The sequence below is a fragment of the Dendrobium catenatum genome, unplaced genomic scaffold, assembly GCF_001605985.2.
Source record: "Dendrobium catenatum unplaced genomic scaffold, ASM160598v2 fragScaff_scaffold_134, whole genome shotgun sequence".
Classification (NCBI taxonomy): domain Eukaryota; kingdom Viridiplantae; phylum Streptophyta; class Magnoliopsida; order Asparagales; family Orchidaceae; genus Dendrobium; species Dendrobium catenatum.
In genome coordinates, this window is record NW_021318596.1 from 1261582 (window position 1) to 1405760 (window position 144179).

A 144179-nucleotide genomic window follows, 5' to 3' on the forward strand; every position below is an offset into this window, starting at 1 on the left:
TTCCTTATAGCGAGACAAGAATTATCCCAACAGGCTCAATGGACAAAAATCGCACCACGGCCTTTAAATCTAAGTGTTTTCTTTCTCTCTCTTCTCTTTTCTCTCACATTTCTCATTTCAAGTCTCTATTAACCGATTGCTTAAGGGAAAATAAATATTTAAAAAGCTTTTTAATAAAACGTATTAGTGCTTTAGGATATTTATAATAAAATATTATTATAATATTAAATTTAATCAATTTCTTTAGTATAAAATTTAAATAAAATATTTTTAGACTTTTTTTTTTATTTATAGAAAAATATTCATAAAATAAATCATATTATTTCAAAAATATCAATGAAATCAATTTACAAAAAATACACCTAACGATTTCGAAATCCTAACTTGTACCGATAGGCATCAATTTCTTAAGGATTTTCACCGGAGTCCAAAAATTACAAAAAAAAATTGTATAAATAAAATACTTCAATCAAAATATTATAGCTAAGATGGTTTACAATTTAAAGTTATAATAAATCCAGAAAAAATTTTAAAGTAAAAAACACGGGCTATTATTGTGTGTAAGCTCCAAAAAATTTAAAATGAACAAAAATAACAAATACATTATTGAAATTGTTGTCATAGCTTATAGCCTTCTACACAGCTGTGCATTAGTATAAAAATAAAAATTTTAGAAAATTTTTCTAATACAATACTATGAATAAGCTCAAAAAGATTTAAAATAAACAAACTATTAATGTCGTTATATCAAAGCTTGTACATAATAATACACAAGTATGTATTAGGATAAAAATCATATTTTTAGAAAAATTTAAGAAATTCAAAGTTATGCATTAGGATAAAAATAATAATTAAAATCCTAATATATATAGCTATGTACAAGCTCCAATAGATTTAAAAGAAACAAAAATAACAAATAAACTATTAATATCATTGTTGCATCCTGGAGTATTCGCGATGGTAGAGAAATATAAAGTTTAATGTCTTAGCGTTGTACGAAGATCTAGCACACACACAAATAAAAAGAGCGGGTGCATCATTCACTTGAGACACAAAAAATTTTACGTGGAAAACCCCTGAAAAGGGGGAAATCACGAGGACCAGCCCAGTTTGAATGAATCCACTAGTATTGCAGTTGATTACAAATGAGGTCCTTCCTTAGGGGAAGTTATTGGCTTAATGTACATCATATTGAGTACATTACATTGTAGGAATGCAAAGATTCACTATTGATGTGTTTGTTTGTTTAGAATGACCATAGTCTGGTGACGGAGGTCAGAAGAATCGTAGTCGGCAAGCGACGGAGGTCATAAAGATCGTTGTCTGGTGACAAAGGTCGAAAAGACTATAGTCGATGGACGACGTAAGTCAGGAGGATCGTAGTCGAATGGTGACGAAGGTTGGAAGGACTGTAGTTGGTGAATGACGTAAGTCAGCAGGACCGTAGTCGGCGGTCGACGGAGGTCAGAAGGACTGTAGTCAGTGGGCGACGAAAGTCAGGAGGACCGTAGTCGACGGGCGAAGGAGGTCAGAAGGATTGTAGTCGATCGGTGGGCAACGTAAGTTAGAAGGACCGTTGTTGGCGATGGAGGTCGGAATGTCTATAGTAGGTGGGCGATGCAAGTCAGTGGGATCATTGTCGGCAGGAGATGGAGGTCGGAAGGACTGTAGTCAGTGGATGACGTAAGTCAGGAGGATCGTAGTCGATGTGCGATAGAGGTCAGAAGGACTATAGTCGATGGGCGACGTAAGTCAAAAGGACCATTATTTGATGATGAAGGTCAAAAGGATGGCATCAGGTAGAAGTCCAATAATGGACAGAAATCCATGATAAAAAAGATGTCCGGCGAAAGTCTGACAATTGGTAGAAGTCTGGTGTCAAGTAAAAACTTGGCGAAGAGTGGAGGTCTGGCGTCGGTAGAAGTCCGACGTTAGTTGGAGGCCGAGGAGAACTCTGGCGTTAGATGATATTCGGGCAGAACTCTGGCGTCACTTGGAGGTCAAGTAAAATTCCGGAGTCCCGTGAAAGTCGGGCGGAATTCCGACGTCACTTGGAAGTCGGACGGAATTCCGTCGGTGGTCGAGGAGGAATTTCTTCCCTCCTATTCTTCTCTTCTCCTCTTCTTCCTTCCTCCTCCTTCTCTTCTGACTTGGCTCTTGGGTCTCCTATCATAAAAAATAAGGGGTTTATTTATAGATATTATGGAGTGGCATGACATGTAAATAGGTGAGAGATTAGGGGTAAATGGGGAGTGGTTGGATGGACGACCGATATTGAATCCCTTGGTCATGTACTATTCGTCAGACATTTTAAGGCCTTAATGATATTGGAATTCAACGATCTTGGGCTTGTTGGATTCGTCTCGTCGAGCCACTTGATTCGATTATAAGTATGTCATGTTTGGAAACCGTTTGGTAATCCAAACTGTGGTTTGAACCTTCCAACATCGCTGATCGGGTCTTCGATTTGGACTCATTTGAGCTTGGATTGAGTCAAATTTTGTGTCGTTGGGTTCGTATTTCCGAGACGTTCAGTTTGACTATAAGTTTGCTAAAATTGGAGTTCAAGTGATCCCAAATTTAATTTTTGAAGTTTTCAACTTCATTTTGCCTTGATATTTGTGCCCGATCAAGATAATTTTTTAATGATATATCAATCATTTTATCAAAGTTTATACACAGCAATACACATATGTGTATTATGATAAAAATAATATTTTCAAAGAAATTTTAGAAATAGACAGTTGTGTATTCGGTTTAAAATAACATATTTAGAAAATTTTTCCTAATACACAGCTGTGTACAAGTTCTAAAAGATTTAAAATGAACAAAAATGATAAAGAAACTATTAATATCATTGTATCAAAGCTTACACACATTAATACATAATTGTGTATTAGGATAAAAAAAAATCTTAGAAAAAATTCAAAAATACATAGTTGTGTATTAGGATTAAATAACATTTAAAAAAAGCCTAAAGTTGTACATAAGAATGCCTCTTCCGGGCATTTGAATATAAAAAATTAAAGAAAACCTAACAATCTAAAGTCGAACGGCATTTGCTGGTTTGTAGTAGATTCAAAATGGACATAAGTGAATGTCCTGAACTCTAAATCCTAAACTCTAACAACTATTTTAAGATAAACAACAAAAAAAGCTAAAAATAAAATAAAATAAAATAAACAACAAAAAAGTATAAAGTGATCCTTATACGAAGATAAAGAGCACCTAAACATAAAGGAGAGCAAACCTTATTCGATGATGGAAAGTGACCAAACTCTGAATGCCAAGACTTTTCATTTTATGCGATTTTGAAATTTTTGACCTCTAGACCACTGGATTGAGTCGGGTTGTCAGGCTGCATGTGTCAGCATTTAATTGGTATCCAAATGCAAAGCTATGTTCAAACTCCACACGTAATAAATTTTCTCAAAATTAAATCAGACTTTGGAATAACCTGGAAACGAGTATAATGCAGAAAGATGGTTCAACCTCCAATTAATCTTCAATACAAATATTTAAATGATCCTGCCACTACCCCTCAACACCTAGAGCAATCGTTTGGTGAATATAACTTAGAAAAAGCTGAGCCTAGTTCTTATGCTCGGTTCAGCCCCTAACATGCAAGATCACTACAGCGAAATGACTGTTTACATGTAAAATTTTTTACGGATATGCATCTGCCGGATACAAGTGGTGTCCAAATCAATGTAAATTATGCTAGAAAATACGTCTCTGTAATCGTGGCATATTTTGGCATGATCCGAGGGATCATACTGGTGAAATTCTATCAAAACTTGCAGAAAGTATCAGAAGGATGTGATCCTTCAATCAATGGAGGAAATTGGTTGGTTGAAGGTTTACTTCACATTTGACCAAACCACTTAACTAGGGAGCTCATGATTTAATTTATACCTTAGAGAAAGCCTCAATAAATGAGTTTCTTTATCATGAAGCTTGAGAGGGTGAAGGCGAGTACTTCTCCTTAAAAATTCGTGGTCGGAGGATCGCCAGAAGTAGGACTTCGAGTGGAGTGCATAGAGATTTCATTAGAGCTCGCTCGAATTGATGGCCAGAGAGGGTTTGAGGGCAGGGAGAAGGGAGAGGACTACTTAGAAGGCTATGGGTAATGAAATTAAGAAGCCGAAAGCGAATGAGGCTGGGGATAACGAGATGTCCTATTCAAACTATGACCGCGGCCTTGGACGGTCTGGTTGATCGGGCAAGCCATTGGTTGGCTGCCAACTTGATGAGGACAACCTATATGATCTCCATAAACTCAATGCCAATGAGACCAGGGCCTTGAAAACCTTTAGACGGGGCTCAAGATAGAGGGGACCACCAGAGGTTGATCTTATTCGCTTCAACCATCGCTAGCCATAGTTCGGGTCAGGGTGAAGTGGAAAGGATGCTGGAGGGTCTGGTAGACTCAACTGAGGGATCAATTAGCCATTGTGAAGCCTAATTTAGCACCATTGCTTGAGTCGACCCAAACTTGTACGATTCTGATTGATTTGGATGCAACCCATGTTATGCCAAATCATGAGTTTAATGAGACAGAAACATTGGGTCAAGGGGTACTCAATGCAAGTGGAAATTGAGTTTAATTTGGTCTGTGGTGAGAATGGGATAAAGTTAATATGGCTTTGCCGCTTTGGGCTAGCCTAAGTCCTTACCCAAGTCAAGCCAGAGGCTGGGCTGACTAGGGTGGATGCATTGGGTCTAGGGCTACTCAATGGAAGTGCTGGTTTAGCCTGGTGGGCCTTTGATTGGAAAATGGCTCAAGTCAAGGAAAATTTGGGCACTTCGGGTTAGCCCAATTGCTAGCCTGAGTTAACTCAAGGGCTGGGCCAGCTAGGGTAGGTGCATTGGGTCATTGGGGACCCAATATAACCATTAGTTTGATTTGATTTGTCTTAAGGTGAGATATGGATCAAGGAAGACCTTCTTTGGACACTTCGGTCAAGCTATACAGTTGACACAAGTCAACCCAAAGCTTAGAACTTCAAAGGGAACCTCTTAGGGACCTAATGGGTTATTCCAAGGGGTTGGGTTGACTTGAAAGCTCTGGTCGAGAGATTTGAATTGAATTGAAGTGTATGTGTGCTTTGTTAAACTTTGTTGACTTGGTTAATATTTAGCTCATTGCATTAGTCTAGTGCGTATAAAATACACATATGAATCATAAGTAGTGACATTCCTAAAAAAAATTAATATACTCATTTTCATACACTATATATATTAATTATGCATGTTATACACTGCTATTATGTGATTTTGACAAAAAATTATCTAATTTCCATATTTACGAAATTAGATATTTCCTTAATCATACAAAAAATCTAGTAAAAATTAATATATTCATGTCAATATATGTAAAATGGTTTAAATTATAACATACTAGAAGTTGTATTGTTGTAGTTTGTTAAACATTGAGTAATCATAACTTTTGTAAGTTCTGACCTAATTAAAATTAAGAAATTATAAAAGAAGCAAAATCACTAAAATCAGAAGCGGGGTAATGACAACCTACCTTTAGACGAGCAATGTTTTTAGTTGGATTACATGAAGTGGATTAAGATTTCTATAATAAAATATTTTATGATGCATTAATAATTATACCAATTATTTATTTTTAAGCATAAAATTCTTATAAATTATTTTATATCTTCAAATTTGGGGATCCAAAAGATATAAAAAAATATTCATAAAATATTTTATCATCCCTGAAAAACTCTGGTAAAATCAGTTTTTAAAATGAACACCCAATGATCTAAAAAAAACCCTCTCGTATTGACGTGTCGATTTCTTAAGGAATTATAATCAAATATGGAACTTATTATTGTCACATTCATACTGCTCGTAAAATCAGGAAAAAAAATTTAAAATTAAAGCATAATAATATCCATTTTATGGCAAAACGATTTACAAATTAGACTTATAATGATATCTAAAATATTATTTAACTATTACATGTTAAGATTTATATTATAGAAATTAAGGGTCATTGCATTTGTGGCGTCTAGTCTACTAGGCGTTGTGATGCCAAGCACTCGGGTCTCCTAAAGTTTGAGTAAGCGTAGCGATGTTAGTATCTTGAGCATCACAACCATAGGTTAAAAAAAAATAAATAAAAATATCAAAATGTATATATATTTTTAAATCCCTCACCACCTTAATCCAGTCCCATTCCTTTGCATTCCAGTGAGAGAAGAGAGCAAAAAGGAGAAAAAATTTGTCAAATCAATCCATTACATCATATATTTTATGAACAAATAAATATTATAGAAGTTTGAAAATAAATGTTGAATTTTAGAAAAGTCTAAATAATAACTTTATTTTTTAAATTTTAATATATCATAATTTGTATTTATTTGATTTATAAAGAATTTGTAACTTTGGAAAAGTTAATCATTGTTAGCACTTGTTTTTTTTTGCATTAAAATTGGCTATGCTAGTCCAAGCCCGGATGAAAATATGAGGAAAAGTTTGTAAGAAAACATTTAGGCCCATGTTTTGATTGAAAAGTATATTTAAATATATAATTAATTTTGAAAATATTTAATTATTTTTGGGAATATTAAATTCAAACTTTAATTTTGAAATCTAACACAACATTAGGAACAATATATCATCTCATATGGAGAAGATATTGTTCACTAACTGGTTCATATTCCAAAACTTTAAAACTATCCAAATTATCGTAGTCAAAAAGAGAAAATGGGGTTCAAATTGATATTTTTCATCACTCTAGTTACAAAAAGTGGTTATTCATGGTAGACTATGTTAATCATGCTTATGTTTTTTTGTGATTTTAATTTTTGTCTATTTTTCTATCTCCTAAAATCAATTAAAATATGATATCTCTAATTCTAGTAAACATTCACTATGTAACTTTTGATATATTGTAGATATTGCTATCCTAAATATCTTAACACAATCATTTTGAAATTTTACTGGTTGGTTTTGCATATATGTTATTTCTATTGAAATGAATTGAATAATACTAAATATGAAAAGATCATGAGTCAATGTAATATATGTACACATAAAATACATGATATGCATTATTTTATTATTAATATGGTCTAACATGTATTTTAGCATAATACATGCATACTGATGAGCACACTGAGTAAATTTATATGTTATGATTATTGACCATAATATTTGTTATTATAAATTACATGTGATAAAATACATGTAAAAGCAAGAAATGCTAGTTGGAAATTAATATTCAATTTGGATGGAGACATGATATCATAAACAAGTGGGTGAGACAATGAGTTTTCTTTTAAAGACAGTTTGTAGTGTAATCCAAGAGATATGAAAAGAGAGGTATAATGGGACTGACTGATACACCAACAAGCATAAAGTAACAACTTTTAACATGAAAGTCGCTTGACTTTATGACATTTTATATAAGATTGATTCTTGATAACAAAGCTGATATGATTGAGATTGATTCTTGTAAGATTGACATGTAGGAGTTAATACAAAAAATATCATAAATAGCTAGCTGTCATGCCTTTTTTGCATATACATATGATATGAGCATTCATAATAAACTGTATAAGTTATAATATATAATATGATATGAATATGATCCAAAATATGATTTATACAAACACATGATATCATTGATAATATTTATAAGATTTATGTAATGATGCATTATACATATGAAATGTATAAGATACAAAATACATTGCATTTGATGTAACATATGATATACATGCATTGATACTGCACGACATGCATACAATAGCTATATAACATTTACTTGATATGGTATGAATATATATATATATATATATATATATATACATATCTATGATAGACCAGCTGTGTTATATTTTATGTGGATATATAAATGCAAAACATGCTTATCCCTATATGATTATTGAGTATTGACTTCCATATTACGTTACTTGTATTGATTCTCACAATTTACATGAATTGATATTGTTCATATTAATGATTATATTTTGATACTCTTACATATTTTATATTGTTATGAATTGATTGATTATATACATACTGCTTCTATTATTTTGCATTGATTGCAGTTGTAGATTCTGATAACTTATTGAGCTCTTAGCTCACTCTGTAATTTTGTGGGCAAGATCCAATGAAGCGAGGTTGACTTTATTTTAGAATCTCAAATTTAGATATGTACACTTTTATTTTATTTTATTTTTTGCAATAAGAAGTGGAGAATGATATAATGACATATTGATTGAACTTCTTACTATTATAAATGAATTAAAAAATAATTTTATAAAAATTAGACTCAATAAAAATTTGAAAATTAGATGGTTTGATTGTAACATTTTAATTAATATTCATAATTAAGTCAATTATTATTATTATTTTGTAAGATAGCTTCTAATACATAATAATAAAATTAATTCAAATAAATTATATATTTAAAAATTCTATGATAAATTATAAGCATCCAAATGGATCTTATCCAACCGCAAACGTACCAATGCGTTAATGAAAAACACGTAAGCGCCCATGCATCAGCTCGACAAGTTTCCACACAGGCACACACCCAAGAGGTGAACCAACGAACGAACCCCACTCTCGCTCACCATTGGTGACCGGAATCCTTTTTAATTTATAAAGAACAAAGCTTAGCGAACATTAATTTATCCATACGTGATAGAACTCCAACCGATTCAATAGCTACATTCCGAGCTAAAAAAAAAAAAGATTGGAAAAGGACCAAAAATAAAAATTTGTCCCCTTTCCTCCAAACGGATCCGAAATTGAAGCGAGAGAAAAGGGAAAAGTCGAGAAAAAAAGAAAACTGAAACGAAACCCTAACCCTAATCCAAGAAATTACAGGCCGCCGCCACCACATGACGTGAAGATCTGGTCCGATTCACTCATTGTTCTCCTCCCCGTGGTTCGTTCCATGGGTTCTCGTTACGGATCGAGGCGATGACTGGTGGCCGATCCAAGCGGCGGACAACAACCGGCGCCTCCGCCGCCGGATCTGGTGCCTCAGAGACGATACCGTCCCCTTCCTTGCCTTCTAATGGCGGCCTGTCGATGGCCACCCCATTGGTGGCGCCGGGGGTGGATCTTTACACGCAGGCGAGGAAAGCGTTAACCGAGCGCTGCCCTTTTGATTCCGAAGAGACGGTTCCGAGATATGGGACGCTGCCTTTGGCACTGTCCGCAAACTTGCATAGGAAGTCAGATGGACGGAGGAAGCACCGCAAGGTACAAGAAGATGCTGCTGGCAAAGCCGTCGGGCCTGGGCGGCCGCCGGCAGGCCCGACGGCTTGTTTGAGCATGTGGGAGAAGACCGAGGCGTACTTCAGGCCCATAACTTTGGATGACATCGATCTCTTGGTTACTCGATTACCACCAGATTCTTGTTTCTACATTCCTGGCTCGGAAAATGTTCTGGAAGAGGCTGTGAAGGTTGAAGCACCAGTCCTTGATGAGTGTCCACCGGGTGAAACGGATGCAGTTAGCAGCTCGAAAGTTGTTGAATCAGAGTTGGGGAGCGTTCAGGTGGAGGCGGCTCAGGCCATGCAAAGTGACGGCGAGGTGATTTTAAGTAGCGCACTGTCATTGGAAGAGTCTGAGGTGGAGGACAAAAAATCACTGAATTGGATTCTGGGGTGTAAGCAGAGATTTCTTCTCACTTCAGGAAGACCTTCTAAGAAAAGGAAGCTCCTTGGTGAAGACGCAGGTTTAGAACAGCTATTGCAACTTCCTCGTATAGAAGCCGCAGGCGCTGCCACGCCACGCTGTGACTTTTGTTGCTTGGGAGAAAGTGACGTGAAGTCTAACCGTCTTCTTTTATGTGATTCTTGCAACGTTTCAGTTCACCAGAAATGTTATGGTGTTCATGAGGTTCCCGCTGGTGGTTGGTTGTGCTCATGGTGTAATTATTTGGAGGCAGTGGGAAGAAAATCTCAGAGAAACGCTGATGATGAGTACGCTAGCATCAGTCCCTGCATGCTTTGCCCAAAAACCAGTGGAGCGCTGAAACCTTTAGCGGGGAACTTGGAAGGTAGCGAAGAGACAAAGTTTGTTCACTTGTTTTGTTGTCTGTGGATACCCAGTATGTATGTGGAGGATGTAGGGGTCATGGAACCAGTAATGAATGTTGAAGGCTTGCAGGATGCTCGAAGGAGACTGGTTTGCTACTTGTGTAAGGTGAAGCATGGCACTTGTGTGCGTTGTAGCCATGGTACGTGGTCTCTGTCTGTTTGCCAAGATCCTCATTCAAATGTTTTTGGGAAAAAACCTGATTCTTTTGAAGTTCTGAATAGCACTGTTATCTTTTTTAGACATTTGACATTTAATGCTGCCATTTGGATGGATTTGTATGTTTTTTGTGAAGAACATTATGAAATCATTGCCCATTTTCTGAAAGCCATTTGTTAGCAGCTTCTTTCACCAAAATGTTGCCTGTGTAGACTCACTAGTCTTGCTTTTTTGCATTGCCATTTTTCTTTCATTTAGGCCACTTGCATTTTAAGTATGATTTCTTAGTTGTTGATGAAGTTTTTGGCTTGGATATTATCTTGGTTTGGCTTCTAATATTTCTTGGAATTATTTTATAATACTATCTTAGTGAACCAACTATTTCTGAAAATATTCCTAGCCCTAGGGTCATGCTTTCTGTGCACAAATTTTTGTTTTGAATGCATTGCTTTTCAAAATCATGACATGCCACACTTTTGGGAGAACAAATGATGAAATTTCTACGATGTGCATTATCTCTCCACAACATTAGGAATGTCAATGTTGCATTTATAGAACAAATTCTTTGTTTTGATGATATGAAAAGACTTTATTTGAGTCAGCACATTACAACTCCACATAATACAATTTCAAATGAATAAATAAAGCCTTAGGTTGTTTTGTTGCTTGTATTATAATCAATAAAACAAAGTTTAAAATACAAATAGAATAAGCCTTTATTATTGAAAAAACAACAAATTTTTTGAAGAAAATTTTAAATATAAGGATTTGATGCAAAATATAAATGATACTGTCATTTGTGGAGGCATAGCGAAGAACAAAAACATTGTTCAAGAATAAATCATGAATATTGAAGTTTGTGTTAGTGTCTGTAAAGTTAACATCACACTTGAGAAAGGGGGTCAAAGTGTTACTGAGTTGAAGAGGTCTCCAACAACATCACAATAGAGAATTAGAGATCGAGAGTGTCTGTGGTGTGAGAAATATTAAAGAAGGAGAGACAGGTTTTGGTGAAAAGTAATAGAGAAGGAGCAAGCTTGATGATGGAGTGGTAGCTTGGAGGAGAAGCTGTAAGCTTACAGGTTCAATGAGTTGGAGACCAGGTTTTAGGTGAGGAATTAGGTCTCATTGAGGCTTAGATGAAAAAAACGATGACATTGATGCAAATAATGAAACAGGTTGGTTGTCAAAAATCAATGTTTTGAGGCTCAGAAAAAAAAATGATGATGGTGATGCAAAAAATGAAATAGGATGGCTGCCAAAAATATATGCTTTAAGATGTCATACCAAGCCATCCAAAAATTATTTGAATGGATAAAAATGTTATATTGTGTCTTAAATGTGCCATATACAGGCTATTTGTCCGAATCTAATTTTTGGAAAATGACATATTAGGTGTGGTTTTTAGCATGTCAAACATATGCCGAAGAAATGTCGGAGGAGGCATGTCCGTGTGCGACACAGAAGGCATTTTGATGTGTCCTTGTTTCATGGTATTGCATCAGTATGTTATTAGGAGCATGGATTGTAAAAGCATTTTTGACATGCCTAACTGATTGAAGATTTTAAATCATTCTATATTGAATTCATGTCCTTTGCACTGCAGAGATTATTTTTTTCTATAATTCAAACTTCTAATCTCCAAGTCATAATGGTGAGCGACTTCATTATAAAACCTTATGTATTTCTCCATTTTCATTTAAATGTCAATCTATTATTGAATTTGTGTTCTGAATGTTACTGAATTGCTGTTGGTCTTAAAAAATATAGTACTTAGTTTTTTTTAATGATAAAGCAGATGAAATACATCTGGTCAAGAAGCATCTTAATTTTTATCTATTCCAATTCAAAGACCTGGCCTGCTAATGCCAGTTTATATTTGAGCTAGAAGCTCCATAGTTGTTCTTTAAATGTATTATGGAGGATGAACTTTTTTGAAACATTTCTCCGATGATGATTCATTTGTTTTTTGTTAGTATTATTTTCACACCAACTTATCCTATTCTATTATCTGTTGACATTATATTTCTGTGATTTCTTCAGGAACTTGTCGCACATCTGTCCACCCTGTTTGTGCCAGGGCTGCTAATCATCAAATGGAGATCTGGGGAAAGTTTGGTCTAGATAATGTATATTTTCCTTCAGTTCTTTCTAGCTCTGGCCAGATTTCAATAATATTTATGTATTTGCTTTGAAAAATTGTGTAGGTTGAGTTGAGAGTTTTCTGTTCAAAGCATTCCTCTCTTCAAACTATTGATAGCATTGCAGGCGCTGAACATCCAAGCACAATTGGTAAAGATGATATGGTTGGAAAGCTTTTGCCTGCAAGCATACCCATTAAGAGATTGCCCAAGATAAAAATTACCCGTAGGAGTAAGGATAGCAACATGGTGCTAGATGAAAAAATTAATTCAAATTCTGATGAGGTGAAAAATGATACAAACCTCGATAAAGAAAATTTGGTGATAAAGCTAAGACCAGATGGTGGAGGTGCACAGTCAAATAAAAGGGAAGGCTTTGTGGCTCCTGATAATGGGAATGTTCTTCAAAATACATCTGATGTCATCACAAATTTCAGAAAGGTAAAATTTAAAATTAAAATCAAGATTATGTTTGTATGTCATCCTAATTTATTTTCTTAAGTTTTGTTAGTGTTTTGTATTTTAGCGTTCTAATTTTACCTGTTCAGGTTATTGATTGTAGGAAAATCAGTATTGCTGATGTTGCATTAGAGCTAGGTGTGTCGTTAGCTTCCTTGGAATCATCTATTATGGTATTTACTTATAAACTAATTTGGCAGCTGACTTCTTTTATGGAATGTTTTTACTAAACATTGCAATTAATGTGGCAGGATGAGGTCACATCTATTCCTTCTGAATTGAAGTTAGAAATAATTCAGTGGCTTCAAAATTTTGTGTACATGCAACCTTCTACTTGCCATTTGAAAACTAGAAATGGTTGTTCAATATCATCTGATAGTTTAGTTACTTGATTTGGTGAATCAAGTGCTTCTTGTTTACATGGGACAATTGACCGAGATACAATCAAGTCTCGAGAAGTTACTGATCATCCACTTGTCAAGTCACAGCCATTGTGTATGAGAAATAATATTAAACATGATTCAACTGATGATAATGCGTTGTCTTGATTTTGAGAAGCATTTATTCAAGATGATAGTAACCTGAAAATTGTTGCTGTTGTTGGTGGTGAATGTAATGATCTTATGAATGATGTGGTAACGGATGCTAATGGCACTGCACGTCCTGGAAATATTGAAGATTTTCATCTTAAGGAATTCAACTTTGCAGAGATGTTATTTTCATTCTGGTGCTATGCATTTCCTTATCTTTCTAGTAATGCATTGGTGAATGAGAGTGCTAAATTCTGAGTTCTCGGTGTAGTGTGTTGTACATTATAATTGGAAGTCAAGGAGGAATTTCAATCAAGTTTAAAGGTTCCTTGTAGACATCCTCTGTTGCTTATAGCCATATCTAGATTAGTATGATGATTGGGCATTTTTTTAATTTGGTTAATTTCATTCAAGAAGACTTGCAACTATCATCTGCTCCTTGGTCCCTGTGCCATTGAGATGTTTTGGTCCCTTTGATAATCATGATTTGTGAAAAAAATAGCCAATGAGGTAATTCTATGTCATTTGTTGTGTTTCTAAAACTGTTACGGAAAGATTGAGCAGCCAAGTTGTGAAGTGATTACTATGCATTTAGGTCGTTTACATGGCGCTTAAGCAACCTCTCTGATTTACTGGTTTATTAAGGGTGAAAGTGGTAATGAAAGCCTTCTTACTTTCCTAATTTGATATGCTTCCACTTGGGTATCCAAATGGTGATGTTGCCAGTATAATGTTGCTTTTCCGCTACGGGAACTTGGAAGATGCCTGGGAGGACTTAGAGGGAGGCAATAAGTGAAATTGCTTAATTGGGAAGTATGATTTGTAATTTGTTCAGTCCCAATTAAATTTTACTTATATTGTTAAATATGTGTAATCCTTTAGAGGGAAGGCAAAGGAATTGTCAAAAGCTGTGATCTAACTAATTTGTCATTAGTTGGTCATATTTCGCTAAAGATGGCATATTTAGCAGCTTAAAGTGTGAATAATAAATTCTAGATTTCATCCTATACCATGTTATATTCATAAGACCTATAGCAGTGATAGGAGCCTTGGTGAAGAATTTGTATATTTTTCGTATCCTTTCATCATTCTGACATGGTGCTATGAACGCGCCACCTTTCCAGTGGAAGCTGGAAGAGAGACAATAGATGCGTAGATGGTGTTCTATCAAATCATCTAGCACTCAGAAGTAGTTGAGCGAATGATGAGATCCTTTGTGAATGAATTGGATAATGGCCAACTTAATTAATCATGCTTCGACATGATTGGCCTTTGTGAATGAATTGGATAATGGCCAACTTAATTAATCATGCTTCGACATGATTGGCGATGAACCTATATCAATTCATTATGGTTTCTGTCCTTGTATGAACTACACCATCAACGTATCACTTATATTTCCTAGGTATCTGAAATGCTATTATGTGTTTCTTGTTTTTGAAATAAATCATCTCATTCTTTTCTTCCCTTATTACATCTGAGCAGCTTTTCTCTGGGAAAACTTCTAGAAGAGGCGGGAATCGAAAATATGCAGTCGATTCGAGCATTTGGTTACCTAAATTATATATGACTAGGTTGGAACTTGGAAGCTTCAATGCACCTCATCTTCTTTCATTCCAAAAACTTTAGGTTAAGATGATAATGCAAAAATAAATGAATAGCAATTATCATATGAGATGAGACCGTGTTCCCATTCCTGTGGCTCTGCTCATCCTTTTCCTGGGTAAATAAATATTTTCAACCAATTTTCCAAGTTTACTCTATTGATTAAACTATGAAACTTGTTTTTTCTGTCTTCTTGATTGCATGAAGTATTCTTTATTTGACACAAAAACAACTTGAAGGCCTTGAAATATTTATTTTTGTAATTTTCTTGCATTGAGTGATATTCTTCCTAGCAATTTTCGGTTCGAATTTGTGATGCATGTGGTTGAGAACTATGATGGTTCTGATGTAATACATACATGCAAGGATGATTAGGTTAAGGAATTTGCACGTTTAATATTTAGAGCACAATAATTATACCTTTATAGTGATTTCAAACGATGAAATAAAACACAAAGAGCGGTAAGACAAGCTTAGGCCGAATCACGCGCATAAAAGTTAAGATCATAAAACAATCAAGTTAATCTAACGTTGCATACGTGAATGATTTCAACAATAAATCCCTATGCTAATAATAAGATTAGTGCTATGAAATGCCCATCACACAGTCCTACTAAACACTAACTCACTAAGCTTTAGCGGAGGAGAGTAAACGCGATCTTTGTGAGTCAAAATATAACCACAATTGAAAATAAACTAGGAAAATAAGAAACTTGGGGAAGAGTTCACCATAGTTAAGTTCGTAAGTCTTGTTTGAGGTACGTAGAGGAAGTTCCGAATTGTGACGGTTGTTCTTGGCGAAGTTCTGTGGGTGGGCAGCCGATGGAGTCTTCCGGGCAACAAATGGGAGTAGTATCCCGGATGGCAAAAGAGCACTAGAAGGCTGTTGGATTTTCTGGACAGCAGGAGAACAAAACTGGGACAGCAATTTCCAAGTTTGTGGGAGGGCAGGCTGACATGCCAAACGTCCAGAATTCTCTGGACAGCAAGGAGGCTGGTCTTGGATAGATCCTGGACAGCAACCTGGAGCTATTTTGGACAGCAACGTTGCTGTTCTGAAGTTTTGGACAGCAATTAGAAGCTGTCCAGAAATCTGGACAGCCAGTTGGCGAGCAAAAATTTCAAGATTTCCTCCTTCTGGATGCACGTGAGCTTGAAGGGTATGGTGGGGAATTGCGTGGACAACAGTGGAGGGAAACAGGAGTTAATTCCCTTTGATTTCGGTTCAGGTTTGGAAAGAATTTATTTGAGGAGCATAGGGGGAAATCTGAAATTAATTTCAGATTTAGGGAGTAATTATGGAGCAATTGATTTAGACATTTGAATTTGAAATATGTGGAGTTTAGGAGGGAAGGTGGGGAGGGGATTGAATTAATTCGATCTTTAATTTGTGGGATTTAATTAATTAAATGGGGGATATGGGGGGCCGACCAAGGAGAGAGGAAGAGAGGGGTTGTATATTATGGAGGTGGGCCCAAGCAGTTAAGGTGATTGGGGACATAAATATGAAATTAATTTCAGATTTATGTTGATTGAGGACCTCTCCTAAATTAGAGGGGGATCATTTAAGAGAGGATTTAAATTCAAATCTTTGAATTTTGAATTTTAAATCTCCTCCTAAATTGGTGGGCTAAATTAGAAAAGATTTTATGATGGAATTGAATTCAGATTTTGGGAGCTATGGGGGAAAGGGGCCGCTAGTTTTGGTGGTGCTAGGGGACGGCGGGTGGGGAAGTTGGGGTGCCGGCGGTTGGGGAGAGGCTGGAGAATTTCCGGCGATTTGGAAGATGGGTGGTAGGCGGCGGGGTGTGGGAAGGTGGCGGGTGAAGGAATTGACGAATAGGAAGGTTGAAGTGGCTGGCGGCTAGAGGGCTTTGGGTGGAGGAGGCCGGCAGGTGGGGAATTTGGGGAGCTGGAGCCGACGGGTGTAGGGAGATGGGGAAGGGGATAGGGGTGAAAAGAAGAAGAAGAAATAAACGAACCGCGAGTCTCAGCCTCTTCCAAAGACTGATGGGTATTGCCTTCGCCCTCACCAATTGCTTTCTTTCTCCTCTCAAAGCTCACACATTGAAGAAGATAAAAGCTGAAATTTTCATCAATAATCATCATCCCAAAATACAAAACAACTAGCTTATAAATAGGCCTCATGAAAAGAAAAGAAATAAAAGAATAAAACGCCCTTCAGGCTACAACACTACATGACCACCCGTCAGGGTATAAAGGGAAAAACAATAATATAAATAAACTAGTATAGAAAACATATAAATAAATAACTCAAGATCGTAGTCGTTGATCTCCGATGTCCTCATCAGGTTCTTTTTGGCTTTGGCTTTTAGAAATGGTTTAAAGCTTCATTCTGAATTGATAGTTTTGAATTTATACATCTTGGTAGAGAGATACCTTTAGCCTTTGTCCATATTCATTTAATTGCCTGCAAACTGATTTGTTGACCCTTATTATCCATATTTGAATTGGTTGTCTTGACTTTTCTCAGGCCTCGGGAAATGCTACCAGTTTTATAGAATCAAATGATTCAAGGAAACTACTTTATGAAGATGGAGGTATGCTTGTATCTTCTTGAATCATATTTTAGTTAAATATATCTGAGTTGTTTAGTCACCATAGATATTTTGTTTTGCAATTCTTTTAGTTTCACATGCTATTGTCTTAAGCAAGTGTGTGAACTTGGGACTAATTAGACAACCTGGTTAAACATCCTCTTCCTCATGATCTTTTGCTATTCCAACTATTTAGAGTAGGCTTTATGAATCAACATTCTCCATTTATTCCTATTCAATGTTGCTTAAATCCACTCTACATAAATCTCTTTACAGTTTACACAACCAATTTAATCATCCTACAACCTTAACCCTAAAATTTATATGCTTGTATATTTCTCCATTCTTCTATAATACATCTGAAATGTTCAAACCAATGTTTTCAAAGTGCTAAGTATGAGGGATTGCACAAGAATTTCTTTTTGCCGAGATGCCTAAAATGCAAAGTGAAGCATCACTTCTACTAGTTAGAGCATTCATTGCTTATATGTCATATATATACATATATTATGTGCATACATTAATTATTTATTTAGCTAAAATTAAACTAAATTAGGTAATAATATCCAACTAATATAATTTTACGTTTAAACATAAATTTCAACTATTCAAAAGAAAAGAAAAAGAGTTAAGGATATAAATAATGAAGTGATAAATGAATACTTAAAAAATCAATAATACTTACGAGATTGACTGACCAATTAGAGATTGAGAGGCGAAGAGATTGTGAAGATGAGGTGTTGAGAAGCATTCTTGAGATCAGTTTTATTAGGGAGAAGCTACTCGTGCTAACAACAAAAACCAACGAGAAGTTCATTGGAAATTAGCAGGTGAGGGAGTGTGAAGAGAAGAATCAATAAGAAATTACTATTTTCAATTGTAGAGAATGGAGAACTAAGAAGCATTAACTCAGTGATCATAAGAAACAATGGGTTTGAAGCGAATGCCCAATTATTGGAGCAGGTGTTAAATCAAACTATGAAATTTGAACCTCAATTTTGTTTAGCTACATCCTAGTGCGTCTATGATGCGATGTGACGAATTAGCATGATACACACATTTTATTGTGAGCTTGAGCTTTATAGGCAAGTGATGTGCACGGCCAGCACATTGCGCTGCTTGTAATAATACTAGTTCAAACTCATCACAATTAGATATCTTACTTGATCTTCTGGCAATATTGAGTCATAATTTCAATTTCAAACTCATTAAAATTGCATATGTTATGCTTAATTTTGTTTCAACTAATACTAACTCCTTTTAAATATAATTTCTTCATTATTTTTGAACTTAACATTTATTATTGTAAAAGATCCTACCAAATAGAATTTCATCCACACATATCTTAAAAGTTGTTATTATTATATTTCACTTGGATGTCCTTTAGGGTTGTAAATGAATCGAATTAACTATCATATTGTTTATTCTTATTGTTTATTCTTATTCATTTATTTTCTCATCGAACTTCAGTAAAACTGGAACCTGGCGCAAGTGTCAAATTCTTGTCAAGCTTATTTATTAATTTTCTTATCGAATGTGAGCCGTATTTGTATTTTAATTGAGACCTACTAACTATATATAAGATGCTAATGATTTAGACGAAGTCTCATTATTAATTATTATCAAAATTGACAATGGTTCACTTACTATTATTTCTAATATTTTATGAATAACAAATATAGATTTTTGATCATCCATCTAGGTATTTGCTTAATATTTGCATTATTAAATATTAATTTAAAAAAAGTTAAAATTTTAATCAATCCATGGAGTATTTATTTAATATTTTTTCAAATGCTGATTAAAAATAAAATTAGGTTTAAAATCGATTCATTTAGCTATTTGTTCAACATTTTCATCATATTTATACTTCTATTATTATAATAACTTTTGAAGAATATTGGTGAACATAGAATAATTTGTTAAAAGGCAATTCAATTATTATTAAATTGATATTTTATCAAGCTACTCGTTAAACAAATAATAGCATGTTTACGAATATTAATGAAATTCACACTTGTTTGTTTATATGTCAAACTTAAAAATTTTGTTTTATCTTGTCAATTATCCAAATAAAGAAACATTGAGGAGCCTCATATGAACAAGCATTTAATTTTTTGTTGAGTGTATTTATTTGCTTATAATCCTAATCCTTTGTAAGCAACCATATAACAAATGCAAGAAATATATAGAATTAATGTTTACATAATTCTATTATGATTGGATACTTTTGGTTATTCCATAACTAATAATGCTATTTAATGCTTATCATGCTTATTTTTAATGGACTTGCTTCTTATTGCATGCCAAATAAATTCTCATGATACTCAATCATGTGCTTTGTTAGGATTCATAAATAATTTGAAGATTCTTTGTTTGTTCTTCATACTTTTCCGTCAATTGCCTCATAAAAACCACCTATATAGTGAATCTTTGTGGTAGTTGAGTTTTCCATATTAATGCAATTTTTCTTAACCAATGCTCAATATTTCTATTCTTTATTCAATAGGTTTATTATATTATTCATAAGTTTTTTATTTTATAATTATCATTGAGCATCTTCTTTGTTTTTAAATACTATTATGAAAGTGTTTTTTGTCCAACTATTTTACATCATTTTTTTTATATATTTTATTAAAGAATCTTGATGAACCATTTACTCATCTCTCAAAATCTGAAAAGATGTCTCATTTAAACCTAGCTTTTCCTTTTTTTTTTTGCATTATTTACTTATTGATGCAACCAAAATTTTAAGATTGCAAAAACTAAATGTTTTCCTTAAGCATAAACATGACAAACATAAACCATAAAATTTATATATATTTTAGAGAAGAAGGATAGAAATGAGGTGGAATTGTGGATAGAGAAGAAGAGATTAGAAGATCAAGACGAATTTTAAGTGGAGAAGGGAAAAGAATACAATAGCTCGCAAGCTATGTAAATCACAGGTTTTTACATTCCACAAATTTTTATTTCTAAAACTCTCCTAAAACAACCCTTATATAAGAGAAGAAAAGGTAAAAAAAAGACAATTAACACATGTATTTAATGCACCTCAAAATCAGTCAATAGAAACATATAAAAACTACAGCACATTGGAAGCTGAAGGGACAGTCGTAGGAGGGAAAATCGAAGCAAAAGTAGCAGCTTTTTGGGGGAAACCGAAACACCACACGTCAGCCAATGGGGGGGGGACCAAAGCATCAAAATAGCATTTAATAAGCAAGGAATTCGAAGCATCATGCAGAAACCGAAGGGACAGCCGCATAGGGAAGTGGGAAACCTGAAATCTTGCCTACATCACTCATGCATCTTTTGTGATGTGAATTCAACTTTAAATTGTTGAATAAATCTATAATATGTTTCATGATTATATTCACTAATTATATTGTTTTAGAGGGGATTTTTTTCCTTTAAAACTCTTATTGACTAATTCTAAAATAGTATTTTCATTTTTTGCTTGATGTTTTCATCTTTAAATGAAAACCTATTATCTTTGATTCTAACCCACATAACTTAATTAAATCTCAAATCCTATCTTTTGCCTTAGCTATTTTTTTCTCCTTTGTAGCACTTTGCTTATTATATAAATCATGAAGAGTTGTAAATTTTTTCTTTGCTTACTACCCTTTTGCAATACTTCTAGCTTCATTATAACTATTATAAGTCTCAAATACTATTTTTGTTTTGCCACTCTCTAAAGCACAATGATTTTTCTAGTATCCTTTTATATGATATATATTTTTGCTCATTTTAAACTTTAATGCAACAATCCTATCCCGCATCAATTTTGACGTGATTTTATGATTTTATTTTTGTCTTTAGACAATTCTCCTAAAATATTAACTTCTCACCTAATTTTTTCTATCTTATCCTTTTTTAAATATATATTTTAATATATTTTGATTTGTTTATGCTTCTAAACTAGGCATCCACATCAACCACTTTATGATTAATACTTGAACTTCTTATGGACTTATCTTGAAAATTTTCTTGAAGGCCATTTTTCTTTTTTTAAGAAAAAAATATTTATGATTTAGTAAGTTGACTTTTGAAAATATCTAAGTTCTCTTCTTGTTTATCTAAGTATGCTTTTGTTATCACAAGATTCTTTGGGACTATAAAATCAAGTATAGATTCTACTATTAATTTTTTTTTTATTTCATTCTAATTATAAATTATATCATAGTCGATGCTATTTGAATTTATTTGTTAGTTAAAGTCACCACCAATAATTATCTTCTCATTTAGTGCTGTAAATGAGTCGAGCTTGAGTCACCATGGGGTTGAGCTGGAGCATGGTTAACTAATCGAGTTCGAACTTAATTTTACGAGTTCGAGTTGGCTCACAAAAGGGTTCATTTATCATAAAAGAGAAAATCATTCTTCTTTAGGCAATTATTATAACAATAAGATAAAATGAATAAAAAAAAATAACAATAAATAATGATATAAGGAAGAAATATTATTTTAAAATATTTTTAGCAATTTCTACTAAACTTATCGAGTTTTTTATATATTTTAAGTGCATTTAATATTAATATTTTTTAAACATGCATGCTCACGTGTGGGCGAATCGAGGACGAGTCTAGGCAAGGTTGGCTCAAGTTTGGCCTTTCAGCTTATCGAGAGCCATTTATCGTGTCTAGCCCGAGCCGGCTCACAAATCGGCTTGACTCAATTACAACTCTTCTCATTTGAGATATGTTTTATTAATAGTTTGTACATATTTTCATAAAATTTATAATTTAATATATTTTGATCCAACTTGAGGTGCATAATTACCAACACCATTTATAACGTCCTCCTTGATAATTAATTTAATAGCAATCATTGTATCATTAATCCTGTTCATTTTTAAGAACTTATCTTTTAGTCTAACTATCCTAGCCATGTCTTTTAGATTATAATGTTCACCAAAGTTTATATAGTTTTCTCCTTTCTTTTAGTTTCATGTAAAAATGCAAATTTATTGATTATATAATTAATGAGAATACTAATTATATTAATTTTTATTTGTAGTCTCCATAATTTCATGGGTAAATCAAGCTTTACATTAAACTTAGGCTTCGTTTGGGACGGCTTTCTTACTATTTCTTAAAGCCTTGGTCAAATTTTGTACAGTTTTGAACACAATTTGTATCTTTGGCTTTTTTTTCCAACTTTTTGTTGGAGTAGACTTTATGGATCTTTCTCTATTAATTCTTGATGTGTGTTAAATGAGCTCATCTTGATGGTTGTCTAATGAGGTCAGGTTTATTTTTTTGCTTATTTCAATTACTTATGGCCAACTTTATGAATCCTCTACATCTTTTGAACTTTTTTTTTTCCTGCTGCACAATACTCTGGAACACTGATGGACCGGTCGATTTGTTTGATAGAGAATTAGAAAATTTTTTAATCAAGTGGGAGTTGTTTAGGAAGGTTCTTAATAAAAAAAGAATTAATTAGGAGATGTTTCCTAATTGAAAAGAGCATATTTGGGGGCTGATTTAGAGGAGACTAATTAGGAACTATTTCCTAATTGAAGAGGGATGATTTGGAGGGGATTAATTAGGAAATATTTTCTAATTGAATAGGACATATTTAGGGGCTGATTTGAAGAGGATTAATTAGAAAATGTTTCCTAATTGAAGAGGACTGATTTGGGAGGGAAATAATTATGGAAATATGAGGGAATTGGGGGAGGACTGTTAGGGTATTTGTTGTTTATTTGCTTTAAATAGGTGATTTTCCTAAGGTAAGAGGTATGTGTTGTTTGCTGAAATTAGATTCTTCGATGGGTGTTTGGGCTTTAGCTAGCAGCTAGAGATTTGGGAGAGTCAGATCTTCCTCTCCAATTCAAGATGCACTTGTATCTTGTCTTTTCTTTTATAAAACTTTCAATAAAAAAACAATGTTAGTGTGTTTATTCCTGATTTTCTTGTCATTGGCTTTCTGAAATTATTGAAATTAGATGTTAGTCAAAGTTTTTCCTAAATTTCTGCAAGCACTTACTATTAAATTGGTATCAAAGCTGTTTGATCCTGGCACCCATGGTTGGAAGAAAAGTAGAAGTATTGAAAGGGGAGATCAGACAATTGAAATCAGATTGTGTAGAAAAGATTTCAGATTTCGAAAAGCTATTTTCGGCCATCCGTGAGAAAATCGATTAGTAGTTTGTCATCATGGAGGAGATGATGAGAAAGATGCTCAAGTTCCAAAACAAAACAGTTTCGCCAGAGGTAAGGGGAGCCACCAGTGACCAAGGGAGTGGAGGAAACCCTAATTCGGTAAGGAGAGGGAAAGATCAGGAGGTGGAAATGTTGGGGAAAGAAGAGGGGATGCCACTTCTAAGGAGAGGAAAGGTTAAAGGAGTGGGACTTTTAGTGGAGCTGCAGAATTTGAAAGGAGAAAAATATGGGGAGAAGATAGAAGCACCAGACATGATTCTACCACCCCTACAACAATATCGAGAAGTGTTTCAATAAGTTCAGGGGTTGAATCATTTGCGGGAACGCGGGTATGTTATCATCTTGAAGGATGGAGTCCCACCTATCATTGTTCGTCTATAACATCATCCTTAAATCCATAATGAAGAGATTAATCAAGGAGATACTCGAGGTGGGGATCATTCAACCTAGTGTAAGTCCATTTTTTAGTCCAATGGTATTAGTCAAGTGCTTCAACAGCAGTTTCTTTCGTTCCACCTTGAGGATAATGTGACACTTTGGGAGGAGAGTATTGATGGCCCCTTAGGAGCTAAGAAGGTGGTGTTCATCTTGTACGATCCACCGAGTTGCTCCACTTAGCCCCTCTCTCCAGCTGCATCTGATCCTTCACCAACTGTTCTAGCTCCATGGCCCCCCCCCCCCCCCCCCCCTCATGGCCTCCCCAAGGTCTCTTGGCCTCATCACCCTAACCGCTGCCCATATCTCCGGTTTAAGCCCCTTCATAAAGTTCCCCTCTAGCACTGTCTCAGAGAGCCAGCCTAATTTGCTGGCCAGGTACTCGAACCTCTCACGTAATCTGCCATAGTCCTCTCCTGTGTTAAGGCAAAGAATTGTTCATAGAAGTCTCCTCCCATACCGGTTCAAAAACATTCTAGTAAGCACTTTTTGAACTCCCTCCAGTTCCGGATGGGTTGCCTCATGTCACGCCATTAGTATTATGCTAGTACCTTCCTCTCCAAATACAAATATGCCAATGTCAGTCTCTCTTCCTTCATCAACCTGTTGACGGCAAAATATTGTTCCACCTTGTCTATCCAGCCATTGCCATCCTCGCCCTCAAAGATGGGCATCTTCAACTTCCTCACTTTCGAGTCACCCTTGTTTCCTCTGAATCCTCCATAGCCTCCCATTCTGCGAAGAGGAGGTACTCCCCAATTGTCATGATCTTCCCTCCAACGATCATATGCAACCCCTTCATCAAATTCCCCTCTTCTTCTTTCAAATTCAACACCTCTGCGGTAGAAATCCTCCTTTCTCCCTACAAAATCAACAGTCCTTTCGAAACCAGTGCTCATCTCCTCCCTAGAAAGTGGTTCTAGAGGAGGCATTCCGTCACCATCCAATATCTTCACTTCCGAATTTTCCCTTCCCCTAAAAAGATTAGGGTTTCCACATCTTCCATGGCCGCTGATGGTTTCCCTTGCTTCCGATGTCGCCGTATTGGTCTTCACTTCTAGCAATTTCTTCAACATCTCTTTCATCACGATGAACTACCCTTCCATCATTTCATTATTGGATGAAATCTAATTTTGAAAATAAAAAAATTTTCCCTCCAAAGCTGATTTAAGTTGCCCAATTTCTTCTTCTAAGACTTCAACCTTCATCTCGGCCATATTTATTCCCAAGAATCATGAGAAGATCTTTTTCCGGATGAAATTTCACTGTTGAAATTGCATAATTTCAGCCGCCGATGGCCCCAAGACAACGCTCTAATATCAATTTAATTGGAAATACTTGAGTTCGCAAGTAATCGAAGAGGAAATAGTTGAGTTTGCAAGCGAGTTCACAAGTTAGTTCGCAAGCAACCCTAGCAATAATTGATTAAAAAACAGCGGAAACAATACGATAATTTTGATGAAATAAATCCAAAACGATAGATTATAATAGTGGATTCAAAGCAAAAGCAAACACAAAACAAGATACAATTGATCCTCAATTTGAGTGTAGGATCATTCTCTCCCAATCTCTAGACGATGAGTCTAGAGCCCAAGATGCTAAAAAAACTTCAAGAGAACAAAAGAAACCAATCCAATCATAACCCCCTAACCCTAAAACACCTCATGCTATTTAATACATAAACCTTCTAAATCAAGTCTCCCTCCAAAACCCTAACCGCCCCCTCCTTTCTTATTTTGGATTCAATTTGAATAGTAGGACCCACTATTATGGGCGGCAAAGGAAAAGGAGGCAGTATTAGTCTGCCTCCAATAGACCAAAACCAGCCCATCCAAGGCCGGTTCAGGATTTGAGGAAGATTAGGCTGGTTCAGGAGGAACCGGCCTAACACAATCTTGAATAATTTGGATACAAACTGGTCAGGATATTTATATATCTAAGGCTTCATTATTATAGCTGTGTTTCTGTTGTAGTTTATGAAATTAAATGATCATACTCTTGAATAGAAATACGAGTTACGTCTATGTTTTATAAAGTTATAGAGAAGGTGACCTTGCAGATTGGTGATTTTCCAAGCATATTTACCATAAAAATAAAAATATTTTTTTTGAAAAGTTAAGCAAGAAAAAAGCAGAACCAAATGAAACTTATGTACTTGTATATGTATAAAGAAAAGTAGAAAACTAAACATAACCAATATTCCTCGTGGTTTAATCATTGTACTGTTTAGTACCATGTCCCATTTGCCTTATGTCTTAAGACGAATAAGTATTCTTTAAAAAATTATTAAATGGGACACGCTTGCATTATTATGATGCTTCAAATGTCTGATTTTCAAAATATATCTTTCTGGATATTATTTAATGAGACTCTTGAATTTGATATGTTATCACTCTGTTATTTTGAAATATGAAGTTGTGATACTGGTTGGCTTATCTTACTGGTATTATCCTTAATTATCTATTATCCAAAAAACGTTGGATTTCCATATGAAACTTTTACATTATCCATTATCTATAGTTTAGTTGGTCAGAAATTTTGTTTAAAATTCCATCGTTGTTTTTTTGGGTTAGTTCTGGTAGGCACTGTTCAACAGTCTTGGAGCAGGAAAACAGGAAAACTAATACTGTTCAACAATGTTAGAGCAGGGAGCTAAGCGAGGGAAAAGCTTGTTGTTTTTGAAAGTCGAGAATGAATGATGTATAGAAGTGCTTTTTAAGGTTTTTACTAAGTATTAAAATTTTGCAATAGCTCTTGACTGCTCTGATTAACTTGTACTTTGATGATAGCATCTTTTTAGATCTAAGTTTCTCGATGAGTATTATATGATTAATTTTGTTGATGTCGGTTTATCAAAATAAAAAATGGTTGTAACTCCAGATAAGCCAGAAGGAGGTGACTTAAAAGATGTATCAGATTGTTCACCTCGTATTGTGGAAGATAGTCAAAAATTTGAGGCTGACATTATTGAGCGAAAGACTGACAGCTTAGAGCATCCAGATTATGATGCGAGTTTGGCTGGAAACCTAAATAACCAGTAAATCTTTTTTCTTTTTGACAACCTTTTCATAATTTTTAGGAGCTTATTTGGTTTGTATTATGGTAATGTGTTTTTTGTATAGTTAGTTTACTAAACAACATTTTTCCTGAAAATTTCTCGATCTATGGTGCAGAGATGTTGGGCCATGTTCTAGGTCATTTATTCATCCATTCATCCTGAAAAAGTTGAGAGAACTTCAAAATCATTGGGGATTACTTCACAAACAAAAAAGCATAAAAACTAGCTATAATGGTACTATTCTCTTTTCTTCTACCTATTGTAGTATGAGATTTTTTTTTTTAATATTATGTTGTATTGTTCATTATTCATTGTCAGATTATGGTGATAATAGAATATTCTACTGAAGATGGCTGTTTGTGCAGATAGATTGAAAAGCACTGAAACCAAGACTGTTGAGGGTTGTCCATCCATTGCAGCAAATTTGGACCAATTGGCAAAGGTTAAAAATATGCAGTTCCTGGATATTTCACCTACAGATGAAATTGAAGGAGAGTTGCTGTACTTGCAAAACTGTTTACTTGATAGGGTTGCTTCAATCAAGCATTCATGTGGTCAGGCGTCTTTCTTATTCATTCAGTTTTGCCCTCAAGTTTCCTAGCTGTGAGAAGTTGTGCTTTAAGCTCTTAAACAGTTTCTTTTCATTTCATGTTTTTCAAGTATGCATCTTAGGTTCATAAAGATTTATCATATGTATATTAGTGAAGGGATGGATTTTTCTCCTCTTATGAATAGAATCATCATTCTCTACCCAATTTAATTTCAATATTGTGGCCTTTAAATGCAAAATCAAAGCCATCTACTATGTTCAACATCATTGGAAGTAGTTTTATGCCTTGTTTTATGAATTTTAAAGATGATTTAATTATCAATCAATCAAATGGAAGTTTTTTTAATCATGGCTACAATTAAATGAGAATGTTATTAGAATTTCAAAGTATAGAGACTTTTGAATGGGTTGGGGTTAAATACATGAGTTTATTATTGTACTTAGCATATATTAAGCAGTTTTACTTGATGAAATATATGGGTAAAGCTTGAATTTTAAAAGGAAAATTCACAATTTGTCCACATGCTCGATGAATTTTAAAAAGATTATGAAATTTGATGAAATTTGACTCATTGTTTTTCAAATTGTATATCACTATCAATGGTATGATTTTGTGTTTAAAGATTACTTAAAGCAGCAGATTAAAAAATAAAATTAGGCGGAGAATATTCATTTTTCTCATAGGAGAAATGTCTAATTTTTATTTTTAACTACTATTGAAAGGACCTGGCTCAATGGATAGGCTTTCTAGTTTTTAGGGCATAGGTCTTGGGTTTGAGATTTGACGTCAATTGCATGAAGGATTTCTCTTGCTATCAATGTAGGTTTAAATTTATAACTATCCACGAGCCAAAAAAAAAGATTTGGCATGCACCATACACCATTGATTGAAGTATGTAGGATATGTTTCTATTACAAAAAAAAAAGGTATCATCATCTATCATTTTATGTGGAGAATTACATTCTCCACACATTTTTCTGTAATATTACCTTCAAATGCAACATCAAGATTGTTGGCATTGATTTACAACCTAAGAATAACTTGATAATCCATTTTGATAAATTTTTATGAATATTTGATCGTTAATCAAACCTAACGAGAAAATAGATTGTTTGTACTAAAAGCATTACATCCACCTAATTCGAGATGTTGTATGTATGTATATATGTATTTTGCTATCTGCCAATTACAACTAGTTGGACTGTTTAATGATAGCTTCATACCTTCCACCTTCCACCTTCCATTTCTAGCATGCAATTACCTATATATATTTTTTTTATAAAATTGGTTTTAATAGTATCATGGCAGCAACTGACGTTCTCCTATATATGTATGTTCATAGGATTCTTAAGCTTGAGCTTGTTTAATTCCTTTTACGTATGATTCAACAATATTTTTTGTTTGATATATTTTATATGTTATGATATTAATGATCCCTTTTTTTTTTATGCAGAAGAGTTGATTAATAGAATGATCAACCATCTTTCTCAAGAGCTTGATGCATTCAGGAGAAAAAGATGGGATATGGTACTTGTCAATCAATATATTTGTGAAGTTAAAGAAGCGAAGAAAAAAGGGAGGAAAGAGAGACGTCATAAAGAAGCTCAAGCGATTCTTGCCGCAGCAACTGCTGCTGCTGCCTCTTCGAGGAACTCTATGCTACGTAAAGATGCATTTGATGGAGTTAGTTCGAGTCAACAGGTTTTAAATATTTTTCTAACCTTATATATCAATTATATTGCTATTTCACACATATATGGAAATGATCTCTACTTCATTCCCTAGAACATGTGATCTATAGTTGGTACTAGATATTAAGGTGGATGCACGGCAATAAATTCTACATGTTTCTATCTTACCATGATTTATTTGGTGGTTGAGTGAAGCTTCACATAATGGAAATCGGCTAAATTTTTTTAATGTTTTTTATAGTCATAATTTTTTTTGAGTATAAAGTGATGGAATTTAAAGAAAAGAAATTATTAGTTTTCTAAGATATGTTACCAAGAGAGATAAAATAAAATTATTAGTTTTGCTAAATTTGATGTGGGAAAAGATGATTAATTTCATTAAGAAAATTATTTTAGAAGTCTTAGGAGAGTCAAGAAAAAAATTATATTCATATAAGGACTTTTTTTTTTTGGACTGAGGATATACAAAAAATTATTAGAGGGAAAATGTTCCTTCATACTAGCGAGAGTTACATTCATTATAAGAGAACTAGAAGACATACAAAGCATGTAGTGAGCAAAATAAAAGTTGCAATTTGTTATGTTTTATATAATATGTTTGATAGCAAGAAGAAAAAACTTTAGAATAGCTAAATAAGTCAAGAGATCATGGATCCGATTTTTGATCATGTTAGATTCATTAGAAGCTGGCATAGTATGCTTTTAGTTATACAAGGACTTCAATGAAAAATGGATTACTACTTAAAGAAATTGTCAAATGAAGGTTTTAAGAAAAATAATACTTGGAAGAACAAAATGAATAAAATATTTGATATGTTACATATTAATCTTATAAAGTGAATTAGCTATGAGCCTATGATGAATCTACATAAAGGTAAATGTTTAGATCAAAGAATACACCTTGTGAGATTTGGCTAGTTATAGGGATACTACAGTGGTTTGGTTCACAAAGCATATATTGAAGATTGTGTTAATTATAGAGGAATTAAACTTATTATTCGTATAAGAAAAACACTGCCAAATCCTGGATGAGAAAAGTGGAGGGTTGCGTTAGGTAGTCAACAGTCAGCGTAAAATTTGTGGAATAATAATGACATGAATCCTTTAAGAAATTGTGTTAATGCTAGGGTGTCCCCTGGAAGCGACGGGATGTATGGCTTAAATACAGTGACAAGTGTGCAAGGGCCACTGCACCGGCGCCCGGGTGCAGTATTAAATAGGCAAGGGTTCCCACATCAAGGACGGATGTGGGCAAAGAAGCTAGTTCATAAAACTAAAATTATGATAGGAACTTGGAATATAGGTTCCCTTAAAGGAAAATTAATGGAATTAATAGATATTATGATTCATAGGAAGTTAAATATTTTGTGCATTCAGGAAACTAAATGGGTTAGAAAGAAGGCTAAGGAAATTGATCATTTAGGATTTAAATTTTGGTATTCGGGTAGGAGTCGTATTAGAAATTGTGTAGGTGTTATTATAGATGAGAGTTTGAAGGATAATGTTATAAAAATTAATATAATTGGAGATAGAATTATAACTTATTGTTGTTGATGCTAAAATTGTTAATATTATAAATGCTTATGCTCCTCAAGTAGGTTTTTGATATGAGTTCTAAATTAAATTTTTGGAATGACTTAGAAAAATTAATACAAAAGATACCTCTTGAAGAAAGAGTTTTTATTGGAGGAGATTTAAATGGACATGTTGGTAGAGAGGTAGATGATTTTAAAAACATTCATGGTGGCCATGAGTTTGGAACGACAAATGAAGGTGACAAGATCATATTAGATTTTTGTTTAGCTTATGATTTTTTAATTGCTAATACCTTATTTAAGAAAAAGAATGAACATCTCATCAATTATAAAAATGGATATAATACAACTCAGATTTACTATTTTTTTATAAGACAATTAAATCATTTAGATTGCAAAGATTGTAAAGTTATTTCGAGTGAAAATTTATGTACCCAATATCGATTATTAGTTTTAGACTTTAAGATAATTGGGCAAAAAATAAAAAATAAAGTAAAACGATTTTTTAAAATTAGATGGGGGCATTTAAAGAATATTAACAAAAATATTTTTGAGAGTAAGATTTTAGATCTTAAGATTTTGTCTGTGCATGAGGATGGTAATATTATGTCGGAAAAAGTGGATAATGTTATTAAGAATATTGCAAAAGATGTGCTTGGAGTATCAAAGGAAAAATCTCCTAATATTAAAAATAGTTGGTGGTGGAATGCAAATGTGCAAGAAAAGATTAAAAATAAGAAAAATTGTTATAAAATTAGTTTAATCTTAAAAATTTTGATAATTGGGAAAGATATAAAGAGGCCCGTAAGGAATCTAAGAAAGCAATATGCGATGCAATGACCTTAGCTTTTAGTGATTTATATAATAGATTAGATACTGAAGGAGAAAAATATATGTATAAGTTAGCCAAACAAAGAGATATGAGTAGTAAGGATTTAGTTCAAGCGAAGTGTATTAATGATGAAGATCAAAAAATATTTTTCTTAGAAGATGATATTCAATAAAGGTGAATGAGATATTTTGCTAAACTTTTTAATGAATATTGTGAAATTAAGATTGACTGTAGTGACCTTAGCACCTTAAATGAAAATAAAGATTTATGTTTTTATCAACATATCAGTAAAACCAAAGTTAGAAAGGCTTTAAAGAAAATGAAGGGTGGAAAAGGTGTTGGACATGATCATATTCCAATGGAGGTGTGGAAATGCTTAGGAGATGAAGGAATTTCTTGGCTTATTAAACTTTTTATTACTATTTTGAAGACTAAAAAGATGTCAGATGAGTGAAGAATGAGTGTGTTAATTCCTATTTTTAAGAATAAAGGTGATGCACAAGATTGTGCAAATTATAGAGGAATTAAGTTAATATGTCATACTTTAAAATTATGGAAGCGAGTTATGGAGCATAAGTTGCGGCGTGATATTAATGTTTCTCAAAATCAATTTGGATTCATGCCGGGTAGGTCGACTATGGAAGCCATACATTTATTAAGAGATCTGATGGAGAAAGATAGAGGAAATAATGAGGATTTACATACAAAATTTTTGATTTAGAAAAAACATATGATAAAGTTCCAAGAGAAGTGTTATGAAGAGTTCTTGAAAATAATGGAGTTAATAACGCTTATATTCAATATCTTTAAAATCATTAAAGATATGTATGCATGACCTATTACTTGTGTTCAAATACAAGATGGTTTGACTAAGTATTTCCCTATTTCGGTTGGGTTACATCAAGGATCAGCCTTAAGCCCATATCTTTTTGCTTTAGTCATGTATGTTCTCAATAGACATTTGCAATAGGATGTACCTTGATGTATGCTTTTTGCTGATGATATTCTTCTTGTTGATAAGACTAGAGAGGGAATTGAAGGTAAACTTGAATTATGGTGGTCAAAATTAGAGTCTAAAGGTTTTTGCTTGGGTAGATCTAAAACGGAATATATGGAGTGTAATTTTAGTAGTAATAGACCTAGTGAGGGGATTGCGACTTTGGATGATCAAGTCATTAATAACAGTACACGTTTTAGATACGTTGGATCTATTGTTCAAAGTGATGGTGAAATAGATGGGGATATTATCAGCAGAATTCAAGTTGGATGATTGAAGTGGAGGAATGCATCGGGCTTGTTGTGTGATAGAAAAGTATCCCTCAAACTTAAGGGAAAATTCTATAAGATGGTGGTGAGGCCTGCAATGCTTTATGGTGCCGAATATTGGCCATTAAAAGAGAAACATAATACTAAGTTAAGTGTGGCAGAGATTGTCATGATCATGCCCGGTTAGCTCGTATATACGAGGCGGGAACGAAATCGGACATTCAGATCAAACTCTATTCATCTTTCATATAAATTCTAAAGACATTCAAGAACAAAAAAAAACTACTCTAAACATTTTATTTCCATTCCACATGTTGTTCACAATTTACAAGATGACAACTTATATCTAATCATACTCTGTATGCCATCCAAAAATAAAGTAAGGAACTATATCTAATGAAAACAATAAAAGAACCTGTCACCCGGTACGCGTAAATTGTATGTAAACCTCGGGTGTTCGGCCATCACTTAACAGTAGGTTTTTCTGAAAATTTTCCAAAACTAGGGGAGTGAGCTATGCTTAGTAATTGACAACTACAACTAAAGTTCGTGTACATTTAAAAGAAAAGAACTTGTGGATTAATAACCTACACATGTGCTAATAGATGTCTTAAGGTATGTCTTGAAGCAAGTATTAAGTTGACTATGTATTGAACATGATATGAGTTATGCTTGTCTAACATGAGATAACATGAAATATGATTTCTTAACATGAGATAACATGAGATATACTTGCATATGTTTATCTTTTTATTCATATTGTATACATCCGTCCCGGAGTACCGAATTATACTGATCAGGTACACATCATTCATGGCCATAACATTTTCATTTCATTCCATATTGTCTCAAAGGCCGTATTTGCTCAAAGAGCCACCTCTTGGTACTCCGCCATCAACAATCACAAGCTATGCATTTCATATATTCATATATCATAGGTATGATTAAGCATGAAAATGATAAGAAGATGCTCATGCTCATGATTTCATATGATAAGCTAAGAAACTTTAACACAAAGTCAAACCACTAACCATTGAACATGAACATGATATAAGAACTTTGAACAATAATTTTTCTATCTTCTTTGCAACCAATAACATAAAGCAATATATATATATATATATGAACATTTTCCCTAGCAAGTAGAGTCACTTACACTTAAGAAGCTTTGTTTTGAAAATTTCCCGCACAAGTCGTCACCTCCTTTCCCTTATTCCAACCTAAGGGAAAACGATTTTTCAATTTCTATTACTTACATTTAAATCTCTAACATTTTAATTTTATTTAAAAAAATATAATTATTATTTTCATTTTCGGATTTACTATAATTTCCAAAATTTTGACTTTCACATTTTACTAATTTCATCCCTTAAGCATGCCAAAACCTCCCTTTCATCTAATTGATCAATAATATTAATAATTTTCGGATTAATATTAAATAAAAATTGGTTAGAAAATATTAGGAATGACCTTTCTTTATTAGATTTAAACGAGAATTTGACTTTTAATAGGACACAATGGAGAAAAAGGATTCATGTAGCCGACCCCACGTAGTGGGATAAAGGCTTGATGTTGTTGTTGTTGTTGTTGTTGATGGATTTTGTAGACGTAATTTTGAGGTGATCGAAGAGTTTCCAATTACTGGAGGATTACAACTATTGTTAGATTTTATTAAAGTAACATTGAGTCCTTATTTTCTTACATTGGTTATGGTGATACTTATAAATATTGCTCAAAGTAAATTATTTAATTTATGTTTTTTTAATAACATAATTTAATTGATGAGATATCTGTTAAAAGAAATAAAAGAATAGAATAATTAAAAAAAATTGAAGATAAAAGGCTTAGAATTGTGGAATAAAGATTGAATATATGAAATACAAATTTAGTGGTGATCTTGAAAAGTATCAACTAATATTATTAGAAGTTAAAAGGATACCTAGATGTGATATGTTTTAGTATTTTGGATATATTATACAAAAGAATAAAGAGATATTGATAATATTATAACTCTTATAGTTAAGTATGAGATGTTAAAATGATGAGTCTCTTATGAGTATTATATGATAAGAGGATATCATTGAGTCTCAAAAGATAAATTTTATAAAATTACAATTAGGCGGAAGAAATTATATTGATTCAAGTGTTTGACCAAAAAAAAAATCTGTCAGCTTAGTTCAATTAGACAAAAATGAGCATATTAAAATGGACGTTTGACTAAACTTAAAAGGTTAAATTGAAAATTGATTATACTACTAGCAGCATTTGGTGTATTGAAGATAATAATATTGAAAATAAATTTCCATGTTTTGGATATGTACATCAAATGGTGTAAAAAATGCACAAATTAAGCATCTTGATATAAGTAGTGTTAGAGAATTTGGAAGAAGGAATAGACCTAAGGTAACATGAATACATGTTGAAATTGATTCGTGAATCATAGGTTTAAAACATCTTTGAAAACATTTGGCATTGATCTAGGTGAATATGGACTAGTTAGCCATTGGATCGATGACAATGGAGAACCACCTTATGAGGAAAAAATAGCTAGCCATCAAGTTGGCCGCTAACTGAGGAAGTAGATCGGGGATGCTAAGTAGATCGGAAACAAGCATCCCAGGGTGGCAAGGTTGGTCTCCCTGGGGCTGGTCGATTTGACCTGAGGGTGGTCTGTTGGTCTGTTTGATCCTGTAGAATTTTAATTATTATCTCTTGTTCTGATTCGCTTACTCGTTTTCAATATGTTAGGCTTAAGAATAGGTTTATCCTGCTTTTCAGGAGTTGGTTTTGAATTTTGAATTTTAGTTCACTCTTGATTCTTGCATAGTTAGGGTTTTGAAAATCCCAATGAAGTTTGTTGCAGAGCTATATGAAAATCTACACTAGGAATCGGAGTTGTTCTGAATTGCCTTGATTGAAGAAATTGGTGCCTATTCAATGGGCAATTGGGCATAAATGCCAAAAATCATCCAATGACTAGTGAAAAGAACAACCATCATATGGACAAGGGCAACTGCAATTAACAAGATGAAGGAAAATGCAATCAAGAACAACAAAACAATGAATGTTTTTTTTATACACATTGCCAGCACTATGGCTATGTGAAGGGAAAGTGTTGGAAGCTCCACCCATAATTGAGGCCAAAGTAGACCATTGTGAAATATGCAAAAAGATTGTAGATTGGTGGGGTATGACAGTCGAATCTCACACTATCTTTAATTGCGCATAAGAAGCCATTCAGAAGAAAAAAATGCAGAAATCAGCAAAATAAAGGGATTTGCAACAAGTATAGTAGCTACCATAACCTGCCAATGTAATTGAATAGCAATCTGCCTTGTAAAAATAGTAAGCTACACCTTCGGAATAACTCTTACATCATTCCAAATATTAATAAAAACCAGAACAACCTATTGGACAGTAAGAACAATTACTGATATAGGCTATACAACTAGAAGGACAACTCTAGAAGTGGTTCAGAAGAAGGGAACAACAAATGTCTCCTTCTTTAGTTCATGCTTGCTAGCGAGATGAGGCTAAGTATGAGCTCCTTAAGCTATATGTATAGGCCAAGATTGTTTTAGCTTTCTTTATCTTCGATATGGGAATAAAAAAACATGGTTTTTGAGGTACTGAACAACATATTAAATTTGCAAATTATATCCCATCCAAATTGTTACTCATTGGCATGATTCAAGACGATTGTATGATACAAGGATGACCAATAGTTGATCCTCAAGTTTGCAACCATGGAGTGATTAACGTGGTCACCTTCAAGATCACGCCTGTGTCATTTGACCTGTGGCAATCCATACTAATGGAAGCATGAAGTTACCTATTGTAGACAATCATAATAGTTTAACTTGCTAAAATGATTTTCCTCGCATTGTTTCCATAGCTATTACTTTCTTTAATGCTGATCTTGTTATCTTCAATAAAAAAAAATATGGTTATTTTCAATCTTGGTTTTGTACTACTCATGTGATATGATAGATTAGATGAACTTGCCTTTGTTTCTTGTGCGCTTGGCCTTGATATGTCTGCAAAATTAGATAAAATTATCTTTTGTTTTCTCTGCGGCTGGCCTTCCTCAAGGTAAGCAAGTTAACCTCATATTGTAGGATTCTTCTCTCCTTTTTCTAGGAAGTGAAAGGTTTGTTAGCCATGAGAGCCGTGGAGCATGGTTTGCCATTTCACTGAAATTTGAGTAGATTTGGCATTAGGTGGTAGAACTAATAGGGTAGAGAGCAATTAGGATGGGCAATTATCATGTGGATCATCAATGATACTTAAGTTGAAGAAGAATGGTGGAATTGCGCCGATTACATAGCACTAATCATGATTACCATCAAGAACTACTATCCATTACCACTAGTTGAGGAATTGATTGATCAACTAAAGCCAAATAAGTACGTCTCCAAGCTAGAATTGAAATGCTACTATCACTAGTAGAAGATTGCCTTCTAAATAAGATAGGAATTATATGAATGTCCGGTGATGCAATTTGGACTTTTCAATGTGCCAACTACCTTCATAAGATTGATGAATGTGGTATTGTGCCCTTTTTAGATAAATTCATATCTACATTTTTATGTACAAAAATAGTTATGAGGATCTCTATAGCACCTTAAGAAATTTTGAGGCTTCTGAAAGAAGCCAAACTTAATATTAGGAGGCGCAAGTTGGCAAATATCCTACCTGCTTTCAATCCTTCACCATTCTTTCTGCCAGCTAGCTGCAAGCACTTGCTTTTTCAGCTGGTCACTGCACCTATGCCTGATTTTCCCTACTGTCCTCTTGCCTATAAGCTGTCAAGTGTGGAGCCTCCCTTCTACAGGCTGGCAAATGCATATGCCTTCCGAAATTCTGCCCTAGGTGTTGTCATGTGCCACGATTTCTTAACTTAGAGTCAATTGAATTTAGCATCCATCACATTAATTTTATATATTAGGTTTAATAGATTTCCTGTTTTTTCCCTCCTTAGAGCTGGTTATGGTTGATTGTTGCTCTTAGTTTATTTCTAAATCTAGGCCTACAAATTGGGCTAGGTTTCTCATATATTATACATCTCTTACCTATGTGAATGGGAAAATATCTATTTCTCTTCTCATATTTTTCAACAAATTATCTTGAAAATGTGAATCATATGATTTCTTCTATATTATTTTTTTAACTTTTCTTTTTCATATGTTAGCAACACTACCCATAATTTGCTTATGAGTGTGTATTCTCTTTGGCTCTTCTGCAGAATCCTATTTATGGTAGTACGGCCACTAGGAGAGCAACAACATATTCTCCACCGGTGCCACGTCCAAAGGAAACTATTTCAAGGTCTTTTGTTTCTAAAGTTTCATCAGATAAGCATTCTGGTGACTTAAAGTTTCCAGATTTTGCGAAGGAAAATATATTGTTCTGTGATGTTTGTTGGCGGGCTGAGACAATAGTGAACCGTATTTTTGTTTGTTCTAGCTGCAAGGTGGTGTACATTTCCGTCTGATTCATTCTTCCTTATACATTGCTATTTTCCCTCTGGTATTGATTGTTTATTGAAACACTAGCAGGTTGCTGTTCACTTGGATTGCTATCGGAGGCTTAAAGATCCCGCTGGTCCATGGCGATGTGAGTTTTGCGAGGATACTTCTTTACAGGCAAGTCCTGGGAATCAACAATTGGGTAGCAGTGAAAAGACTTGTTCTAGAGCCCAGTGTAGTTTATGCAGTGGTGTTATTGGTGCATTCCGCAAGTCAACAAATGGGGAATGGGTTCATGCCTTCTGTGCTGAGGTATTTCAAGTTTATTTCATTTTACCCTTTTTTTCATTCTCATTACTCCAATTATTAGGTCATTATTCTTAAAGATATTCTTTTTCTAGAGTTGTCATGTCTATATCTTCTTGTAGTGGTTGCTGGAATCAACATACAAAAGGGGCCAGCAAAATCTGGTCGGGGGAATGGTGATCATTTTGTGCTTCGTTCTGTTTTTTTTTTTTTTTCTAATGATTCATTTATATCCTATGATGTTGCATCAAATTTTACCTTTCCTGACCTATGCTGTTTGATCCTGTTCTGCAGGATGCTCTTTCGAAGGAAAAGGACATAAATACTTGTTGTATATGTCATAACAGACTTGGTCTGTGCCTTAAGGTTTGTAATCTGTCTCTGTGAATATAATTTGTAAATTGATTGTTTACCTCATATGGATATGTGCATTTTGTTTCTTTTTTTCATTCTATGCAGTGTAGCTATGGACATTGCCAGGCTAAATTTCATCCAACCTGTGCTAGAAGTGCTGGCTTATTCATGAACATAAAAGCTATTGGTGGCAGATTCCAGCACAAGGCCTATTGTGAAAAACATAGCGTGGAACAGAGAGAAAAGGTACCCTTCCAACTCCCCTCCTACAATGCAATAATCAGTCCTAACCTTGGTTTTTTATTTTCGTGTGATTTCTTAATATCATTTGTGTAATTAATTCCAAAATAATATATAATTTGTATCGCTGGAATATTATGTTGTACATCACTGTTGTGGTGTTGCTGCCTTGTATGTTTATCTTATTCTGTTTTCATATTTATTTCTAGGTTGATAATCAGCACGGTGCTGAGGAGCTTAAGAATATAAAGCAAGTGAGGGTAAGTCTGAACTCATTATTATTTCTAGCTGCTATTAAAAAAAATCACTTCTGAGCCATTGGTGGCAGGTTTTTGAAGAGAATACCTGCATGCTATAATTATTTTCTTAATATGAAATTTCAGTGTTATTTGAGATAAATAAAAAAAATCATATTGAAAAAAATATTTTTGATTGTCATGAACACCATTTTTAACTATTGCAATGTTTATAATTAGCAATTCATGTTGTTAGGAACCATTCAGGGGCATCAAATTTGAAGTTGCCTAGGAAAATTTTATTTCTGAAACATTGGTTACAATTGCTTTTTTCTTATAGTTATGTTATTACTTCAAATAAAGCCTCTTTGGGTATGATGCCAATGTTTTTGTACATTGTTTTTAAGTTGCCCATGCCCTACATATGCCATTAAAAATATTGCTGTATATTGAAGATCTACCCATTGGTTTACATAACATTGAAATTCTTTTACAGGTTGACCTAGAGAAAGTACGCCTTCTTTGTGAGCGAATTATTAGAAGGGAGAAAATAAAGGTACACTTTTGTAAAGTTGTTTGTCTTTGCTGCATAAATTGATAGCTATTTTCTGAATCATTTTGTATTTTCAGACATGGTCTTTATTACTTTTGTTAGCTAAATATTACAGTTGTAGGCCATTATTTATCCCTCATTGATTGTGATTTAAGATAGAAGATGTATGAGAAGATAAGTTAGGGCCTTCCCCTTTTACCACTTAGTACCTTTTTTGTTTCAGGTTGTATATTTTATTGACAAAACATCTTTGGTTATTGCATTTGTTTTTGTTTAATAACTGATTTTTGGTTGTCTTAAATTTCTAAACTTGTTAAGGTGATTCAAGCTTAAGCCTTTAAGTGATTTTTTTTAAGCTTATGGCCGGTATATGCTCGATTGTCAGCATTCATAAGGAAGCTTCATTTTTTTTTCCACATCTGTTTGGGTTGCATAAATGCACTTACTATAAAGCTGTCCTAGTTTCTGTAGCTGAAATCGTAACCAAGTTCCTTCCCCAGTCTGGCTGACCTTACAAACACTGCAAATAGTTAGTAACATTTGTCATGATATTGTTGTAATAAAAGTTTTTGGACAATTTAAAAAACTATCAGTATAAAATGTACTCCTTGGGGTTAAACTGATGTTTTCATTTATTTTAATCTTGATGAAATAATGAGATTATATAACAAAATTCATTGTTAGGTCTTGTCGGTATAACTAAAAATAATGATTTATTAATAACTTTAAATGTTAGTAGGTTGTTTATGCAAAATATTGCTTCCAAATGAAACAATTTATTTTTTTTATTGTACTGACTTAAAAAAGCTAGTTCAAAAGAGGTTGAGATTATTGTCCAAACTGAGGCAGTTCAAGAGCTATAATACTTTTCAGTCGCATCTTGCATTTCTGAAATTGGATTGTAGACGGTTACTCAAGCCCTGTTCAATGTAACTTCAACTGTGGTTGTATCATGTTCATGCCCAAATATTCGAGTAGATTCTTTGATGGTCATTATGATTTTTTAGAGCACGTATGCTAGGATAAATGCATGTTACATCATCTGTCCTTGTGGCTGGAAAATATTGTCCAAACTCTGCACCTCATAGTTTGGATCTGCATCATTTTTTTTGCTAGTGCATTACATGCGACCCACACGTTTTGAGTTTTGACCACAGAAAATAAGCATTCCCGTGCAACCACGTTGTTGCATTTGAATTTAAATTTTGCTCAGTGTTTATTCTTTTATTCATTCTCTATTTCTATATTTTTTTTGCGAGTAATTTAACAACCATACTAGTTTTATTTTATATATTTTGTGCGTCATATTATTATTTTTATGTTCCCCATGCAACGCCTCTAGTAACGATTTCTTCATTCCCGAAAAACTTATATTTATATTATTTTCCATTTGCAATCTTCCTAAACTTTGACTATCTTGATATGTTTTTGGTTCTTTTATGGTTTTCCACTTCAAAAGCACGTGATCAATTTTTTATCTTTGTTAAATTCAGAGAACTAGAGAGGGAAAAGCTTGATTTTATTGCATAAAGTCATCCTTATTTATAGATCTATATAAGATATTTTAATAAAGAAACAAATAATTACAGAATCATGCATAATTGCCCTAATATAATCCTTCCTAAATCAACCACCCAAATGTGGAAGGAGATCAACGTGATCCAAGTGACCCTCCCACAGATTCTCATCCTGGCCGTGGTATCAAGTGTCAAGGGATGGTTGAGATTTAACAAATATCGACATGATTTAGGTGAGCCTCCCATAAATTTCCATCCTGTGGGATCAAGTGTCAAGAGACGGTTGTTATTTAGCCTCAAGCTATGAAATATAAATCTGTCATTTCCAGCTTAGTAATCAGTCCCAAGAAGGTAGAGTTATCAAATTCTTAAGTTAGAATGTCTGCAAGCTGATCTTTTGATGGGACATGGTAGATACATGTAAGACTGCTCTCTAATTTCTCCTTTATGAAATATTTGTTCACTTCTTTGTGCTTGGTTTTGTTATGCTGACATGGTAGAAACATGTAAGACCATTGTCTAATTTATCCTTTATGAAATATTTGTCCACTTCTTTGTGCTTGGTCTTGTGATGCTGAACTGGATTGTGAGTTTTGCTTATTATTGATTTGTTGTCATGGTGTAGCTTCATGGGTCATTCGCATTTGATTCTTAGGTCTTCTAAAATCATCTTAATCCATAGTAGCTCACATATTCTCAAGGTCATAGCTCTATACTCTGCTTCTACACTAAACCTTGCCATCACATTATGTTTCATGAGGTAGATCGTCTATATACTGGTGATTCTGTGTAATCTGCATTAGTATATGCTTATGAGATTATTCCACAATCTCTTCTGAAGAGAATCCCTTTACTTGGATTTCCATTAAGGTAATGCAGTATTTTGTCTACATCTTGCATGTAAGTTTGCTTTGGATTTTGTATGAATTGGCTAACAATGCTTACACCAAAGGTTATATCTGCTCTGGCGTGGGAAAGGTAGATCAATTTTCTCACATGTCTTTGGTAAGATCCCTTATTTACGTCTGGATCTTCTTAGCTTCCCCTAAATTGAGATATAGTTCTACTGGTGTTAGTGTCAGTTTACAAGCTAGTTTACCTATTTCTTTAAGATGATCATTAATATATTTCTATTGTGAAATGCAGATTCATTTTTTTTGGAACGGCCATTTTAATTACAAGGAAATATTTTAATGTACTTAGTTCTTTGATCTCACATTCCTTGGCAAGATATTTTCTTAGAATCAATTTTTCATTTTCATCTTTTCCAGTCAAGATGATATCATCGACATAAACTAATAAAACTGTGACTACCTCCGAGTATGAGTGTTTGAAGAATAATGTATGGTCCTCTTAGTTTTGTCGATATCCATTGAGTAGCATAACTTTTGATAATCTTCCAAACCAAGCTCTAGGTGATTGCTTTAGCCCATATAGAGCATTTTTTAACTTGCACACTTGTTTTGATTGAAAAATATTGTTTTGAAAAGTATTAATTTTCTTTGGGAAATATTTAATTTTTAGAATTTTAAAATTGAACACGTCATTATGAACATTATATCGCCCGGGAGGCGAACATAACGTTCCCTAATGGGTTCAAATTTCAGAATTCTAAATTTATCCGGATTATCATAGTCAAACGCAGGAGAGACAACATATGATCTCGAAAGATCAAAATGATGTTTAATCAATTATTTAGCTATAATAATTCGGATAAGAGATCGTTAAGTTTATAATCAAAATCACAATAGAAATTGATATCTCTCCTAGGAAAGAAATTATCAATAACTATTGATCATTTGAAAATGGAGATAACGATTGTTTAATTTTGAATTTCCCAAAAATAATTAATTGAAGGTTTTGAAAAGTTTAATTTTTGAAAATCAGCTCTGAGTTTCTAAATCTCCTACGAGCGCAAGCCCTCGTAGTTAATTACATCGTAGGAAATTGAAATTTTATACGAATACTCTCGATTAAAATAGCGGTATAAATTTTATTTAAGATTTTCAAGGCTCGATATCAAAGGAGGTAAGGGTTGGAATTTTCAATCGGGATTGGTTCAAGGTTGAGCATTTATTTCTAGAGTCGAAGGAAAAAAGGTAGGAGGCACCTGGGATTCTGAAATAATTCAGAAATGCCCCAGTCTATCCTAAGTGTTGGGCTCGAATTTGATTGAAAGAGATTTTTTAGTTAAATAATCAATTTTATTAGAAAATTAGGATTCAATTCCCGGAGGTTGAGGTCTATTAGCCCGAGCTTTCCTCAGAACCTAAGTCTAGATTGAGTACTAAAAAGTAACCCAAACCTAACTAATGCAGTGCAGATCTGGTCTTACCCCGGCCTAGATTGGGGAGCCAGCTAAACCACCTAAGCGCTTTAAAATAATGAGTCCGGTCTTTTAATGTTGAGTGGTAAGGACGTTATTTAAGAAAAGTTTTTGGGAATAGGGCCGACATCTAGAGCAGATCATAATTTACCCTTTAACTTATGTTAAGGTTTAATCCCTAAATAAATGCAACTAAAGATTTAGAGATTTTTAAATTTGTTGCTAATGCGATGCATGCTAATTGACTAGATTAAATGATTGAATTTGAATTAAGACTTTTGAAATGAGAACTCATGACGGTTCCGGGCTTACTTCTTACATTCGTTAGAGTTTCTATGTGAGCTTAAAATTTTTAATTTGATTTAATAGAAAAATTTTGGCAAGTCCTTAAGAGCCTATGATTGGGTTCCAGGTTAAATCAAAATCAACATGCAAGGTCGCCAAAAAAATTAGGAAAAGCAGGCAGATCCTAATCTCAATCAACACATCAATCAATAAATAAATCAATTAAATTAAATTAATATCAAATTTAAAGTTCATATGACAAGTGCCATTTAATATTATACCCTAGAATTTGCAGAAAAGTAAAGTGGCCGGGCACCACTGACAACAACCCGGATTCTACTCCTAAGGCTTAAGTGATTTTGAGATTTGAGATTCTTCTCGCTATCCACTTATTCGCCTTCTCACGAGCATCTTGATTCGTCGGATCCGAATTTTCAAATGAAAAGAAACTCCCCCTTGAACATAGTGTTATATTTCCTCTTTGGATATTTAAAGAGTATCCTAACTTGATCTTCAAAATGGAAGAAGACTCTCCTCTTTAGGAATGTCTTCTGCTCTTTGGAATTCAAGTTGGATATTAATATCTCAAACTTAAATCACTTTGAATATATTACAACCATTATATAATCAAATTACATTTGAAAAGATAAAATTCTAGACTCGATCCTGCAGGGTTATTCTAATAATCAGCAATTATATATAATACAAAGCAGTTAAAATTTAATCTCAAGCAGTTGATATATTTGAAATTTAAATGCTCAATAAAGTGCAGTAAATAAATAAACAATCAATCAATTTTAAGCTAACAAACAGCATGCAGTGAAAACTCAAAAATCCGGCACACAGCCGAAAAGTAAACACCGGTCTAGCCTAAAACTAGAGTTGGTTGTCCTAGCAAACCATCTAAAGTGTGTGAGGTAGGCCGTGTGATTTGGATATGTCCTATGGAGGGCAATTTGTTAAAATTGTTTAAAGTTTTGATCTATGTTTAAAATTGCGCAATAAGAGGCGCGCCTCTGCGCAATTTGACCCAAAACCGCCTCGAGGCTTACGCAATTCCTCTCCTGGCAGAGGCGTACGCCTCACTTGAACTGAGGCGCGCCTCAAAGGCGCAATTGCGCAATTTTGGCTGAGGCGTACGCCTCAAATATATGCTTAGTATCGCTCAGTATATGCTCAGTACTGCTCAGTATATGCTCGGTACTGCTCAGTATATGCTCGGTATAGCTAGGTATTTGCTCGGTACTGCTAGGTACATGCTCGGTACCGCTCAGTATATGCTCAGTATAGCTAGGTATTTGCTCGGTAAATGCTCGGTACCGCTCAGTATATGCTCGGTACAGCTAGGTATTTGCTCGATACTGCTAAGGAACATGCTCGGCACCACTTGGTATCTTCCCATAAAAACTAGTTACGAACTTCAAAAACAAATAGAACTTCAAAATTACTCTTACAATAAAATTTTGTTCCGGGGATAAAATTTTGTTCCGGGGGTGCTACCCCCGGAAACCCCCGCAGGGGCGCTGCCAAATTGAACTTCATGAGTGCATGCTTTAATTGGAAGACATTGGACTCTATAGGAGAGGAGGAAGGGGTGAGAAGATTCCCTTGAAGACCCATTTAGTGATGGGACATGATTGGATTATATATGTTCTTTCTTAATTGTACTTTGGGAGTTTTGATAGACTGATATTTTGTGGTTTTGTACTTTGTGACATTATTTTATTGCATTTATTTTTTTACTTTCTCCTAATTTTAATTTTCATTTAGATGTTTTTATTGTATGATAGAATCTTACTATTTTTTACTTGCTAAAATTCTTAAATTCTCATTTACGCAATTCTTCGTCGGTGAGGCTTACGCCTCACACCGCCTCGAGGCTTATTTACGCAATTTTAAACAATGGTTTTGATTGGTTAAAAGGCTTAAGTGAGTATTTAAGTTTCAGTTTAAATATTAATGACTTAAGGTTGATTTTAAAATTGATTTTAATTGTTTGTTGGATACCACCTTTGTTTCTCACCGAGCCTGTGAGGTTTATTTCATCTTCCTTGGAGCTAAGCTAATAGCCTCGTAGGCCTCAGTTACCTAGTGGTACCCGGTATGATTAAGTGACTTAAGTTAATTAAGGTTTGAAAGTTAATGAATTTTAATTAAAGTTTGTTGATTACTGATTTTTAAAGTTGATTTAAAGATTTCTGGAGTTTTAAAGTGATTTTTGAGTTTTTAGAATTTTTTGATTATTTTAATTATTTAATTAATGGGTTAAAATTAAGAGTGTTTTTTAGAAAATTAATATTTTATTAAAATACTAGACCTTAATACGATCAGTTAGACTGTAAGTACGCTGAAATTGGATTTTTCTGGATTTAGTTATGAAGGTTTGAAGTTTTAGCTTGATTTTGACTTAAGTTTGACCAGTTTGTTTACTTTTCAAATTTAATGATTTTCTGGAATTTCAATATTTTTAATAAATATTGGACATTATTATGAGTTGAATGCAATTGAGTTTATTCAATTTGGAGCTTTCTTGAATTAGTTATGAATTTTTGAAGTTTCAAGTATTTATCGAATTTTTGAAATTATTTAATTAGAGAGGTTTTCTTGATTTTGTTCCAAATGAATTACAAACTCCTTGAAATCAACTCAGGTCAGGAATGACCTAAAGAGAGATTCACAAGTGTTTGAAAGTTTTCTGGAATTTTTAATTATTTATAATTAATTAAATTAATTAAATATTGAATTTCAATTAAAATTAAATTAAGTTTCAATTTGCTGTCAAATCAAAGGGCTTTTAACAGTTTGAGGTCTTATGTGTATTTTTTGGTTTTAAATTTGATTTATTAGAATTTCTGAAAGATTTAATGCTTAATTAAGGGGTTAATATTGACTTGTTTAATTTTATGACTTAATGAGCTCCAAATTGAGTGAAATTTGAACCTAAGGTGTAAATTGTCATTAAGTTTAATTTTCTCAAGTTTCACCCCTATTGGGTGTGTATAGAATTTCTTAGGATTTTTCTAAGTTAACTAGACCTTGTCCTTAATTATTTTTCCTAGATGACACTAGTGTTCAATTGGGCTTAAATCTCTGTTTTCCTAACCCTTAGACATATACAAGCATACCACAGTGATTAGGAAGCCTAACTCTACCAATTTGGAGAGTTATGAATTTTCAAAGTTTTGGGTCCAAAATGAACCCATTACTTTGTAAATTCATCTCATAGCAATTCATTGGACATCTGGACCTAAGAAAATTACAGTTAATGCCTAAGATGTCCAAGATTATTTCACCAAAATTTAAACTCCATTTGATCACTGGATTGAGAGAAAATTGATAAAATTGGATTTCAAACAAACCCAAATATCTAACAATTTAGTGATTAAAATAGGTTTAATTTAATTTTAATAAATAGTAGAGCTCAAGAGCTTTCTAACAAGCCCAAGAACACTAAATTTGGTGAAAAAATGAATTTACTATGCATTTTTGAAGTTTCTAGGCATTTAATTTAATTTTTAAATTAATTTTGAGTCAAATCGGCCGCCGCCGCCGTCTGATCCGCGTCGCGTCGCATGCCACATGTGAGCCCCTGGAGGGCTCACTTAAACACGTCGTATCGATTGATCCGACGGTCCATTTCGACCGCGGGTAATCCGACGGTCATGGAAGCGACCACGTCGGCCTCCGCGGTCACGCGCTTATTCGCGTTCGAAACCGACGTTCATGGACCGTCCGATCATGCATTTATCTCGATCGGACGGTCGTGATTGCACCAGAGTTATAGTTCAAAATTGAACTGAAAATTAAAATGTCCATAACTCAAAAAAATCCTCAACCAAACTTCATGAAAATTGAAACATAGATTTATGGTAACATAATCTTCCAATGTATGGATTTTGAGAGCTCCATGCACTATAGATATGCTACAGTTTCAATTTGCATTTTAAACTTAAAATAAGAATAACTTACAATCTAGCCAATGGATTTTTGACTTCTTGGTCTTGTTGGAAAGCTTAGAATGTCCTCTTCAACTTTGGTGAAGACTTCAAGTTCTAGATATGGCTGGATTTGAAGTTATTCTTTAATCTCCTGATTCTCTCTTTAGATCATCTCTCTTCTCCAATTATAGTTTGGAGGCCTAGATCTGGTGGTGGAAGGCTTGGAAGGGCTAGGGAAAGGCCTGGAGAAGGTTTTGGAGGCTGGATTAGCTCTGGGGAAGAGGGATTGAGTGAGAGAAGGCTAGGGTTAGAATCTTTCCTCCTTTCAAGCCTTCACCCTATTGAAATCCTTTGATCAAAATGGCTGGTTGGGATTCACTGAGGGGGCTCTTGGATGATTGCCATATGTCCATAGGGTGGTTGGGAGCAGGGAATCAAAGTACACAATGACACATGAGATGGAAAGGCCTCTTGGTCCCCATTTGGACATGTGGAGTAATCTAAACCACTTGATCTTAAATCAAGGGTTAGGAGTTACTCTAGGAAGATTCTAGAGGATGATTAAACAGTTGGAGTGATTTAGATTATTGTAGATTTAGGTTTAAGAGGCGTTTAAATGGACTGAATTAACTCAAGCCATGAGATTTGGCCATTTGGAGCCAAATAAGCTATTTGTTGACTGAGTTGACTAGTCAACTAGTCAAATTGACTGATGACATGGCATGTGAGGGTGTTTGAACTAATGGAGGTGATTTGAAGAAGGCTGAATGTTTAAGTTTTATGGTTTAAATGCATACACATGCATGAAGAGAGGTTTGACCAAGTCAATATAAGTTGACTTGGTCCAATTAACCATGACTTAGCTTATATTGATCTTATATGTACTTAAGCCATGATACAAGATTGGGTTAAAGGCTTGAAAGAGGTTTGAAATGTCAAATGGGTTAAAATAACCTATTTAAACATTAAAGGGTATTTAGGTCAACCTAGGTTGACTTGGTCAACTAAGTTGACGACCCGAATTTGGGCTCAACAAGTTTGGTTTGATGTTTTGAGTCTGTTGGAGGTGGTCTCAAGGTCTGGGAAGGTCAATTCAGTCAAAATGCTTGTTTTGACCCCTAAAGGCATATTTGGTCAAGCTAGGTTGACTTGGTCAACTAGGTTGACCCAGGGTCTGGGTTTGGGTCTGACAGGTTTGGTTTGATATTTTTAACTTGCTAGAAGTGATTCCAAATAATTTAAAGTTCATTTGATTTAAAATGAGTATTTGAACCCCTAAGGGGTATTTTGGTCAAAAAGGGTCAAACTGGTCAACCAGGCTTGACCATGGTCAGGGTTTGAGTCCATTGCACTCCTAAGGGTGATTAGGATACATTGGAAAATGTCTTGAAGTTTAACTTGAAAAGGGCATGTTGAAGTCTATGAAAAATTCTGAAATTGCCCTAGAGGGACATTTTGGTCATTTTGACCCCTGGTTAATCGGGGGTCAAAGTGGGTCCACCAAAATACAGTTTGGTGCTCAATGGGTCATAATCAAGGGTTTTGAAGTGGTTGGAGGCTTTGGAGAAAGCTCCAAGGTCAAGATCCACTGGGTGATAGGTCTAGTAGCATATGTTGTAAATATTTGAAGGTTTTATAGCATTTGGATTTTGATTTAGTTTCTGCGGTTAGAGACCTCTAAATGGGTTCAAATTTGGAGGGTTACCTCTAGAGACATATCTTATCACTGTGCAAGTGATAGACTCTGAATTGGAGGTCGTTTGACTGGGTTTTGAAGTGTTTGAAAAATCACTGAAAAATGTTTTCAGGACTTGGACTTTTGGCCTTGAGATTGAATGAGTGGATTTGAATTATACATATCACCTATAACCATTTGAGAGGATCATGAATGATAGGATATGATTAAAGTTTGATAGAAGCACAATCAAGGTATGAACTAAAATTGGGATCAGGATAGGTTTAAAGTTTGGATAAGTTTATAAGGCTATATTTGATTTGAAAATTGAATTGATTGAAGTTTAGATTGGTTTATGATTTGATGATCTGAGATCTGTATTGATTTGAATCTGGGTTGATCCTAGAATCTAGAGGGACTCTAAGATCTAGAATCTAGAAGAATCTGTCACGACTCGACCCGACGGGGACGGATCCCGCCCGAGCCGGATCCCGACCAGCTTAACAAACTAACCAGGATTTGGCTTTGGAATTTGCTTACTGAACTGAATCTTCCAAATATTATACAAAACAGACCAGAGCTACTAAAAATATCAAATACAGCGGAACGAATCATCTATATTTTTTCTTTCTTTTCCTCAAAACAATCATCTACAAATACAGTACATGGCTGACAGAAAAATAAAGCAGAAAGAGCCATGACTGTACAAAAAATCAAAAAGTACAAAAGATACCTATAACAGATCAGACTCTGAACTCTAGTCCTGGACCTCCTTCCCTTTCCCAGAACCTGAAAATCACCAGAAAGCAAGGGTGAGCTCAACAGCTCAGCAAGACTACAAACCTCCAATCAAAAATCTCAGAATCCAAAACCAACATATCAGACAAATCCGTACAGAAATCAGAACAGTACGGAAATAGAAGTCAAATCAAATCAGAAACAGAACAGAATCGTGTCAGAATAGTATCAGAAATCAGAATCAGAAATAAAACAGAAATCATTATAATATCACATCATAGCTGATAGCACTTACAGAAATCAGAGAATCAGATCAATCACATCAAGAGTACAAAAATCAGATAATATTTAGTTCAGAACAAATCTTCCTTCCAGATATCATAACTTCCCCTTATATCTCCCTTGTGCATATAGCACCCCTCTTCCCCTTATAGCTCCCTTTTTGTGCATACAGCACCAGAACTTCCGCTTATGCCTCCCATTTGTGCTCACGGCACCAGAACAGATGTGCTTATACCAGAATACATATGTAGTGCTTATAGCACCTAAACAGATATACAGAATTTCAGAACTTCATAGAACTTCACAGAACTTCACAGAACTTCCCCTTATAGCTCCCTTAATAGCATATACAGAATCAAAGCATTGCAGCTCAAATCCGGACAAATCAGAAATCAGACAAAAATCGGGCAGCACAACGGCAGTATACGGAATTTACACAATTTTTTTCCTGAAAATCACAATTCACCAAATTTGCACAGAATATAGATAACAACATTTCAGAACATTTATTCTATTGCCACAGCATTTAATATTCACACAGAAAAATACAGACGGAATAAAACGTCGTCAAATCAAAATGATCCGGACAAAAATCTCCAAAATATATTCAAAATGTGCACACCCGGCACGTTAACAACATACAGAAAGTTACGCGGTAAAAACTAAACCAGTCGGAAAATACGGACGAAAATCGCTAACAAAAACGAACTTCGGACAGAAAATACCGCCAACAGCGACGGTTCTGAAAATTGAGAAAGTCGGATTGTGCCTTACCTTGCGTACAGCAAAATCCTCAACAGTCTCGACGAACGAAAACGGACCCGCGGCTTCCCGAAATCAACTTTTCCTTTTTCCTCTTTTTCCTTTTCTCACGGATGGAATTTCTGATATTTTATTTTTTTTCTCTCTTCAAAATATCTCATTTCCTCTTTAAAATACTCAGATCGTCCTGGACGATCGCACTTCGTCCCGGTACGATCTGGGCTCTGGAAAATTCTCGTCCAGACGAAATTAATTATCGTCTCAGGACGACTTGGGCTCTGGAAAATTTTCGTCCAGACGATCCCACATTTCGTCCCGGACGATCCAACTTCGTCCCGGACGATCCAACTTCGTCCCGGACGAACCTGGAGCAGAACTGATATTACAGAATCTTAGGGTCTAGAGTAGATCCTTAGGTCTGGAGTCTAGAAGGATCCTAGGTCTAGAATAAATCCTAAGGTCTGGATTCTAGGAGGATCCTAGAGTCTAGAGATTAAATTGATCTGGGGTCAGGATTGGTCCAAGTGACCTCATACAAAAATGAGATCAACAACACTTTGTCAGCTCTTGATTTCTCCTTAAATCCTGGTGGAATCTCCTTAAATCCTGGTGGAATCTCCACAAATATTTCTTCTTCCAAGTCCCTATGTAGAAATACATTTTTGATATCCAGCTATTCCAGATGCCAATTATAATTAGCGGCTAGTGAGAGCAGTGTCCTCATGGTGTTCATCTTGGCTTCAGGTACAAAAGTTTTTAATTAGTTAATGACATACGTCTGAGTGTACTCTTTCATTACTGTGGGCTTTGAAAATTTGGCCTCAACCTCGCTTTTTGGGGGAGTTTTAACGGATTAAGTTCTGAGTAAATTTTGGGAAGATAGATTAGGTTTGCATATAAGACACTCGGAGATTTCGCCCTCATTTTGTGAGGGCTTTAGATCTGAGTTCTGGTTTCCTATAGGCGCAAGCCCCTATGGTTAATTACCCCTCCCGATCACGAGAGAGAACTTTCGATTAAGGCTAGTCGTCGAGTGAATATATCGTACCTGTAGATGCATGATATCCGATATATAGTAGCAACTTGGGTTTGGGTATTTGAAAAGTTCGATATTTATAATTTGAAATTTCACCATCTTGCACTTAAAGCGAATGGTGGGGGAATGGATGATGGACCCGATCAAGATCCCATGGTTCTGTCGTCCCTGGTTTACTTAGTCAGAGGAGGTAGTCAACCCAACCTGACAGAAGGATCCTTGTCGGCAGCCATGGGTTGCTTCGTTCAAGGGTACCTTATAGACCTGGGTTGAATGTTTGTCTAATGAGACAAATTTGAATCCACCTTAGCTAACATAGGGCTTTGTGCCCTATTTTATTATATCATATTGATTCATGTCTCAGAGATTTGATCCCATTGGGTGCCATTTGGCCATAACCGTAATTTAGTGGTGTCATTTTACGGCAAACCACCAAGTTTAGAGGGCCCCGGTCATAACAGTTTATCCTGAGGTGTCATTTGGCGGCAAAATCGTCAGTTAGAGGACATGTGCCACGCCCTTACTAGTAGGAGACTTTGAGAATGAATCATAATGATATTCTCGATCTGACATTAGCTCTTTGTGAGCTGAAGTAGTTTAAAATTTGTCCATTTCAGCAAACTGTTGCGGAGGATGGATTTGTTTTGTTTTAAATGTTTTGATGGTTTAATTTCCATTTTAAATATTTGGAGTTTTGGAATCTTTGAAATTTTGAATGTTTGATGTGTATTTTGACATATTGAAATTAACCCATTCGGTTGAGATTTCCTGTCAAAACAGCCATCGGGGTATTATGGGGAATTTCATTTTGTTGATTGGGCCTTGTCAACCTTGTCTACTTGTCGACAGAGGATTGGGTCTTTCGCAGTGTTTATATTTTGTTGATGAATTTTTTTTTGTTATAGATCTTGAAGGCCTAATATGAACGTATAAAATAGAAATTCCGGTCGACACCTTGACCTTAAATTTGTTTGATAGTTCAAGCCGTGTCGATTCCTATCTAGCCACATAGAAGGATCGGGCTCAAATTGAGATTCACTTATTGACTCGCGCAACATCCTCAGACGCACGTATGTATCTACAACACGCTCGTTGGGGCCCATGCGGGTGTATGATTTTACTAGATAAGTTTCTTTTGTAATAGATCTTAAAGGCTTAATATGATGTATACAACATATATTTCAGTTGATACATTGACCGTATATCTGTTTGATAATTCGGGTCGTGTCGATTTTTATCTATCCATATAGAAGGATTGAGCTCAAATTGTGGTTCATTTATTGACCTACGCAACATCTCTAGACATCACGTATATACCCATAACATGCTCGTCGGGGCCCATACGATTATATAATTGCACATGCATTTCTTTGTGTTTGTGCATATATATATTGCAATGTATGTGTGGAGGGTATTTTTGGAATATCCGTCGAGTCTTCTACAACAGCTCATAGAAGCTCAAACCTAATGTAGTCCTCCTGGTTGAGCTGAGACTCACGCAGTCCATCTTTAAAAATGATGATTTGATCTGGTTTTCTCTTCCCAAAGCTTGTATAGGAATCAATAAGCGACTTCCTAATTATGCCATCATCATCATTTTTTATTGTTGGCTTAAATAAATAATCAATCATTTCAACCTTGGATGACTGTGTCCTTATTGATGTCCTGTTCTTCAGAGTCAGTGGCCACTGCTTCGAATTAATAACTATGGCAATTGAAGGCACCTCGGCCTTCCGGTAGAATCATGCAAGATATCCATTCCTAAAATAATTGATGATTGGAATAACAAGTATACTTTCTATTTGTGAGTGTGAGTTTAGGCCAGCAAGCTTTGCATTAATCTTTAACAGCTTATTTGTCAAATATTGATCATTAACTCTAGTGGACGCGATGCATTGTATTTTGACATTCACTTGAACGCATCTAGATGTGTCACATTGTCGCTGTATGTCAAATCCTTCTGGTTGTAATAGACATATTGATTGTGGTATAGGTCTCCCGCTGTGTCACTGAACCCTTCTGCTTCCAGGAAATTGATGTGCTTGATTGGTGGACTGTCGCATTTACTTGCGCATCTTCTAACGTTCGTAAGGACTGCTGTGTATAGTTGCAAGACAGTTGACGTCATTCGTAGGGAGATTTTCATATTTGCAGCTTGTCCATTATCATTATTCATGAGAGAACAAGTATGCTTGCTTGTCAATTGATAATTTCCACTTATAGGTATACTGTTCTTTATACAAAGGATCATATATCATTGCTTGCAAATAGCACTTCTCATGAGTTTCCATATGCGCTGGAGACCTGTCATCTCTGTAATATACCTCCTTTCATCACTTATATACAAGTCGATGCGCTCATCTACGATTTGTCATTGACCACTGGTCGAGTTGCATTTCACTATCAATTTCTTCATGTATGTTGATCGTCGTCACTTATAGGTGGACCATTGTGGGCATGTTAAAAGTCTTCTGTTATTGCCAACATATATCCACATTCATCATATGTCAATCGTCATCGCTTGTAAAGGTACAATGCACTTATTTCCAAGCTAAGATTGGCCGTATGGAGGTCATTACATTTGTGGTATATTTTCCACCCATCTTCGCAGGGAATCTATTGCATTCACTATCATATATTGGTTGTTGCCCCTTGCATGTGATGAGTCTCCTATTTGTTCATTGATGCTTGCATTTGAACTTATATGATGACACCATCAACATTAGTCAAAAGTCCCATGTTGTTGATCGCGAACATGTCATGTTCGAAGTTCTTCATTTTATTTTAATGTCATCATTCAATGCTTATTTTAATCAAGTTTGCATCTAGTCTTTTGCTTATCTATTCAAGATTGAGTTTTAGTTCATTTGATGTTCAAATCAATGTCCAAATAAAGTTCCCTGTTTGTCCAAAAGTTTACAAGTATGGTCCCCTGTTGTCAAGTTGCAAGCTCTTTTGCTTGTGTTCAAATTGCTCGAGTCATGGTTCACTTGAGTCATTTTGTTTAATCAAGTTCAAGTCCAACATCATTTGATCAAGTTTGATTTAAATTTCATATTCAAGTCATGTTTAAATCAAGTTCAAATTATAGTCCAAATCCCTTCTTTTTTTGTGCAAATCCTCTGTGTTTTCAGATAAAATTTTGGCAGCCTCCCGGCATCTCCCCCATTTAGGAGAAACTACAGGAGTCTGGGCATTCCCACCACGCTAATAAAAGCATGTATGGTAGATGTCCGTAGACACCATGGCTGTAGTCTTCATTCCCATCACGCAAATAAAGGTGTGTATGGGGTCTTCAAAAATACATATTTTACATGATTGTTAGATTTACCCTGCTCAAGAGTACTTATAAGTAACCCCTTGCCTCGTCGTAAGCGTTGTATCGGTTTATCATCCCACCACACTAATAAAAGCCTATATAGACGGTTTTTTGGTATGCCGCCAACGCCGAAATGAGGCTTTGAGTTTTATAAACATTATACCTGCGTGACGAGAGATGTGACGGTGGCGAAGACAAAAATATACAAAACCTCTTTTTTGTATTTTCATTTTCTCTCTCTTTTTTTTTTATGCTTCCCCTCTTTCTCTCTCATTTTTTATTTTCTCTCTTTCCCCTTTTCTTCTTTTTTTTATCATCTCACCTTCTCCCCTCTTTTTTTTAGACATGCATATGTATCTAAACAGATAAACACACACTGGCTCACACATACATGTATACATTAGAGTTGATGATAGTAATGGTCAATGCAAATAGTCAATAACATTAGTGAATGTCGATACTAATTAATGCTACACACACTAAACATACTAACAGCCAATGCTAAAAGAAAACTTCTTTTTTCTTTTTTTTGGACTTGTTTGTACTTTCCTCGTCATCATCATTTTTTTTAGATACTTCCATATATGCATGTATGTGTTGGAATTCAATCAACAATCATGATGTTAACAATTCACTAGTATTCTGAGATGATAAAGTTAGCTTAGCTAACTAGAAAGATTAACATAAGCAAAAAAAAAAGGGCTAAAGTCTGGGTGGGATTTAGTATGGGTTGGAACAGTGGGCTCTGATGGGCTGTTTGAATGCTTTGTTATAGATTTGGTGTGAGGTGTTGTGTTGGGTTACAAGAGCTCTGTTGGGCCTTTGATCCTTGATGGGCTGTAGGAGATGAATAGGTATGGTTTGCTGTTTGAGTGGGATTTAGGCCTTGAGTGAAGTGGGCTGCTGCTTTGTGTGAACAAGGGAGGGAAATTTCCTTTTCTTTTGTCTTTTTGTGTGTGGCTGATAAAAAAAAGGGTGGCAGCAAGTAATTAATGGAAAAGAGAAGGCTACAGTTTTGAAGAGGACTTTGTTGCAGGCACTGTGCTTAAAGATGGAAAAGGCTGCAGGTCGTTCAGCCTTGGTGTCAGGAGCAGGTTTTTAAAAAAAAAAAACGTGGGATTTGAAATCTGAAGTAGATCCTTGCTGAAAGTTCTAAAATAGGATGCTAGTAGAGGCGTTTGGCTGAGGTGGAGTTGAGGTCTTCGGTTAGGAATCTTGCACGTGATTGGAAGTTGAGGTATGAAGGGCTCGGCAGAGTCTTGTTTTCTGAAGGTTGGAGACCAGCAGGCTTAAGGAGGAGCTGGATTCCGGCTGTAGGTTTGGTTAGCCTGAGGGAGCAATGATCTAGGAAGGAAAAGTGTGGGAAAAGGTGCGGTTTAGTTCAGCAAGGAGAAGATGGAGGTGTAGCTGCTGTTTGGAACCGTGGTGTGTGGACGGAGGTGGGAGAAGCGAGAGAAATGGAGGGAAGGAGATTGATTGGATGTTTAGGAAGTCGGAGGAGGCTTTTTTGACGGGTTTAAGCAGTGGAGATCGCAGAGCAAGGAAGTATGGTTGTGAGGGGGAGCTTGTGTGTATGCTCAAAAACCGAAGGACAGGCTCTCATACGCTTCTCGTTTTAACGAAAAGTAAGGAGCTGCGATCGAGACAAGGCCAACTGCGACGGAAGTGACACGAATTTGACAAAGCATGGTAATATTCAATTGAGCTTTTGATGGGTGTGACTTGTTTTTCCTATTTGGCAACCTGGCTTTGTTAAAACTTTATAAACTTAAGAAACTATATTAATGATATGTCATTAATACGTTAATTCAAAATGGCAGACATCACGTAATTAGTCCAAAAATTGCTTTTATTTGTGTGTTGTTCTTGATTTGTGTGCTGATTGCCCCATTTTGCGTGTCGATTTCTCCACCAAAATTTTAATTCGACAAATTGATAGTACATATGAGGTTTTTGTTGATGTTCTGGACACAACGGCGGAGTCTGTTTTGAGATCGGACATCATTTAGGTAATGTCGTGTGCTAAATTTCTCGTTTTACGTGTCAATTTCATGGCAAAATTTTTTTGGCCAATTGATAGTGCATTTTAGGTATTGACGACGTTCCGAACGCAACGACGAAGTTCGTTTTGCGATTAAATGCCATTTGGGCGACCTCAGGTGCTAAATTTCTCGTTTTGCATGTCAATTTCGCCACATAATTTTCTTTCGGCAAATTGGTAGTGTATTTTGGGTATTGTTGATGCTCCGTACGCAACAATGCAGTCCGTTGTGCGATCGGGCATTATTTGGGCATCGGTCGTCATCAATTTTGTGTATCGGTCGCGCCTTCGTACCGATCTTGTCCGATTTGACTGCGAGGGGCCTCGACTTAGAAGAATTTGATCTTCTGATCGCAACGGCATAGTCCGTTCGACAATTGGAGGTCTTTTAACCCTTCAAGTGATGCGTCACGTCAACATGCTCATCGTTAAATTTGGCAATTTGGGTTCCTTTTGTGTGTGGTTTGAGAATAGGGGTCAACAATTACCAATAATACCTTAATACTTTTCTAGTGTATCATCAGCTTTATATTTCACAAAGAACACCCATTTGAAACCGACTGATCATTTTCCTACATGTAGATCGGTGATTTCTCAGGTATTGTTCTTCTCCAAAGCTTGCATTTCATCTTTCATGGTACTTATAATTTTCATCAGATAAAACCTCAGGAATATTATTAGGAATATGAATAGCATTTAGTATGACCAGAAAATTTTTGTGTAAAGGTGTGAAGTTATTGAAGGATACAAAGTTTATTATGAGATGCACGTGAGGTTTTTTTTGGTGACTTGTGTTTGCCTCAGTTTCAGGAGATGGTTTAGATTCTTGGATATGCTCTGGTCCTTTGGAGCATACTTTGGAATTGGACGACTGTAATATACTTTTCCATATCTCATGTCATCCACAATAGCTTTGTCCTCGATTTTTTTGGATTTGATTTCAGGTTTAGGTTGATTGGTTTGAGGTGGAGCTAGAAGGTCTGGAGGGTAAACTCACTTTCATCATCTTCCTCAGTTTCAATCTCCCCCTAAAGACAAGGTTTCGGTAATTAATTTTTTTGTTCGTCAAAAGTAATGTCAACGGATACAAGGGTTTTGTTGTTGGAGGGGTGATAACACTTATAACCTTTCTTGGTTGATGAATATTCGACAAAATATATTTGAGTGCTCTTGGATTTAAGTTTCCTCTATTTTGACTGTAAATGTGAACAGGCTGCACATCCAAAGATTCTGGGTGTGAGGTTGTTATGGGTTCAAAATTCAGGGTAACAAGAGGATAGAATATTAATCGGGGGTTTTTGTCCCAAGGTTGTTGAAGGTAGTCATTTTATGACATGTGTGGCAGTCAGAAGGGCTTTCCCCCAGTAGGATTTGAGTACATTATGACATAATTGAAATGCACGGGTGGAGGCAAGAAGGTGGCCTTTTTTTTTGCAACTCTATCTTGTTATGGGGTATGTAGGAAGACTAATGAATAATATCCTCCTTTTGAAAGTAGGAGGATATGATTTGGTTAATGTAATCTTTGGCATTGTGGTACAAAATTTTATTATTTTCACCCCATATTGATTCTGAATCATGGTGTGAAAAATGGGGAGGATTGTGCTAACATCGAATTTGTTTTTGAGGAGAAAGAGCCAAGAGAGTTTAGTGTAGTCATGAGTGAAGGATACAAACCATCAGTCCCCTGAGATGTTAAGAATTTTTATAGGGCCCCCATATATCACTATGAATAAGGTAGAAGGGGGTATGACATCTCTCTTTTTTTTTGTGGAAAAGAAACTCATTTATGCTTGACTTACTTAGTAGGTTTCACAATGAAAATATTAGTTCCCAACTTATAAAAAGTTTTGGGTACATATTTTTTAAGACATCAAAAGATGGATGTCCTAATTTAAAATGATGAAGCCAAATAATAGATTTTTTATTAAATATGGATAACATAGAATATCCATTTTTGTTAATATTTGTTCACCTATTCTAGGTATTACAATCCATCTCTCTTCTTAGCAAGTCCAATATTCTTCCTGATGTCTGGTCCTGAAATAAACAACAAGTAAAATAGGGCTTGATAATTATGATCACTGATAAGTTTTTGTATGGAAATTAGGTTGTGGATAATTGAGATACATGGAGCGTATTTTTGAGAGTGGGGGAGGGAGACAAGGGTATGTCTCCTTGGCCTTCTATTGTGGTAAGAGAACCATCAACAGTGATAATTTTCTTATCATTCAGGCAAGAAGTTTAGTTGATGAAGTGGGTAGTGGAGTGTGTCATATGATCTGTGGCTCCTGAGTCAATGATCCATATACCTTTCAAATAATTTCTATAGACACTTTATCCAATGGATATAAGAAACTTGAAAATGGAGTGTGTCATATGATATGTGGCTTCTGAGTCAATGATTCATACACCTTTCAAATAATTTCTATAGACACTTTATCCAATGGATATAAGAAACTTGAAAGTGCAAGAGAAGAAGATGCAGGTGATTTTTTAAGGGATATCTGGATTTGTTTTAGTTTATCGATATCTTCTTTTTTGAACTCTCTGAAGTTGGATTGTGTTTCTGGGTTGGGCTGACTTGTCGTAGTGTTAGCTTGTGATGTTCCATTTTGTCCACTTCTTTGATTCCTCTCTTTATTTGGGGGCTTTTCATGTAACTTCCAGCATGTGTCATTTGTGTGTCTTGATTTCTTACAATCATGGTTTAAAATTGCGCAATATGAGGCTCGCCTTGAGGCCTGCCTTTGCGCAATTCCAGTAAAAAACACCTCGATGCTTATGCCTCGAGTTTTTTTTATGAGGCTAGCGCCTCAACTTGGTTGAGGCCCGCCTTGAGGCCTGCCTCGCCTCACGCTAAAAATGTATTGCTTTATGTACAACAATTTCAAAAAGCAACTTTCTGTACACCAATTTTACGACCTGCTTTACCGACAGCTGCAGCCGTCCCAAACGGACTCTTAGTGAAGGTATCTCCTCTTTGCCAAGGATCTGAACTCTAACTTGGTCAAACTCTATATTTAATCCTACAAGAAAGTCATGGACTCTATCTTCCTCAATAAAGCTTTTTAGGATAACATCATCTTTTGGACACTTGGTCTCAATGCATCTATATTGATTAAGTTCTTGCCACAAGCTTTGAAGTAGAGTGATATATTCAGTCATGATCTTGCTTCCTTATTTTTTGCTTCTCACCTTGACTTCAATTTCGATGATTTGTGCGTCATCCCGAGCTTTTGAGAAAGTTTGTCCGGTGGCATTCATGTCTTTTGCAGTAGATAAGAACATGGAAGTATCACTAATTTCTGGAGTTATGGAATTTCACAGCCATGACATGATCGTGGAGTCTGCTTCATTCCATGCCCAAAAATTAGAATTTTTTTTCCTTTTGGTGCTACCCCAAGGAGGTGGTTCATCTTTCTTTTCTCCTTCAAATAGGTCCTCGCAAATTGAGACCACTTTGAATATTTCTTTGCATTTAAGGGATAAGAAGGTTGTATATTTTGGATATCTCTTCTTCCTTGGTTTACTATAGAGTTTTCCATTTGGTCAAAAGATTTGGGAGGAATTTGCTTCAGACATTGTGGAGGCAAAGGATAACGATGAAGGCTATACAAGCAGAACAACAATGAAAGTTGTGTTGGTTTAGATAGGTATAACAACAACAAGGGAAGGCCGAAAATGAAGGCAAGTCAATACAAAAAACTCAGAATTCCGACAGCGACAATGAAGGCTCTGATACTATAGTAAATTCAGAGAATCAGAGAGGGAAAAGCTTGATTTTATTGTATAAAAGTATTCCTATTTATAGATCTATACAATATATCTTTATAGAAAAACAAATAATTACATATTCATGCATAATTTTCCTAATATAATCCTTCCTAAACCAGTTACCCAAATATGGAAGGAGATCAGCATGATCCAGGTGAGCCCCTCATAGATTAGGGGTGTCAATTCGGGTCAACGGGTCGGGTTCGGGTCCAACCCGAATTGACCTGAGCATAAACGGGTTGACCCGAACCCGACCTGTTTAGCTTAACGGGTCAGGACATACAACCCGGACCTGACCTGCGCGGGTTGCCGGGTTGATCCTTACCGACCCGCGAACCTGAACTGATCTGGATTTCCCGAACCCGAGCATCCTGACGCGGACGGCTAGCTTGGACCTGGGAGAACGCATTACGCATGTGATGGCTGGCGGGGTGAGTCGTGTGCGATGGCCGGAGGGCGACGGTGTGAGACGTGTGAGTGCAAGCGCCAGGCGGATTGTGAACCACGGAGGAGCGGACCGACGAAACTCCGCGTCTTGCCACGTGCGGTCGTGGACTCATGCGGGGATGGAAGATGGCTAGGTAAGCCTAGCATGACGCGGACAGCTAGCTAGGACTACAGGCGGCACGCGATGTGACGGAAGTCCAATCCCTTGATTCCCTCCCACGCAACCTGAATTCGCCTCCCACACGCGGGAAAAATTAAAACGGGCGGAGCCGTGGAGCTATCCCGGGTCAGATTTGATCGCATTCAGGTCTTAAACGGGTCAATTTCGGGTTACCAGGTTGACTCGGACCCGACCCGTTTTTTAAAACGGGTCGAAAATTGAAACCCGAACTTGACCGTTTATTAAACGGGTCAACCCTAAACCGGATTTTTCGGGTCAGGTTAGGGTCTGGTTGACGGGTCGGGTCAATATTTGACACCCCTATCACAGATTCCCATCCGGCTATGGGATCAAGTGTTAAGGGATGGCTGGGATTTAATAAAGACCGGCGTGATCTAGGTGAGCCTCCCACGGATTTCCATCCTGGCTATGAGATCAAGTGTCAAAGGACGGCTAGGATTTAACAATCTTCAAGCTTAGTGCTTCAATAAATATTGCTCATATCGTCAGGGGAGTAATTTTGGTGTTGTAGCCTTTGGAAAATGATGAGTATCTAACTAATTTAATTTGGTGTTATTAATGTAGTGAACACCGTTGGAGGATTCTGAAATATTATTTGAGGTGATGGACCAAATTCACGCCTATGAGCATGCCATCATTTATGACTCTCAGGCTCCTTTCCTCTTAGGCGATTACTTTCTTTAGGAAACCAATATCTTGGCTTAGCTCTAGATTATTTTATAAAGCAATGATAAGTGAGTAACTATCTTCTAAGAAATGGAAATTTTCTTTTATAAAGTTATTTGTACCATAAATGTTTCTTATCTCATTAGCAACCATATAGAAATCCTAAACCAATTTTCATTTGGCTATCACAAACATAGATGTTAATATAATTAAAAAACCTTATTGATTATCTACTTAATTACTCATAATTTAAATCTCTTACATAATATCTTATTAATTAACTTTACATATTTTTCTAACTCATACATTTAATTTCAATTTAACATTACATATGTATGAGTTAGGAAACATATGTAACCTTAATTAGTAAGGTATTCTATGAAAAGAGAAGCATAAAATTAAGTTTAGTGCTTAGAGATGAGGATGCTCAGGTGGATGAGTGGGTTTACTCTTAGAGACAATGCTAAATGAGCACAAGACGAGAAAATGTTGAAGTAGTTCCAGTGGCAAAGAAGATTAGAGTCACCTTAGATGGTTTGGCCACATAAAACGTCGGTCTTATGATAACCCGGTTAGGAGAGTAGATGTATTAGATTTGACCTATGTTAAGAAATGTAGAGGTAGACCTAAAAAGATTTAGTCAGAAAATATTATAAATGACCTTTTTTAATTAAATTTAAATGAGAAATTGACTCTTAACGGGATATGATGGAGAAAAAAGATTTATGCAGTCAACCCCACATAGTGAGATAAATGCTTGATGATGTTGTTGTAGTATACAAATAATTAAACAACAATCCATACCTTACATATTAAGTCCTTAATAGATTCTTATTTATTAACATGCATAAGTTGAATTGAGGAAAAATCATGAGTTGAACACTAACTCAAGCTAATTTCATCTTAATCATACCTTTGAAAAGCTTTTGGTTAGGTTTTACCTTTTTTGCTGGAAGAAAGGGGGAGGAAAAAACCTTGCAAAAACCCTTACTAATCCTTGTGAGTTTGTATGCATTGATCTAAATGACGTAGAACTTAGGGTAGAATGAATTTCATCTGAGTTATAGAATTGATATTTTCTAGTTTACCATTCAATTGAAGTAGACGATGAAAAGGAAGCTCTAAAACTTTCTTCCTCATTTGTAAAATCAACCCAAACCCGCAATTTCAGTCCCAGGGCTTGGCCACTTGCATGCTTGAGTGCAGCTACGCTTTCCTCCTTTGCTATTTCTCTCTCTATCTCGCGTGTGCATGCACGAGCATATGTCTCAACTTAATCTACGTCGCCCTTTCCCTCTCACACAATCTTCCTCTCACTCTTGGACCAGGTCTCGCCCACACTTGGTTTGTTGCCTCCCAAAATGCTTTCTCGTCTTTTAAAGGCGTGTAAATGACTCATTTGGGTCGATTCAATTTCAATTGAACCGACCGAACACTTCATTTCATTTTTTTTGACCTATTTATAATTTTCTAATTAATTAAAATTTTAACTCTCAAAATTGTATTTTATACATAAATATTTTTTTGAGAAATTAATCTATTTAACATAAATTTGGTTTCAATCACTCTATTAAGTCTTAAATATCGATAATATTTCAATTAATTAATATTTTTAATCAACTAAATAAAATTGTACATCTTTACAATCTCCCCACCTAAAAAATTTAGTTCACGAAATTTGCATATTATTACTAGTTACAATTATATAATCTAATATATTCACTAAATATTATCATGAGATAGTGTAATAATTTGAACTTGGATTGGTTAGGCACGGGTGATTTTATAAAGTGCATTTCTAAAGTAGTAAAGCAAGATATTTCAATTCAGTATTTATTAACAACAAATTAATATGTACTTGTAATAGCAACACTTCAACAATTTTTATCTTTAATGAAAAATTGTATGTCTATTCACGTTAGTAGGTTCCTTAAGACTCCTGCCGAGTTGTAATATATACTCGGTGTTATACATTCTTTCTTTGGTTGATTCTTACTAAGAGTCAGTGCATCATACTTAGTCATCTTCTGCTATTTAATAGATCCTTTATTAAAAATTTTTCATTTAACATTTCTGAGCAAAGTTGGGTCGATTCCTTATTTGCTTCCCTAGTTGGCAACACGTATAGCATACATTGGAACCCAAAAGACTTTCTCCTTGATGCAACTTCCCACACTTAACACAAGTTCTCATAGTATTACTAGAAACATCTCTACTAACTTTTCTAGTATTGGACTGTCTTTTTCCAAGTGGAGCCTGCTATCTAAGTAGCCTGCTCATTCGCCTCAATGCTTTCTCTTTTAGTGCAAATTTTTGTGCTCCGAAGTGGTTTGAAAATCAATTTCAACTTTCCTAACACTCTTTTTCAGTTCTTAGTAATCTTTGTTTCCCATGGAAACCAATGGTTGTCTAATTGTGCCCCTTAGTCCACATAAAAATTAGTGATACATTTCGCCTGCATTAAAACATTATTTGAGGCACAAACCTTGCAAGATTATTAAATTCTGAATCGTCCTACAAGATTGACTGATCACCTTGCTCCAACCTTATAAATTTGTCATGCATTTGCTATTGTAGAAAGAGCACAATTAGACAACCATCTAAATTTGAGAGTCGGTTCAACATGTAGATTTGTCTTGAGACTGACCTGCAAAGGTGGTAGGTAGGCAATTCTTCTTTTTTTTTCCAATAGGGCAGAACATACCATGAAGTATCTTCTCAATACGGATCAACTAGTTCTCAGCTTTGACAGGCTCTTCAACTTAAAAAATGGTCGTCGCATGTCTCAAAATAAGTTTTAAGTATTTATTTGTTGTAGCAATGCTACCTCCACTATATTGGGCCTAGAATATTGGATTAGTTAAGTTACTACTGCGATCTTTTGAGTGAAAGCATCAATTGAAATACTAATTGCACTAGATTTTGGGACAACAGTTACTTGTGATCCATTAACCTTTGCGTTAATTGTATTCTCATCTGTAGCTTTCCTTTGGGATTCCATGGGCCTGATTTGCGAAGAAATTATGATTTAGTTGACCCTTTAAATGAATTAACATAATACCTATTCAAACCTACTAACCCTGTCATAAAACTTTTATTGATCAACCTAATGATTCTTTCGTCACAACTAGACTATTTCCTTTTTGATAGGCTTAAATTGAGCTTATTGAACGCATGTAACATATTGCAATTTATCTTATTTTTTACTCTTTTGACTTAAATTTACTTTGAAGTTTTGACATTTTGATAAGAACCATTTAGTGTTGTATTTTTACTGGATGCAATTCAACCAGTAAATTTCTTTTTCTAGGCCATATGCAGCTCTAACCTTTCATGTGTGTTTCTAACGTTTGGTTCTCTTTTGACAGAGAGATTTGGTGGTTTGCTCACATGGGATACTTGCTTCAAGGAGGGATTGTGTTGCCTTCTCAGCCATGGTTCGTAGCTCCTTCGCACTTGGTATTAGTTCAGAATCTGCCACCACTTCTATAGACAATCCATCCTGTAGTGGAACATTTCAAAGGCGTGACGACATGACCGTTGATAGTAGTACTCTCCATGGAAGGCAATCTTCCAGGCTTCTGATGGACGTTGATAGAAAAACTGACGATAGCTCCACATCTCAGCTATCTAATAAAAGGAAGATAGCTGATAGGATTGTCTTCGCTGGCAAAAAACTTCCTCAAAGACCAACTTCTCGTGCTTCAAATGCAGCAGATGGTCTAGAAACGAGATCTAAAGATAGGAAGGTAATTATTGAATGCTTATGCATTTAAACACTAACTGTTTCTGCATTGTACTGATTCTTGCTCTCTTAGTTCTATAGGACATAAAAAGTCTTCCAAAGGAAAAGGTTATGACTTCCTATCAAGCATCCCTGCAGAACCTGAGACTTCCTAAAGGTTTTGTATATGTTCCTGTTGATTCTCTTCAAAAGGATGGTTCAGCAGCACATGATTCCGAGTCTTGTGAACGGCAAGAACCTGGTGGATAACCTGTGTGAAACACAGTTGATTATTCAGATCACTGAATGGTTATTCAGTTCTAGTCATCGAGACCTGTGGCAGTTCCTGATGTCTAGTTCATCGAAGGTTCGTGGATTCTTGAGCATATCCTGTCAAAGAAAACAGCAGAGTCGGAGTAATGGTTTGTCCAGTTTACTATTTATAATTTAGACGATTCTGCCATTGTTCAGAAAGTTTTGAAGCAAGATTGTATAGCTGAGAGAATTGTACAGAATATGAGTAGATTTCATTAATCCATGGTGCAGTTTCTGCTTGGTTGATTGCCTGTTTAAAGGGCATATGAAGCAACTTGGCTCCTGTAGCTGTACAATAGGCAACAGGAGTACAGTTTTTTTTTTTTTTTTTTGGCATTTTTGTAGGTATGTATGCTAGTTTAAACCATTGAGCTATATGATATGGTTCAGTAGCAACAGAGATGGCTACATAGTATCATCACATTGTACATATTACTGGTATTTGGCTCTCAATTATGCACGAGTTGAACCATACCCTCCATTTTAATTGCAATTTTTTTTTTTTTGTGAGATCAGTCTTGTTATCTTGTAATGTGAGGTTCAAGTCAACCATTTGCCACTGTGAGTTGAAGAGCATTCTGTTATTTCAGTATTTATATTTGATCTGGTAACAACCAAGGGAAGACCTCACCATTATCCTTGTATTTTTTGTATGAAGCTGCTTGTTGAATTCTGTTGGGTTAGGGTTTGGAATTTTGTTTTGGTTAAATAGTTTACTGAATTCCAGTATCTATTGATTTGTTTATGTTTTTTTTTAATTTATTTTCATTTTATTGATTTGTTTATGTTGTTTTTGAAATTAGGTGCTTTTCGTAGGGGTAAAGTTGTAACTTTAAAGATCTGGAAATTTGAAAGAAGCCATTGTACCGTTACTTAGTAGGTTTAACTTTTATTTTTTTGCAATTATAAATTGAATTTATATTTATTTATTCTCACATATGACTTAATATAGTATGATTTTTTTTTTGGAACGTGGGTATCTATCTGGTGCCACTCCAAAGAGAGTGCTTGGCTATGTAATTGATCCTTTAGTAGAATCTAGTGAGGCCATCCATCAACATCGGGCCCACATTTGCTTCATCCCACTGAAGAGATGAGGCTGTATTATAGGAGTATAAAAAGATTCACAACCATGAAGTTTTTGGTTGGGAATCGAGCAAAGTAGATGTGACAATAAAATTATAATTAAAAATGTAAGAAAAATGTGTTTAATTGGAGATGATTCACTAAAAATTAAAATAATAAGATACATTCTGATATGGCTCTTATAAATTTTGTGCCTTATTATTTTATTTTTTTTATTAAAAGTGAAAGTTTTTTTATACATCATAAAGTTTTTATGCATTGAATGAGTCAAATTTTTATTTAAATTTGTTAAAAATAGGATTAGTTTTGAAATTCTAATTAAATTTTTTTAGATCTATTTTTTTTTTAAATACAGGCTGAATTTAATATATTTATTCCCTTATCATATCGTGGAGGTCAAAATTTTATGTGACCAAATCATTAAGAATGTTTTCAACTTTCATCTTTCTTTGCAACATGATAGATATATCAAATTTAATTGTATATCTCTAAATAAAATATTAAGCTATTTTTAAAAATTAAGACTGAAAATAAAACAAATTAAACCTATCTAATATACATAAATTATGAATTATTTTAATAGATGAGCTCTTTTTTAATTAATAAAATGTTAATTAAAAATTGTATTTAATATCTATAATTGCATTTATTATATATATATATTTGTATGTTTTGAATTGACTTGAGCTGTTCTCAGATCAAATAGGCTAAATTTCAAGTTTTGAAAGATTTTAAATTTTTTATTATTTTTTGATAATTTTATAGCCATTGATGCGACTATTTTTTTTACAAAGCTAAATGAAGCTCTCGTGGAACTTCGTGCAAGAAGACTTCTAAAATTTTTAAATGCATATTTTTAAGTTGATAGTTTAAATAATCAAAGCTATCTAAATTGGCTTCAAATTAATTTTATTCAATTTCAAATTTCTTTTAAAACATGAAATTAATTTAGAGGCTTCATTTAAGACAATTTTTTTTACTATTTTTAAAACAATTTTTTGAGAATAATTTTTTAATTCAAAATATTTTTTATAAGCCATTTATTTAATCTCAACTAGATATGTGTTAGTTTGAATGTGGCTACATATTGTTTGGAGATCTAAATCAAATTATGTGAGATTTCATAAAGAAACGATCTAGGAAAATAATGGAGGAATAATGAGATATGTGAACCTAATTTAAAGTGACATATCTTCTTTCTTTTCATTCTTTTCATAATGAACATCATTAAAATATCCATTCCTTTGATAGTTGCTCTAATTGCACTGCAAATCCTTTTGACTTAACATCCTTATTTTATTCATAAGTTTGGTCCACGTAGTTATAAATTCCTCTAAATGCAGGGTTATGACTATCATCTTGACACTCTACTCTCCGTAAGTCTGGGAGTGGGCATAAAAGCGACTCCAAAATAGATTGGGGGTACACCTTCTTATAGTATGTATCAACCTTCTCCTAATTGAATTAGAGGACTTCCATTAATATGAAAAAGCCTCAAAATCATGTATGCCATAGCTAGAAGGAATAAGAGGAGATTGAATGGTTGGCGACGAGAACTACATTGCTAGTTCACCTTCTCTTTTAACAATCATCTGGATTCATGACTTTGGGGATGGGGGTAGTAGTAACTCCAAACTAGTCGTGCCCAACAAAAAGCTTCAACCACTCTTTCTTGTAGGAGGAATAGAGGGTTGGATCATAGGTGTCATGTTTCACAGGTGTTGATCGAAATTAAGGTAACTGTGTAGCTCACCTTAGTATGTTAGTTAGAAGTTTTGGCTATCAATCAAGATGACGGGTTCAAATCTTTTATATGTGATGATGTGTAAATTTGCCTTAATTAGTCTTAAAAAAAAAAAAGAGAGCACCTCATGTACAACCTAAAACTCTATAATAATTCTCCTAAAGCTTCATGAGACTCTAGTGATTGTGATTTATTGCTCAAAATAATAGATTGCAACCAACCCTTGTATGTTACTACCATGATATATGATAACACTTTGAATCACATCCTCATATAGACCCGTAGACCTTAGATCTTATGTTATTGTTATAATAGTTAGAGCTCCTATGAAAAGGGTCACAAGACTCTGGGCTCTTTCATCCTCTCTCTTTAGTTTGGTGAATTTGAAACAAAATTCAAATTCTATGCTATTTGTGCTAATCTGCCTTCTCAAACAATATAAAAATATCATTGACTTCATGAACATCAGATGAAACATTTTACTATGCAGCAGTGTATTAATATACTCATGCTGGAAGAGGGTTGTCCATTTTGGGTGATCTATTAAATCTTTCAATCAATTAACTAGGGCGGAACTATGTACTTCTGAGGAGCAATTGGCCCCTTAAAAAAATAAAAACTCTTAGTATAGTAATTTTAATTTTTGCTCCCAGCCGATCTTTTTCCACACAATTTGACCCTCCAAAAATCGAAAAGCCTCGTCCTTCTGCTATTTTCATCCGATTATGTTCAACTTTTCTAACACTATCAAATAAGTCTGTGAAAAGCGATTATGTGCAAAATAAATTATTTGTGCACTCATGTATATTTTTATTATTTTATAAGTTTACCACTTATTTTCCTGAGAACTAAGGCTGACTCCGCCCTTGTCAATGAAATATGTATATATGATGATGACTTTTTTCCAATAAAGATCAATGTAAGTGCTTCATGTAAGTGCTTCTCAATAATCTAATCCTTAACATCTATCATGATAAGGCAACAACTATATTGCATTCTATGTTCCGTGCTCGTTCTCTTAGCTAAGTGGGCATTAACAAACTCATTAAAAAAGAAAACTTTATGAGGATACGAGGCTGGACTTGTACTTTATCAACGGTGGGCAGCAAATGAAGAAGTTGAGGTCATCATAGAAATTTGTTGAATTAATCAAAAATATACATTTTGGTAATTTCAAATCCCCCACACAAATGCTTTTTTTTTTCCTTTACACTTCTAATACTCAACTAAACAAGAACAGAAATGCTGTTTTACTAATAAAACTTAACTAAAAATCGCTTAAATTGCTTTTGAAAGCCCTTCTTAAGTTGCAAAAACATGCATTGATTATGCAATCACAGGAATGCTGTTTTACTAACCTTTTAGAAAACATTAAGCAATCAAGCATAAGAAGGCTAGTTCCAGTCTTCATAGCAAATTCTGATTTCCATTCACCATTTTGAACAAGTAGTTCACAAGCTCTCGATTGTAATTACCATAGAAAGTTGGTTACTAGTCGCAATGACTTACAAAAGCTTCTTCAATGAAAGTTGGATGAAAATAACTTGAATGCAAACTAACAAAACATACCAGCTCATTGAAAACAAGGAGCACTATAGTACATACCATTGTTTTCCCCAAGGACTAAAGCTTTGTTTGACACGGCTTTTTATTGCTTCTTAAAACAGCTTTCTAGTTCAAAACTTTTGAACTAGAAAGCTGCTTTAAGAAGCAGTAAGAAAGCCGTCCCAAATGAAGTCTAAAATGATGCACAGTGTTCGGAAGCAGCAATCCAAGCTTCTACTTGATAACATGAATATGTGAGACCGCTTATTCAATTCTTCTTTCAGTTTTGCCTACTTTTGAAACTATGTGCTGCTTTTATGGTCTAGAATATGTGAACTATGAAGCCATTATTGTGCTGTAACAAGTATGGTTTTCACGAACTATATTAAAAGCAGGTGCTAATCAAACAGCTCTGCTCATTTGGTACTTGTATGAGCAACAGGGTCATCAACCTTGGGTTCAACATCATCAACTGCCATAGTAGTATTATCCTCAGAGTTTTCATCAACGGTTCCTGATCTAAGATCCTTTATATTGTTTATTTCCTCCGTTGCAGCATCCTCTTTCTGCGAATCAGTGTCATGTGGAGTTAATTTTAGTGAAACATCATCTGATGTAATAGTTGAAGTATCATTTGTTGTTCTTGACCCGCTATACTTTCCATTGCTGACTTTTCCTTTTGAAACCTCAAATAAACCGCTAGGATTTTCCAGCTTCTCATCTAATTGAGAGTTTGGTTCCCCAATATAGGGGGCACTTATACCCATTCCCTTGGAAAGACATACATACTTGAGCACTAATTTTTTATAGCAACTGAGTAAACTTTCAACATCATCAACTGTGAGATCACCTGCATTTGCATACAAGTACGGGTACTCTTTGCAATTTTCGGTTAATTCACCATCCTTCAAAAGTTCAGCAACCCCTTTCTTCTCTAAATCCGATATGGAAGGTCTGCTTGCAATCAATTGAGCCCTACTTAGATCCCTGTTCTCCTTGGAAGCATAGACTGCCTCGCCTTGAGATTTTGATCCATCTGTTATGCGCTCTGTGACATTCTCTGTTGTTTTATTCCTGTGATGAATGGTCTCTGTTGATAAACCCAATAGTTGCGCACGAGCTGATTCCATTTTCTTTTGAAACTCAGTTTCCTCCATTGAAAGAGACTCCCCATTAAGGTTCCATACAAATGATTCTGCAGATAGAATGTTTGTAAAGAAGTAAGCTGCTTCGGCAACCAAACGAGTTTTGCGTCTGTACCGTTGTATGTATACAAGATTTGAGTGAAGCTGCGGAGGGTTTGCCTGGACGATATCGACGACATCATAATAGCATTGGCGAAAACCCAACAAGTCAATTGAAAAAGATAATGTCAAAACAAATGAACAAAGCAAACAATAAACTTAAAAGAGATGGATAACTGTCTCAGGATAAATTAATAAATGAAGAAATGCAACCCCTACAAGTCACAGGAAGAAGGGAGTCAAAAAAAAGAGAAGTTCCACACCATGCATTTGATAATCAATCAAATACTCCCTGCTTCGTTCATTTGCAGGCTAGCTAATACTGGTGATCATTCAGAGGGGATAGGTAGGGTGAGAGTCAAAAAAACAATTTGTTCAGTTTCTCACTGTTATATTCATAGTTCCACCATGATGTCCAGCTATGACTACATTTTTTTTATTTGGTGAAAATTATGAGAAATTGTAGCACCTCACCATTCTATCAGCTAATGGCACTGGACGTCAAACAAAAGGTAAGGCATGGGTAACAAATGAAATGTAGAAGATGGTATGATCAGCCATGCCTCTAATTTCAAGCTTATGTCTTACTAAAAAGGAGAAATAATGATTCCTTTTACAATTTATAATCAACATTAAAGTCAAAATAAGTACTCTACATGATAAACTAAAACTTATATAAATAGTGATCACGTTAGTTTGCTAAGTTTTTGCTAAGCCCTTTTAATATCCTTATATAACATTATCCGTATCTTCCGATACATGAACAGATATTTTAAACTTTGCGTACCACAGCAATATTTACCATAGCTTCCGATGTTCAGAGTTAACAAATCAAGATTAAAATCATAAATTTACAATGCCTACAATTAGGACATGAAGAGCTACAAGGGTGACATAATTGAAAACAGCAAGTTATGCAGTACTAATTTAAGAAGTTAGACACTAAAAAAAATGACAAAGAGAAAAAAACTCATTTTTACTCCGCATAAAATGTGAATGCACAAAACTTGACTTGCCTTTATAGTAACATATATGAGGACTGGAAGAAACTCATCTGCTCCAGGAGGATTTGCATTTGAGGCAATGGAAACATTTAACAATAAGTTGTTGATAACTCTACAACAATTGAGGATACAGACAAGTTTATCTCTAGGGGCCTTGTACATATTGATCTTCTGCAGTTCTTTCTGTGCTAGCTGAAATGGTAGGAAATACAGCAAAAGTTAGCATAAAATCAATTAGTATGTTCAACATGGCGTTAAGAAGTCTTTCATAAATAAATTAGTAAAAGGTAGAACCACCATCAAAGAAGAGGCATAGCCAATATCTTCTCGACTCTCCAAATTGATGATGGGGGTTTGCTTTTCTGAAGAAGTAATCAAGAAGTTTGACACCGACCCGCAGATATTATCATATAATCATCATCTTCGTTCCAACTAAATATACCATCAGCTATCTGCTATTTAAGCACTATTTGGCATGGCAGCCAGGGACTCTTGCCACTGCACCTAAGTTTCAAGCACATGGCCAAGTGGGAAAGTTGTCTTCCCGCATGTGAAATGTTCAAAGCATGCACCAATTACATGAAACGCAACCAATGCCCTCACCTTAAACAGCACTTAGATGTCATATTATAGCTATGCTCCCAAGTTTTTTCAACATTTTAAAATGTGCTTGCAACATGAAATATTGTTTACCAAGTTCAAACACAAGCAAACTCATTTTGATAGAATACTTAGGGTTTTTTTGCTCTTTATTATTGTGGGCTCTGAAAATTCGCGCCCTAGTCTCCCCTGCTTTTGGGAGAGTTTTAACGGATTAAGTTTTGGGGTAAATTTTTAGAAGGCAGATTGGGTTTGTAAATAAGACACTATCCAGAGATTTCGCCCTCATTTTGCGAGGACTTTAGATTTGAGTTATGGTTTCCTATAGGCACAAACCCTTATAGTTAACTACTCCCGATAACGAGCGAGAACTTGCAATTAAGGCTACTCGTCAATCAGATACGTAGAGATATATGGTATATGGTGTATAGCAGCAGCATGGGTTTATGTATTTGAAAATTTGATATTTAAAATCAGAAATTCACCACCTTGCACTTAAAGAGGATGGTGGAGGGAATGATGATGAACCCGATTAAGATCTCATAGTTCTGTTGTCCCAGGTCATCATTGTCCCTAGTCTACTTAGTTAGAGGAGGTAGTCGACCTAACCTAACAGAAGGATCCTTATCAGCAGCCATAGGTTGCTTCGTCCAAGGGAACTTTGTAAACCTGAGGTGAATATTTGTCTAAGGGGACAAATTTGAATTCACCTTATCTGACAGAGGGTTTTGTGCCCTATCGATTATATCCTACTGATTCATATCTCAAGAATTTAGTGTTAATAGGGAGCATACGGGCTCTAGCCATGACCATAATTTAGTTGTGTCATTTGGCAGCAAACCATCCAGTATAGAGGACCTCAGTCATAACCGTTTATCTATGACGTCATTTGGCGGCAAAATCGCTGGCAATAGACTGTTTGAGAATGAATCCTAATGATATTCTTGACCATATACTAGCTCTTCGTCAGCTGAAGTGATATTTAAAATTTTCCACCTCGGCAAACTTCTGCGAAGGATAGATGAATTTTGATTTAAACGTTTGATGATTCAATTTCAATTTTAAATATTTTGAATTTCATGATTTTTGGAGTTTGGATTCTCATGTGCATTTAGGAGGTATTTTGAATATTTGGGGACCCCTTTGATTGAGATTTTCTGTCAACACGGCCATCATCGGGGTTTTTATGGGTATCCATTTATGTTTTTGTATTTTGTGGAAATTTAGGAGCATTTGAAAAGGTAGGATCCCCTTCGGTTGAGAAACGTTCAACACGGTCATTATCGGGGATAAAATAGTTTATATGTTTATCATTGGAACCGTGTCAATTGTATTTGCCCGCTAATAGAAGATCATGTTTAATGTAGGTTTATGACTTTAACAGTAAACCATTCATTTAATAGACATTGAAGGCCTAATATGAACTATAAAACAAAATATTCTGGTCGATGCCGCAACCATATATTTCTTTAACTGTTCGAGCCATGTAGACCTCCTATCCATTCACACAGACGGATCGGGCTCGGATTTAAGTTCATTTCTAGACCCCCACAATATTCTCATACATCACATGTGTACCCATGACACGTTCGCCGGGGCACCATGCACGTATTAGGGGGGGGGGGGATTTTAATGTCGGTCAGTTGTGGGAAATTGTCATTTGAATGAGTACGGTGCTATATTTGAGAGTTTGTAGATGCCTTCTGTCCACTTGCATGAGTGTTGCGGATCTAGTTGCATGGCATCACATTACGAGCTGTTAGTTGCTTTGGGCATGTAGGCTGTCATGCACTAACAAGCCTCCAAATACTAGTTCCAGACACTTGCATCTATTGTTGTTCTTTCGCTTTTGCCCACAAACAACATGTTGAATATATAACGGGCCTCCCTCAGCTGCTCGTAGGCATTTCCATTCGCTATAGTCATACAACATTTTTGTTCATAGATGACATTTTGTGTATAGCAGGTCTCCTACAAGGGCCCGTGGACACTTGCATTTGCTACACCCCTTATGCATTTGCTACAATCTTCAATCTTTGTTGTACACCTGCTATTGCCACTTGCAGACAGGTAGATGTTTTCATCCACGGCTCGATGTTGATTACAGGATCCTGTGTTTGCTGAAGTCCTACTGTAGTTGCCTACATATGGCATATAGTGAATGTGTTGGGTCTCCAACAGCAGCTCATGGGAGCTTTTATTTGCTATATATCGTCCTCCCTTGCTTGCAATGGATCAACGTATTTGTTGGCTATTGAATGATGGTTGGTTGTAGGGGTGTTGTAACATTCATAACCTGTTGAACATCACCTGCATATACATACTATACATGCTATTGTACATATGATGTATCTTCCATCGTCGTTAACAAATATTAGCATTTATCATACGCTACACTATACACATGTAACAGGTTTTGTCGCTTGCAGGCAAGATAATATATTCATCTATGTGTTAATGTAGGTTGTCATATAAGTTGCATTTGTCGTCAACTTCTCTCTATACATGTTGACTATTGCTGTTTGTAGGGAATTGTTGTATTTATTGCATATTTTTCATATCTCATTGGATGCATCAAATCATTATGTTCATGGTACATTGATCTCCGCTTGCGGGGGTTTGATGTGCTTGCTTATGCCTTAATGTTAATCACAGAGTATTGTCATATTCATTACACGCTGATTTTGAGTGTTTGTAGGGGATTGCTATATTCATCCACGAGTGGATTGACATTGACTGCTAAAGTATCATTGCATCCAGTGCAACTCTTCTAATGTCGCTTATAAATACGTTGCGTTCCTTATATATGATCATTGGTAAGTCATCATATTCAATGTATGTGTATTATTGACATTCGTAGGTGATCTATTTCATATATATTGTAAGTCACTTACTACTTGTCAACATCTGTGCATTGATTGATATAGTTGTCATATTCGTTGAGGGTTTGCGCTGTTGCTTGTGAACAAGTCAACAAATCATATCTATTTCGACTTCAGCACAAGTCCCTTGTTCATTTATTGATTTTTTTTTTCGCATAATCAAAACCATTAATTAACATTTTTATATTTTTTAATGTGATTATGCATTCATTAAATTAAAGTCCGATTCCCTCTGCATTTTTGTTTAAGTTCAACTTAGGTCTTCTGTGATCGTTCAAATTCTCTGTAACTATTCAATTTAAATCCAAGTCTCTTACATATGTTTAAGTTATGTATGTCTTCGAACTAAATTTTGGCAGCCTCCTGACGTCTCCCTTATTTGGGAAAAATTTTAAGAGTTATAGCTTGCCCACCCGTTCGGGGGTACCTGTTTGAAAACGCACAATTATTTCCCCACCAGCACTAAGGCACATAAGTGTACTTTAATTTTTCCCTGACGTGCTAAAAAAAGCAAGCACGAGGCTCGCTCGGCTTGGCATAAGTTCCGCAACGTGTTACCTGCCTACCAGCTAAGAAAAGCTTGCATAGGGGGTCCCCGGTGTGCAACGAATGCTAAGAATGGGACTTTGGAGGTCTTTGAGTTTCAAACGTTATACCTGCGTGATGCGGTAGTGGCGACGGTGATGAAAATTGCAAGTGTTTTTTCCCCTCTTTTTTTTTTGAATTTTCTCCCCTCTTCTCTTCTTCTTCTTCTTTTTTCTCTCTTCTTTTTTTTTTGCCTTCTCTTCTCTTTTTTTTTTTTTTCACCTTCTTTTTTTAACAATAAATTATTATTAACAATAGTATTAGTAATGATAATATTATTAGTGATAACATTAATAAAATTATTATTATTAATAGTACTGCTAATAAGAATCATGATAATCATCATCATAAATGATAAAAAATAATAATTATAATAGCGATTATAATTATAATCATTATCAATAATTAATTAAAAAAAGACAACTAACTAATAATAAGATAAAGATAAAATAGAATAAAACCTAGATGCTCTGATTGGATTAGGTGTGAGGCAAGAAAGAAGGAAATTTGTGGGCTGATTTGCTATTTGGTTTGCTGTTCGTGGACATCAAAGGATGAAGGCGGTTGGATTTTACGGCAAAAGCTAGATAGCAGGAATCTTAACGTGAAATGGGAGTAAAAGAACAGCTTTTATGTGAATGAGAAGGATATGTGGATGGGGGAATAAAGAGAAGAGAAGTGCCCAGTTATGTGAGTGAAGAAAGTTTGGAGGAATCAGAGTGTGGGAATCAGCTGCTACCGGTAGAAAAGAGGGACTGGTGTCCTGGTTGGGTGGATATCAGGTGAGGAAGGCAATTTCTAGATAGAACAGAAGTCCAACTAGCAGTGAGGGTAGGCAAAAGGGTTCGATACAAGTGAAATCGGTCTCTGCGGGTGGCCATGAGGTAGGGGCTGGGTTATGGGATTCTAGCGGCTGATTGGAGGAAGGAAATTGGACGTGAAGAGGTTGCAAGGAAGAGGGTCAGACAAAGGATTGGAGCTGGGCGGCTTGACGTGGGTTTTGATGGGTTAAGTGATTCATGAGGTTGCTTCTTGGTTCGGTAGGTGGGAAGGCTGCTTTCTTCACGTGATCGGGAGTGGAGGGACAGTAAGGTAGAGGGGGAGATCAACTTGTATGTATTTGAGGAAGGAAGAAGGCCGGAGGATCGTGTGTAGGTCTTCGAACGGAGAGGATCGGTCGGCTGTTGCGGCTTTGGTTTGATCGTTATGTGGGTTTGTGTAAATCAAAAGCCAAAAGGAGGTGGAGTAGACGTTTGCTCGCTTGCGGTCTGGGGTGATCAGAATTTCAAGCATAAAAAACAGCAGGAATGAAGATCTTGTTTCTTATTTTAATGACGAGGGGATTGGAGCTGGGCGGCTTGACATGGGTTTTGATAGGTTAAGTGATTCATGAGGTTGCTTCTTGGTTCGGTAGGTGGGAAGGCTGCTTTCTTCACGTGATCGGGAGTGGAGGGATAATAGCTTAAATTGTAAGGTAGAGGGGGAGATCAACTTGTGTGTATTTGAGGAAGGAAGGTCGGAGGATCGTGTGTAGGTCTTCGAACGGAGAGGATTGGTCGGCTATTGCAGCTTTGGTTCCATCATTCTGTGGGTTTGTGCAAATCAAAAGCCAAAAGGAGGTGGAGTAGACGTTTGCTCGCTTGCGGACTGGGGTGATCGAAATTTCAAGCATAAAAAATAGCAGGAATGAAGAACTTGTTTCTTATTTTAACGACGAGGGGATTGGAGCTGGGCGGCTTGACATGGGTTTTGATGAGTTAAGTGATTCATGAGGTTGCTTCTTGGTTCGATAGGTGGGAAGGCTGCTTTCTTCACGTGATCGGGAGTGGAGGGGCAGTAGCTTAAATTGTAAGGTAGAGGGGGAGATCAACTTGTGTGTATTTGAGGAGGGAAGAAGGCCAGAGGATCGTGTGTATGTCTTCAAACGGAGAGGATCGGTCGGCTGTTTCGACTTTGGTTCGATTGTTTTGTGGGTTTGTGCAAATCAAAAGCCAAAAGGAGGTGGAGTAAACGTTTGCTCGCTTGCGGACTGGGGTGATCGGAATTTCAAGCATAAAAAACAGCAGGAATGAAGAACTTGTTTCTTATTTTAACGATGAGGGGTAGACGAAGCTTGTCCGAGGTAATTACGGGATTTACGGAATGCAAACTGAGCAACCGTCTAAGATTTCTCAGCAAGATTTAAGGAATTTCTGACGACCAGCTCGATTGATATGAGGTAACGCATTAAATTGTGATTTGATTTTTGTTTTGATTTTCTTTAATAATAATAATAATAACAATAATAATAATAATAATAATATCATTATAGCTGGAGAAATTTTCCTATTTTGAAACTCGTGGGTCGGCATATTGATTCATGCGCATTTTTTCAAAATCTATGCAATTCGTCTCAGAATGCACGTTGATTTTGCCGCGCGATTCTAATTGGATAAATTGATAGTCCCTTTTGGGTATTAACGATGCTCCGAACGCAACGACAAAGTCTATTTTGTAATCGGATGCCGCTTGAGAGACGTCGCGCATCAATTTCTGCAATTTGCGCGTCGTTGGCTCGGGACTTGCACTGATTTCCCCGCGCAAATTTAATTTATCAAATTGTCTGTCGCTTTAGTGTATTAACGATGTTCCAAAAGCAATGGTGAAGTCCATTTTGCGATTGAACTTTCGGGCAATGTTGCATGTAAATTTCCTCGGGTTGCACGTCAACACCTCAGGATTCGTGCTGTCGCATCTAATGACCCCAATTGAACAGGTTGATGGAGATTTTTGGGTGTCGACGATGTTATGGACTCAACGGTGAAATCCGTTTTGCGATTGAACGTCGTTTAGGTGATGTCGCGCATCAATTTCCGGTGTCGATCGCCCCTTTGGACCGATCTCATTTGATTTGACTGCGAGGGGTCCCCTCTTCGGTGAACTTGACGTCCTCAAGCGGCAACTTGAGGATTATTGTATACTATGAGAAATTTACACAAACTTCCACAAGGATCAACTATTCAAATGCTTTGAAAATCAACCTTCTACAACTTGAGGATTATTGTATTACTCTTTCATCTTTCCCTTCTTCTCTTAAATTCTTATCGAATTTACACTCCATCAAAGAAAGGAAACTTTTTTTTTGAAGTTCTATTTTTAAATTATTTAAAGAATTCCGATGCAAAATATTCATATGATTATATGAGAGCATCAAACTTGCACCTTATTAGAAAAAAATGATGAAAAGAGAGAAACATAAGGTTCACAGAATCTAATGTTTCAAATTAAGAATATCTTCTTCTCCGGCTAACAAAGGGAGTAGATTATAAGCACCAAAAATTTCGGTATTCTGCACTAACCAGCCAAGATGTCTCATTTTGAAATTCTGGCTTTATATCCAGGTTTTCTGGTCTTACAAACTGTTGTAGTAGAGCCGTCTTTTCAAAAAGCTCCTCATCATGTTGCACATCCTCAGGAAGTGAAGCAAACGCCCGATTAAAAAGTTTTGTCATGACATATTTCTCCAATCCCTACATTTAGGAATATAGCATAAAAAAAATGTCCTGGAGTTCAGAAAGCATGTGAAATGAAAGACAAAACATGGAGGAATTAAAATAGGTAAATGGTTAGTTTGATTGTGAAAATGAGATGTCAAAACTAATGTTATATAGGAATACCCGACAATAAGGCTTAGGCTTCGTTTGGGACGGCTTTCTTACTGCTTCTTGAAGCAGCTTTCTAGTACAAATTTTTTAATTTTTGTACTAGAAAGCAGCTTTAAGAAGCAATAAGAAAGCCGTTCCAAACGAAGCCTTAATCATGTCAGCATGAGAAACAATACAAGGTAGACTAGATATTCATGTTCAAGACCCAAGCTAATTAAAGACCATCAAAAAAATCAATCTTACAAATAAACTTTAATTAAAGTAATAATCAACTTTAAAATTAATTTCAAAAAAAAAATCTTTAAATTTTAAATTACTTGCTTTATATCTCCTTGAAGAGGTATAAAGTAGAGCTTAGCAGAAGTAAACCCTACTAGATGCACATACATGTCATGGTATGTCCCAATGCATATGGTTAAAAGGCCTCACATTAAGGACAGATAATTTTACATTCATTCATGTCCCATAAGATAATTATCTCGACTTAACAGTGTAATTTAATTGAATACGCCTTGGTAGATGTCAAGTACGCTGGCTAGTGGCAGTCCTAGTTCAAACTGTATGTCCAGTTGTGTAAGCTTTGACTATGTATAGTCGCAATATCCATTTCACCTCTTTTTGTGGGAATTTCTTATAACTCTAAAAATTTTAAGTCTGGCATCTTTTCAAACCTACTAGGTAGATTTCGTCTATCTAGGAATCTATGTTTTCTTTGACTTGAGAAAACCGGAGATAACGAGACTTCCTCTAAAAAATGCAATTCATTGTGGCCAACAAAGCGTCTCACGGCCAATGGAAACAACTTTGGTTTCTACTGGTGCGGGCATTCCTAAATATGGAAATGTTGAGGCTGAGACACAAGATGCAGCTAAAATAGAGTTCTTAAAGGATAAAGTTCACATCGAATTGATTATGCCAGAAGATTCAAAGGATGAAATTCAACAATGGGACCTTTGACCACATTGGTTCCACAGAAAATCCAATTATTCAGAACCAGATTCATCTATTGGGGCAGCTGTAGCAGCTTTATTGACTGCTCCTCGAGTTTTCTGCACTCTCACATTTTCTTTGGCATGGGCATGCCCAAAAATAAAATTTTCCAGTGGAAAATCTTATCATCGACATTATACCAAATTTTATGGCATTGATGGAGGTGCAATTGCACGTCTAGTGCATGATGCTATCATGGACCAGAGGATTTGGGAATCCCAATTCGATGAACGGCAAAGACCTATTATGCAAAACAAGGAACTCCCACAATGGTATCCTATCACCCTCTTCAATGAGCTATACTATCTTAATGCTGGGGGAAACATTTGGACAGATGGGTTGCCACCTATGCAGAGTTTAGCAACAATTGAGGAAAGAAGGTTCTAAAGACAATAGCTGAGCTTCACTAAACCTGCAAGATAGAAACCTACAGTAGAAGCTAAAGCATAATAGAGAAGATGAACAGTGGAATGTAACAGTATTTTCATTTTCTTTTGCTTTCTGTTTACATCTCTATATATAGAAGAGGATCATGACACGTGGATGGTTAAGATTGATTTGTGTTTAAGCTATGGCTTTGATTAAGCCAAGTGGCCTTTTGTCAGAGGCGGTTGCTTGAGTAGTGGAAAGGCCTTTGTTTGCAAATGTTGTTGCTGATGATGAAGTGGCTGGTTCCTCTGCTGCTTCAGTGGCCGTCAAGACTTCCCCGCAAATTGACGGTGCAGGCTGAACTGTTAATTTGGAGCGCAAGACCTAGAATCTCTTGGTTGACAGCGGCTTTGTAAAGATATCAACGAGTTGATCCACTGTACTCAGAGGATGAAGCAGTAGATGTCTGGCTTGAATGTGATCGCGAAGGAAGTGATGATCAATTTCGATGTGCTTCGTCCGGTCATGAAACACCGAATTGTTCGCGAGCGCTATTGCGGACATGTTATCGCAATGGAGGATGGTTGGTGTTGAAGATGGCTCATTGAAGTCGGTTAGCAGCCGGCGCAGCCAAAGAATGTCAGTCGTGGCAGTGGCAATGGCTCTGTACTCCGCTTCGGTTGATGACCGAGCGACAGTATGTTGTTTCTTTACGCTCCATGACACAAGAGTTGAACCCAGGAATGAACAATAGCCTGTTGTCGAGTGTCTGGTGGTGATATCACTTGCCCAGTCGGCGTCGGAGAAGGATCTGAGCTCCAGAGAATCACCATATATGGGTAGACCAAAATGAGCAGTTCCATGAATATAACGGAGTAATCGTCGCAACAGATGATAGTGAAGCTGTTGAGGAGCGTGCATATGTTGGCATAGAACATTAACCGCATACGCTAAATCAGGTCTCGTGATAGTGAGATATTGGAGTGAACCAGTGAACTGCCTGTATTTGAGAGGAATGTGGATGATTGGATCGGAGAAAGGTGTGGTGGTCTCTTTTGTGGAGTTTGGATTAGAGAGAGGTTTACAGTTTTGAAAACCTGCTTGATAGAGAATGGATAGAGCATATGGAGTTTGGGAGAGAAAGTAATGATCACTGAATGTTTGAATTTGAATGCCAAGGAACGTGTGGGCATGACCAAGATATTTCATAGTGAATTGAGAGCTGATTTGTAGAATGAAGTTTTGAACCGCAGCTTCATCGTTACCTGTTATTAAGATATCATCTACGTAGATGACAAGGTAAAGACGAAGCTGAGCGGAGGATAGAGTGAGTAGAGAATGATCTGACTGGCTGTGACAGAAGCCTTGGGAGAGAAGATAGGTGGAGAAGGTATTGAACCATTTCCTAGGAGCTTGCTTGAGGCCATAAATGGCCTTTTTGAGAAGGCAGACGTAGGTGGGGTGTAGGCTGTCTTCAAATCCACGAGGTTGAGACATGTAGACTGTCTCGTTCAAGTCTCCGTGGAGAAAGGCATTCGCGATGTCCATTTGATGTACAGGCCACTTATGGAACATGGCGGTGGTGAGAAGAACGCGAATGGTGGGCATTTTGGCAACGGGACTGAAGGTGTCATGATAATCAATGTCGTATTCTTGGCGATGGCCTTGAGCCACTAACCGAGCCTTGTACCGAGCAATGGTTCCATTGGAGTGCCGTTTGGTTCGATACATCCAGCGGCAGCTGAGAATGTTGGCTTTGGTAGGAGAAGGAACGAGGGTACAGGTACCCTGTTTCTGCAAGGCTAGAAATTCAGCTGCCATGGCTGATCTCCAGTGAGGAATTTTGATGGCTTCGGTGAATGAAGTAGGATCAGTGATGGATTGAGAGTGGGATTTATGGAGGAGATTCAGAATGGTGCGTGGTTTTAAGGATCCTGATTTGAATCTAGTGATCATCGGATGATTTGCTAGAACAGGGGATGGTGATATGGTAGGATTGGGGAAGGTACATTGTATAGATGGTTGGGATAGGTTGGATGGGTTTGGGGAGTTGGGCATTAGACTGCAATCCTTTTGAGAATTGAAGATTTGAGCTGGCAAGAGAGTGGATGGAGGTATGAGGAGTTGTGGATTGGATGAGGATGGTTTTGAGGATGAGGATGTAGGTGTGATGGTGGAAGGGTTGATGTAAGGAAAAGTTTCTTCATCAAAGACCACATGACGGGAGATGAAGATTTTGTTGGTTAGAAGATGCAGGCACTTGTATCCCTTATAGGAATAATAGTAGCCGAGGAATATACATTGTAATGCACATGGTTGGAGTTTGTTGCGAGAGGATGGAGGAAGCCATAGGTAGCAGGCACAGCCGAAGACCTTGAGGTAAGAGTATGATGGTGGCTTATTGTGAAGAGTTGAAACGGGGATTTGTTTTGTAGATTGGGGGTAGGCATACGGTTGATCAGGTGAGCTGCTGTTAGGAGTGCATCAGGCCAGAATTGGGGTGGTAGACCTGCTGTGTGAAGAAGAGTTCGAATAGTTTCAACCAGATGCCTATTTTTACGTTCTGCTGTGCTGTTTTGTTCTGGGGTGTAGGGGCAGGCAACCTGATGGTGTATGTCGTTTGTTTGGGTGAAGTTTTGGAATGCAGAGTTCACGAACTCTGAGCCACCATCTGTTCTTAGGATTTTGATGCGATGGTTTAGTTGATTTTAAATAAACTTTTTAAAATGAATTACAATGTTTGTAACTTCCGATTTGGCACGCATTATGAATGGCCATGTGTATTTAGAGTAGTCATCAATGATGAGTAGAAAATAATGGTAGCCTTGATTGGAAATGGTTGGGGACGGACCCCATACATCAAGGTGAAGCAGCTCTAAAGGAGCTGAAGTTACATTAGTAGAGTTGAGAAAGGGTAGTTTATGGCTTTTAGAAGCCGTACATATAGAGCAGAAAGTATAGTTGGGAGAGATGTTGAGATCACTGTATTGAGAGGCTATCATTTGCAGTATTTGACGGTGCGGATGACCGAGATGAAGATGCCAGCGAGTGTGAGAGGATGAGATGGCCGAGTGAGCTGATGGTGCGGCAGTTGTGGATGGGAGTTTAATTGTGTAGAGGCCATTGCGGCAAGGACCTTGAAGGAGATTTGCTTGAGTCTTCAGATCCTTGATTGTAAAGCCGATCGGAGAAAAAGTAATAGAGACGTTGTTATCGTGAGTGAGAGAAGAAACAGAGAGTAAGTTGTGGGAGATAGATGGTACATGATAGATTTGAGATAAAGAGATCTTACTGGTGGGGGTAGGGAGGAGACCGGGACTTGAGTGAGCGATTGAGAGGTTCTGTCCGTTGCCAACAGTAATGTTGTCTGCTCCTTGGTAGGTAGTTGGTTGCGAGAGGTTGTCGATGGAGTTTGTCATATGCGAGGAAGCACCGGAGTCGATATACCAATCTTGTGATGGATTGGCGGAGTCTGCGACTAGAGCTTTGGAGGTAGCACTGTTTGGAACATAATTGACATTCAATCTGTGCCAGCATTGAGCCGCTACGTGACCCCTTTTGTTGCAGATTTGGCAGACAACGGGATTGGAAGGGGATGATCTTCCACCGGTGTTGGTTGTGAATGTAGTGCGTCCGCGGCCTCGTCGACCTCGACCTCTCGACGTATATAAGGCCGTATTAGGATCACTGTGTTGATGTAGGCGAAGAGAATCGGCAGCAAGTGTGATCTCTTCTGTCAGAAGATAGGAGTAGAGTTCTTCTAGTGACAGTGGACTCCGTTTAGTACGAATGGAGGTCTTAAAAGCTTGATAGGATGGAGGCAGACCGTTCAAGGTGTGCAGGATAATATCTTCAGGATGAACTTGGGAGCCGGCAACAGCTATGTTGTCAACCAGTGTTTTAATGGAGGTGAGGTATTGGGTCATAGATAGGTTGCGCATGGAAATGTTGTGTAGCTCGTTTTTGAGCTGAAGAACTCTGAATCTGTTGGATGCTTGAAGTCTCTGCTCCAATGTAGTCCAGATGTCCGCAAAGCGATCTAGATGAAGCACGTATGGTAGGATCGACGATGAGATTGTTGAGCACAATGCTGCTGCTAGATTTTGATCCACGAGGATCCATTGTGTATAGTCTGGGTTTGGTTCGGTGGTGCCGTCGGAGCGCTGAAGTAGGCGGGAGGGTTTTTGAACAGCATTGTCCAAAAACGCCGTAAATCCATTAGCTCTGAGGAGTTTCATAATCTGAGACTTCCATATTGGATAGTTTCAGATGAAAGAGGCTCCGGAACTATGGTTTTTATGTTGGACAGAACGAGCTTCAGAGAGGACGTAATGTTCGGAGTGTCTGTGGAGGTTTTGCTCGATGGATTTTCCGTATGCGATGATGCAGATTGTTCCATTGCAGGGATAGAGGAACTTTCCTCAGTCCTGCTCTGATACCATAAAGACAATTGCTGAGCTTCACTAAACCTGCAAGATAGAAACCTATAGTAGAAGTTAAAGCATAACAGAGAAGATGAACAGTGGAACGTAACAGTATTTTCATTTTCTTTTGCTTTATGTTTACATCTCTATATATAGAAGATGATCATGACACGTGGATAGTTAAGATTGATCTGTGTTTAAGCTATGGCTTTGATTAAGCCAAGTGGCCTTTTGTCAGAGGCGGTTGCTTGAGTAGTGGAAAGGCATTTGTCTGCAAATGCCGTTGCTGATGATGAAGCGGCTGGTTCCTCTGCTGCTTCAGTGGCCGTTAAGAGGTTCTCTCTTGATATATCAAATCTAGTTTGTGAAACTTTAAGCAAGCATATTCCACGAAATAACACTTCACTTGATATCCATGATAGAATGGCATATATGCTTAAAAAATTTAATACCTCTATCACCTCAAATTCTGTTTTTAGGACATCGTTGCTCCAAGGAGAAGAGAATATAGGCCAGTTACTCTATACCTTGAAGGCATTGAATATTATAGGTGGAATACATATGTGTACATTTCTACTCATATTTTTCCCTTATCATGCTTTTTCCAAAGCTTGAGGTCAGCATTCAAAGAGACTTTGAAGCTGCTGTGACAATTCATGAACCTGAGAAAATAAGGATGATGTATGATGGCAAGTAGTTTCAAGGAAGGTTCTTGGTGTAGTTCTACATGATCTTGGATTGGGTGATCCTTGGTTCATTATTGTTGAAGAGATAATCCAAGAATCAATCCTAATATTTGATTCCTACAATTTTCTTTCTATCTACTTGTTCTTTTTACTTCCAAGATGCATCATATTCCTACATCACACAATATTCCAATGATACTTCTTGAATTTAAGTATTTAGTTTTACCTCTTGAAGTTGTGTTCTGATCTATATATTCATTCATTTATAAAATGGATCCAAGAAGCGCACTTGGTCTTTCCACTAAAAGGTGAAAAGAGAATACGAAAGGTCTCAAAGATAAATAATAAAAATACATTTAGATTGCTATATTATACAAATCTAATAACCATCAACAACAAAGTCATTGAAAAATTAAATTTAGAATCAATGAGAATGTTAAGTCGAATGTTTAAAAAAAAATAAAGACAAAAGAAATGGCCATATAAAAAAAGATAATGAAAGTGTATTTTAAGATAAGAAAGTACAAAAAAGGAGTAAGGAGATTTGGGCATATACAATTAAAGGCAAAAGATGCACCAATAAAAAGTAAATAAAACTTATTTCAAAGGCATAAGAACAAAAAGGAACATATTGAAGATCAGTAAAAGGTGTAAAAAGAAGACTAACAGAAATTGGAGTTAATAACTTGTATCACACAAGGTGTGGAAAGAGAATGAGAATCCAAAAAGAGCCCAAATAGTTGAGAAAAGAATAGATGATGGTAGGGAGTAACATCTTATTTGATGTTACAAGGTTAAGCTAACAGCACATCTAGTAATTATAAGACAACTAATCAAAGTGAATGTTATTGTGAATTATCTAAGAAGGCATTTTGGATCCCATTTAAAAACTTGTATTGAAGAGAAAAAAATTTGACGAAGGCCCATTTTTTTTTGCCTGGTTGAATATCTACTTAAGAGATTAAAGACAAGTTCTCAATCACAATCAATCAAAGTAGTGACGTGCAAGATCAACGCAACAATACTCAACCAATTTTAAAAGAAATTCCGAGTAAAACATTGATGAAAGTTTTAAAAATTAAACATGGAAAGCCTGTTGTAATCTCTTTTCATTTGCAGCATTATGATAACATCAGTTATTAAGGACATATATGCACCAGTAAAAGTCTCTTTAAAAGATGATAAACTCACCTCGCCAGCACTTTCAAGTTCTTCCTCTGAACTACCAGCCCAGAGCATATGAGCCCTGAAAGCATCTTCCATATTAGCAAGAAATAATTGCACATCAGCATGATCTTTTTCAGGATCTGGGGCTCTATTTGAAAAGGATACAATGAAGCTGCCAATCCGCAAAAATGTTAGCACTAAAGATCCTTGCATTGAAAGTTCAAAGTTTTTCAATCAGATGGATTATACCAAAATATTTTTGCAACAACACAAATATGTAGTGCAAATACATCATTCAATAACAATGGAATCAACCTTATCATGAACAGAATAAGAGGACTGGTACAATCAATGAACAACTTGATACCCATTTGTTTAAGCCTTGAGGCTCATTTAAGTTCATTTAATTAGGTAATCAAAAAATATTTTGTAAGCTTGATTAATGAATGAGTTTGAACAGTGATCTGCTCATTCATTAAGTTCATGAAAAGGCTTATTAGGTATTTAATAAGTAGATTACTAAGAGTTTGATAAACTTATTCAATGATACTTGAGTTGCTTATATAATATTTGTCCAATGATTTTATATTAACTTTTTCCATCACAAGGGGAATGCTACTATATTACTAGAGTAACAAGTCGTCATCATCATCATCATCATCAAGCCTTTATCCCACTACGTGGGGTCGGCTACATGAATCCTTTTTCTCCATTGTGTCCTATTAAAAGTCAAATTCTCGTTTAAATCTAATAAAGAAAGGTCATTCCTAATATTTTCTAACCAAGTCTTTTTAGGTCTACCCCTACCTTTCTTAACATAAGTCAAATCTAATACCTCTACTCTCCTAACCGGGTCATCGCAAGGCCGCCGTTTTATGTGACCAAACCAACTAAGGCGACTTTCTCTAATCTTAACAAGTATGATGAAAATTTATATTGACCAAATAGCTAGATGGTTCTATTTTTCTCCAAAATAACACTTGAAATTTAAAAAGTGTTGAAATTATAGTGAGTGAATTAGGTGGATTTAGGTGAACAATTAGGAATACATTTATGTTCTATATAGAAGTTAAAGGCTAAAAATTTTTAACATCTGAGAGTTATAAAGGCTCAAGTTTGGTTACGAAGTAAGTAAAAGAACAAGTAAACAAACTAGAAAAGGGTTTATAAACATAAACATAGTTAAAGCTCAAGCTCAGCTCAAAATGAACAAAATAAATAAATAAATTAGCTTGAATAAGATAGCATACAACTCGGCTTGTTTATGACCCTATATTTAATCAAGCTTTTCTCTATTGATTGATAAAAAAAGCATAGCTAAATGTTGATTATGCAAGCAATCCTTCGAGGAAAAGTTCAATATGAATGAAGGAGAAATGGAGATATTCTTGAGAAATTATTCTTATTAATTTAAAGCCTATGTTAACCTCTATATAAACAAAACAAGAGGAGAAAAAGCCATGAGTCCAACGTACATACCTAACACCCGTCGGATCCAAGAACTCCTCCGCAAAATCTGGCTCAAATTTCGCCGAAGCACTATAAAACGGCGCCGTTTGCGTCATTTCCCGGAACTCCTGCGCGAATCCTGCGATCCTCTCCTCGATCGAGCCCCGTTCGCCTCTATAAAAAGAAGCCGAACCCACTGCTCTTCTCCCGTTTTGAACTCTCTGTCCCGAAGCTCTCCCCCCTCACACGAACTCCTCTCTCCCATTCGCTACCCGCAAGCATCACGTCGCCTCCTCCGATCTCCAACAAGCCTCTAGCGACGACCCAACCTCCGACTTCGCATCTCCTCTCAAACCCCAACCTCCACCAAAGCCAAACTCCTCCTCTTCTTAGGCCGCCGACCTCCTCCTGTTGCCCCTGCTCGGTTCGATCCAACCAGAGAGAGAGAGAGAGAGAGAGAGAGAGGATTGGCTCTATGAAACATTGTTCTCCACTCATTAGTCATTACTACTAAATGCTCCTTGAGGTGTTAAATCCGCCTAGCATATATCTATTTGGACAAGTTCTAACCAATACATTCAATCTACCTCATTCCTACTTTGTCTTTCCATGTTGTTAAGCTTCAACCTTTTTTGTACATCCCTATAACATAAAAGTAAAATTTCCTCTACCTTATCCTCAATAAATGCAAATCTTGCAACCCCTAGCATATTATCATATTTATCAACCTACCTTTGAAAGTTTTGCTACAAGTTTATTTTAATATTCTCATTATCATCATATTTAGCTCAGCTATTAGTTCTTTCTTTATTTTCAAGCATTTAGATCCCTCTAATGATATTCTATAAATTTTATCTTAAAATTCATCATTTTTCATAGTAAAAGTATCCGTGATTGAGTTCAGGTTTTAAAACTCAAAAGAGACATCTAGAAGTCATAATTGAACTTTTCCCAAGCACCATGCTTGTTATCCAAGAGAGGAAACATGCTTGTGGCCATCCGTGTGTGTGTGTGTGATTTGCAAAATACATATGCATATAATGAATACATTAGTACATATTTCAATGCATGTGGGGTTTTCTTGAAATATTCAAAGATGGTCAATTATGCAGATGATTACCATTTGAACAAAGCACAAGTTTTCATTTAAGAGTATGTAAACGTCTTTTGTCCGCTTGTACGAATATTATGGATCAAGTGACGTTATTTAAAAGTGCGTTGGGTTTCATTTGTCGTACATTGGCGGTGTTATTTAGTTTATTTTATTAACTGCGACTTGTCATTTTCTTCTGCCTAACTTATAAGAGTGTGCTTCAGCTTGTAAATGAGTTATGCGATGCATCATGAGTCATCCATCTCTCGTTTATAAGTGAGCTAATCTATTTGATGTGACAACCTAGAGCTAGAAGTTTTCCTGGTTCTATTTACCAGTGATCCGCAGTTCTAACTACAAATTCCCTACTTCTACTAGCAAGTGAATCGTAGCACTGAGTTGCGGGTCATTTAACGCTTCTTGCAGGCAAGTTATCGTGCAATGCAAGCTTTGTTAACATTACTCGTGGGCAAGCAATAGGCATTCAGAAGTCACCAGTTATTACATGTAGGTGAACTGCATTTAATGTATAGTTTACAACATTACCTATAGATGGGACTGTTGTGCACATTTCAAGTCTTCTGCTATTACTCATGAGCGGGTTGTATCAGGTACAAGTTTTCCATGTTGCTCATAGGTGGGAATATTGTATGCATTGCAAGTTCGTATGCTTTACCATAAACCTACTACTTTTAACTCAAAGGCAACATGATGCATGCATGATGAGGCTCCTATAGTAGCTCGTAGGTGGACTATTGTGCAATGTAAATTTCATTAATACTATTTGTGGGTAAGTAGTAAACGTTCAGGGCCGCCCGCTACTGTATGAAGGTGGACTGAGCCCAATGTGACATCTCCCAATACCGTATGTAGGCACGATTAGCATATGCATTACAAGTCTTTTATCATTGCCTGTGGGCAGGCTGCATTAAATGCAGGTCTTCTAGTGTGGCTTGCAAATGGTATTGTTGTAAGCATCACGAGTTCGTATGTCCTTCCATAATCCTATTATTTTAACTCGTAGGCAAGCTATTATACACACCGCATGTTCGTGTTTTATACCTATAGGAAAGTCACATTTATCACAACCCTAATTCATAGGCAGACTACTGTGCATATAACAAGTCCTCAACCATTGACAGTGGATGTAATATTATGCCCTTGCTTCTAGATGGTTTATTATATACACATCTATATCTGTAGGGAATTGATATAGTCAAGAAGTATTATTTCATATTTTTTTAATCTTCTTGTGTTTTAGACATAATGTAAATTAATTTTGTAAGGCCCTATGATGGAAATCTTCCCATGATCATGCCAGGCTGGGTGCTCTTAGGTTTGTACTTCATTTTCTTTCTACTTGTGTTTTCTTGCTCCTTTTCTCCTGTGGTTGTTCGATTTTCCCTATTGTCTTTTCGTTTTCCCTGTTGTATGCTTTGATTCTCTGCTAGTTGATTGGATTTCCTACTGGCTGTTCGGTTTCCCTGCTAGCTTCTTATTTTCCCTACTGCCTTCTCAATTTCCCTATGGGTTGCTCGATTTTCTCTTTGCTAATTCCTATGCATGGAGTTTTAATGTGGGTTGAATTTGGTGGTTTTGATTGGCTATTTTGATGGCACATTTATGTGATCTATTAAATGATATTATCCCTTCTTTCTCCTATAAATTGGGACTGAACTCCTTTGCGCAAGGAGTTTTTGGAATGTGATCAATTAAAAAACCCAAGGGTTTTTAGCTTGCGAGCTGGTCTTCTCCCTATCCCCTATTACTTTGTTCGGTCCTTTGACTGATTGTTCTTGGATGGGAGCTAAGGAGTTGCAGCTTTGTCGTCCAAATATCTACCAACGTATTACTGAATCATTCTCATCAGGAGATGAGATTCTTTCACCACAGAAAGATTGATGCAATCAAGATTTACTATTTTCTTGTGTTTTGGACATAATGTAAATTTATTTTGTAATGTCCTATGATGAAAATCTATCCATGATCATGCCATTTTGGGTGCTCTAAGACCAGTACACTCCATTGTCTTTCCACTTTTGTTTTTTTGCTCCTTTCTTCTGTGGTTGTTCGGTTTTCCCTGCTGTCTTTTCGTTTTCCCTATTGTCTGCTTGGATTCCCTACTAGCAGTTCAGTTTCCCTCCTAGTTTTTTGTTTTCCCTACTATCTTCTCGGTTTTCCCTATGAGCTGTTCGGTTTCCTGTTGCTGACTGCTCGGTTTCCCGCAGTTGATTCCTATGCAAAAAGTTTTAATGTGGGTTGAATTTGGTGATTCTAATTGGCTATTTTGGTGGCACATTTATGTGATCTATTAAATGTTATTCCCTCTTCTTTCTCATATAAATTGGGGATGAATTCCTTCGTGCAAGGAGTTTTTGGAATGTGATCAATTAAAAAACTTGAGGGTTTTTTAGCTTGCAAGATGGTCTTCTCCCTATCCCCTATTACTTCGTCTCGGTTTTCTTTCTACTTATCTCCACGATTTTCCTTCGACCTGTATCTTTCTTCTCTAAACTATTGTGAGTTAATCATTTTAAACTTGAGGGTTTCTTCTAAGCTTGCAAGCTCTATTCTACCTTCCCGCTACTTCTTCGTGTTGGTCTTCTTTCTAATTCTTCTCTTCACAATTTTTCTTCCACGTGTATCTTTCTTCTCTAAACTATTATGAGTAGTAAGTGGTAATATGTCATGTTCCTTGGGTATTTGTCATAGGATCAAAGTCTTGTGTTGGATCATAATTTCTCTGGTGGTTAGTTAGTTTACCCTTTCCTTTGAGCACCTTCTCTAATTTGTGTTTGCATGTGAGGTGACCATTCGTGGTTGTTCTAAGGGTTTATAGTTTATATTTTATTATTTGTTCTTTCCTATGCGACTTCCAAACAAATTTCTCATATTAGTTTTCTTCTAAGTGTCCTTCATTTTGGTGTTTGTTTATGTGATATGGAAAGGAAGCATTTTATTTACATGCTTAGTGTTCTCCTGCTTAGTTTCAGAACTTAGGTTGCATCAAATTGGTATCAAAGTCTTAGGTTACATCAATTTGATATCAGTCTTAAATTTCATCAATTTTATATTAGAGACTTAGATTTCATCAATTTGGTATTAGAGCCTTAGGTTATGCAAAGAGTTTTCAAAAGATTGTTTTGCATAAAGTTGTCGATCATACTACATGTGAGGGAGAGCCGACTGATTCTATGGACAGAAATTTTGCCTTATGATAGCAAAATAATCAACAAGCTGATTGGCAAAGTATGATTATGCAATAAATGGCTAATCTACAACAATAAATGGAAGTAATGGCTAATATATACCCAGACAATACATGAGGTGCATCGATGATTTTTGGTTTAATTGAGTGGATGTCCCCTGACTGACTATTCTTGGATTGAAGCTAAGGAGTTGCATCTTCGTCGTCTAGATATCTACCAACGTATAATTAAAGCATTCTCATCAGGAGATGATATTCTTCCACCATGGTAGAATTGATGCAGTCAAGATTTGTTATTTTATATTTTTTTTTTTATTTTCTTATGTTTTCGACGTAGTGTAATTTTATTTTTGTAAAATCCTATGATAGAAATCTACCAATTATCATGTCAGGTTGGGTGCTCTCAGGTCAGTACACTCCATTGCCTTTCGACTTGTGTTTTCTTGCTCATTTTCTCCCATGGCTGTTCAGTTTTCTCCATTGTCTTTTTGTTTTCCCTGCTATTTGCTTGGATTCCCTGCTATTTGTTTGTATTCCCTATTGGTTGTTTGGTTTCCCTACTGACATCTTGTTTTCCCTGCTGCCTTCTCGATTTTCCCTATGGGCTGCTCGGTTTCCTGCTGCTGGCTGCTTAGTTTTCTCTTTATTGATTCATATAAGAAGTTTTAATGTAGGTTGAATTTGGTGGTTCTGATTGGTTATTTTGGCGGCACATTTATGTGATCTATTAAATATTATTCCCCCCTTTTTTCTCCTATAAATTGAGACTAAATTGCTTTCTATAACAAGGAGTTTTTGAGATGTGATCAATTAAAAAATCAGAGGGTTTTTAGCTAGCAAGCTGGCCTTCTCCCTATCCTCTATTACTTCGCCTCGATCTTCTTTATACTTCTCTCCACAATTTCCCTTCCACCTATATCTTTCTTCTCTAAACTATTGTGAGTTAATCATTTTAAACCAAGGGTTTCTTCTAAGCTTGCGAGATGTCTTCTACCTTCCCTCTATTTCTTTGCCTCAATTTTCTCTCTACTTCTTCTCTCCATAGTTTTTTTTTCACTTGTATCTTTCTTCTCTAAACTATTATGAGAAGTGAGTGGTAATGTGACATATCCTTTTGGTATTTGTCGAAGGAGCAAAGTCTTGTGTTGGATCATAATTTCTATGGTGGTTAGTTGATTAATTTTCCCTATCCTTTGAGCACCTTCCCTAGTTTGTGTTTGCATGTGAGGTGACCATTCGTGGTTGTTCTAACGGTATATAAGTTATGTGTTTTGTTATTTATTCTTTCATTTGCGACTTCCTAACAAATTTTCCTTCATGTTGGTGTTTGTTTATGTGATATGGAAATGAAGTATTTTATTTGCATGCAAAGTGTTCTCCTACTTGATTTAAGAACTTAGGTTGCATCAATTTAGTATCAGAGTCTTAGGTTGCATCAGGAATCAATTATACTTTCAGTAAATTCACTATCATTGCTTGCAAGAAGGCTAACTTGTTTGTTTGCAATTAAGGACATTGCTTGTATGTGAACTGCGTTCATTTCAAACTCCTCAAACGTATCTTGGTTGGCAAATCCTCAAACTCAATGCACATCCACCTTTGCTTGCAGGGGATTAATATATTTGCTAGAAAGTCAATTGACGCTGACTGTAAGAGCATCCTTGCAATCATTGCATGTTGCTTATTATCACCCGTGGGAGGATTGTTGTGTGCATTTCAATTCTTCTAATGTTACACATGGGCGGGGGCTGCATTAAGTGCATTTATTAGAAGCCCCTTAGCAGGTTTAACACATCCATTAGAAACCTTCTTTTACGAGCTAACACATTCATTGTGTATTCTCAGTGGTCATTTGTGGGTAATTCATTGTGCATACTGTAAATCCCTTTGCATCGTGAGCAAATTGGCAAGTTCATTACAAATTCCCATAGCTACTTATAGGTAGACTATTATTTTTACCACGGGGCCCCTATTTTTATTCAATTCGCATTATGGAATATTTTATGCCACCAATTTTCATTTTAATTGCACTTTATTTTGCTCATTCAATTAGGTTCAGTTCCCTGCAAGTCATTTAAGTCTGGTCCCTTGTGGTTTGAATTTTGGCAACCTCCCGGCATCTCCCCCGTTTAGGGGAATGTTTGGGAGTCTAAGCCTGCCCACCACGTCAAGAAAAACATGAATGGTCGGTGCCGAGTAACACAACGGTTGTGGTCTTCTAGTCCACCATGCTAAGAAAGGCATATATGAGTTGTAATAGTACATATTTAAAAATTTGCATATTTTTCCAGCCAGCCTGAAAGTGTGTACGGGTACTTAAGTTTTACCCCACCACGTTAAGAAAAAGCGTACAAAAAGCTTACCCACCTCGTCGCAAGTGTCGCACCAAGCTCCTCGCAGTATGCTAAGAAAAGCGTGCATAGTGGTCCGCACGTTACGCTGCGAACGTCAAAAATAGGATTTGGGGCTTTTTGAGATTAGGGGATTATACCTTGCATGATGGAGGAGCAATGACGATATCGAAGCGGCGGCGATGATGAGTATGCAAAAAATGTTTTTGTTTCTTTCTCTGTTCTATCTTTCTCTCTTTTTTTTCTTTTCTTTATTTTAATTAATTAATAATAATGGTAAGAGGAGGAGAGGTGGTTATAGGGTAACTTGAGTGGATTAACTTGGGCTTTGGGTGTTTAGGGTTGTAAGGTGGAGTTGGCAAGAGGCTAAAGACTGCTCGAGGTAGAGTTGGTTGGGACTAGGGGTGTCAATATTTGACATGACCTGAAAATCCGACTCGAACCCGACCCGAAAATTATGGGTTAGGGTCAACCCGGACCCGAAACGGTTCGGGTTCGGGTTCAACAAATCGACTTGTTTAAAAAATTGGATCATATTCGAGTTGGTCGAGTAACCCGAAATTGACCCGATTTTGACCCATTTTCGACTCGAAAACCCTTTTTTGACCCGGAAACCTGATATTGACCCATTGTTACCCGATTTTGACCTGAAAATCGGAGATTGACCAATTTTTTGACCCGAAAACCAATATTTTTTGTAGATCCTAGGTCATTCATGTCGTGTCGGTTTGACCCAGACCCGAAGCGAGTCGGTTTCGGGTTTGAAAAAAAGACTCATTTGCAAAAACGGGTCTGGTTCGGGTTGACCCGAATAGTAGTGTCGGGTCAGTTCCAAGTTCGACCCGTGACCCGAAATCAACACCCCTAGGAGCAAGAGGTGGAGATGTATAGGCAGCACATAGAGTGCACTTTGACCACTACTAGGTGAATCGAGTGAAGATGTAAGTGTTGTGGTTGGTTAGCACAAAGAAGCTACAGTGGAGGACGAGATCAGACAGGTTTACTGAGAGGGAGTTTGGCTGGGTTGGTGGATTGAGAGCGTTAGTGGAGTTGTTGTAGTCTTCAAACAAGGAAAGTAGTTGACTAGATCGTGGGTTCAGCTGGGTCAATTGGGGATGATAGGTTATTGTGTCTTGAATTAGAGGAGCGGGAGGTATATCCGGTTGGAAGGGAGGCTGCGGATCAGGATTTGACTGAGTGGGGGCTGTGTGGATCAACTGCTGGAAGTCGGATAGGGAGGTGGTTCGGAGGATGATCGGATATTGGGGCGATGGATTCAAGTTGAGTGGATGAGATGCGCTTGGTTGTGAGGAAACGGAGGTTGAGTTGTGGACGTTGGGACTGCAGAAATCGGGCAGCTGGGCTTTGACGTGCGGCCTACAGTCGGGATCAATGCAGCCGGTTTAGTCATGTGAGGAAGGATCGTTCGGGGCAGTCAATAAATGTGCGTGAGGATCAGTCAATCGAAGATGACGAGCGTCAGGCACGGTTAAGAGTCGGACAGGTGAGGTGGTGTAAAGGGGCTGGTTTCGGCATAGTGGGGAAGTTGAGATCAGGTTGTGGCTTCCGAAAGTGGGATTGGATCGGGTGTTGGTCCGATCAGCTAGAGGGGAGTCTAATTGGGTATAGGAGAGGGAGTAGAGTTCAGTTTGGTGTTAAGGTAGAGGAAGGATGCATCGAGTTGGGAAGAAGATTGCGACTGTTCGTGTGAGCTAAGAATGGATGGGAGGCTTGCTCGGGTGGATCGTGTGCGATGAGAAGAGTCGGAAGCTCTGTTTCGCCTTTGTTTTATCAACAAGAGTGGGCAAACAATTGAGGCGAGCATGAGGAGACTGTTTTGTCGCCGATCTGCAGGGATTTGAGCAGGATTTAAGCGGAATTCATGGGAAGTGAATGACGTCGGTGCAGAATAGGTACGAGTTTATTTTTATTTTAATTTTCTCATTATTAAAATTATTAATATTACTATTATTATTATTACAAAAAAAAGATAAATTCAATGTTCTGATCGCAACAGCACGGTCCATTTGGCAACTGAAGCTTGTTTGAGCACTTTCATGACATGTCACACTTGTCGACCATCGCTCACGTAGCCAATTTCGCCACTTTTTGTGTTTCTTAGTGCATGGGTCAACAAAAAATTGAATTAAAACCAAAATAATAAGAAAATAAATCCAAATCTCAAAACAAAGAAACAAAAAATCATTACATTAAGTGAGCTAATCGCTCACTGTCACATCTTCTAGTTCATCCACAACAAAAATATGAATTGAATGAGAAAACCTTTGGCATATCTTGAAAGGAAATGTTTCAACAATTTAAGTAAGACTCAATTGAAGGAAAACTAGATGTAATGTGTTCTACTATCTCACGTGATGCAAAAATAAAATGGCTACGGTAGAAATATGATTTTTTTATGGCAGAATATGATTTTCTTAACATGAAAAAAATTAGGTGCTTTGCAAGTGAATTCATTTTGTAAAAAATTAATCATCAATTTACAAATATTAAAAAATATAAAGATATTCAATATAAGGAAAGAATATCATCATCAACAATTTAAAAATAATTCCTATTTTTAAAATTATTATGTTGTCACCACCATCACCATCATGTAAAAAGTTAATCACCACCACAATCATCACTTAAATTTGGAAAGAATTCAAACTTCAATTTCATTATGTGAAAAAGGAAACAAATATTCTCTTTTATAGAAAGAATGTGCCATCAACATATTAATTAGGAGTGGAGCAATCAAAGAAAAAATTGATCATCATAAAAATAATTATTGGGATCCACTCTCTTTCCAGTGAGAAATGGCCAAAATTTGAAGCAAGAAAGCATGCATGGTATGCTTACTTCACCTTCCATTAAAGCTCCAATGTAGAATAAAAGAATGAAGGTGATTCACAATCAAGTATTTCAATTAAATAAGGTGGCAATTAATTATACAATCAAGTCATGAAGATTTTGGGCCTTCTTCTTCCCAAAGGAAATTCCATAATATTGTTTATTTTAATGTTTATAAATATGGAGTGAGCTGCATTAGAATGTCATATTGGGTTGAAATCATGTAAGGTGTTTCTTGTATGAAATGAAAGGTGAAACTTGGCTGCTTTCTCCTATTAGGGTTTTTTTGTGAGTTCTCTATAAATACTATCAACATCGCTCGTCATGTTATTATTCTTAAGAAAAATATTCTTATATCTTTACCTTGTGTCATGCTTCATTATTCATGTCATGAGTAGCCAACTTCCATCTCCATCATTCAGTAACAAAGCTAAAAGTCTAAACATCAATTGCAACGAAAAGTTGATGACTTCTTTCTCTCATTGCAATATTTGCTTATGTAATTAGTTGTGCTGCTATATTTCCCACTCGTGGCTTTTTTTCACTTCATAAACTTAAAATTTTACTTTTCCATCAGTTTGAGATGAGTTAAGAGCTTGTTGGACACCTTGTGGTGCATTGACAAGACTTGCATGGTCATGAACAAAGTCAAATAAGTGCTTATGATCGAAAGAGAAAGCATGCATGTCAATTTATTGTTTTTAATCACCATGTTGAATTGTTATAGAGACGCCATCCATTTCATGTGTTTTTCATCCTGAAACTTGAACTACACTTGCAGATATTATAATGGTTGATGATCTACGATCAAGATTATCTCCTTCCCTAGTAGTTAGCATCTTCAATGTTTCATTATCTGATTCAAGACAAAGAGCTCCATATTAAGGGTACAATATTTACACACATACCACTTTATTTTATGCTATTTACATATATAACATCCAAAACATTAATATTTTGGGATTCCTTCAACCATCTTCAAATAGTATGTTGCCATTCAATCATCTTGGATGAGATGTCTTTGATAGCAGAGCTAGACAAATCCTCAACAACTCAAATAAACATTGCAGGTTGAGAAATGCAAATAAAAATGCCTCAATGATCTTCTTTTGAGCAACTATAAGATGTACTCTTTATCTCCTCATGGGAGCAACCAACAACTACAATAACATGCAAAGGTTTTGTCAGCGCTAATGAATGGAATACGAACATTCACACAAATAAGCAAGCTCGCATGAAACTTGAACTTCAAAAGACTGGGTGGCCATCCTTAGATTGTTGCTTTCATATTTGGGCCCATCTGCAGTTCTCCGCCGATGATAAACATAGACAGACAAATTTAAGGATCCCAAAATCACACAATTTCATATTAAGTATGGGTTTGGAATCTTCTAAAAGCCTTAAAACCTGCTTCAAGAGCTATAAGTGCTCTTCCCAACTCTTATTATACACTAGAGTGCCATCAAGGTAAACAATTATAAATTAACAGGGAAATAGCATGACCACATGAAAATAAAATGACTATATGAGGACTACATGAAAATGCATGAAAATGTGAGGATATTATGATTAAATAACACTTGTAGAGAGGTCATCCATTTAGCCACATCAATGTCTTCCATTCATTTTTATATTACATTAATATCTTATTCTTGTTTTTGCATCAATTTGTGTCAATGGCATTGAAGGAGGCGCTTCAAACAAACTACATCATCCACTTAGGAGCCTAGGAGATGTAACAAGGTCTGAAGACTCGCTTTGTTGGTCTATAGTAAAGAAAGGCATCGCTGATTATGCAATTGGGGTAATCAAATCCAAAATAATCACTTCTCACACTGCAGCATGGATTGATCATTTTAGATAAACATTATCGATTTATAACACAGAAATGTAATTAGGGAAAACCAATACATCATACTTCTCATAGCTCCCAATCTTCAAACAATAAAAATCACACATTAAGGAAGACGACTATAAGAGCATTCAGGATAAATAGATTACATATAATTGCCTGATGAGCAAGCGTACGACAATATTTGCCAAACAGACAGAAGTTCATGGCGAAGAAGAAGGCTTAGGGGTAAAAAAGGTCGGGAAAGCGGACCTCTTGATGGATTTGACAAAGTCGGCGGCTGAGGGATGACGCATGCGCTCCAGAAAATCGTGCCAGGCGAGGGGAGCTGTCGAAGCACTAAAAGCGTCCGAAGCTCCGCCGCCGTCCATTGGAACGATGGCCGAAAAAACGACGAATGCTGGGCAGAGAATTCACGGGAAGGATATGATTGATCCTGTAGTCAATCGATTAAGAAAGTGGAGCAATCAAAACGGTCAAATGAGATTCTTTTGTCGCTGACGCAGGTGGCAGGCAAGCCGGCATATGTACGGCAGGAGCAGTTTACACCAAATTTCCGTCACACGAACAGCCGCCGCGTGCCTATCAAGCAGCCTTTAGAGGTTCCATCATGGCTGGCTCCTTACGGGAAGATGAGGCTTTTTGGTTTACTCAAAAAAGAAATGCATCGTAAAAACAAACAATAATGAATTATTTGGATGAATGAAAAACAAATAAAGATAACTAATTTATTTATTTAATTAAAAGTAATGAATATATAATAAAGTCTTAAATATTGATGGCCAACAATTGGGTTAGCGGAGGCGGCTAGTGACGGTGGCTATGGTTAGTGAGTGGTGGCCCACGACGGCAATGGTGGTCGACAGTGGGGGTGGCGGGAAAAGGACGGCCAGCGGCTGCAAAGGGCGATAGCCGGTGGTGGCCGATAAAGTGTGGCAATCACGCAAGCTTGTGGTGTAAATATTTTTTCACTTTAAATCAAAGGAATTTAGTTTACATTCAAAATGAATTAATTCACTTTACATTACATTTATTATATTTTGTATCATTATGTATTTCAACCAAACACCAAAATTTATATAACTCTTGTATTTTGAATACTTTACACCCTAAAGTAAGAACCAAATAACCCCCAAAATATATAGAATAATGTTTTTTTGAATTTTTAAACTAAATCGACTATAATTTAGTAATATTGTGGATACTCAATTTATTTTTTCACAATGAAATTATTTAAAGGAAAATTTTATTACTTTATAAAATATCCATGAGAGAGAGAGACAAATAATAAAGAATAATGAAGTCATAGAGGGGTGATTCAAGGCTTTCACTTATTGTGGTTAGAGGTGCAAGTGAACCGAGCTGACTCGAGCTTGCGAGCCGAGTTTATCGAGCCACAAGCTCGAGTTCGAGCTTGCTGAGGTTCGGCTCGCGAGCCAGCTTGAAATTATTAAATTTAAATATTTTTAAAAAATTAATAATAATTTCATATTTGTATTTTAAATTACCGCCTCATATTTTAAACTCCCACTCCATACTGTCTCAAATGCCAATTGCATATCCCTCTCTCTCTCTCTCTCTCTCTCTCTCTCTCTCTCTCTCTCTCTCTCCTACTACTACTACTACTATGACAGAACAAAGTAATATATGGCAAACTCAAAAATCTGCACTCTCTCTCTTCCTCCCGCTGCAGCTGTAAAAGATAGTGAATCATTTTTTTTTTAAATAAAGAGAATAAATCTCTTCCTCCCACATGTATTTTGAGTGCAGTGGTGAACCTTACCGCACCAGAGGCTCGACGAGCAACTTGAGCTCATTTATGGTGGAACGAGTCGAACTCGAGCTCGACTCGAGTTCGGTGTTTAACAATTGAACTTGACTCGAACACCCCAGACTCGACCTCAACTCGCTCGTTTGCACCCTTAGTTTTGGGGTAGATGATATTGATGTGTAATGTACAATTTAGTTGTTGGGAGGATTTTATTGGAGGTTTTGAATAAGGAGTTAGCCAAAGGCTAAGATAAAGGCCCACTTGTAAAGCTTCCTTTGGGATTTGAACTTAGGGTTTCTTATGGTGGAGGATATAGGGCTTGGAATCATGTGGGAAGGCTAAGCTAGTGTCCTTGCAAGTATTTTGGAAGGGTTGGTGAAGTTGCTAAAGGTTTAGTGGGTGATGGATAAAGGAGGCCTACACAATATGAAGGCAACCTAGTTTGGGCTGATTTATTTTGTTTAATAATTCTTAGTTGGTGGAAAGCCTTAAGGGTATATGGAGGGGTTGAAATTGATTGGAAATATTAGAGGAATATGTTTAATCAAGTTTTGAAGAAGTTGGTCGATATCAAAATTGTTTTAAGGGTGAAGAAAAAGGGAAGACCAAAACTAAGTTAATAGGAGTTCTAATTTGGTTGGAAGCTTCAAAAGAGAATTTGGAACTTTATTATGTTTGTAGAATTTGAGCATATGATGTAAAATGATTCTAGGAGAATGGGGATGTTATAAGGATGTGAAAGAGATCAATAAGTTGGAGGAAACCCAAGTCACCAAGCTCTCAACTCTAGAGACTTTACTCTCCAATTTTTTGTTAAACAAAAACTCTTTTTCTTCATTCATTCTAATCAACTCCAAAAAAAAGGGGTGAACAACCAAGCATGATTCTAATTAAGCCTACAACAAATTAAAAAATGAAATTCAAATTCAATGCCTATCTTATGGAGTAAAAATTACAGGTTAAAGATGCAAAATTTAATTATCATTATAATTTAAATGCTTTTCATATTAAGCCCTTCTCATTCATGCATGATTTATGATACTTTCTTGGCCGCGCCATTGAATTCATCTTGAACCTTTACATTGGCATCAATTTTGGAAAAAGCCAAACTCAACCCTTGATGGGGGAACCTCAAAGTCCTTTACCTCATCAAGTGAATATGGCTCTCTTTAGACCTTTAGGTTGCTGTAGCATAGCCTAATATTCCTGGTTTATTCCATTACAAGCTAGAGATAGTCATAGGTCTTCTTGTGACCTTTAGAAGCCTAATGACCCATATTCTCCAACCTAGACTCGTTGGCCAATATCAAGTCCAATACTCCATGCACCTTTATGTAATTGAATGATGAAGTACTTAAACCCTTAATAAAAAAAATAATTTCTAAATTAGAGTTCCATGAGGCCTTCATTTGATGTACAACCAACACAAGGATATATTAGCACTTCTTCATTTGATGGTGTGCCTATGATTAATAAATTTTTAAATTTGCTCAAAAAAGTAGAAGATTTTAAAGTGGTAAAATAAAGATGATTAAAGAATCAACTTTATAAAATTAAAATTGTAGGAAATCACAAATTTTTGGAATGATTTATTAAAAAGAGAACAAAGACTTGGGATAAAACTGCTAACATGAATAAAGATGAAAAAGTTTGAAAATGTAAATACTATAAAAGACAAACTAAAAAATATAACCATAGGATATGGATAGTTCCTACACTTATTGGAAACATTCTTTTAATTTTTATGGCAAGAGATTAGAAGACTTCTACCTTAGCATGAATAACATAGCTTATAACATTAATGATAGTTTAATCAAATAGATGAAATTTTTAATAATCTTAAAAATTTCATAAAACTCATTTTTAATGACCTAGAGCCTCTCTCCAAACACAAAAAATATAAGTTTCCAATTAAATGTGTTTTCCATAACTATTGGTCCATCCACCTTACATGCCTATCCTAGTGAGACTAAACCCCCATCTATCATAAATACCCATGTTAATGAGTCTTTTATTGCACCTCATTCCATTAAGATTCACATACCTATCATGTTGTCAAAATCTTTGTGTGGGTTACTTGTACTGTTTGCTAATAAACTCATTGACAAGACTCCTATGACACATGGGATGCACATAACTACTTTTTATTTTTAAAAGAGTTGATGCACTACTACCTTTTATGGTCAAAATATCTATTATAACATTATATCCACAACTTATTAATATTGAATATAGTGGCACACTTAATGAGGCTTCTTCTTGAGAAGTCTAACACCTAAATTTCCTTTTAAATGCACATACTATTATGATATCATATCCCCAAACTATCTTATTTGACAAATATATTATGTAGTTCAATGATTGGTCGTCAATTATGTAAAACGTACAAGTTGTCTTAGATTTTATTGTCACACCTCTATTACTTTTGGATCACCTAATCGAGAATTCTATGCTATATTATGGCATTGGTGATTTATTCGTAATGCCCCAAAATTTGATTAACATGACTCATTATTTATTATATGATAGTGCATTTTTATTAGCACTTCATATATATAATCTTTATTCATATGTGTTATAATAAGTTGAAATAAGCAGTGAAAATACTATCAAAATCTTTAAAAAAAATATTCAACTTGATAATATAATAATGATGATAACATTTTACTTTACACTTAATTTACTACATGTGAACCCACCAAATACTGCATGATAAGTGCAAAAATTTGACACATTTATTTTTCGGCTTTATCTTGTAACATGTTTCCAGCTCCCATTTTTATTAGATTGATGTCTTCCAATATAAAGCATTTATATATTAAGCATTGGAATTGGCAAACCAACCTAATTGTAGGAGATATACATCCACTGAAATTGATTACCATATACTAATGTATTGATTATCTCAATAACTATAGATATTATATTATTGGATGTATCTAAAGTTGTAGATACTTCATAAAAAATACATGCACATGGGGTATTGTCTATATCACTTCATGAGTTCATCAACTAGAGGAGAGTTGGTGCAGAATAAGGAGGCCCCTCACTATATTAATTTCAAAGGATAACATTAGTGTTAATTATATCTTATTTTTAGTTTTTTTTTTTATCATTTAAGAAATTTGGAGGTCCACCACATACTCTTTGTAGAAACAAATTTAAATATATACTTTGGAGTTATATAAATTATCCCAAATTAAACATTCAAGAGAAGTAAATCCTTTAAAAAAGAATGACAATGTCTATTTTCAAATATACAAATATCTTTAGGTCACTACTATTATCTATAATGAGTGGTGTTTCCATATTAGATTCATTTGCAAATCAATTATGGTTAAGATTTACCAATTTGAACATAGTCTTTTCTCTTTTACTTATATTTATGATATATCCTCATCACTTTTACAAAGCCTCAAAGTACTTCAACCAATAATAAAGTTAAACTCTGCAACTTCCTCAAAATCATAACTCATGTTATACACATTATGTGACCAATCCACATAAAATTTATGACTTCTAAACCACAAATTCAATTAACTTAAAATCTCCTCCATTAGTTTGTTAACATATAAATACTTTGATCTAAAGGTCCTCTCCCCTTTTCATAAGAAAACCATAACAACAATTAACATATATAATCATTAAAGGCAAGCTTGAGCATATATCTAATTAGCATGCTAATCACCTTCTAACAAAACATAAATCAAAATTATTTAAAAAAAAAACTTATAAAACCCAAACTCTAATTCATTAAACCCTCTCATAATTAATTACACTCCTAACTTAAAACACCTCTAATATTTAATGCAAATGAATTAAAATTTAATTAACTAAGTGAACAATATAAGAAACTCGTTAAAAACTCAATCATAACCAAACATTTGAGATTATATTAATTCACATAAAGTTTAATCAAAATCATGAATCAAACCTTTAAAATCAACCAACCAACCCATTAATACACAACAAGCACTCTAAAGATGAAGTTTTCAAGATAGACTACTTTGGGCAGTGGGGTTAAGTGTCCTAAGGAGGCCTGATTCTCGAGCTTGATGGCACAACACCACGAACCAGTTGATAACAACTTAATTAATTTAACCTTCCAAATTTATAATGAATTATTTAATTCACATTTCTTTTAATTTTCAACCAACTGAATTAACTTAACAAAATTAGTTATTACTGGATAATTTAGGCCTACGAGGCTAATAAGTTAGCCCCAAAGATGGCGAAATAAATCTCATGATCTCGATGAATAATAAAGGTGGTAATCATTAAAAATTAAAATAAACCTGAAAACATTAATACTCAAACCTAAACTAAAAATTCCTTTTTGACCCTTTAATAAACCAAATCACAAATAACTTGAACAAAATTTCCTTTTTATTTTTATATATAGCTATTTGGGATATTTGATTATAACTACTTAGGATAACCATAGAGAAGAGTCTAGATTTTTTTTTAATATTTCTGATGTAATTTTATTCAAAGTAAAGAGTTATGAAAATCTAAAAAATAAGGCATTTTTAAATATAAAGAGGTCTAAAGAAAAAAGAAAGTCCCTTGTAAGGAATTTCTTTTTATTTGGATATCCTTTTGGAGGACGTACTACGAGGAAGTTGAAGAAATGAGACCAATAAAGGAGCCAGAAGACAAAGATCAAGATAAAAATGCCTTACTTTTTAAGATTTGCGTCGTTCTATAGGATTAGAATCCAGGTTGTAGTCAATGAAGCCTAGCCACCATTATTTTTTCTACAAACCCTAGGTTATATATTGTATATCACTTACCATGGACTTTGGACGTACACCTTTACTTTGGTTGATATTTTATTTTGATTGATTTTTTACTTTATTTACGTAATATAAATCGTATGCTTTTCATAGGTTTCTTGCATGTGCATATACATGAACTTTTTTAGGCTCTTTAAGAATAAAAATTTTTCTACTTATAATTAAAATTAAAATTTAGAAACTAAATAACATAGAAAAATAACGACATAGAAAATAAGCCGGAGGTTATCTGGAGTCTTATGCATATTATTGCATCTTCTCTTTTCATATTTAGACACTTCCTTGTCTATGAATAGAGTTCACATAATCCGACTTATTATGATAAGGTGCTGAACTTGGGGAAATATAATCTTTTAAAAAATTATATTATAAGCCTTTTTAAAATTTCATAAATTTTTTATTTGGAGATTTTGACTAGCGTGTATTACATAGTTTGTTAACATATAAATACTTTGATCTAAAGGTCCTCTCCCCTTTTCATAAGAAAAACATAACAACAATTAACATATATAATCATTAAAAGGCAAGCTTGAGCATATATCTAATTAGCATGCTAATCACCTTCTAACAAAACATAAATCAAAATTATTAAAAAAAAAACTTATAAAACCCAAACTCTAATTCATTAAGCCCTCTCATAATTAATTACACTCCTAACTTAAAACACCTCTAATATTTAATGCTAATGAATTAAAATTTAATTAACTAAGTGAACAATATAAGAAACTCATTAAAAACTCAATCATAACCAAACATTTGAGATTATATTAATTCACATAAAGTTTAATCAAATCATGAATCAATCCTTTAAAATCAACCAACCAACCCATTAATACACAACAAGCACTCTAAAGATGAAGTTTTAAAGATGGACTACTTTGGGCAGTGGGGTTAAGTGTCCTAAGGAGGCTTGGTTCTCGAGCTTGATGGCACAACTCCACGAACCAGTTAATAACAAACTTAATTAATTTAACCTTCCAAATTGATAATAAATTATTTAATTCACATTTCTTTTAATTTTCAACCAACTAAATTAACTTAACAAAATTAGTTATTACTGGATAATCTAGGCCTACGAGGCTAATAAGTTAGCCCCAAAGATGGCGAAATAAATCTCATGATCTCGATAAACAATAAATGTGGTAATCATTAAAAAATTAAAATAAACCTTTAAAATAAACCTTAAAACATTAATACTTAAACCTAAACTAAAATTTCCTTTTTGACCCTTTAATAAACCAAATCACAAATAACTTGAACAAAATTTCCTTTTTATTTTCATATATATCTATTTGGGATATTTGATTATAACTACTTAGGATAACCTTAGAGGGGAGTCTATATTTTTTTTTTAATATTTATGATGTAATTTTATTCAAAGTATAGAGTTGTGAAAATCTAAAGAATAAGGCATTTTTAAATATAAGGGGTCTAAAGAAAAAAGAAAGTCCCTTGTAAGGAATTTGTTTTTATTTGGATATCATTTTGAAGGACGTACTACGAGGAAGTTGAAGAAAGGAGACCAATAAAGGAGCCATAAGACAAAGATCAAGATAAAAATGCCTTGTTTTTTAAGATTTGCGTCGTTCTATAGGATTAGAATCCAGGTTGTAGTCGATGAAGCCTAGCCACCATTATTTTTTCTACATACCCTAGGTTATATATTGTATATCACTTACCATGGATTTTGGACACCTTTACTCTGGTAGATATTTTATTTTGATTGATTGTTTACTTTATTTACGCAATAGAAATTGTATGCTTTTCATTGGTTTCTTGCATGTGCATATACATGAACTTTGTTATGCTCTTTAAGAATAAAATTTTTTCTACTCATAATTAAAATTAAAATTTAGAAACTAAATAACATAGAAAGATAACAACATAGAAAATAAGCCGGAGGTTATCTGGAGTCTTATGCATATTATTGCATCTTCAAATTCTTATTTAGACACTTCCCCGTCTACGAATAGAGTTCAGATAATCCGACTTATTAGGATAAGGTGCTGAACTTGGGGAAGTCTAATCTTATAAAAAATTATATTATAAGCCTTTTTAAAATTTCATGAATTTTTTATTTGGAGATTTTGACTAGCGTGTATTACATTAAAAACTAATTAAAATTAAAATTTAATTGCATTAGCCTTATATGCATAACACCCTTCATAAGTACAAGACCATTTAGGAACTTCTCTAAACGTTGGCCTTAAATTTCAAAAATTTAACCACCAACCTATCTTTCATAAGGACTAGATAATATAGATTTTATAAGACTAGGTGGTTTAGCTGGCTTTTTTTCAGACAAAATATAAGTCCAAATCGCATTAGTTAGGTCGTGAATGTTAGTATTGTGTGAATAATACTACATCCATTATAGATTTAATATAAGAGGCTAGTGGTACTGTTGTACCACTATATGACTTATTGATATGTAAGCTATTTATCTTTCAGATGCCATAAATCTTTTTATCCACATCACACAGATGATGCCACCTCCATCCTTCACTCGCATATATTTAAATGCAATGTTTTTTTCCACTTTTTTTTAAACCGATTGAGTGGTTATATGACCCACTCATGTTGATTAGTCTAATTGAGCTTATATTCCTTTAGATTAGGAGAGCCTAGATTTTTTCTTACGTGTTAAACCTCTTGAGAGAATAATATAGCATTCTTAATCGAGAGATTTCTTAAGTTGAGGCTTAAGATGTAATTAAACACGGGGGCTTACGCATATGGAAAACAGATCCCCACATCAAATAAACCTTATTCGAACTAATATATCGAATGGGGGAAATATCGTGACTTTGATCAAGTTATATATATTATTACTCATCGAGGTGTGTAGGTGAAAGCTATTATTCTCCATGGTTGATCGTATACATGATCTCATTTGCTCTTCCATTGGCATGCTTATGTAGAGTGTAAAGGCTTACTACCATTTTATCTTACGGGATAGTACGATCATATCCTTTATATTTAATCTCAAGCTAAGTAGAGTCTTTTTGGAGACCCACATCTTCTATTGGACTTACCTAAAGTCTTAAATTACGAAGGAAACATTAACTGACTATTGCCACTTGATAACTCTTCCAGCCTTAGTTAGGGATAGGATTGAGGATTCTCAATTCTTTATAACTCTAACATAGATTATGGATTATATATTTGGGTTTTATATAATCTAATAATTAAAATTATAATCCAAAAATTAAATAATAATTAATTTACCATAAATCATTAATTACTTAAAGAAAAATTTGAGAGCTGATAAAGTAAATAATAAGAACTTGATTTCGTAACTTAAACCTCTCACCTAATTTGGGGTAGTTATATATACTTATATTTTGCACACACTTAAATGTTATATATGATACTTTTTCATAGGCATCCTAAGGTAAGATGTAGTTAAGATAATATTTTACACTTTATTTCTTTTACACTTTCCATATGTAATGATGTGTTTTTGGCTTGATTTGTTTTTTGGTTGCTTTATTTTATGTTTTGAGAATTGGTGAGTGAGCTCTTTCCCTTAAGTGGTTAGATTTTTATAGAAATATATTATGTAAGTGGCCACTGTGACGCCCTGAGATCTAACTTGGAAAGAATTATTCAGTCAATCCTTTAAATCAATCTCTAATATAGCTATATATAGTCATCAATCAGTGACAAACAGTCTAACAAAAATTTACAATTCAAAACATCATGTAAACATTTCTATTTATTCCCAAAAATTCATTTACAATACTCAGAATCTACACATCAATCACAAGTAATCTATCTTGTCCTGAGTACAAAAAGAATCACTATAACAAAAGGACAAAAACTTGAAGATTCCTGATCAACCTCAATCTCCTGCTCCCTTGTCCTGACCTGAAAATATTAACCACATATAATGAGCTTCAAAAAGCCCAGCAGGTCACCAAAAACCTACAACTGAAATCAAAGCACGGTACGGAAGCAACATGCATGTCAATCAGTCATATCATTGCAGACACTTACACATGATCATTTGAATCAATGCATAATCAGAAATCAATGCATAAACAGTAATCGATACAGAAGCGGTAGTCAATGCGTAAACTATATCAATACAGAAACAATAAACTCCTTAATTGGCAATAGAAGAATCAGTAAACAGTATAAAAGTCCGAAAAGCTCAATGAATCAGTACGTATGTCAAATCTCGTCACTATTAATAACACCAGTCAATTTCGTAGACAGTTAAATCGTTAAAGAAACATTCGTATCGGTAGTATCAATCAAATCAATGAAATAAAATCATAACATTATTTGAAACAGTCGAAATCAATCAATGTCGTAGAATCATATCAAAACATACACTTGTAATTCAATTATCCAATATCACGTGCTCAGTGAATCACATGAAATACAGTAATCTATATAACATGTTCAGTGAATCATATATCACTTACACAGTATATCACGTGCATAATATAAATACAGTGAATCAATAGTATCAGTGCATGTATCAGAATCAATACAATCTAGTGACATGAACAGTAATGGTGTAACAGTGAAATCATGCATTAACAGTAAATCCGTGCAGCAACTAAATCCGTATAATACAGTAACGATAAATCCATCAGTATAAATAAATTCGTACAGTAGTAGTAACAATACTGTTAAACATGTAATTCAGTACAGTAGTCATACAGAGCAAGTAAAAGCACTGACTATTAAGGTGTTTTTTAGTATTGTATCAATATCTTGTATCTTGTATCCGTTGGCTCAGTAAAAAGAGTCGTCACTCTTTGCCCGTCGGCACAGTAATCATCTCCTTATAACTCCCTTCAATAATCATGTAATCAGTAGAGGATAACACCAAACCATATTTAAAGGAAAGCCCGTCGGCCCACCATCCTGTACAGGTATCACATCTCCAACCAACGGTTTAACCAGTCCTTAATTATCTTTCACACACACAGTACACAGTAATATAACAACAATTTCAATCATATAATCACATTCATCATTATCATCAACGCATTGCAACCAATAAACATGATTTAGCTCAATGTAGAAAACTCCGTAAAACATCGTATAGTAGACAGAAGTCGTTGAAAAATGCACATATCAAAAAAATTTCCAAATTTGTAGAAATCGCGTAAAACAACGTTTCAAGACTTTGCTTGTACTGAATCAATATTTTTTAACATCTGGATAATTTTTTATTTGATTAAAAACCCCATATAATTCAAAATACATGGAAAAAACTTTCCAGAAAATACTCAAATCGTACAAAAACATCAGTTCATTAACATACCAAAAGTTACGCAGTAAAAGTTTCGTCAATACAAAGTTATGCAAGAATTTCGGTAACGAAAACACAAAACTTAGCAGAAAAATACCAAAACATAAAATCTTCAAAAACAGAAATAGGATTCGGATTCCTTACTTCAAGACAAACAAATCTTTCAACTGCGGCGTTGGACGAAAAGCGCTTCGCGGCCTCCGAAACCAAGCTTTCCTCTTCTCTTTCTCTCTCATGCTTTTTCTCTCTCTTCAAAATATCTCAAATCCTCTATTTAAATCAAGCAGGATCGTCCCGGACGATTCCCATTCGTCCCGGGACGACCTCCTCTAGACTCAAAACGTCCAGACGAAATTTAATTCCAATTTTCTTCATCCCTGGATGATGCTCTCTGTTCTGTTCATCCCGACAGTTCGTCCCGGTGAACCCAGGTTCGTCCAGACGAACATGCATATTTTCTCTATTCGTATTGGCAGTTCGTCCGTACTAACCATATAGATTTTCAACATTTCTTCAGTTCGTCCATACGGTTCGTCCCGTACTAACAGCACAAAAAAAAATTCCAAATATAAATTGAAAATTTAAGGGTTTCACAACCACATTCTCAAAGGGTTATAAAAATGCACAAATAATTATTAGAAATATATTTGTTATTAGGTACAATGAGGAATGCTTAACCCTTATGAATGTGTTTCTAAGAATTAGGTTTCAGATGTTTGATGTGTGTGATTTTTATTATAATTGTGCTACCATATTTTTTTATATTAGATTCATATAATTTTTATTTTTCATGTATAATTTAAGTTAGGAAACTCTTGTAGGTCTGTGCGTATTTTAGAAGGCAGGAGATCAAATGTGTGAAGAGCAGTCAAGACCCCACACACTATTCATTGATGTATATATTTATGCTGAGTTGTATATATGATAGAGTTCATCTACCTTCTTTTATTTTATAAGGTGTATTACAGAAGTCAGCTACATTCATGACCATTAATTATTATTTGTGTGTGATGATTGATGTGTTTACTTTGATTTCATATTTGAACTGCATGTTTTTTCTTAAGTTTCTTACTTTTCTTTGATAAGGGTGGCTCATATGGAGTTAACATTAGGCTTTTTAGGATGTTGAATTTTTTATAAAGTTAAAATTTGCTTAATAAAGATAAAATGAAACATAGGATCTAAAATCAACTCATTTTTCTCAAAAACTAATACATGATTTATTATGGGTCACTTTTTAAAATATAATTAATATTTTAAGCTTTGTTCAATTTACAGTGAGTATTGGTCATTTATGATTGGCCCTACCCATGCATGCATATCATTGAGTCAAATCATGCATATTTTTTTTATAATATAGACGGATAAACCATTTTGCACAATATAGTATCATTCATGATCAAGCTTGATGTCCATTCCCTTCTATGCCTCCCATCACTCCTAAATTTGCATAAGACTTGATTGCATGCATTTAATACGCTATGGAGATTTTAGTTGGATCCCCTTTCTGAGCAGGGTGGTAAATCCAGATTGGGGTTACTTAGATTATTGGTGGGTTTAGGTTATAATTCCCCTCGTGGTGTCTTGTATTAGTTAGGTCGTGGATATTAATAATTGGTGCACAATACATCCTTTATAGATTTATGATCAAAGACTGAAGATATTGGTATATTGTTGTATGCCTTATCGGCGGGTAAGCTTTCCACTCTTCAGAGGCTATAAATCTCACCCATCCGCATCACACTGATGATGTTGCTTCCATCTTTCTCTCACACATGCTTTGTGTGTGATGTTTCCTCCCCAGATTCTCTCTCTTTGGACTAACCGAGTGCTTCTATGATCCTCACATGTTGAATAGTCTAATTGAGCCTATCTTTCTTTAGATAATGAGAGCTTAGATGCCCTACTATGCGCCAAATTATGAAGAGAATAATATAGTGTCCATAATTGAGTGTTTTCTTTGGTTGATGCCTAAGATGTAATTAACCACATAGGCTTGAGGCCTTAAGCCTGTGAGAAACTAACACCGCATCAATACACCTCATTCAAGCTAATGTATCCAATGGGAGAAATCTCATGATTATCAGGTCATATATATTATTACCCATCAAGATATGTAGGTGGAAGCCACTATTCTCTATAGTTAATCGTATATATGATCCTATCTGCTCTCCCATTGGCTTGCTTGTATAGAGTGTAAAGGCCTACGAGCGTTTTGTCCTACGGGATAGTGCGATCATATCATTTGCATTCTAACCCCAGCTAGCAGCACCTTTCATAGTTACAAAAACATTGTAAGCATTTAAGTATCTTAATGATGTCATAATTAAGGGATCTTGGGCTCATTGGATTTTCCTTGTTAAGCCACTCTTTTTTATTATAAGCATGTCATTTTTAAAGATCATTTGATCATCCAATTAATATTTTGAACCTACCAAATATGCTTTGGTCCCTTAATTTGGACCAATGTAGGCTCGTAGCAGATCAATTTTGGTGTTGTTGGGTTGTTCTCATTGAGAATATTAATTTGATCATATGGTTGGTTCAAATTTTAATTCTTAAAGTTTTCAATTCATATATGCTTCAAGATTCGTGCCTGATCAACATGATTTTTGGTGTTGTATCACATACTATTCCTATAGTTTACTTTTCTAATCATACATATAAAATTCTATTTATTTCAAAATAAAATTTTATCTCAAAATTTCCCCTCCTCATACATCGCTAGAATCCTACAACACAAATGAATATTATTTTTGTACTAGAAAATTTACAAATTTAGATATTTACACATAACTAATTTTTCTTACTTCTCATTTTATTTTCCTTCCTTCTCCACTTTCCTCTTCTTCTTCATCTTCCCTCACTTTTTTCTTTACTAGCCAATGTCCTTCTTCAACACCCTTGCCCAACCTTCTTCTTTCCTCTTTAGCATAACTTAACAACTCTCTACTTCTGCTATAGCCTAGCCTTACAACTTTCTGATTTACCAAAATGCAGGTCACGAATGGATAATCAAGAATGCGGTAGAGCATAGTTTTCTAATATGCTTCATCCCTTCTTTGTTTGGAATGAATTTACTTGCAATTAATTATATTGGCTCCCTTGATATCTTATTAATAATATATATGCTCAATTTCTTCTTTATAATCTTAATTGTCATAGGATTAGTGGGAGTATATTTAACGGACTTAAAAAATCATCCTCATCAACATGGATAACTCCTTACATAAAATAGGAAAGGAAAAAAAGTATAAATTGTTTATCTTCCAACATAACATCCTTGGTATTCTATTCCCAATGAATTTAGTAGATATCTTCCACACCTATGGAATGGCTTCATAATCCTAATACTATGGTGAAACTGCTTATAAAATTAGAATGTACTGGGCTAAGACACTTTTCTATATATTACATGCATCGTAGCGCACCATGTCTATATTCATCACTCATATTGTCCACTACCATGACATCATACTCTAAGGATATATAAAAAATGCACTTCAAAGTTAGTGTTCTTGAAATTCTTATCCCCATCGAAGTATCTTTTAAACAGCCCGTTACGTTATCCTTTTGAATCATGATCATGTGAAAACCCTTGAAAATTCAACCCAATAACTAAAGCAAAGTTTCTAATCCTGGTGGCGTAATTTATTTAATGCTTATTTGAACGCTTTATCAAACCTTATTTGAACATAATCTGACATGATTAATGAATGCTCAAACATAAGATTGAGCAAGTGATCAAATATGGTTCAGATAAATTCAAACAATTTTATAATTCATCAAAATTTATTATAATAATACTAAATCTTGAGTTGAATGGGTTGAACATTTTAAAAAATGATTGGGGTAAATTTCTATTATGTTTTAAAGATTATTAAAATTGTTTAATGGTGATTTATTTGTTGGTTTAAAGATAAATGTGGTTGAAAGATAGCTCTAACCTGAAAACTAGTAGGAAATTGAAGCCGGCCTAATGGCAAAGTGATTTAGAGTTTAGAATACAAAATTTGTTTTTTAAACCATAAAAGTCAAATTGAAAAGTATTAATAACCTTTGAAGACAATTTTAGTAGGAAAAACTATTCACTATAAATTTGTGTTGCACATCGAAGATGCACTCTTTAAAATTATCAAAAATGAAGAAGATGAAGAGAAGAACAAAAGTGGAGGTGCTTCTAAGATCAGAAGATTGCGGAATTCTTTGGTGAAAAACTTGACTATATTTGTTAAAATATCATGATATTTTGATATAAAGTAAATTTTTTAGTACATTTTCTCAAAAAAATAATATTTGATTAGATATTCATAATTTCAAATAAACAACTTTTTATTATAATTAGCCTAATTAAATTATAGTTAACATAATTATTATTTTATTGATAATTAATTAATAATCATTAAATTAGATAAGCATAATAAAATTTAGGGGTTTTTACATACCTAACACCTAAAAGTTCTCTATTTACTTATCTAACATCTAAACTTTCTTATTTTCAAACCTAACACCTAAAACATTATTTGGCTTTCTAAAATACCCTACCGTCTTTCTCTCCGTCAAAACATTCCCGAGACCACATTAATTTTCGTGTGCTCTCAGTTGTCGCAAGAAGCTCCGAGTGCCAAATCCATTTCCTTCTCTCTCTCGCTGGTCGCCAGCCCAAGTCGACACCGCCGACATGCCCTAGCCGCCGGATTTCCTTCTTTGCAAGGTGAACTCTCCCCATTCTTCTCTTTTCCTCATCCATATTCTTCTCCATATGTTCTCTTTTCAAATATACTCATCATTATGAAGTAATTTTTCCATTTCTGTTATGGTTTTATCTATGGAAAATAGTATGTGTCTACTTTGTTTTTTTAGGGTTGCTATCTCTTCACATGCTTTAATATGCCGATTAAGGTTATCCGATTGGTTTGCAATCCATAGAATAGTTATAGCATTTTCATTATAAGTGCACAAGAGCAAACTATGATTTATCATGTATGCAGGATAAGATTTTTAGGCGATGCATTATGGGTTTTAAAATTGTTATCTAATTGGTATTACATCAAAAAATTGTGTTTTAATGTGGCCATTGAGGTTATCCGATTGGTTTTAATTAGTTGTGCTTGGCAAAACTAGTCATTGGTAATTATGGGAGAATGGAAGATATGTTTAAAATTAAAAAAACAAAATTTTAGATATTTTTTAAGTTTGTTGTCACTTGAGTAATTTGTTTTTTTTTTTATATATGTTTTAGTTGACTACATTTACCTATTTAAATTTGTTTTGTAATTTTAGATTTTTGACATGAGTTCGAGCCGCTCTAATTCATCACCGAGAAGGCTAGATAATCCGATCTATTGTCATTGCAACATGCAATGTAAAATATATACTTGTTACAAAGCTAATAATCTTGGAAGAAAGTTCTATAGATGCCCCTGAAATAGATCGGAAGATGATTGTAGATTTTTTTAAGTAGTTTGATTAAGAAAATGATGAAGAGGAATATATGAATCTCTTAAGGAGTGAAAATGAATCAGAAGTTCATTCAAAGCATGTAGTCACAATTACATTTAAGTTATTTCAAATTAAACTCTTGTTGGTTATACTGATTTTGCATGTTGTTGTTGCTGTTGCCGCCAATTCTCAATCGAAGACTTGTAATTGCAAATGAATGTATCTTAGAATGTTATTAAGAAGCACTTGAGTCTTATGTTTTAATGAAAAAAAAATGAAGTTATGTTGTCTTTTGTTTTTTATTTTGTTATAGATATAAAATATGAAGTTTTGTTGTAAGCAGATTTGAATATTTTCACCATTATTTATGTCTTTAGTTGTGTTTGAAATGCCCGATCAATCTATTATTACTGCACAATGTCTCCAATCAATTATGCATGCTCAATGTGAGAAGATGCATGATATATATTTGTACAAGCAATGCATCATTTATGCCTCAATTTATTGGAGATGAACATGCTGTCATCAATGCAGAACGCTTCAAAGATGCATTGTCTATGGATCAATTATCATGATATGCAATTTGCTGTAGTTGATGCCATGACAAAAGAAAGGAAAATTGAAGTTAAAGTATTTACTTGAGATCGTAAAGTTGATTATAAAGTTTTTACTAATTGAGTACTTAATTTAGATGACATTTGAATTACAAATCATGCCTGATCAGCGATAAGTGAGGTTCATGAAAAATATGATATGCTAATTTTCCTTTCACAACCCATGCTCTATGGTTACTCATAAGATTTCAGTTTATACAGGTTTTCCAAAGCGTATTGTAGAACATCAAAAAAATAATCAGAACAACAAAAAAATCGTACGGTTATCTTAACAAAAAAAAACTATGGGAACAACAAAAAACGTTCTAAAGAACAACATTAAATTATGCTCCGAACTGAAGTCTGCCCGCCATATGGGTATCTTTGCCGATAAATTAGACTGAATATCTTCTCCATGAATGTTTAGCAGCTCCTTGCAAGTGCTTCTACGGTGACCCCAAGAGTTACAAAGATCACATTTATGACTTATTTTTGATTTCTTGGTAACTTCTAAGAAGTTCTTAATTCTTATTTTCTTTGGTTGGCCACGAGGCCTGAGTGTGATGGGAGGTAAAATAAACATGCCATCACTCGCTACGAATCATTGTTCCTTCCCCGAAAGTGGTGCAATAGGTCCATCGTAAGCCATTTTGTACCTGTAAAATATATTGTAGTTAATACAAAAAGCATTAAAATAAAAAATTACTTTAATCAGATAACTAGCTTATAGCTGTAGTAGTGCTCATCCACGTATGTGTGCCACAAATTGTGACAGTTTGTTCCAACAAATGCTACCGAATGCATACGTGGTAGCCCATATAGTTTCCAAAAACCACAGTTACAAAAATGGTTTTCTATGTCTACCTCATGACGCTCAAAACTTCCTTCTACTTCAGCTTTTGTTGAAGTTGACTGACGTATAATGAAATATTCTTTTCTTGTTGTAACATCTCTAATATAATCCTCCACAAATGGAACCAAAGGGCCCTTCCAAGAAGCAGAGTGTAGTTTGCACTGAGATCGTTGTTCCATCATCATTCCCCTTATCATGTCGATCAAATCCACATTGGATTTATTCCTTGCCTCCTCTATCCAAGAGTTGAAAGATTCGGCCATATTATTTATGTTGTAGTGGTTCTTAATATTCTTTGAGAAAGTAGTTTTTGACCACTTGCATGTCAAAGAGCTTAGGTAGGAATGAAGTTCAAGACTAATACAATATATTTCTTCAATCTTTGTATTAAACTCAAGTTGATTATAATAATTTGCAGCACTCAACACCAACTTCTGCAATCTATGACTATCATCATAACGAAAAAGTTTTTTTATGTTTTTCCAAAGGCGTCTCATGCAAATTTTGTGCTCAACATTAGGAAAGATAACCTTAATTGCTTCACCAAAACCTTTCTCCATATCCAAAATGAATGCTAGATGTTCAACATCAACACTAAAAGCTTCTGCCAAATTCATTAAAAACTATTCCCAACTTCTCTTTGATTTAGATTTTGTAACGGCAAACTCAACAGTGTAAAGACCATTGTTACCATCCAAACAATTCACAGCTATTAACACACCTAAGTGCTTTGACTTCAAATGACAAGTATCAATGCCGATTAAATATCGACATCCAGCAAAGAACCCATCAATGCAAACTTTGAAACTAATAAAGAACCTCTTAAATGAGTGATTTTGGTTGTCACATAGGTATGCTATATGGAGTCAGGATTCCTATTGATTAGCTCTAACTTCATTGTGGGAGCCCAATTGTAATTTTCATCTATTGAACCAAACATTTGCTATCTTGTTAATTCCCTAGAATGCCATATTTTCATGTATGGTAAAGACAAACCAAAAGTGGTCTCTAAGTTATTGCTTATGTCTTTTGGTGTAATATAAGGATTTCTTTTTACAAGATCCTTGATTTCATGAGCAATTCATGTTACAGTTGCTTGCTTTTTTCCAGTTCTGTTTACCCCTGGACATAAATGTGAACCTAGTAATTTTCTAACTTTGAATGAATGCCCATCTGAACATAATGAAGCACGAATTCTCCATGGACATCCACGGTATGTGCATGTAGCAATAACTATGGATTTGTCACTAGCTTTAATCTTGATACCAAAGTTATGCAAAATTGCATTTGAACGAACAACTTGTTTAAAACTTGATGAATCCTCAAAACGTGATCGAACACTTAAAGAATACTTCTCTTAAACCTGAGACGCAAAGCCACCATCACACAACCCATCTATTATAATGTCATTATTCACTATGCTGCTCTCACTTAAATCTTGCATATCACCAGATTGAATGTTATCAACATTATTCAAACTTTCTTCAAAATCTTTCACTATAACGACCACCTCAACTTTATTGTCGTTACAAGAACATATAAGCATGTTCATTACATCACCATCGTTACCAATCGACATATAAATCTTAGGCGATGTTCCATTAACATGATAGTGTAGGTCATAAGCTTGACCCCGCAGCCATCGGCAAACTGATTTAGTTTGTTCTTTCAATAATAACAAATTAAAATCAGCTTTCTCGAACCTCAAAGTTTTCTAACTTCCAACTACATATTTCAACCTGCTTTGGCCCTTCACATCAACCCAATATCCTCCATATTTAAAGACAATAGAGCACAAATTGTTGCATTCCATTTTTTGAGAATCCAGTTATTAATGAAAAAAAATAACTCAAGCAATTAGAATGAACATGAACAAAAAATAGGCAAATAGAAGTGGAAATAGAAAATGAAGTAGCTGTCGGACAGGAGATATTAAAATGGCAGAAATAGAAATCCAGTTATTAATGAATAAAACTCAAACAATTTTTTTCTCTGTAATCTTCAACCTGAATGCTTAACCGGTTGCCAAAATGAATAAAAATGTTACCTAAATAGGAACGGCGGCCAAATGAGCTTGTGCGATGTTTGCACCGGCGGGAGAAACAAAACTTGCAGAAATAAATTTGGAGATGTATTCGGATGTTTGCTCCGGCGGTACATTTGCACTGGAGTCAGACGGGACGTTTGAACTTGCAGAAAATGATGCATGCGAGAGATCTGCAGGCAATGCGAGAGCTGTTCCTGGATTTTTCCCGCGCGCAAAATGTTGTTTTCACGACTTGACTTTGATGGGAGTAGACAGAGTGCTAGGTTTGATGAGGACTAGGTCACTACGATGGTATAATAGTAAAAATTAAAGTTTAGATATTAGATAAGTAAATAGAGAACTTTTGTTTGTTAGGTATGTAAAAATAAAATTTATTATGTCAAATTAAACAATAATAACATTAATTTGCTTAAATTTATATATATATTTTTTATCATTATTAATTATAAGTATTAATTTAAAATTTTAATTAATATATTTCTACCCTCACTTCTCCTCAAATCCGCCGAAACCCTCGACGACAAAGAAGCGATAATGGCGCCAGTGGTGATCGCTATAAACGGCTTCGACAAGTTCATCAGCGTGTAGAAAAAGAAGACTTTGTGAGACTTAGCGGATTAAGTTAAACCCGCCCAATGCCAGGTAGGGATTTATTGCAAAAGGAGGCGAAACGGGATTAAGATCCGAATTTAATCTTGTCGTTTTTGGTTTTTGGTAGGATTTAGGTAAAATCCTGCTACCAAACTGCCCTCTAGGGTTCTGGTCGGCTCCGATCATTCGGCCAAATGAACGCCGGCGGTCACGTCTTTTCTGTCGACCTGCTCGAGCGGAATGGCGCCAAAGGCCACGGCTTTATCACCTGCATGGCCGCCGGCAATGACGTCATCCTTATCGGCACTAGTAAGGGGTGGCTTATCAGGCACGACTTCGGCGTTGGAGATTCTTACGGTTCGAAATTTTTTATCTTGCTTTGCTTCCAGAACTCTCCGACGGATATTATCGTTGATATCTTCGATTCCAGATGTGGACTTATCCGGCGGCCGTGGTGGCGAACAGCCTGTTCACCGCGTCTTCGTTGACCCTGGCGGCAGCCATTGCATTGCTAATGTTCTTCACAGCGGCGGCACGGAGACTTATTATACGCACGCGAAGTGGGCTAGGCCTAGGGTTTTAAGTCGGCTGAAGGGCCTGGTAGTGAATGCAGTTGCTTGGAATCGGCAGCAGATCACTGAGTGTGAGGGTTCTCATGCTCTTGGTTTGTTCTTGATTTTTTTTCACTAAAGGAGTAGGTGTTTGAATTGTATTGTATTTTTGGGTGTTAAGCTTCAACTCGTGAAGTGATTCTTGGAACCGAGAACGGGCAAATGTATGAGATGTCAGTTGATGAAGTGGACAAGAAGGAGAAGTATATAAAGTTTCTATTTGAGCTAACTGAGCTTCCTGAAGCTATCATGGGCTTGCAGGTGCTGTGGATTTATTGATTTTTTTCTGAATCATTTACTTGTAAAATAAATATTAACTAGCTACTTTTTTCTTTCCTATAACTCAGATGGAAACTGCCTCCGTTGGCAATGCTATGAGATATTATGTCATGGCCGTCACACCAACACGTTTGTACTCGTTCACGGGCATTGGAGCATTAGATGTAAGCTTATAAGTTTGGCAAAGCTCAATTTCACCACTTAGAACTGGCATATTGTCCTGTGGTTGACTTGTATCATACACATTTACACACACGCACTTTGTAAATATTTTTTTTTGTGAATCGTTGTTTTGTTCAATTTGTTTAAATAGTATGTATAGGTTGACTCATTCTTCTCTGCTTTCTTCTCGTATCCCTTTTCTGCTGTATTTCTTGTTGCAGTTAACTAGTGTTTATAATGCTCTTGAACATTGAATCACGTGCTTGCAATCCTTTATGGTAATCATTGCATATAAAATTGGAAGGATTAAAATATAAGTATATTTGGGCAGGTGGATCTAGGAAAATGAATGAAAGGAGATCAAATTGGGATTGTATGGTCATCTAAGGAAATCGTTGAGACACCTACTTAAAGGCCGGGGGTTAGGAATTTAAAGATTTAGACTAGAACAACATACTTAATAATGATTTGTTTTTAATTTTTTTATCTTTATGTCAAGTCGAATTTACATTGCATGCTAATGTTTTTTTAAATCCTTACAAAATCCTAATGTACACCCAATATTCATTTTAGATAGCAAATTGAATTCTTGCTTAATTATTGTTATGTACTTTTAAGATCCCTGTAATTGACTTTCAAATGTTGTTGTCTTTGGATGTCAATACAAAACACTTTTATATTCTGTAATTCTAAATTATATCTATTTTCTTTTCAAATTCTTTGATTTCATTAGATGATTTCTGACATAAATATGATGAGGTACTTTTTTCAAAGGTCCTTTTTTGGCTGCTAAAAGTTTAGTTGATCCCTTGAATTGAATATGCAAAAAAAAAATCAGAGATGATTGGTCTTCCATTTGAATTCAAATATCTAGTGGTGAACAATAAGCATGAACTTGTTTCTCACGTTTCAATTATTTAGATTCAAATTGGATTTGAAATTATTTTCAATGTAAAGTACAACTCATATTTGGGCAAAAAACATGCTACTTCAGTTCTGATTAGTGATAATCACGAACAGTTTAGTTATTATATGAATATTACTATTTAAGTCTTTTGCAGACAGTGTTTGCTAGCTACTCAGATCGTGCAGTGCACTTTATGGAGCTTCCTGGAGAAATCCCAAATAGGCAAGTACTACTTTTTATGGCTGTAGTTGAAGGGGGTCTAAGAAATAATTCATGAAGTTTCTTATCCTAGAAGTATTTATTGTTATTATTATTATTATTTTTCCTTGCATTTTCTATCTCATTAAAACAAAATGTAGCTCTTACCAAGTAAGTTGGATCCATAGATCTTACCTCTACAGCGGTGAATAACATTTTGAATGCTTTCATGTTGAATATCGTTACACCCTTTTCTCAGCCAATATTGATCCTTTTTACAATTCCCCTCCCAATATGGAGTTCCCATTTTCTTATGAATCATTTCATTTGCTTTTAAGTTTGCTAAGTTTTAGCAATGCTTCTAATGATATCATCTCTTTTTGTCAAAATTTTATTGCTTCAGTATTTATATTAAACAAATACAATGTGCAGTCATTGGGACAGGATGGCTGGGGCCTTATTCTGCTGCTGGGTGGGCCGTGATGTACTAGTTTTTTAAAGCTTGTCCAATGTTGACTAGAAAAATAAGGGAGCTAGAGAATGGAATGTAACATTTTTTTGAGGTTGGATTACTCTTAAATACTATCTTCCACATGCTTCAAGAAAACTACAAGCCTTCAGCTCGACCTCAATATCTTTTGGGGTTATATTTTTTGACCCACAAAAGAAATGGGAAGATGAGTTGATATTGCCCAAGGATTTAGTAGATCAAGAAGAGAAACAAAGAGTTATTGTACTCCCTCCATTTATGTCACATCACTTTCACTTTACACGATATGCTTATGTGCTACTTGATATACTAGATATATTCCTTCTAATAAGTTGGGAGTCTATAGTATAAATAGCAAGGTTGCTAGATTTCATAAAATCTAACATTGATTAAACTAGTCTTTTGTCTTTAACAACTTTGGATGCATGCATTTTTGAGGTGGGAAGTCAAAGAATTATGTGCTGCCAGCTTTGCTTCAAAAGATACGTGCAAATGCACAAAGATTTTTAGTTTTTTCTTTTCTTGAGAACCGTTGTTGATGAGGAATGGGATAGGAGAAATATATATCGATGTTGAATTTTGATGCCTTGTTATTGGAAAAGGAAGAATCTGGCATAGAAGATCATGTAGGTAAGGAGAAATAGAAGATTAATGAATGAAAACTTTGAGGAGATGTAGGCAAGGGAAAAGAGAGAATTAAAAAATCTCATGTCTAGGATAGATGGAGTAACTAATTGTTGTCAAGGATGCTAATGAAAGGCCATAACCTTTATTTCTTCATTACTCAGTTGAATTATAACCCTTCGAGTACTACATATAGCATTACTCATAATCTCATGGATAATCTAACATAATGCCATATAACAGCATGATAAATAATTATATTGATATAAACATCATGCAATAAATAAACTAACTAAATTGACAAACCCAATGACTGATGATTAAGGGATGAAGTAGACAATTCACTCTACTTTGATTCTCCTGGTATATGAAGCTTATATTTCAAAGGGTTGACATGTTTTTTTGACCAAGATTCAAAGGTCTTTGGTTATATTACTAAGCTAGCAAAATCCACTCCATAAAAGAGGGTGATGTGAATCAATGTAGGAATTGCATTTGGAAAATAACATGAAAGTTATTCAAAGCGTTGTCAAACAAATTTTATTATCAATAAAATAAAGGATTAAATCATTCTAGGTAATTAACTTGCTTAGGCGAAGATTTGCTTTGAGATAACCAAACAATTCATAACACTCCCAAAATAAAAGATCTACTTAATTGCTCATAACAAAAATCCCACAATTAATAATGAAGAATTTCACCTTGAGTACCCTCTCTCTCTCGTTCACTCTTGGGCTTTAGCGGAGAAGAAAGAACCACACGAAGATGGAGAGCACCACTACGGAAAAGGAGACGAAAGACTTCGTTACCGGAGAGGTAGTCGCCTGAGGAGGTGGTGGTGGATGGCGTTCGATGATCGTCCAAGTGTAGTCACGAAACTGTCGGTCGAAGATGCTTGCAAGAATCAGGACGACTCGCTCCAAGTACTCTTCAATTGTGGCGTCGTCTTCAAATCCTACGTCAAAGCACGGAGATCGTAGGATATTGATGCTCCCGTCGGCGTGGAATAACAATCCCCATTCAAGCTCCGGATCCACCATTCAACATTAAGGGCGGGAAGAAGACAAGGGACGGAGAATGAGCCGTGAGCTAGGAGAAGACCAAGAGAAAAATCTGAAATTCTTTTCTTGGGTTGGAGGGAGAAGTGTTAAATTGCAATTGAAACCTCCAAAATTTGAATTAAAAAGGGGCCGGTATTAGGGAGAATTAAGAGGGGAATTAGTGTGGTTGCTTATGTGGCAGTAGAGAGAGAATAGTGAGGGGTTTGGGGCGCGGGCTAAGCAAAGGAAGAATAAGGGGAAAATTTCATAAGTAGTGGCCCCATGTTAATTAATTAAAATTGAGGTTTTAATTTCGATTTTCAATCAATTGGGGAAGTTACAAATAAAGAGAGGGGGGAAATTTGAATTTGAATTCAGGTATATCCTCAATCAATTGCTCATAATTTGAGGAGCCAAATTAGGAAGGAATTTAATGGGGGTTTAATGGCCTGAATATTCAAACTCCTCCAAGGCAAATGAATCCGGCTGGAGGGATTAGCCAAGGAAGAGGGGAGATCGGGTCGCTGTGGTGATGGGAGGGGAGGGGACCGGCGGCTGGGCAGGGGCGACGGCGGTGGGGTAGCCCGGCGGCAAGGGGGAGACGGGCAGGGGAAGTCTGCGGGTTCAGGGGAATTTGGGAGGGGCGGCTGCAGAGAAAATGGAGAGGGGAGAGGGGCGGGTTCGGGTGAGTGGAATGGGGGTGGGGAGGAAGGAAAACAGTGAATAAAACACGATAAAACCAAGAGCTCACCGTGGTGGGCTGTTGGGTGTATAGGGTGGAGCCTCTCCAAGGCCTCCTCTCTTTCTCTCAAGCTCTCAATCAAGAAGACAAAAGAAAAATCTCAGAATTTTATTAATCAAGCATCCCTCATACAATAAGAGGAATCCCTTTATAAAGATCTCAAAGCATGAAACTAAAAAGACTCACATGCCCATTGGGCTACAACAAACACTACGCCTTCATTAGGGCGAAATCGTCACTAGTACATGAAATAAAAGATACATAAAATAAAATAACATAAAAATGACATGACAACATCAAAAATATAAACTCCCGATCGTAGCCGTCGATCTACGATTCCTTCGCCGATAAACCTGCCTAAAATGTCTGTCGATGACCTCATCAGAGGGACTAAGGGAAAGAACAACTTCCTAGATTAGCAATATCAATAGAAGGTTATTGTTGTAGTTCTCAAGACCTCCATGACAACTCTAGAAAGATATCTCTAAAAGCTTTGAGTTCTTCATGAATACAGGTTGAGTAATTTGAATTGGTTGAAATGCAATTGGATTGTATTTCGTAGGGATAAAAGAGGCTAGCTCAATTAATTGATTGGGTTTGATTGTCTTGAGCTTCGGCTTGTGAAATAAGTAGAACATAGTTTTTTTAAAGCAGAGGCTATCATCACTTGTAAAATTGAAATATTAGCCACCTCTGCATTGTGAAAGAACTTGAAATACATCAAGTTATTGCAACATGTAATGCAATATGAGTATTTATTGACCATACATAGATAAAGAGAGTCAGTGGCCAGTGAAAAAGGAAAGTGCGAAGTAGGACACTTACCATCTTCTTTAACTAAAGAAGTGTTTCTTTCTTGAAGGTTACCAATGACATGTGATGAGGGTTTATTAGGATGTAAGGAGAATGTTGAATTATTAAAACTTAGTTGGAGCATGAAAATTCATATTGCAAGCTTTCTTGCAAAAAAAAAAAAGAAACTTTATGCAATCTTAATTTGAACACGAAACTTAAAATTTTTTTCTCTCCATGAGGCTCCATATTCTGCTTAGAAATGCTAAATTATTTGGTTTCTTTATTTTTGTGTATCCTTCAGAACCGCTACCATGTTTTATTGGTAAACTTATAATTTATGATAGCTTATTAATGGATTTTGTAAATCCAAGCTGAATTATTTGACATGGTTCTTCATTTGATTTGCAGTGAACTGCATTTCTTTATCATGCAGAGAAGGGCCAAACATTTTGCTTGGCTTTCTGGTGCTGGAATCTATCACGGTGAACTGAACTTTGGTGCCCAGCATAGGTATATCATTTGTATATGACATTCTTCCTGTTATATACTGAAATAACTGTTGCTGTATTTCTTAATCATCTCATTGTACAAGTTTTAGTCTTGGGAACATCTTTACGCTGTGTCATCATCTTTCTTTTTAGCATGATTTGGAGTGCCTAAACAAATTATAATTATTTTAGTTATGTTAAATAGTTCAAGTGGAGGAGATGAGAATTTTGTGGAAAACAAGGGTCTACTAAACTATGAAAAACTGGGGGAAGCAATGAAGCCGAGGTCTTTAGCAGTGTCTGAATATCATTTTCTTCTTCTTATTGGAGAAAAGGTCAAGGTATGTTTATGCATGTATAATTGTGCCAAGGGAGTGTTATTTTACTGGAAATTATATGCTTTCTGTTTGAGGACTTCTTGAATTTCTGTGCAGGGAGTTATGATATGCATGTCTGGTGATGTTTTCCAGAAATCTTTTTAGCTTGACTTTTTACTCAATCTTAAGGTTTACCAGGGGCTTCTTTCATCTACCTTATGGCGGAATATCCTAGATCATTGTTGATTACCATCAGGTTTTCATACACATATAGTCATGTTATGCGGAAAATCTCTTGGTCATAAATGGAACGATATTCACAGCATGAGTCGTGCAATTGACATTATCAAGGGAAAGTACTATAGATGCAAATCTAAAATGAATCAATTGGATTCAGAAGCGGGCCTTTGCTGATGTTGTTATGGCATATCATGTTGTTTAGTGTTTGACTATTTTCAGAGATCTATTTTACAATAACTCAGATACTTTGTTTTTTATCTTGTTTTTGATGGGGTTCCGTGGGGGCACTTTTCATGTTTGAGGGGATTATTGTAATGCAGGTTCATCCATGATACTTTTCTAATGAGATCCTCAAGAAAATTTATTTTTTTTATCTTGCATTTCAAGTTGTCTTTCTATTTTTGCTTTTAGGTATTGATTTTGCTGTCCAGTGGTGTGTTTGTTTTCCATTTTTCCCCCTTTTTTTCTTTATGCGGGATTAGAAGTTTGTAGAAAACAGTTGTGCAATGATCTTTATGAATAAGCACATCTTAGAAATGCATATGGAGTTTGCAGTGATGATTTCTTTTAGCTATCAGATGTTTTTTGTGGTTCTATCTTTTTATTGATTTGTGACTTAGTTGGCATGCAAGAAACCTGAGAATAAATGAAATCAACAATGGTTTAGGATCTAATCTACACCGCAAAGAGGAGAAATCAATATGTAATAAACTTGAACAAATCTCCCTCACCCAGGCTAAATTTATCGTAAAATAGTTTATGAAATGAACAAGGGTAGAAGTTACTGATTTGAAGATACAGGCCTCACATTAGTATATAGAGAAGCTTCCCTGACAGTTGTTATCGACTTGCAATAGGATCCAAGAATTTACATACAATTAATGAACACAAGTTTGTGAGGAAAATAAAAACTTTTTGTTCAATAATTCTTGCCAAAATTGAGGTCTCAAGGTTTTATTTATAACCCTAAAAGGCCCAAAATTAGTAAGTTCTTAGATTCCATCAAGGTTTGGTCAAAAGCTATAAGTTTAAATTCAACAAAAAATGGATTCCAGTAAGATTTGCTAGTTTTCATTTCCTGTAGAACAAAATGACAAGATACCTATGTACTACAATGCATATATGATGCATGCATATTTTAGTTTATTTTCGTTTTTATTGTAATTTGAATATTATAAATTTTTTGGTTTTATTTTATGCTATCCTATGATGGAAAACATCCAATGATCATGAGTAGGTAGTGCTTGAGCATGGCAAGCCTTGGGTGTGCTAGCTTCTTGGGTTCTTTTGGTTTTTGGGCTGCTGGTTGCCTCTCGGGTTGGGCTTTGGCTGCTTTGGTTTTGACTTTTGAGCTGAATTTTTGGGAGCTATTTGGTTCTAGCTCATCATTGATTGAGCTGAGACTTTAGCTCAATATTATATAAAGTCTTTTACTGGATAGCTCATTAAATAGAGTGGAATTATTGCCTCTTTTCTTTCCCTGTGTCTCTTCGGTTTTTCCTCCTAGCTGCTCCTTCCCGTGGGCTGTTCCGATCCCCCTGGCTCTCTTTCCCGTGGGCTGTTCCGATTCCTTGGCTCTATCCCGATTCCTTGGATGTCTGCTCCTTTCCCATGGCTGCTTTACTCGGTTTCCTCTGCTGACTTTTCGGGTGCTGTTTTGGAATTATCCTGGCCTTTTCTGATTGGTTCATTTGGAAGTAAATTGTCTATTTGGCTGCCCCCTCTTCTCTTATAAATTAGAGACGTTTTTTGACATGAGAAGTTGTTGAAAATTTGAGTAAAGTCTCTACAAAACCTGAGGGTTTCTTCTCCTTTCTTTGAAAAGAATTCTCTCTTCCTTCTCTCTATTTCGTCTTGGCTTCTAATCTCTTATTATCTACGCAAGTTCCACTCCACTTGTATCATTATTCTTGAGCTATTGGAGGTGTTTGTTGGCAAAATTTGGTGACATTTGCTGGAGGAGTTTGGATGGACGTTGGGCCTTGTTGCTGTGGTGGACCCTTGGTTTGCAAGCCCTAAGCACTTATCTTATTTTACCAGCTTTTTGTTGCATGTGAGGAAACCGCTAGCCGGTTGTTCTAAAGATAGTGTTTTTATTTTTAGATTTTGTTTCGTTTGTTCGATTTTGGGTGGTTTCGATGTTTTGTTTGGATGTTGGCTTTCTAAATTGATTCGAGTTTTGTTCTAGTTGTTCTAGTTGTTCTCTTCTATTGGCTTTTTCTTTCTAGTTTGCCTACATCAATATACATACATTAGAGGAAACCTCCCAACCGAAGTCTTCAATATAAGGAAAGGTGTAAATAGTAGTGTTAGGTCAATCATGCCAGCAGTCATTACGTAAGCATAACGATTCCAACTATAGTACCATCTCCCAAAATAGTGATTAAGTAGTGATTGAAAAGAAAACATGGGAACTAGCTGTGTATTGAATATTTCAGTCTGGAATAAAAAAAAAGGCTGAACTAAGGTATCTATGAGTTAGATTGAATAAACTTGCAAACCTATCAAGATAATCAAAACTAAAAATGATAACAAATATCATAGGCACCACCAAAGGCATTATTGCATCAATATAAACTGAAAATGGAAAATACAATGCCAACACTGAGTGCCAAACACGATGCTCTCCAGTGTTTTCAAAGTGTAACGTGCAAAGCGCAATGCGATGAACAAGTGTGCCTTTTTTGCTTCATTGGCCAAAGTGGAAAGTGAAGCGATGCTTTTAACTAAAGCACTCATAGCTTTCATAAAGTTATAAATTTAATGATAAATTCATTAACAATTATAAAACATGGATTATTTAATATATGCCTTAAAAATTCAGTACATAATAGAAAAGAAATATGATGTACATGCCAATAAACTTTGGAAGTGAACTTGCAAATCAAAATTTCTAACAATTTTTATTATGAATAGGAATTAGCTAACTATTATAAGTTTCAAACTATTATAATAATTTGCTGTGAAAATTGAAAACTTCTAGATTGCATAAAAACACATTGAATTCATAATAAAGGCCACATTTAAATGCAAGTTAAAGGAAATTCATTAGTCATCATCCTCTCTTTCATTCACATAATCTCCTTCTCCTTAAAGTTAAATTTCTTCATCTTCAAATTTTCTTCTTCTCTTCTTTCTTTTTGTGAGTTAATCACATATTCTCTTTCTTGAATAATAGAAGTGGACATAGATTAAGATGAATTAGCTCTCATTGTGGATGAACACTCCCTTATTTTTGACCTACTAACTCTCATAGGCTACATTTGATCAATTTTTTCGGATGCCTCTTTAATTTGTCTCCAAGTGAGATTTTCATCATCAAATTGTTATGCACCAGCATCCTCCCTTGTCCCAATTAACCACTCACTAATTGGATTAATAAATAATAACATCTCTCAAATTAAATCTTCTTTTCAAAGTTTGGTTTTACTTGATAAATGCTAAATCAATTAAGCCTCTGGCCTAATCAGTTTTCCCTTCTTTGTATGAATCTTCTTTGTATGAATCTTTATAATGAAATGCACAACACATACGAATTATTTGGTATATTAAAAATTAATAGGAAAATTATTAACCTGCTTGAAGGCATCCTAGCGGCTTTGCTCGCATTCTATCTTGCTATCTCTTTCTCACACACTCTCTCACTCTCTATTTCTCTCCATGTTTTCACTCTCTGCATTCCTTGCTTTCTTAAATAGAGCCATAAGCCAGTGCATGAACAGTTTAGCGAACAACACTTGTTGGGGACAGGTGTCATACTGTCATATAAGATAAGTGTTAACATATATTTATAATATTTTAAGTAAATTTTCTTTACATCATTTTTTATAATTTAATTAAACATAATTATTTAATGTAAAATTAATATAATATTAATTATTTTTATATTAAATTATTATTTTTTTAATTTATTGCTTTTTCGCTGCTTGCTCTGCTGTTGTGCTTGCGAAGTTGGAACAGTAACTGGTTGTCGAAGGCTAAAAACTGTTAATACTTTTTGCTGTCCAGCAAATGAAAACTGCCATGGTTGATTGGAGAAGAATCCGGTGGTTGGTTTTCTGTTGGGTGGAATAAAGGTAAAATTTGCTCTCCATAAGAAGATTGAGGCTAAAAAAGCGATTGGAAGTCATCAATAGTTTGAAACTACGTTGAGGGAACATCCAGAAAAATTTCTTAAACCTTTTTGTATCCTTTCTAGCCTCTCTTTGTAGGCTTACACCATAAAATTAATAGGCTATGGATCATTCGTTTATAATGGGAGTATTTTATTTTAGAATAATGGAAATCAAAATGAGAACCAGTTTTTTTTTTTTTTTTTTTTATAAGAATGGGAATATTATTTCGTAATGGCAGATTGGTAGTGACGGCACGCGTCGTACATAAGAAGTGTTTATTTGATGGTGCACTTTATACTGAATAGTTCCATGAAGTGTTGACTGTCAGCTTCTAATTTGTAATCAAACAAGTGTGATTTTCTCGTAGGCAGAGTTTCTGGATAGCAGTCTAATTATCAAATAATGTAGATATATTTTGTGTATCTTAAACACATGCAACATAATTTTTTTTAGAAACAGAATTTTAACAGATTGAAATTCTGTTGGCCTCACAATATTCTTTTGAAATGTGTGCTTGTGGGACAAGATGAATTCTAATCAGGCTTTCTTAGAGCATATTGTGAAAGCTTTCACCATCTTTGGCATCTACAAAAATAATGATTAAATAACAATTTATCATCCTTGTTGATATTGATTTACTATTACTATCTGAATTCCGTATATGGTGCAGGTTGTTAACAGAATTAGTCAACAAATTGTTGAGGAACTGAAATTTGACCACGCACCAGATTCGGTTTCAAAAGGCATAATTGGTTTATGCAGTGATGCCACTGCTGGACTGTTCTATGCATATGATGATAGTTCTGTATTCCAGGTTTGTTTATCTCTTTGAAATTGATGTGCTGTCGGAGTTTTCAAATTGTGAAGGTAAAATCGCCGATGCAAACAATGGCCTATTCTTCAGGTGTCTACTCTAGATGAAGGCCGAGACATGTGGAAAGTTTACTTAGACACGAAGGAATATGCAGCTGCCTTAGCCAGTTGTCGGTCTCCATTACAGAGAGATCAAGTATATTTAATGCAGGTAATGTGCAATGCTATGCAGTTACCAAGTATCTGATAATCATTAAATTTTCAGTAGAGAAAGACTCAAATAGTTCTTCTGCAGGCTGATGATGCTTTTTCTTCAAAAGAATACTTTAGAGCTGCATCCTTCTATGCCAAGGTATGATCTGTACATCTTCGACATTTGGACGACCTTTTTAGTGCAATTTTTATCATTTACTTGCTTGGTTTTTTCATTTCCATCTTTAGTAACTTTTTGTTAGATTTCTTTTAACAAACTTTTATATTTTTTTTTGCTTGTACTTTGGTTGCAACCTTTTAGTGCTTCATATCTATTTTCCGCTGAATGAGACAATGCATATAAATGTTTTTATTTTTAAATGTAGTTTAGTTTGATAAAACATTCAACCTTCCTTGGGCTATATGGTATTTTGTAATTTTGTGGTATAAATATCAAGAACAAAGAAGTTGTTTAGGTGGATGCTATGTGCTAAAGTAGCACATTTTGCCTGTTATTATTTAAGCCTTCAAATTGGAAGGCAGACTTGGAGCAATACGGCTGATCTAAGATGGAATTTGGTTCATTAAGATAGTGATAGTAGCTTGTTAGACAATACTTCAAGAATTTTTTAGCACTTTACTGAAACATGAAAGGGAATTGAGTTATTAGTTTTCAGATTAATAATATTATGTAGACTTCATGCTTTGTGGTTGTTGCATGCTAAAAGATTATGGACGGTAGAGCGAGAGTTTATTGTCTTAATGCTGCATCAAAATTTCCACATGCATTGATAGAACCCATGGGACGCTGGAGACATAATTTTTTATTTAAGGAAAAAATCATGGGGCTTTGCTTAATTGAAATGGCTATATCATTATTTTTTAAAATATTGCGATAGTTTGGCCTTTTATGTTGTGGATAAAGGTGGGATAACTTGGACTAAATTATTGGGTAGTCTCTTGCTAAGGTGGTGAAAAATGTTTGAAAACAATGAAAGGCAATTAACACCAACGAGCAATTGGGGATTGTTGATGATGGTTGTCATTGTAAGTCGATGACGGATGGGCAATGGTGGATGTTGGCATTGGTCGACTACGAACAAGTGTGGTGGATGTCGGTGTTAGTTGATGTTGGGCATAGTGATGGTGAAATAGATGGGGATATTATTAGTTGAATTTAAGTTGAATGGATGAAGTGGAAGAATGCATCAGGCTTGTTGTGTGATAGAAAAGTACTACTCAAACTTAAGGGAAAATTCTATAAGATGGTGGTTAGATCTGCAATGCTTTATGACGTAGAATGTTGGCCATTAAAATAGAAGCATAATATTAAGTTAAGTGTTGCAGAGATGAGGATGCTTAGGTGGATGAGTGGCTTTGCTCTTAGAGATAGCATACGAAACGAGCATATACATGAAAAGGTTGTAGTAGCTCCAGTGGAAGATAAGATTAGAGAGAGTCGCCTTAGATGATTTTTTCACATAAAACGACGGCCTTCCGATGACCCGATTAGGAGAGTAGATGTATTAGATTTAACCGATGTTAAGAAAGATAAAGGTAGAGATAAAAAGACTTGGTTAGAAAATATTAGAAATGACATTTCTTTATTAGATCTAAATGAGAATTTGACTCTTAATATGACACAATGGAGAAAAAGGATTCATGTTGTTGCATTTTTTTTTTTAATTTTTTTTTTTAATTTTTCATGTCTTTGATATTATTGTTCAATTTTGGTTGGCTTGATGAGGACATCAGAGCATGAATCGTATGTCAGTGGCGTAGCCGTCGATCTACGGCCACGATCGAGTTGTTGTAGTTTTGAGTCATTTTCATGTATTTGTCGTTTGTTATGTTATTTGTCTTTTATTATTTATGTCTTAATTGTTTTCCTGTTTTACCCCTTTTTTAAGGGAGGTCGTATGTAAGCTCTAAGGGCATTGTCGTATTCTTATTTTGAGTCCTTTTGCAAGAGGCTATTTATAGCCCTCATGTTGCTCTTCAAAGTTAAGGAATGATGATGAAAATTTTCTACGCTTGTGTTTGAGAGTACTTGAGAGTTCTTGAGGGGAACTTGGAGAGATCCCTAGGAGAGGGAATTCGTATCACCTACCAACCTTGGAGATGGATGGGTTCGTGGTTTTCTATTTGTATTTTCGTCTTCCCTCACCACCCTCCTTTATTCGTCTTCGTCACATCCAACTCCTCCAAATTTTTCAACTTCCTCCCCACATCAAACTCCACAAAATTTCCCCATAGCCGCCGGCCACCTTCCCCCTTTTCCCCCTTTTTGATTACCCCCTCTTTTATTTATTTCCTAATATGGGTTAAATATATTTAGGATTATATTTGAATTCAAATCCAAGTGATTTGAAATTCAAAATATTTCCTAATATACAATATCTATTTTAGGAAAGTCTTTAAAATTCAATCAAATCAATTTATGATTGATTGGGATTTAAAATTGCCTTTCCCAATTTATGTATCCCAAAATAGCAAGCAATAAATAACTACTCAAAGCCCTCTCTCTTTATTCAGCCGCTGGCCTCCCCTCTACATTAAATGCAAAGATTTATTTTCTAAAACCCATATGTGCATTTGGAAAGATTACAAATTCCAGCCCTTAGCCTGGCCGAAATTCTCCCCTATGCATGTACCGCCTAAATATTAATAAAATCAGCCTTTTTATCTTTGGAATTAAATCTTTGCCTTACATCCCTGCTGGCTGAATTTTCCCCAAGGTTTTTCCCGTGGGATCTCTTCCATTAAACTCCCCAAACTCCACGTGACAGTGATTCTACTCCTTCCTCCAACTGCAGCCTGAAATCTCCTGCATTGTCTTGCAACCACACATCTTGGAAGACCTTTAACTGCTGTTTGGAAAATCCAATTGGCCGTCCACATCTTCCAACATTATTGACTTGCCGTCCAGCATCCTTGAAGACCCAATATTGCTGTCCAGAAATTCTGGACTGTTTTGGTGGCTGCCTTGCCACCCAAAGGTCATAGTGTGCTGTCCAAGAGCTTCATTTTGCTGTTTAGAGAAACCAGTCCAAAGACACTTTGCTGCCCACCCGCCAAAGATCATCAAACTGCTGTCCCAAGGCAGCTATAGGTGATGGAGATTCATAAGGAGCCGAGCTTCACCTTTGCCTAAGCTTAGTAAACGTAGGACTTTTGTTTTGCCGTTGCCAAAGCTTAGTAAACGTAGGATTGAGTGCACTTTATTTGCTCCTAATCTTATTGTTAGATTAGGGATTTTTGTTGTAAGCTACTTACTTTGCATGTGATTAAATTTCTACTTGTTTTGAATCTCCAAGTGTTTGGCATGTGGCTTAGCCTAAATGTAGGCACCCCTCTTTTGTTTTCTATCATCGTTTTGATTGCTAATAGTGGTAATCGTACGTGCTTAATTCAAGAAATCGTGCAAATTCTTATTTCATCATTTTAAAGCATATAGTTCTACATCATGGCTCCTCTGATTGAATTGTTGAAAGTGAGATGTACTGCTTTGAAGCTGATAAAGTGTTGCCAATCTTTTTCAGAACAACGATATTGGATGCCACTTAATTATTCCCCGGACATTCTAGTGGCTAAGAGCCATAGCTCGATATTTCGCTCAAGGTCTAGAGTTTTTAGTTGTTATTTAATCATGTTCCCTGAATTTCTAGCCTCAATCTTTGAAGTGTTTAGTTCATGATAAAGAGGTTTGTGAGAAATTCCCAAGGAATTCGGCCTACCCTATGTTTTCGGTCTATTGTGTCATTCAATGAACTTAACCTGTTGCAACAAAAGCCGAGAGAAATCCTCCAATGATTTTTTACTTATCTTAGGTTATTTGTTAGAGCTATACTTGAGAACTTTTACTAGTGGTGGATGAGGTTAAATTTGAATCCCCCTTGGATTGATTGTTACTTGATTAGAATGCCGCAATTGTCATGTCATTTCATATCTAAGGTAAATTATTAGTCTATTTTCTGTTGTTGCTCTTTCTAGGTCATTTGATTTGACATTTCTCAAGGGAGAAAAAGCTAAAGAACATCTTAACTCAGATGAAAATGTAGGAAAGTAGATTGAAGTTTTATTATTAAAATAGAAACTAGGTTATAATATTGAATTGAAGCAATTAAAAGGAAAATTAAAGAGTGTGTGAATTAATGCCTTGGGTAACTTGTAGAATTTAGGGAGGTTTTTTACATTTCAAGTTCGGGAATGTGTTTGTTCTTCAAAGTCTTTGAGCTTGAATGTTCCAAGTTTGACTATGTCATGCCACATGGGTGAGATTTTGTCCTGATTGGGCCCCTCCATGGTGGCTTCTAAGCTTCTCATGTCCAAGTCTCTATCAGGAATAGGTCGCTGCTTCATCATTCCATTGAAGTGATGAGGAACCCTCTGGTGATAGGAGGCTGTTCTTAGTAAGACTACGTTGCATTTTTCTAGGCATAAATTCAAGTGTTATTGAAATTTGCCTTCATTATTGCTTAAATTAAAAGATTGGACCCTGGGGCTTGGAATACCAATGATTTTTGATATGACAGCATGCTAAAACACATTAAAGATGTCTCATTGGTAGGGGTCGATGAAGCGCTGTGGTGGGCCTAAAGAACATTGGGTAGCTCCTCAACCTGTTGCCTCCTGCTTTTTGAAAATGCGTCGCGTCCTTTATGAATAGCTCATTAGCTCTGTAGGTAGATTTGACTTGTCGATTTGTTTGAAGATGGGAGGCAGTTATGTGAATTGAATATGAAGGTCTTGATCAAAAGAAGTGAATACTTTCCTAATGAATTGAGTTTCAATACCATTGATGATCTTTGTTAGACGTCCAAAATTATGGATAATATTATTCTAAATGAACTGTTTAGAGTTAGCCTTTGTGATTTTAGGAATATGCTTGGACTCCACCATTGGGTGAAGCACTCCATAGTGAAGTGGTGAATTTTTGTTGTCCGCTGGCCATGAAAAAAAAGCTCCATCACTAAGTAAAAGGCCAGGGCCTGCAGTGTGAAACAATTTCTACTACAGAGACATGACTGATGTTAGATTGTATTTGATGGTTATTATACTTCCGTATAAAGTCCAAGGCAACCAGTTTTTTGTTGTCCAACAGAACCCTTATTTTAAAACGTTAAGAAAGAGGGCTCTACCCCTAGCATTCATTGCTTTATACTGAAAATTTGAAATTCGTCGATCTGGGAGAAATGATTTTATCAATTTGAGATATTACACAAATAGTTGGTTGTGAGTTTGAAATCTCCCTCAGTTGGAGAAACAATGAACTTGAAATTTGTGAATCATCAAGATTGAACTTAACTGTCAATACCGATCTTGAACCCTGTTACAAGTGATTCATATTCTTCCATATTATTGGTTGCAGAAAATTCCTAGTGAAGTCCATATGCTAGGGTGACCAGCTAGAGGGGATAAACATGATATGACCTCGACTCTAGATCAACATGTAAAGTCCAATTAGATGGTCTGGGAAAGGGAGCAAGTGACTTGTCTAGATCAGGGATGAGTACATTCAACCACGGAGTCCACAAGCCCCAATGATTATGTCAAGTTTGGGCACGAAGCAAATGTCAAACTCCTTTAATTCTGCCAATTATTTAATTAGTTATCTGGATGCTTTTGATTTCCATAAGATGACCTTTAGCAGAAGTTGGGTGTAGAATCCAATGATGTGGGATTGAAAGTATGGGTGTAATTTTCTTGCTAAAAAGACCATAGCTAAGACAGTCTTGTTTTCCAGTTGATAACATCATCTGTTAGAGAGAATCTTACAAATGCAGTAGATCAAATGTTGTATGATATTTTTCTCTTATAGCAGAATTGAACTTATTGCATAAGTTTTTAGATGATGAGGTATATATATCATGGACCCACTTTAGGGTGGTAAGGCCATGCAGGCTTTGACCTATTCAAAGGTGACATTCATTCGTCCATTGAAATTTAGTATTGCGGGCGCCTATAGTATCTTAAAGAATTGCAAGAACTTACATCCTGAGTGGGCAGGGAGCGAGTGCTATAAGAATCATCATTTAATTGATGTGAGGTCAACTGCCTATTTTCTTTTTATTTTTATTTTCTTATTGATCATTTTGTTTGTTATTAGGCTTGAGCTCACTGTTTGTGGTCAGCTTTACTAATAATCCTTAGCCGTGCAATCTTGTGGAGTTCTTTCATCTGGCATTAACTATAGTTTTTGTTAGCCCCGTCATACATTTTCACTTAATGTTACCTACGATCCACTCTTTTAATTCACATTCCTTTTCACGTTAAATTCTATCCCCTCGGTGATTGATTTTATTCTCATTATGCTCACAAAGTCATGCTACATTGGAAGGAAATCTTTTTATGTTGATCACACGGACACCTTTTTTGAATTTGCAATCACAATGTTAATTTATATAGAAGACGTAAATTTTGGATCTATCATTTTTAGTCATATTTTGTTAAACTCTTATGATTTCTCTTCATTTTTTTTCGTGTTAGACACATTATACCTGTTTCAGGTTGCATACATGGATACGTGATAATGCTTGAAATTGTTAGAAAGGAGTTGATTAGAAATCCGTTGTAGAGTGGTTTTACTAAAATGTTCATTGTGACTGTTACTATCACCAAATGCATCTTTTCATGTTAATGACTTTGGGTCATAAGCTGATAATTTTTTATTGTTACAAGGCTGACTATATAACTTTGTTTCTTGGTAATCAACTGCTAAATGTGATGAATTAAACTATATTACTTTCTTTCTGAATATGATGGTCTTAAGCGCGCTTGCAATCATTTTCTTTAAGTGTTAGATGGTTTTATTAACTTCGTTAGGTTGCAATGGTGTTCCCTTGGCAATGTACAGTTGCTGTCAAGGCGCCGTTCTTACATACATGTCATTAAATCATTTAAACCTGTTTTGGTATTTTTGATGTTTTTGCAGGTGAACTATATTTTGTCATTTGAAGAAATCAGCCTAAAGTTTATCAACATTTCGGAGCAGGTAATGGAGTAGCTTCGAGTTTCTGGTAAACACTATAATTTGTTATATCTTATCTTGGTCAACTTAAGCTACCTTATAGATCTCTAAAATTACTGGGAATTAATCTTGTAGATTTTTTAATCTTGAAATTTGCTAAATCTTGTGGTTTTGCTCATAATCTTCAACCACACAAGGCTTTGTATAATTGATTCATATTCCTGGTAGTGGGGATGGGCATATTATATTAGTAGCTAAGAGAAAAATGGGAGAGATTTTGAGTGGTTTAGGTATATTGGCCCAAGGTGTTTACCTTTTTTTGGTTTACCTCAATTCAATTTTCTATTCTCGTCAAACAGCTGTTTGGGCCTTGTTAATCCTGACACAAATCACTATAGGCTTAGTGGGTTAATCCAATAACTTAGCTTTACTTGACTCTTCCCTTATGGATAAAATTAATATTGTATCATGATTAGGAACTTGGTGTGCATTCAACTGTGATTAGTACTTAAACTATGGCCAGGGGAGAAATTTAAGTGCTTGCTAGCCAGCCAATAATCCGTTATTAACAATTTGATTTGTTCCTCGGAGTACTTAAGAATTTTTTTAAAAGTGAATTAGCAATAAGCTTTTCTATTAATGGTGGAGGACTTGGTGTCTGAATATTGTGTGATTATTGAGAGATGTGAGGATCTGATAAGCAAATTAATTCATGATTATTGGTGTGCTAGCATTTAAAAAATAATTTGCACACAAGTCATGTAAATGCCTGTTATAGTTTGTGAGAGGATTACTGTCTTTCTAGTTATAAATAGTAGCAATCAATACATGATTGGTGACAATTCATTCCTTCTGAATAAAATGATCAATGGGTGGAAAATTAGTGCCTCCTAACTTGGGTTTCAGTCTCAATTAAACATATACAGGATTAAGCTTCATTTAACTTTTTTCTTGTCCAAACAACAATTAGCATTCCATCCAATTCAGTTTGGGTGAATGGTACCTTTGTCATAATTTAACATGCATACATTTTCATCATTGCCCAAAGAATACATAGTGATGAGGACATCAGAGCATGAATCAAAGGCGTGGTCATCGATCTATGGCCACGATCGTGTCGATGACTTTTTAGTTATTTCATGTATTTGTTTTTATTTTGTTATTTATCTTTTACTGTTACGTTGTAATTGTTTTTTTGTCTTTACCTCTTACTTGGGAAGTCGTATGTAAGCCCTGAGGGCATTGTTGTCTTTTTATTTTATTGAGTCCTTGTACTTGGCTATTTATAGCCCTATGTTCTCTTTGAAAAGTAATGAATGATTATTATGAAATTTTCCTACACTTGTTTGAGAGCGTTTGCGAGTTCTTGGAGAGAACTTTGGAGAGATCCCTAGGAGAGGGAGATTGGTGCATCACCCACCAACCTTGGAGACGGCCGGGTTCGTGGTTTCTATCTTTAATTTTTTCTAACTCCATTCCCCACTTCCCCTTCAAGATTCTATTTCTTCCTCGTCGTTTTCTTCCACCCACCGAGACACCACCAACACCCATTGACTTGCCGCCGACCTCTCACCCACCCCATTCAACCCGCCGGCCTAATCCTCTCCCATCCTCATTGCCTACTTTGGATACTTCCTAATTTTGGATTGCCATAATTTAGTTCGTCTTTGAATTCAAATTCCCCCAAATTTGAAATTCAAATTCTTTCCTAAATTATAAAATCTATTTTAGGAAAGTTTTCAAGTTTTTCCTCCCTTTTGGGTTTTTCCCTCCATCACCAACTCGCCATTAAACCTTTCCTAAAA

General features: G+C 35.4%; 4 protein-coding genes across 10 annotated transcripts in view; 2 read left to right on the forward strand and 2 right to left on the reverse strand.

The window, feature by feature from the left end:
* Positions 1–8662: 8662 nt before the first annotated feature.
* Positions 8663–67768, forward strand: LOC110111399. Of its 4 annotated transcripts, none has more exons than XM_020843252.2 (18): positions 8663–10216; positions 12277–12362; positions 12441–12815; positions 12923–13006; positions 17463–17529; positions 27015–27171; positions 27308–27426; positions 27558–27746; positions 29197–29444; positions 38310–38540; positions 38626–38847; positions 38964–39017; positions 39136–39207; positions 39301–39441; positions 39645–39695; positions 40168–40227; positions 66583–66963; positions 67041–67768. In XM_020843252.2, exons 1-18 carry the CDS (start codon positions 8950–8952, stop codon positions 67206–67208), a joined length of 3972 nt encoding a protein of 1323 aa, XP_020698911.1. In that variant the 5' UTR covers positions 8663–8949; the 3' UTR covers positions 67209–67768. The 4 variants fall into 4 exon arrangements, with proteins under 4 accessions (XP_020698911.1, XP_020698912.1, XP_020698914.1 ...); XM_020843253.2 differs by having other exon boundaries at positions 38313–38540; XM_020843255.2 differs by having other exon boundaries at positions 67033–67179.
* Positions 67769–71489: 3721 nt separating this feature from the next.
* Positions 71490–102688, reverse strand: LOC110111401 (vacuolar protein sorting-associated protein 9A). The gene is made up of 5 exons (XM_020843256.1): positions 102279–102688; positions 89248–89395; positions 81282–81452; positions 73889–74068; positions 71490–72932 (listed from the first exon to the last, which is right to left on the reverse strand). Exons 1-5 carry the CDS (start codon positions 102395–102397, stop codon positions 72045–72047), a joined length of 1506 nt encoding a protein of 501 aa, XP_020698915.1. The 5' UTR covers positions 102398–102688; the 3' UTR covers positions 71490–72044.
* A 17923-nt stretch (positions 102689–120611) lies between these two features.
* Positions 120612–121370, reverse strand: LOC110111392. Its single transcript, XM_020843242.1, has one exon. The coding sequence runs from the start codon at positions 121368–121370 to the stop codon at positions 120612–120614; it is 759 nt and encodes a 252-aa protein (XP_020698901.1).
* Positions 121371–123331: 1961 nt separating this feature from the next.
* Positions 123332–144179, forward strand: part of LOC110111410 (vacuolar sorting protein 18) — a 69221-nt gene continuing 48373 nt past the window's right edge. For 2 of the 4 annotated variants that reach the window (XR_003702978.1, XM_028700603.1), the window contains exons 1-11: positions 123336–123748; positions 123822–124034; positions 124124–124263; positions 124350–124445; positions 125505–125572; positions 129648–129749; positions 129933–130068; positions 135070–135213; positions 135304–135423; positions 135508–135564; positions 142339–142398. Coding sequence is in view for 3 of the 4 variants with exons in the window: in XM_028700603.1 (XP_028556436.1) it covers positions 123586–123748; positions 123822–124034; positions 124124–124263; positions 124350–124445; positions 125505–125572; positions 129648–129749; positions 129933–130068; positions 135070–135213; positions 135304–135423; positions 135508–135564; positions 142339–142398 (1299 nt within the window). In the remaining variant the exon portion in view is untranslated. Of the gene's footprint in view, positions 123749–123821; positions 124035–124123; positions 124264–124349; positions 124446–125504; positions 125573–129647; positions 129750–129932; positions 130069–135069; positions 135214–135303; positions 135424–135507; positions 135565–142338; positions 142399–144179 lie in introns of all 4 variants that reach the window. The other 2 variants (XM_028700595.1, XM_020843274.2) reach the window with 2 other exon arrangements.

Excerpts from the sequence above, each read along its gene's own strand:
- LOC110111399 (XM_020843252.2), top strand. The coding sequence starts at position 8,950 with ATGACTGGTGGCCGATCCAAGCGGCGGACAACAACCGGCGCCTCCGCC. Across the intron at positions 12,363-12,440 it reads GAAAGTTTGGTCTAGATAAT|GTTGAGTTGAGAGTTTTCTG; the intron begins GTATATTTTCCT and ends AAAATTGTGTAG. Across the intron at positions 40,228-66,582 it reads TTAGAAGGGAGAAAATAAAG|AGAGATTTGGTGGTTTGCTC; the intron begins GTACACTTTTGT and ends CTCTTTTGACAG.
- LOC110111401 (XM_020843256.1), bottom strand. The coding sequence starts at position 102,397 with ATGGACGGCGGCGGAGCTTCGGACGCTTTTAGTGCTTCGACAGCTCCC. Across the intron at positions 89,396-102,278 it reads TTTGTCAAATCCATCAAGAG|CTTCATTGTATCCTTTTCAA; the intron begins GTCCGCTTTCCC and ends GCGGATTGGCAG. Across the intron at positions 81,453-89,247 it reads AACTTGAAAGTGCTGGCGAG|GGATTGGAGAAATATGTCAT; the intron begins GTGAGTTTATCA and ends TCCTAAATGTAG.
- LOC110111392 (XM_020843242.1), bottom strand. The coding sequence starts at position 121,370 with ATGAATTTGGCAGAAGCTTTTAGTGTTGATGTTGAACATCTAGCATTC.